The sequence below is a fragment of the Heterodontus francisci genome, chromosome 37, assembly GCF_036365525.1.
Source record: "Heterodontus francisci isolate sHetFra1 chromosome 37, sHetFra1.hap1, whole genome shotgun sequence".
Lineage (NCBI taxonomy): Eukaryota > Metazoa > Chordata > Chondrichthyes > Heterodontiformes > Heterodontidae > Heterodontus > Heterodontus francisci.
The window spans coordinates 24,056,449-24,200,627 of NC_090407.1; the positions used below are offsets into that span (position 1 = coordinate 24,056,449).

The window sequence follows — 144,179 nt, forward strand, 5'->3', positions numbered from 1 at the left end:
GGTACATGTTGGCTTTGAACTCTCACTATTTCCTCTTTGAATGACTCCTACTGGTCTGATGTAGACTTTCCTACAAGTAGCTGCTCCCAGTCCACTTTGGCCAGATCCTGTTTTATCATACTGAAATCGTCCTTCCCCCAATTCAGCACCTTTATTTCTGGCCCAAATTTTGTCCTTTTCCATAACTACCTTAAATCTAACAGAGTTATAGTCACTATCCCCGAAATGCTCCCCCACTGTCACTTCTACCACTTGTCCAGCTTCATTCCCTAGGATTAGGTCCAGTACTGCCTCCTCTCTTGTAGGACTTTCTACGTACTGGCTCAAAAAAGCTCTCCTGTCTGCATTAAGAATTCTGGCCCCTTTAAGCCTTTTGCACTAAGACTATCGCAGTTGATATTGGGGAAGTTGAAATCCCCTACTATTATTACCCTAGTATTTTTACACCTCTTTGAGATTTGCCTACATAGCTGCTCCTCGATATTTCCCTGACTGTTTGGAGGCCTGTAGTACACTCCCAGCTAAGTGATTGCCCCCTTTTTGTTTTTAAGTTCTACCCATAAGGCCTCGTTTGAGGAACCTTCTAAGATATCATTTCTCCTTACTGCAGTAATTGACTCCTTGATCAACAGTGCAATGCCACCTCCTCTTCTACCCCCTCTCCTGTCATGCCTGTAGATTCTACAGCCTGGAATATTGAGCTGCCAATCCTGCCCTTCCCTCAACCATGTCTCTGTGATAGCAATAATATCATAATTCCATGTGCTAATCAATGCCTTCAATTCATCTGCCTTATTACTAAGACTCCTTGAGTTAAAATAGATGCAATCCAGCCTTGCATTTTTCACTTGTGCTTTAACAGGTCGATATTTGCTCTGCCTTCCAGACTGACTGTTTCTCTGTTTTGTGGCTCAGTGTCATACTTTGTTTTGTAATGCTCCTGTGAAGTGCTTTGGCACATTTTATTATGTTAAAGGCGCTATATAAATATAAGTTATTACATTACATGGTTTTTAGAGCACTGAAACAGCCATTTGGTTCAACTGGTCTATGTCATGTTTATGCTCCTTCAGTAAAGCTGTTTTAGATCATCTATCCAGAAAGCCCCTGAAATCCCTTGTGCTACTCTTGTAATTTAATTCAAAGTCATTTTCCAAATTGATCTTTTCTGTACCATTTACTATTTTATAAACCTCCAATAAGATCAGCTGTCCCATGCCATTTGCCAGGGGTGAAAATCTCAAATTTCTTCAATCTTTCTTCACAACTCTGTTACCCTGACTCTAGGGATCAGCCTTGTGGCCCTTTTCTGCATTCCCTCCAAGGCTTGAATATCTCCCTTGTGTCTCTGTGTCCAGAACTGGACAAAGTACTCAAGGTATAGACTGACCTGAATACCACAGTTTGATCACAGTTTCTTCTGACTTGTTCTGTGCTATTTAAATAGTTCAATGTTCCATTGGCTTTGTTGATTGCTGCGCTTAATTGGTTGAACATGTTGAACAGCAAGTCTGCTAAGATTTTTAAGCTTCTTTCTACTTCATCCTTAGCTATTTCAAAGCCCCATTCATGATGCATGGATCATCCATTTTCTTCCCATGTACAGTGGCGCAGTGGTTAGCACTGCAGCCTCAAAGCTCCAGCGACCTGGGTTTGGTTCTGGGTAGTGCCCTTGCAGAGTTTGCACGTTCTCCCTGTGACCGCGCGGGTTTCCTCCGGGTGCTCCGGTTTCCTCCCACAGCCAAAGACTTGCAGGTTAATCGGTAAATTGGCCATTGTAAATTGCCCCAAGTGTAGGTAGGTGGTAGGAGAATGGTAGGGAATATGGGATTAATGTAGGATTAGTATAAATGGGTGGTTGTTGGTCGTCACAGACTTGGTGGGCCGAAGGGCCTGTTTCAGTGCTGTATCTCTAAAAAAAAAATACGTTTTACACTTGTCTTCATTAAGTTTCATCAGCCATTATTCTGTCCACTTACCTATTTTGTCCAATTCATTTTGGAATTTTAAGGCTGCCTCCTCTAATGCTGTTGCCCCTCTTGGTTTGATTTCATTTACAAATTTGACCAATTTCCATTGAGTTTTCAAATCCATTGATGGGTAGGTCCCTGAGTGGTGGGGGGTGGTGATGACAGCTGTCCTGAAGGGAAGGGGGGGGGGTGCGGGAGAACTGGTGCATAAGCAAAAGGTGTAATTCACAATGTCAGCAAGCATAGCAAGGAAAGGTTGTTGAGTGATCAGACTACATACAAACATATGAATTAGGAGCAGGAGTAGGCCACTCGGCCCCTCGAGCCTTCTCTGCCATTCAATAAGATCATGGCTGATCTGTTTGTAACCTCGACTCCACATTCCAGCCTATCCCCAATAATCTTTCACCCCCTTGCTTATCAAGAATCTATCTACCTCTGCCTTAAAAATATTCAAAAACTCTGCTTCCACCGCCTTTTGAGGAAGAGAGTTCCAAAGACTCACGACCCTCTGAGAGAAAAAATTTCTCTTCGTCTCTGTCTTAAATTGGCGACCCTAGTTCTAGATTCTCTCACGAGAGGAAACATCCTTTCCACATCCACCCTGTCAAGACCCTCAGGATTATATATGTTTCAATCAAGTCATCTCTTACTCTTCTAAGCTCCAGCGGATACAAGGCAACCTGCCCATTCCACGTATTAGTCTAGTAAACTTTCTAGGGCGAAGATGGACAGGAAGACAGTTGTTTAAGAAGGAATCAGAATCAAACCATAACACAGTATTACAAACAGCACAACTTGCACAAAGAAAGTGAGGTGCAGATTGCCAGCAAAGTTGTCGGTATTTTAGAGTTGGGTCAAATGGCCCTTTTCTGTGCTGTAACAATTCTATGATTCTAGTCTATCTCACAGCAGTCATTAGGCCCATGGGACCAGATCATCTGGAGGCATTTTCAATCAATAAAGTGAAAACATTATTAATAATCATTGATCCAATGCCCTGACCCCACAAAATGAATTAGCACTGCAAAACTCTTACTCATCATTACTAGCACCCACATCTGGCACCTGTTAGCTTTGAAAAGATCTGCAAATGTGGGAAATCAATGAACAAATAAATTCTCAGCCGGCAACTCAGGTAAAAAACCAGAGCAGCTCAGTGAGCCTGCAGAAATCAATAAAATCCCCCAAATAGTGACCCCTCCAAAACTCCATAAACCCCACAGAGAATGGAGGATCAGTTAACTTTGAACAAATCGGTAAACTCACAGCATCACCGTGAACAAGAATTAAAATTCCATTGATCACCCTTTCTATTGAGGTATTTCACAGCAGCAGGTACCCGTCCTGTATTCCTGCTTTCTGAAAACAAAATAACAAAAGTGTTCAAAGTCTTTAGAACAACGGCAATCTGTTTAGAGTGACAGTTCTCCAGGGAACATTCACAGCTCTGATCTGGAGACGTGTTTCAACTAAATCTTACTCCCCTGCCAGGGAGATCAGTAAACACCTCCACTGTGTTCCATTGATGTATCTAAAAATTCATATGAAAAAATATAATAGAAATGTTATATAAAACAACAAGTCCCGTCACACCTCACAGCATCAGCAAACCCCATCAAATTAATAATTCCACATTACAATTTGGGCTCTCCCCCTTTACTCCTGCTCACCTCAAACTGCAGTCTCCATAAGGGACTCCTGCCTCTTATGATCTAAAACTTTAACATGTTGTCAACAAGAGTAGCAGCCACAGAGATTAATAATTACTCTTTTTCATCGAGATATTCAGACTAGAAGATGAAGTTTCATGTTGTACTTAAAAGGGAAGGGACCACATTGTGCATGAGGGGGGATGGGGGAAGGGGGTGCAGGGGGCAGTCACAAAGTGAAAATGAGGTCAAATAATACACAAAGGTGGAGTGGAAGGTGTCACATTGCTCAGTAAGGGGAACAGCCTTTGTGACCAATTGATTTCAACCTGCTTGACCCACCTTCCTGATTTCTGTGAAGAGGAACAGGAATAGTTGACAAGGGTAATATAATATATGTCATATATTTCAATTTTCAAAATGCCTTTTGAATATGAATGAATAAGGTCAGAGCATGGGGAGACAGGGGGCAAGGAGAAGAATGAATAACAAACTGACTACAAAACAGCAGAGTGTAGGGGTTAAGGGTAGCTACTCAGACCGGTAATAGGCGGGAAATGGTGTTCCATTGCTCGGACCATTATTCACCATTTACATAAATAATTTGGATTTGGGAATCGAAAATACAATTCCAAAATTTGCAGATGACACCAAATTGGGGGGTATAGTTAATACTGAGGAAGAATGTGACAAAATACCAAAGAACATGAATAGACTTGCAGAATGGGTGTGTAATTAGAGTGAGAGTCAGAGTTATACAGCACAGAAACAGGCCCTTTGGCCCATCATTTCTATGCTGGCCAATTTCAGTATAGATAAGTTTGAGGTGGTACATTTTGGTAGGAGGAATAAGGAGGTCACATACTACTTGGAATAAATGGGGTTGAGGAGCACATAGATCTCGGGGTGCAGATACACAAAGTCCCATTCACTCAAAGCACCAAAAGTAACGATGCAGATTAATCAAGACCATCAAGAGAAAACTAAGCACTGGGATTCTTTTCTGGAGACAGAATTGAAAAGCACAGAAGTCATGTTAAACTTGTATGGAACCTTGGTTAAACCACAACAACAAAAACTTGCATTTATATAGTACCTTTAACCTAGCAAAACATCCCAGGAATGTTATCAATGTTATAAAAGATGGGACAATTAACATCAGAGTTTGCAAGAGCCCAGAATTGCAGGAGTGCAGAAATCTCGGAGGATTGCAGGGCTGGAGGAAGATAGGAAGGGGCAAGGCCATGGAGGCATTGCTGGACCAGGCACCAACGTAGATGAGCAAGCAAAGGGGTGATGAGTGAACGGGACTTGGTGCGCGTTAGAATATAGGCATCAGATGAGAGTTGAGGCAAGGTGGAGTTGGGTGATGTTATGGAGGTGGATTTTAAAGAGGTGGAAATAGGCAGCCTTAGTGATGGAGCAGGTAGGGAGTAGGAAGCTCATCTCAGAATGCCAAGGTTACGAACAGTCTGGTTCAGCCTCTGACAGTGGCCTCGGGAAGGGATAGAGTCAAAGGCTACACAGCGGAATTTGTGGTTGGAAACAAAGACACTGGCTTCAGTCTTCCCAGTATTTAGTTGGAGCAAATTTCTGCTCATCCAGTACTGGATGTTGGATTAACAGGGTAACAAATCAGAGGCTGTGGAGGAACTGAGCAAGCTGATGATGAGGTAGTGCTATACACAGTTCTGGCCTCTATATTATGAAAAGGTCAGAGACATTGGAAAAGGTGCAAAAAAGCTCCACAAGGATGATATCAGAACTGAGAGGCAATTCTTATCAAGAAAGGCTGAACATCTTTACATTAGAAAAAGAGAATGCTGAGGAGTGACCTGATAGAGCTCTTTAAGATTATGAAAGGGTTTACTTTAGTTTAGTTTAGAGATACAGCACTGAAACAGGCCCCTTCGGCCCACCGAGTCTGTGCCGACCATCAACCACCCATTTATACTAATCCTACACTAATCCCATATTCCTACCACATCCCCACCTGTCCCTATATATTTCCCTACCCCCTACCACCTACCTATACTAGGGGCAATTTATAATGGCCAATTAACCTATCAACCTGCAAGTCTTTGGCATGTGGGAGGAAACCGGAGCACCCGGAGGAAACCCACGCAGACACAGGGAGAACTTGCAAACTCCGCACAGGCAGTACCCAGAATCGAACCCGGGTCCCTGGAGCTGTGAGGCTGCGGTGCTAACCACTGCGCCACTGTGTCGCCCCAGGTTTGATCGGGTGGATGTAGAGAAAGTGTTTCCGCTTGTGAGACAGTCCAAGACTAGAGGTCGTAAATGAAGAAGTCGGGGTCACATGGTACACAAGGGAATAGGCATCACATGTACACAAAGAGGAAGTGTCGGACTGTATAAAGAGAGGTGTCATATCGTACATGTAAGGTGAGTGTGATTATGCTGTATGTACACAGGTTCACATTACACAGAAATGGGGAGAAATCATATACACAGTAGAGCAGTCACACTAAAGAATATGGGTACTGTACCTTTAAAAGTACACAAAAAATCCACATTGCTTCATACAAGTGCGATCAGACAAAAATGAAGGCTGAGCAAAGGAGGAGACATTAGGAGGGCTAATTAAAACCCTGGTCAAAGAGGTGAGTGTTAAGAGGGGTGGGGGCATCTTAGAAGAGAAGTGGAGAGGTTTGGGAGAGAAGTCCAAAGCCTGGGGCTGAGATGGCTAAAGGTGGAGTGAATCACAAGTGATAACAATCTACTGTTAGCTCAAATTATCTGATAATTCAACTTTCGCACTAAATCCCTCCTGTAATTTGCATTGCTTAATTCAAATTCAGGTAAAATATGAGTGAATCATCAGGAGCAAAATGTATGCATCAAAGGCAAAGTCATATTATACTCAAAGGATGGAGTCACATTGGGCATATGGCTGAGTTATAATCCACACAAAGGGCAGCACCTTATATAGATTTAGGAGGCAGGGGTTATACATAAGGATAGTCACATTAGATACAAAGGGCCAGACACATTACAACATAAATGGAAGGGTTGATATTAAACACAAATGGGGAGTGTTTAGATTATAGACAAAAAATGTCATATTATTACAACATAAAGGAGGCATATTGCATACCAAGATGGTCACAGTGGAGACAGACATAATAATTCATCTTTTCTTTCATTATGACTCAGTCATTTTATCTAGCCGGCAGTAAATATTTACTCTGGAGAGCCTGAAGTTTGAATGATCTCCATATACTGTCATCCATGTGCTGTAAACGAGCTCCAACTTCAGAACAAATCTACTGACTGGGGCCTTAATTTCTACCTCATTCCAGAGATACAAGCTATAGGCAGACTGGTCAACCCATAATACTCTCTGTAAATTGTCTATACCAACTGGATTACTGATCCATCCAAGCACGGTACAAGCTGTCTTAATTATTAGCTTTACAGAAAAGTGGCAAATTTAAATATTATAGATATGAGCAGAAGAACTGAGTGCTGGGAATACACAGCAAGTTGGTTAGCATCTGAAAACTAAGATATATTGACATTTCAGGAGGGGCTCCATCATTGGAACCCGCGGGCTTGTTGGAATCCTAATAACAGCCCTACCATGTCAACACTACAGCACTGAGATGCTTTCTAAATGAGTCGCGTCCCAATCTCAATCAGTTTCCTGATCCCTGACCATGTGCTGCTTTGTTCTGCTGCTCTGGTGTCTCTGAAAGTATTGCGTCAGGTTTACTTTCTTTATTCCATTATGGAGTATTCCAGGTGCAGACTGAGCAGAGCTGAACCCAGTACTCCAGGTGCAGACTGAGCAGAGCTGAACCCAGTACTCCAGGTGCAGACTGAGCAGAGCTGAACCCAGTATTCCAGGTGCAGACTGAGCAGAGCTGAACCCAGTACTCCAGGTGCAGACTGAGCAGAGCTGAACCCAGTATTCCAGGTGCAGACTGAGCAGAGCTGAACCCAGTACTCCAGGTGCAGACTGAGCAGAGCTGAACCCAGTACTCCAGGTGCAGACTGAGCAGAGCTGAACCCAGTACTCCAGGTGCAGACTGAGCAGAGCTGAACCCAGTATTCCAGGTGCAGACTGAGCAGAGCTGAACCCAGTACTCCAGGTGCAGACTGAGCAGAGCTGAACCCAGTACTCCAGGTGCAGACTGAGCAGAGCTGAACCCAGTACTCCAGGTGCAGACTGAGCAGAGCTGAACCCAGTACTCCAGGTGCAGACTGAGCAGAGCTGAACCCAGTATTCCAGGTGCAGACTGAGCAGAGCTGAACCCAGTACTCCAGGTGCAGGCTGTCCAGTTTCAGCATGGCCTCTCAGGATTTGAACTCACTAATCTGATATCATCCAGTATTTATCTTGTTTACTGCTACTGTTTACAGATGGTGAACCAATCAACTCACAGCTCTGAGTCTTGTTCACGTCCTACTTTGCAAGCTCTGTTACACCCCTGGGGTACATGTGCTGTTGTACATCCAGTATGTGCTACCTTGTATTAGTTCATACTGAACTTTACTGAACACTGATCATTCAGGTGTAAACCCAGTCAAATAGTCTGTGCAAAGTCTTGACTATCTCCTGAGTCTACCAGTCTGTCCTGCAAATTTAATGAACTTGAATTGACAGCAATCCTAGGGCATTCAATGTTGATCAAGGACAGGGGGGTTCCCAGCACAGAAACATCCTTCAATACTTGCCCTACTGCACCCTTGCTCCTTAATGAGTATGCCAGTTATTAATCCCAGTTCATATTTTACACTTAGATTGTAAAGGCAGAGTAGACAGAAACAGCATGAACTCAGAGATTGAACAAGGAGACATAGATATAATTTTAAATATAAAACATTTAGGGAGAGAACATTAGGAACTTTTATACTTATTTTTTATTAATTCACAGGATGTGGGCATCACTGGTAAGGCCAGCATTTATTGCCTATCCCTAATTGTCCTTGAGAAGGTTGTGTTGAACCACCTTCTTGAGTTCAACATGAGTGGCTTGCTAGACCATTTCAACAAGCAATTAAGAGTCAATCACATTGTTGTGCCTGGAGTCACATATCGGCCTGACTAGGTAAGGACGGCAGATTTCCTTCCCTAAAAGACCTTAGTCAGCCAGATGGCTTTTAAAAACAATCCGGTAGATTCATGGTCACTATTACAGATATTACACGGAGCTGTAAAGTGCCCTAGTAGAGTTAGTGAATTAAACAGAGACCATATAAACATTTAGGTATAGATTAGATAGGTGGTTGAAGGAAACAGATATAATGGAAGATGCAGGCACGTAGGATTAGAACTACTGCCCACGTGAAGCTTTAACGCTAACACAGACTAGTTGGGCCAAATGGACTTTTTCCATGTTATAATTTCTACGTAATTTTGGAAGTCATTTGGCTTCTCCCTACTGCAATATCACTCCCTAAAAAAATTTATGAGGTTGATCAGGGAAGACCTGCCCCTGCTAAATCCACATTGACTGCCACTTACTGGGCTGTTGTCACATAGGTACTGTTCCACTGTGGTTACTATTATCTTTCCAGTTATTGAGATGTTGCAAATGGAACTGTAATTACCAGGTATGGTTCCACTAATGGAGCTCTAGTTACCAGGTATGGTTCTTGTCACATTGGTCATTTCCATTCATCGACTCTTTCAGCGCTCAACAGATTTCCTGGGATATTGATCATCCATCCCAGGGGATTGACTGGAGTTCTGACAGCACAAAAAAATCTAATCCTTAGACAAAGCAACATTGAAATTACTTTTAATTTTTTTTCTGACACGTTTCACATTCACCTATTCCATATTTTTAAGCATTTTGTGCCTCCAGCTTACCTCATCCTTACACATTTCACACACATTTCCACAAGATAACAAATCAGCACTAGTGAGAAAGGAGTTAACAATTAACAGGCATTGCAACAGCTCATACCCCGCTTTACCTGACCTCTCACACCAGTCCGAATCGTCCAGGTACCTGAGAGTTGACAGCACTGGAGACATGAGCAACTGGCTTTCTGGAGATTTATGGGCATTCACTGTACTGTCCTATGAGGAAGTGGGCAATTCAAGGTTATTATTTATGGAACAGTTCAGGTGGACTGTGTAGGGTGCTTTCCAGCCCTGTTTGTTCTTACATTACTAACCAATTCCACCTACTGCCCTCAGAACCCATGCTCTGTACCAGGTACAATTCTGGCCCCAGTTAAAATTCCTGTTAGACAGCAGTGGCTGGAGCACGGCTGGCTTGTACCAAGCTTCCAGTTCAAGGAGGTTTGTGCAGAGACAATTTCTGCACAGGACAAAGGGGAGAGGAAAGGGCGAAGGTGATAGGAATAATGGGAAGGGGCAATTCAACAACCCTCACATTTAACTACACAAAAAAATTACAAATTTATAAAACTTCCAGTTCCTTCTGTTGCAATATTAAACTTCAATAATAGGAGGAGCCATGGGAATTTATATTTTTAATGAAGTTGGGTTGTACAGAGTACTGTAGACGATTAAATCTTGTCCTTGAGTAACATCCTGCAGAATTGCACAGTTCTAAATCGCTTCAATGCGTGGGGTCTGTGACCTGATTTTGGCCTTGAATCCGTTGTCTGATGATGCACATCCGATCCTATTACTAGAACTAGAGCAATTTCAGATCTAAACTTTTCCATTTTCGAATAAAAAGATTCCTCATGTCTGTCTTACAACAAACACATTGGGGCATTTTAAAGTCTAAACTGCTAGAGTGGAATAAACGTCTAACTCCGACTCTGGACTTGGGCCCTCACGCTCTACAGTGACCCCGGGGCCGACACTTGCCTGGGCCAGTGCAACTATTTCGGCTGATTGCATTTCATCCTTAAATTATGGATCTTAAAAATGGCCTTTGAAAGAGACAGGAGTCCCATTTAGTTTATCAAATTGCACCAAATCTTGTTTACTAGTGAGTGGGTGAAGGCAGGTCAGTGTATACAGGTGGGGGCGGGGTGTTGAAGGGGCTGGGGAGGGGGTGGTTTGGGAAGGTCTGTCAACAAACATTAATGTGACTGAATGGTTTGCAAAAAAGTTAAAACCAGATTACCAGTGAGTCATCTCCAAGCATCTCTTGGTATCAGTACTCAAAATAAGATTACAGAGAAGCAGCTGTTTTGGACAGTCACCCAGGGTATTTACAGAACGCACAGGTCACTCCGGCTGCCTGAGGACAACCGCTATCTCATCGTTAGGAGCAGTGTTTGTTTTTAATCCGGTTTGAAAACAGTTCGGAGTCTCCACAGGCTCTTAGTTTCGAGTCCCAGCCTTCTGCCAGTCGAAGGTTACAGGTGTCGAGGGCTCGGGTGCCCGTTGTGATACAGTTTCTGTTTGATATGCACCATGTTCCCTGCTGAGTCCTCGTATTGCCGATGGGAGCGCCTCCTGAAATCCTTCAGATTACATAACCGTGGGATCCAGGACCAGGAGTTATCTGAAAAAGGGGATGAAGCAGCAGATCAGAAAGATGTGTGTGGATGGGTGGGTGTGGGGATGTGTGTGTACCCACTGCAGCACCAAAACCCACTGTCACCCCCAGTGCCCGAGTCATTCGCTCAATCCGGTTTCACGGCACCCAGTGCCCAGGTCACTCGCTCAATCCGGTTTCACTGCACCCAGTGCCCGAGTCATTCGCTCAATCCGGTTTCACTGCACCCAGTGCCCGAGTCACTCGTTCAATCCGGTTTCACTGCTCCCAGTGCCCAGGTCACTCGCTCAATCCGGTTTCACTGCACCCAGTGCCCAGGTCACTCGCTCAATCCGGTTTCACTGCCCCCAGTGCCCGAGTCACTCGCTCAATCCGGTTTCACTGCACCCAGTGCCCAGGTCACTCGCTCAATCCAGTTTCACTGCACCCAATGCCCGGGTCACTCGCTCAATCCGGTTTCACTGCACCCAGTGCCCAGGTCACTCGCTCAATCCGGTTTCACTGCCCCCAGTGCCCGAGTCACTCGTTCAATCCGGTTTCACTGCACCCAGTGCCCGAGTCACTCGCTCAATCCGGTTTCACGGCACCCAGTGCCCGGGTCACTCGCTCAATCCGGTTTCACTGCACCCAGTGCCCGAGTCACTCGTTCAATCCGGTTTCACTGCACCCAGTGCCCGGGTCACTCGCTCAATCCGGTTTCACTGCACCCAGTGCCCGAGTCACCCGCTCAATCCGGTTTCACTGCACCCAGTGCCCGAGTCACCCGCTCAATCCAGTTTCACTGCACCCAATGCCCGAGTCACCCGCTCAATCCGGTTTCACTGCAACCAGTGCCCGAGTCACCCGCTCAATCCGGTTTCACTGCACCCAGTGCCCGAGTCACACACTCAATCCGGTTTCACTGCACCCAGTGCCCGAGTCACTTGCTCAATCCGGTTTCACTGCACCCAATGCCCGGGTCACTCGCTCAATCCGGTTTCACTGCACCCAGTGCCCGAGTCACACACTCATTCCGGTTTCACTGCACCCAGTGCCCGAGTCACTCGCTCAATCCGGTTTCACTGCAACCAGTGCCCGAGTCACCCGCTCAATCCGGTTTCACTGCACCCAGTGCCCGGGTCACTCGCTCAATCCGGTTTCACTGCACCCAGTGCCCGAGTCACACACTCAATCCGGTTTCACTGCACCCAGTGCCCGAGTCACTCGCTCAATCCGGTTTCACTGCACCCAGTGCCCGAGTCACTCGCTCAATCCGGTTTCACTGCAACCCAATGCCCGGGTCACTTGCTCAATCCGGTTTCACTGCACCCAGTGCCCGAGTCACACACTCATTCCGGTTTCACTGCACCCAGTGCCCGAGTCACCCGCTCAATCCGGTTTCACTGCACCCAGTGCCCGGCTCACTCGCTCAATCCGGTTTCACTGCACCCAGTGCCCGAGTGACCCACTCAATCACGGTTTCACTGCACCCAGTGCCCGAGTCACTCGCTCAATCCGGTTTCACTGCACCCAGTGCCCGAGTGACCCGCTCAATCATGGTTTCACTGCACGCAGTGCCCGAGTCACCCGCTCAATCCGGTTTCACTGCACCCAGTGCCTGAGTCACCCGCTCAATCCGGTTTCACTGCGCCCAGTGCCCGAGTCACCCGCTCAATCCGGTTTCACTGCAACCAGTGCCCGAGTCACCCGCTCAATCCGGTTTCACTGCACCCAGTGCCCGAGTCACTTGCTCAATCCGGTTTCACTGCACCCAATGCCCGGGTCACTCGCTCAATCCGGTTTCACTGCACCCAGTGCCCGAGTCACACACTCATTCCGGTTTCACTGCACCCAGTGCCCGAGTCACACACTCAATCCGGTTTCACTGCACCCAGTGCCCGAGTCACTCGCTCAATCCGGTTTCACTGCACCCAGTGCCCGAGTCACTCGCTCAATCCGGTTTCACTGCAACCCAATGCCCGGGTCACTTGCTCAATCCGGTTTCACTGCACCCAGTGCCCGAGTCACACACTCATTCCGGTTTCACTGCACCCAGTGCCCGAGTCACCCGCTCAATCCGGTTTCACTGCACCCAGTGCCCGGCTCACTCGCTCAATCCGGTTTCACTGCACCCAGTGCCCGAGTGACCCACTCAATCACGGATTCACTGCACCCAGTGCCCGAGTCACTCGCTCAATCCGGTTTCACTGCACCCAGTGCCCGAGTCACTCGCTCAATCCGGTTTCACTGCACCCAGTGCCCGAGTGACCCGCTCAATCATGGTTTCACTGCACGCAGTGCCCGAGTCACCCGCTCAATCCGGTTTCACTGCACCCAGTGCCTGAGTCACCCGCTCAATCCGGTTTCACTGCGCCCAGTGCCCGAGTCACCCGCTCAATCCGGTTTCACTGCACCCAGTGCCCGAGTCACTCGCTCAATCCGGTTTCACTGCAACCACTGCCCGAGTCACTCGCTCAATCTGGTCCAGCTGTACCCAGCACAGGATCTGGATAAATCAGACAGTATCAGGACAAAGCTGTCACACGTTTTAAAATGTTAGGATGTATCTGAAACTCTCACTACCTGCTCGAACCAGCTTCTTGAATCAAACTCCCCCCCGACCCCCAGCTCCCTAATCTATTAGGGGGGGTTGGGCGATTGGTTAATGAACACTAAAGAGATTTAAAGGGCCAAGCTTTGAACACAGAGCAATCCACATCCGAAAGCCCAGTCCGCTTTCCCACCACCACTCACTGCCCCTGGGCACTAGAAGCTTTATTCGGGAGCCACTCACCGTAACGCCTGCTTGTCCTCCAGGCCCTGACGACACAGTGAAGGACACCATCCATCCACACCAGGAACCAGCTAATACAGAAGCCCAGCAGCAGGCCCAGCATCAGGTCAATCTCCTGCTTCGTCACATTGTCCGTCACAAAGTAATTTTCTGAGGAATCGACCACCGACTGATCAGCATCATAGGGAATTACATAGTGAATGTGGTGCCTGAAAGAGAGTGGGGGGGGGGGGGGGGTAAAGAGAGAGTTACAACCAAGAGAAAAAGGGTGGGAGAGCAGAGAGGCAAGGAGGGGGCGGGGGGGGGGGGGTGGCAGTGAGCAGGGGCCATGTGGGTGGGGAGTGGGGAGGAGGGTTAGTGGGGTGACAGGAGGGGGGGGGGGGGGGTGGGGAGATAGGGCAGGGGGTGGGGAGCAGAGGAGTGGGGTGGGTTGGGGGGAGGGGATAGAGGTTCCATCATCACAAAGTGAGATTCCCCGGTGCTGAAATGAGTGAAACCGATGGCGATAGCGGGGTGGGGGAGTGGGAGGGAGTGGGGGGGGGGGGGCGGTGACTTACCTTCCACAGTTGCAGTGACAGACCCGGTCTTCGCCTCGTAAATGCGGGAGGATATAATTGTGGAATCGGTCGAGCAGAGCGTTCATATCCACGATGCAAGCTATTGCCTGTAAAGAGCCGACAAGCAAAGGCAGAGCAGGTGAGGAGGGTCCGGGCAGCGAGAAAGCAGAACCCGGACAAGCAGCTCTGAAGGTGCCGCCGGCTCGGAAAGACTGTCCGCCGCCGCCAGCCTCATGCAAATTACCGCAACCCCACACAGCATGCAGCAGCAGCCGGCCCGGCTCCCTTACCATCACCATCGACGTCCCCACGAACATGAAGATCATGGTGTTGGCGGTGAGCAGCATAAATGGCAGCTTCTGCTTCCTCCTGCTCGGCTGCAGCGTGTCCTCGGGCACCGCTCACTCAGTGGCCCCTGTCCCGGGAGAGTGTGGCCAGTCCTCCCGGACACCCTCCCTCCCTCCCTCCACGCTCCTGCACTCACTTCCCCCTCCGTCCCTCACACTCCCGGCCAGCTTCCCTCCCCCTTGGCCACCCTCACATGCGCCACATGGCTGCCGAGCGAGGCTTCGCTTCCTGCCGCAGTTACAAATTGATCCGCCCCAACACAGTCGATAAATAATTCAGAGGCAGGGCTTGGGGATGGGGAGGGTGGGGAAACTGGGGAAGGAGGTCGGGGGTTTGGAGAGGAGGGTCGGCAGCTGAAACCCTGGAGCTTTGCTTGGACTGCGAGGTGACCCCCCCCCCCCCCTTTCAGCGGTGGTGCTGGGGGTTCCGCAGCCCCAACTCCAGCGCTGCTCCCACTGACATTGCAGCTCCCAGCCCGGGCTCTCTCTCTCTCTCTCTCTCCCCCCTCTCTCTGTCTTGCTACCCATTTGTATTCAGCACCACGTCTCCCAGTTCACCACATCTAACTTTCATCCCACAAACTAGCGCCGCGGCCTGGGTGATTCTTCCTCCTCCCAGCAAAAAGCACCTTTAACTGTGAAATAAGACCATTGGAGAAATAAACAGACGGAGGCTGGGCTCCGGACAAGGGTTTTTTTTTTAATGAAGCTTCATGTTGGATACACTTTGCGCCATCGTCAGATGGAGCCTTGGTTCTACAAGAGAGATTCATTCGGACACATTACAGGACCAGCGCCGAGCAGCGATTCAAACTTAAAATAGACTATAAATTATATACAGATTAGCACTGCAGAGCCCACCGCCCCGCCCAAGCCCCCCTCAGTAGAAACAGACGGTGTGAAGGAAGGTCCGGCCGCTCTTCTCCTCCAGCTCCTGGATCAACTCATCGATCTCATTCTCCATGTCTTCGGTGCGCTGAATCTAAACACAACAAGCATGGCAAAAGGTCAACATTTGGCACCGTGATCGTGTCGGGAGAGAGAGGGGGCGGGACAGGAGAAAGGACTTTAACACACTGAGAAATGGATATTGGGGCAATGCTAGCTCATTCACTCGCTGACCTCTGCCCTGAGTTTTACCCAAGTGAAAAGTAGTTCAACTGAAGTTTGTTAAAAGGAACTCAAATGAGTCAAGAATTGTACAAAAAAAAAATGAACTGAACTGCTCCTCAGTTAGTTAGGGGGGGGGGGGGGGGCAGGATAAATTAAACCACCAATGCTAAGCTTGTAATTTGCCCCTCGTTTTCCCAGCTCCAGTTGAGGGTCTCACCCCCGTTCTCTCCTCGCTTATAACCACATACACAAAGTATCAACAGTACCAGCTCCATCCAAGGCCATGCCCAAATCTACTGGCACAGACCTCAGCTTCGGAGAGCTTTCCCTTGTTGGAATTCAGTCAATAGCAAGTTGTAGGTTTGCCTACAGCCTCTTGCCTTAGCCCAGCTTCCAGCAGCAAAACAAGCACTCTTCAATTTTATCAAAGGATCTAGGGGACCAGTCCAAGCTCCTGAAGCCTGCTGGCATGATCACTCCCTTCCCTCCACCCACCCCTAGAAAAAACTTAAAACACATTTTTCAGTGTAAAAGCTAACTACTGCAAGCTTCAGAAGAGCAGTGACAATTTTATACAGACAGGTAAACATAACCTAACCAAAATCACAGTCTAGGAAAACAGATTTTGTATAAAGTTACACCATTATAGTAATTAAGAGCCTTAACCTATCTAGTCAGAGCCATACTGGTGCGTCAAAAATAAACTATTAGCTTGCCAAGTGCATTGTTTATACATTAAATCAGACACCATGTTTCAACTGGAGGCTGTCTCTTTGTAGAAGCACCGAGGTGCTGTGGCCCAGTGCCAGAGATTAGATAGGGCTGTGCCCCAGCAGGGGTTGCAGGTTCAATGCCCTCTCTGCTGAGCTTCTCACAATGTTATCAAGGGAAGGGGCTAAATAAACCAGGGCCAAGCATTTCCCCACAGTGGCAGAAGAGAATCACACATAAGAAATAGGAGCAGGAGTAGGCCATTCAGCCCCTCAAGCCTGCCCCGCCATTCAAGATGATCATGGTTGATCTGTCCCAGGAATCAACTCCTCTTTCGGGCCTGCTTCGCCTAACCCTCGACTCCGAGATTTCAAAATCTGAGGCAGAGAATTCCAGAGATTCACCACCCAGAGAATTACTTCACATCTCAGTTTTAAATGTGTGCCCCCTTATTCTGTAACTATGTCCCCTAGTTCGAGATTCCCTCACTAGTGCAAACACCTTCTCAACATCTACCCTGTCAAGCCCCCTTAAAATCTTATATGTTTCTATAAGATTACCTCTCATTCTTCTAAACTCCAATGAATAAAGGCCTAACCTGTTTAGCCTTTCTTGATAAGACAACCCCCTTCATCCCAGGAATCAGCCTAGTGAACCTTTTCTGAACTGCCTCCAATGCTAGTATATCCTTCCTTAAATACAGGGACCAAAACTGTACACAGTACTCCAGGTGTGGCCTCACCAATACCCTATACAGTTGTAACAGGACTTCCCTATTTTTAAACTCTAACCCCCTCGTAATAAAGGCCAAAATTCCATTTGCCTTCCTAATTACTTGAAACACTAGTTAGCATGCAGGTGCAGCATGTACAAGAACACCCACAACCCTCTGTACTGCAGTATTTTGTAGTCTTTCTCCATTTAAATAATAATTTGCCTTTTTATTCTTCCTACCAAAGTGGATTACCTCACACTTTCCCACATTGAACACCATCTGCCAAGTTTTTGCCCACTTGCGCAACCTATCTCTATCCCTTTGCAGATTCTTTGTGTTCTCATCACAACATGCCTTCCCATCTATTTTTGTATCATTAGCAAATATGGATACTCTACACTCTGTCCCTTCCTCCAGGTCATTAATATAGATAGTAAATAGTTGAGGCCCTAGGACAGATCCTTGTGGCACCCCACTAGTTACGGCTTTCCAACCTGAAAAAGACCCATTGATCCCGACTCTCTGCCTTGTGTGTGTTAGCCAATCCTCAATCAATGCTAACACATTACCCCCAATAACCTGAGCTCTTATTTTGTGCAATAACCTTTTATGTGGCACCTTATCAAATGCCTTCTGAAAATCCAAATACACAACATCTACTGGTTCACCTTTATCCACTCTGCTTGTTATATCCTCAAAGAACTCGAACAAATTTGTCAAACATGAGCTATGGGCTAAATGTCCCCTTCCATAGCAATGGGCTCAGTGGCAATTGTGCAGAGCTGGTAACAAGATCAGAGTCAGCAGTGCTGAGGGTGGGTATTTCCTCTTCGAGCAAACAGAACCCCACTACTCAAGAAAGGAGTAAGAGTAAACATAGGCCAGTTAGCCTGACAATAATAGGGAAAATGCAAGGTCCTATTATTAGGGGCATGGTAACAGAGCACCTAGAAAATCATATTAGGCAGTGCCAACACAGATTTATGAAAGGGAAACAGTGTTTGACAGATCTGATGGGTTTTTGGGGGGGGTTGTAACTAACAGGGTAGATAAGGAGAAGCAGTGGATGTGGTGTATTTGGATTTTCAAAAAGCATTTGATAAAAGGTACCACACAAGCAGTTATTAAACAAAATTAGAGCTCATGGGATTGGGTGTAAAATATTAGCATTGATTGGTTAGCACCGCAGCCTCACATCTCCAGTGACCCGGGTTCGATTCTGGGTACTGCCTGTGTGGAGTTTGCAAGTTCTCCCTGTGACTGTGTGGGTTTCCGCCGGGTGCTCCGGTTTCCTCCCACAGCCAAAGACTTGCAGGTTGATAGGTAAATTGGCCATTGGAAATTGCCCGTAGTATAGGTAGGTGGTAGGAGAATGGTGGGGATGTGGTAGGGAATATGGGATTAATGTAGGATTAGTATAAATGGGTGGCTGTTGGTCGGCACAGACTCGGTGGGCCGAAGGGCCTGTTTCAGTGCTGTATCTCTAAATAAAATAAAATAAAATAAAACAGTAGGAATAAATGGGTCATTTTTGGGCTCATAGGCTGTAATTAGCAGGGTACTGCAAGGATCAGTGCTTGGGCCTCAGCTATTTACAATTTATATCAATGACTTAGATGAGGGGACTGAGTGTAATGTATCCAAGTGGGAAAGTAAGTGAGAAGGACACAATGAGGCTGCAAAGCGATGCAGACAGGTTAAGTGAGTGGGCAAGAACATGGCAATAGTGTGTATAAGTGGGGTGGGGGGGGGGGGGGGGGGGGAAAGAAAAGAGAGAAAAGCAGAATTTATTTTTAAAATAGCAAGAGGCTTGGGTGTCCTTGTACATGAATCACAAAAGTTAACATGCAGGTACAAGAAGCAATTAGGAAAGCAAATGGTATGTTGCCTTTATTACAAAGGGATTAGAGTATGAGTGAAGAAATCTTACTGCAATTGCATAGGGCCTTGGGGAGACTGCACCTGGGGTACTGTGTACATTTTTAGTTTCCTTACCTCAGGAAGCATATGCTAGCCTTAGGTGTGCAGCGAAGGTTCACTAGACTGATTCCTGGAATTAGGAGAAATCAAGTGAACTGGGACTACATTCCCTGGAATTTAGATGAATGAGGGGTGAACTCATTGAAACATACAATTCTTAAGGGGATTGGTAGGGCAGATGCTGGAAGGATGCTTCCCTCTCAAGAACTAGAGGCGTTAGAGGCACAGAAATAAGGAGTCAGATATTTAGGATGGAGTTCACACAGAAGGTTGTGGATCTTTGGAATTCTATACCCCAGAGAGCTGTCGATGCTCAGTCGTTGCAAGAGTCAAGGCAGAGATGGCTAGATTTTTGGATACTAAAGAGAATTAAGGGATATGAGGATAGTGCAGGAAGGTGGAACAGAGATAGATTCACCCACCATCTTATTGAAATGGTGCAGCAGGCTCGAAGGACCAAATGGCCTACTCGTGCTATCTCTTATGCTGTCATAGCAGCTTGCACTCAATAAATACTACAATGATTTTGGTTAAATGTATTTCACTCAATAACCCTCAGTAGGGACTGAATTCCAAGAGGTCCTGGAACTGAGAGCAGTGTTTCTTCTCTTCATGTGGTGTCTGGTTAGATTTCCCATTGACAGTGCAGGAGTTTGTCTAAAACCACTGCAAGCAATCAGCTTCAAAGATCCACATCTTGTGTGCTATTACTCTGTGAGCATACAATGAGCTCAGCTGGGAACAGAGGTAAATGCTTAGCAGTGAAATAGAATCTCATCACTTTGTCCTCTGAATGGGTTATACTCAAGAAACAGTTCTCTTCTGGGTATTACTGCATAGCAGGGACATCAATAGTTTCTGCTCAGTGAATCTTGCTCCTGGGTTAGACTCACATTTTATACTTCCACCAAGAACTCAGCATTAGACTCCACTGCACTTCCACTTCATCCAGGATTTTGGGGGCTTTGGGATCAACATTCCCACATTATGATTATAAGCCAAATCATTTATAACCTTATATTAAATGTTGCTGTATAGAATCCAGCAATATCAGTTTGTTGGTGAGGTTGGCTCGACAGGAAATGGGGAACAGCAAAAGTTGGATAGCTCAGGCAATGAAAGTGAAAAGAGAGCCAAAATTCCAAGAGGAGTTGAGATTTTACAAAATATTATATATGAAGACACTTCAACATCCCGACATGAACAATGCATTAACTGCTTCCTCCCAGGTAAGCTTGAAGGAATCAAATTTACATACTTCTAATCAGATTTTTTCAAGGATACACCTGCAGTAAAAGTGGCACCATTGTAACATGAAGAAGCATTACGCAGAAAAATCCTACTGTTAGACACTCAATCATAACAGTAATTGAAAGACTGGCAGGGTCCATTCTAATCAAAAATAGCCCAATTTCTATTGATTATTGCTCAGTTAAGCCACAGTTGTCTCCTGTAGCACACATGCTAAATTGGTGGACCTACCAGAAGACAATGAGTTGCAAAGTATGTTCCATATTCACTACTCCATTAGTTTATCGTAACTATGTAAAATTCTTACAAAACAATCTGTATTGCAATGTGAACAAATTATGGTAGTGTTCAGAAAACAGATACATTCACCTGCAAACACTTGGCAGGGTAACACGAGATCCCATTTGGATTCATTGTGGGACGTTATTCTGTGCTTTCCCAGTCCTCCCAATACACAAAAGGCGCAAACACTTACACATTGGCACAGTTCACAAATGAGGAAAGCTCCGATTGTGGCTTCTTCATGATTATCCTGAATGTCCACGTTTATGACATGCACTGACTGGAATGTCTCCTGTTCTCTCGAGTTCAGATCTGGGAAATCATAACATGGGGCATCAACAAACCATGTTTCACAAGCAGCTAGGTCAAACGGGTTGGCGAACAGAAGGGATGGCCATTTTACCTTCAAGCACCTGATCGTATACACGCTCCTCACAGGTCACTATTAGATCAAACTGGTCTTTGCAGGTCTGGAAACGTTCCGGTCGAGATTTTATCCGTTTGTTTCTGTCCAACATGTGGAGAATCCCATTCTGTGTATATCTGCACTGAGGTTAAGGAACTTAATGTACGCACGGAATAAACTATAAATTTCCACAAGATTTGCATTTTCTACAACCAAAGCTCGTATGCTAGACCCAGTCTATAGACTGAAGTCAAGCCAACCTCACCAATGCCCAAATCCAGGCTGATTAAAAGGTGCAAAATTCCTATCAGATGGCCTGATGCAGGCTCCCAATTTGCTTGCTGCTCCTGAGCTAATGCAAAGGCATCTTACAAAAGTAATGAATGGTTATGTTCAAGAGTCTCAAGGATGAGTTATGAAATCTGCACAATCTATGGCAGATACAGCCGGGTGACTTATTGGTACCAACAGTAATGGAGTGGTTTGGCCCATAATCTCCGAAAGCAATGAATTGCATTTTTCTTGGTGAAATCATCTGCCACTGTGGGGTTTAAATTTTAGGCTGTGAAGATGTTTTGACATTTTGTTTACAACTCCCGAGAGAGAAGCTGCTTTCTAGCCCCAAGAGTTTACATGAAAAGAAAATTCAATCCCATTTAAAATTAAAAGCAACATTCTGTGCAATCAAAACTTCTGCCCCAGTTTTCAGGCTTCAACACTCCAATCTGTCATCACAAACAGCAAAAACACAGCCTGGCACATTGCAATCAGATGGTTATAGCATGGACAGGCTGATGGTTTCATTACTGTTGTGGACAGGGCTTTATGAACCCCAGCAAGATAAATTATCCTGAGTACTCAGTAGTACAGCAGCACATCAGCAACTACATAGAATAATGAGCTTCGTTTGGTACGGAGCTAAAGGTCAGTCACATGGCCCTAAAATTACATACTAGATCTCTCCCTCACAGCTCAGAACACTAGGAAGAGGTTTCAGTTTGTAAATAAAGCATTACAATTTCTATCATGAGATTTCAGTTCTCCTCAAAAGTCCAATGAAGATTACCTGGCATAGGAAATATCCTATTAACCATCACATACTCTGGACACCTGTCGTCTGACTCATCCTTCTATCCCAAAATAAAACTAGTACTTTAATCCTTTGCAAAAACAGGGCACCAATAAGAACCCTTCAGGAGAAGGAAAACATGCAACGGATTTGTATTGGAAGAAACTAAATATTTTGATTGTTACTGTTTTAATTTTTTTCCTCTTCCCCCCCCAGAGTTAGGGGGTCAAGTTTTAAGATGTGACACTGGGGATCAGCTCATTAACACAGGGTAGTAACCCATGAAGTTAGCCCCAACCTCTGGAAATTTAGCTGATAAAAATACAAATGCTACTCATGTCAAAACAACTAGTCCCATCTCATCAGAATCTGCTCTGTTTAATCACGGACGGCGAGACCTGATGGATGACATTTCTTCAGAGTAGGGGTGTACACAGAAAGCAAACAAAGCTAAATTTAAACTTCTGAAACATTTTATACTGGGAACTTCCTTCCAGCTTTTAAAGGTTACATTAGGATGGCCGGTGGTCAAGTTCGCCACTGAATGGTCAGTTATAAATCAAGGATTCGGACTACAGGAAACTCCCAATGAGCAATCCAGAAAGACTGCCATTAAAATAAAATTGGGGCGTCCACCTCAAATCATAAACATGAAAGGAATTTCATTAGCAAATTTTGGAAGGGTTACACTGCATTCATGCAAACTAATCTCTCTCACACACACACATTTGCTGAATTTGGAGAATTGTGGCAGTCTGAACAAAGTCCAACTGCTTGGAGGGGGAAACCCTGACTCATGAAGAGCACTACTGAGAATTGGCTTGTGTTGCTTTGGAATTAGCTCACAGATGAACAAGTATATGCTCCAACATCACTCAGGAAAGCAATGTTGAGGCAGTTTCATTTTGGGCACAAATTTAAGTTTGATGTCTCATGAGTTGGAGAACACCCAAAAAATGACCGAGGTTAGCAAAGACTGAACTGCACCTCAGTCAGTCAATGAGACATTAAAATGTGTTGGATTTAATTTCTAACTCGCTACTGTGCTCTGGCTGCCATAGAATGCGTACACGTTAGACCCCAGCAGACAGAAGCAAATTGCTTTAACCTGGTTGATTCTTTAATGCAGAAATCAGTCAGGCACTCTCACAGAATGCTACCAGTTCAGTTTTTCTTTTACACAAATGATTTGTTAAATTGTTTGTGGTTATCTTGCTCAGTAATTGGCTTTTAAATTCCTTACAATTTAACACTGGAACTAAATGGTACCAAAATTGCTCTTAAATGTTAATGCATTTTAATTTGCTGCACTTTCCTCTGAAATGATGAGAAATTTGGATTGTGACTTTTCTACTCTGGTAAAATGAAACAGAGCAATTGACAGCTCCAGATGGAGAAAAAACTGGAACTGGAAAATAATATATATACACACACATATGCATCAACTTTCATGGCTTCAGGACATCCCAAAGTGCTTTACAGCAAATGAATTACTTCTGCAGTGTGATCATCTTAGTAATGTAGAGGAGAACAGCAGAGAATAACCCATGTTAAGGTTGGCCAAACAGGCACATGCATTCAGAGTCAAAGAGTTATGATGTAGTTTCACACCTGCTCACAAATCCAGCTTCAGCTGGACTGCTGAGTGGAGGTACTGATGATCAGCCAGTCCCACAAAGTTAGGGTAGAATGGAGCAAAAAGTATGCTGTAGGGCACACAGTCATGTCGATTAGCTGGAGGTTATTCTCCACTAGTCACTTCAGCTAGATTCAGTGCATGGCATTGGTTAGAGGGAAGGAGGAGTTGTTAAGGCAACATTTAACTGAATCACACCAGTGAGGGCCCAAGTTTGATTCATGGCCTCTGTTGAGTTAACTGATCTGAAATACGCACAAGTACCATAATTGGCCCCAGCAGCCCTGGAGTTTTTTTTTGGGGGGGGTGGGGGGGAAGGGGGGGTGCGTAGGGGAAGGAGAGACAAAATCATACCAGGTTCCCCCACACAACTGCTACCTAACAATTTTTTAACTAGAAAGCATGGGCACATCTAGACCAGACTGTGTCTAGTCAGGCTTGTCTGTCATTCACCCCGATTGACAGTTTTTGCTCAGGGCCATGTGAAGAATGGCCACTGGGTGTGGTACAGAGGGCAAACAGTAATAGTAAAAACTTGACCTAGCGGCAGTCAGAGCCTTCAGGAAAGGCAGGGAGAAAAAGAAAAAAGTCAAGATGCAAGTCTGAAAGACCACAGAGTGAAGTGTTTGTACTGCAGGAAGGTCGGCGACAACAGGTAAGTAATATGTAAGCAAACTGAGGTTAATCAAACAGCAAGCATCGCTCTGAAGTGGTAGGAAAACACCTCTGGAATAACGGGGGAAAATAACTGGTAGCCAATAATCAAAATGTGTATTCTTGCGAACTGGAGCAATTCAGTAATTTCAGGCAAGGTTAGACTGAAACCCACGTGTTAGTGCTGAAATACTGTGTCAAGAAGTGGTAGTTGCATTTGTAGTATGTAGTTGACTTTCACAACCTCAAGATCTTACCTCATTCCTTCTCCGGAGTCCTAGTACAGGTAAAATTAACTAGTTACCAATGGTTGAACGACTGAGGCAGAAACGTGGCATACTGTCAGAAATTCAGTGATGTCTAGAAATGTTAATGCAGAACAAAACAAAAACAGACACCAACTCAGAATATAGTCATAATGAAACGGCCAAAACATTCTGCTGAGCACAGAAACATTTATTATAAGTATACAACCACAAGCCACTGCAGACTTTTTACAGCAATGTTCTGAAGGTTATGTCAATAAACCAGCCTAGATTAATTCAGCATTTATATCCACAAATGTATCTGACTGTTTACATTCAGTAGTTAAACACATACCTGTTCCCAGCACAGAATGCCAGTACACATTACTGCTCCATTCTTTCCCGCTAGAATATTTGATAATTCTTGCTTTCCATCTTGAGCACACCAAATATGGGCAACTTGTTCTCTGGTGTCTCAGGCGAAAGTCATGTTAGAGGTCTAATTTTTCATGCATCAAAACATTTTGCACTTTAATAAATTTTCATTTTAATAATGGATATGTAGAGGAGGCTGAGGTTAGGGAAACATCCAAAGACACAAAGGAAATGCTGGCTGTGCATTTAAAGCACAGTCTCGTGGATCAGCTTGGAAATTAAGGAGAGCTACAAGGTTAAGACAACTTCCTTTCCTACTGCAATATGCCATCACTTTTTGAAACTCATGTGCAACACAATGTTGACCAGTAGTTGAACATGTTGAGTGGGAGCTGGGGTGGGAGATAAAAATATTTTGTTTTCAGATTGACTGTGGTGCAGAATTTTTCCAAAATCTTCACTAGGCATTCAAGCAACTTGTAAAACTTCACCTGCTTGAAGAACAATTGCCTGTAGACTACTGTTAGTTACCAAGCATCCAAGCATTATCTGTTTGATTCACATGTAGGATGGGACTGTGGACATCTTGAGCAGGCAGAGAAGTCCATTAGTAAGGTGGTCATTCATTAAATATATAAGAATTGAGGTTAAAGCGCCAAATGGTCTTTTCTCATTCCAAGTCGTGTGCACGCTAATCAAGCATACAAAAATTGCAGAGGCTCAGTCCTGAGTTAGCTGTGCTGAGTTAGCCAACTCAGCAAAGGCAACAATGGGGTATTTGTACCTCAATGCTCCATACCTAGGGGGAAGGCAACACATACTCACCATTGTTCTTTTCCCATGGAGATCCTTGGAAGTGGTTCTATTTTAGTGAAGAACTTTGATCATGGGTAATGTTTAATGACTAATGATCTTTCACACCAGTCCCTGAATAAGACGACAAACTGGAATAGAAGTAGTTGAGAGACCCAGAGCCTGACTGCATTGCAAGTATGTACAAATCGCCTCAGAATCTACTGCACATCATATTCTCACTGCATTTTAATCATTACTCAAAGGCTATTTAAAGCCCTATTTTCTTTCTATCTAGTGCTTCTGCTGTAGTAAATTAATTTTTCCTCTTCTCCTGCAGTTGCTGCTGGGCCACAGTTCTCTCGGAACCCGCAGCCTCCAAGCACCTGACCTAAGTTTGAGTCTTCGTGTGAGCCTAGTCTTTCTCAGAGTCCAGGTTTTTCTATCACTGGACATCTTAACCTTGTCCTCACCAGACATCTGCATGCATTTTCCATTAAGGGTCACTAGACAGCAATCTAGACTGGAGTGGGAACACCAAATTTGCTGCTCTTACAATGAAAGACTGTGTACAATCCTTTATTGTCTGCATGTGAAGCAGACAGAAAGAACAGCTGGCCCATTAACAGCAACTACCTTTTCTATTCATTTGGGTACAAATGATCCAGAGAACTAATTCCACTCCATAACAGCTGCAAACAACCAGAGCAGAGGTTATTCTAGTAGAGGGCTGGTGCTGCATAGAATCTGGAGAATAGTACAGCAGAGGAGGCGGCTATTCGGCCCACCGAGTTTGCACAGGCTCATTCAAAAAGCAATCCAGTTAGTCCTATTTCCCCACGATTCCGTATTCCTGTGATTTTTTTCTCCTATTTAATCAGATTCCATTTTGAAAGCTGCTATTGAAATTGTTTCCACTACATCAAGCAGTGCATTCCATATCCTAACCAGTCGTTGCGTAAAAAAAAAGGTTATGTTGCCTCCGGTTCTTTTAATCACCTTAAGTCGATGCCCTCTGGTTATTGACCCTTCAGGCATTGGAAACAGTTGTTTTTCCTCAATCTAAACACTTCATGACTAAGGACCTCTATCAAATCTCTTTAGCCCCTCTGTTCTGAGAGCCACCCCAGCTTCTCCAGGTCTATCCACACAACTGTTTCCATGGATGAAAGATTGCTTTCTCTCTCTCCAAAGCCTTCACATCCTTCCTAAAGTGTGGCATCCAGAATTGGACAAAATACTCCAACTGGGGTCAAACTAATGTTTTATATAAGTTTAGCATAACTTCCCGGCTTCTGTACTCTATATATCTCTATTTATAAAGCCCAGGATCCCATATGGTTTATTAACTGCTTCATTAACCTGTCCTGGCACCTTAGAAGATTTGTGCACAAACACTCAGTTTCTCTTCTTGCCACCCCTTTGAAATTATACCATTTAGCATGTACTGTCTTTTCCTATTTTTCCTTCCAAAATACATCACTTCACACTTTTGTGTGTTGAATTTAATCTGCCAAGTGTTCACACATTCCACCAGCTTGTCTATTACTATCTTCCTCACTGTTCATTACACTTCCAAGTTTCATGTCATCTGCAGATTTCAAAATTGTGCCATGTACCAAGTCATTACTCTATGAGGAGCAAATGTAAATGTCCATTTATATACCATTTTGATGCGCAAACAGGCCAACCACTTGTATTTATATAGGGCCTTGTAATGCAATAAAACAGCCCAAGGCACTTCACAAAATTAGTGTTACAAAACAAAATTTGACGCCAAGCTGCATAAGGAGAGCAGATGATCAACAGCTTGGTCAAAGAGGTAGAGGAGAGTCTTGAAGGATGGATGAGAAGCAGGGAGGTTTAGGAAGTGAATTCCAGAGGTTCGGGTTTGAGCAGCTGAAAGCACAGCCACCAATGGTGGAACAATTAAAATCAGGGATGCTCAAGAGGCCAGAATTGGAGAAGCACCAATACATCAGAGGGTTGTAAGGCTGCAGGAGATTAGAGATAGGGAGGGGGTGAGATCATGGAAGGATTTGAAAACAAAGGAGAATTTTTTTTTTTTGGAGAGGTAATTTTATAATAATTTCAAATAGACAATATTCCAAACTGCAGCCCTCCACCAGCACATCCTCGACTGCTTTTTTTGCTTTAACAGAGTGCTCCCTAGCCAGAGTCAGTGAATGCATTCTGGGGCTTTCACATTTCTACTTTCTATTTACACATTGAAACTGATTCATAAGTTGAGTTGAAGCTGAGGGTAGACACTTGCTTGGTTTTGTCATTAAAATCCTAACATTCCCACACTAGTTTCTTTATCCCATCCACAAATAACTGCTTGCTTGATGAAAAATCACAATAGCAAACTTTATGAAGTATATTTGAAGACATTCAGGTGTGTACCATCGAAAGCCCAAGTTTCTTTTTGTTCAGCCAGGTGCATATGACTCTAATTCAACATGTTGGAGTCCATAAACCAAACTACTTGTTTGTCCATATTGGACAGACAGGTTCCACCAGAAGCAGACTGGTGCCAATGTCCCAGCACAAAGAATGGTTAGAGGTGTGGTGGGAGCTTAAATTGGTAAGCCTGGTGGGAGGGTGGAGGGATGCAAATATTTAACTTACGGCATAACTGGATCAACCACCTGACATTGACCTGGGCACTGGTGACAACAAAGGCTCATTGAGCCCAGTCAACCCTGCAAAGTCACCCTCACTATCAGAGGACTTGTGCCTAAATTGAGAGAGTTGTCCCACAGACTAGTAAAGCAACAGCCTGACATAGCCATACTCACCAAATCATACCTTTCAGCTAATGTCCCAGACTCCTCCATCATCAACCCTGGATATGTCCTACCGGCAGGATAGACCCACCGGAATTGGCAGGACAGTGGTATACAGTAGGGAAGAATTGGACTTGGGAGTCCTCAACATTGCCTCCAGCCCCCATCAAGTCTCATGGCATCAGGACAAACATGGACAAGGAAACCACCTGCTGGTTACCACCTACTGCCCTCCCTCAACTGATAAATCAGTACTCCTCCATGCTGCACACCACTTGGAAAAGGCATTGAGGGTAGCAAGGGCACAGAATACACTCTGGGTGGGGGACTTCAATGCCCATCATGTAGAGTGGCTTTATACCACCACTGACCGAGCCTGGGCCTGCAGCAGGTGGTGAGAGAACCAAGAGGGGGAAAAAAAAAAAAACCTATTTGACCTTGTCCTTACCAATTTACTTGTCAAAGATGCATCTGCCCATGGCAGTGTTGGTAGAGGTGACCATCGCCCAGTCCTTGTTGAGATGAAGAGTCCCACCTTCACACGGAGGACACTCTCCATCGTGTTGTGACACTACCACCATGCTAAATGGGATAGATTCAGAGCAGAACTAGCAAGTCAAAACTCGATATCCATCAGACACTGTGGCCAGCAGTAGCAGAACGGTGTGCCATCACAATCTTGCATTCAATCTTACATAAAACTTGCAATCATCTTCAGCCAGAACTGCCTAATGGATGATCCATCTCAGCCTCTTCCTGAGGTCCCCACCATCACAGAAGCCAGGCTTCAGTCAATTTGATTCACTTCACGTGATATCAAGAAACAGCTGCGTGCACTAGATACAGCAAAGGCTGTTGGTCCTGTCAACATCCCAGCTGTAGGGAAGACTTGTGCTCCAGAACTAGCTGCATTTTTAGTCAAGCTGTTGTATTACAGCTACAGTACTAACATCGACCTGACAAAGCAGAGAATTGTCCAGGTATGTCCTGTCTACAAAAAGCAGGACAAATCCCATCTGGCCAATTACCACCCCAGTCTACTCTCAATCATCAGCAAAGTGATGGAAAGTGTCATCAACAGTGTTACCAAATGGCACTTACTCACCAATAACCTGCTCATCGATGCTCATTTCCAGTTCCACTAGGATCACTCAGCTCAAGACCTCATTACAGGCTTGGTCTAAACAAAGCAGCTGAATTCCTGAGGTGCAATGAGAGTGACTGTCCCTGACATCAAGGCAGCATTTGACCAAGTATGACATCAAGGAGCCCTTGTAAAATTGAAATCAATGGGAATCAGGGGTAAAACTCTCCAGTGGCTGGGATCATGCCTAGCACAATAGAAAATGAATGCGGTTGTTGGAGGCCAATCATCTCAGCCAGAGGACACTGCTGCAGGAGTTCCACAGGGCAGTGTCTTATGCCTAATCATCTACAGCTGCTTCATCAATGACCTTCCCTCCATTTTAAGGCCAGAAGTGGGGTGCTCACTGCTGATTGCAGAGTATTCAGTTCTATTCATAACTCCTCAAATACTGATGCAGTTCGTGCCCACATGTAGCAAGATCTGGACAACATTGGGCTGATAAGTGGCAAGAAAAATTCATGCCACACAAGTGCCAAGCAATGACCAACGAGAAAGACTTGCAATGATATAGCGCCTTTCATGACCACCTGACATCTCAAAGCACTTGCAGTCAATGAAGTACTTTTGAAGTGTAGCCATTGTTATAACGTAGGAAATGCAGTGGCAAATTTGCACACAACAACCACCCACAAACAGCAATGTGACAATGACCAGATAATTTTTTTTTTGCGATGTTGATTGAGAGATAAACATTGGCCAAAACACCGGGGACAACCCGTGTTCTTCCTCAAAGTGGTGCCTTGGGACCTTTTACATCTACCCAAGCAGGCAGATGGGGCCTCAGTTTAATGTCTCATCTGAAAGCTGGCGCCTCCAACAGAGAGTCTAACCACCATCTCTTGACATTCAATGGCATTACCATTGTCACGGTCAACCCCCACCATCAAAATCATAGGGGTCATCATTGACCAGAAACTTAACTGGACCAGCCACATAAATACTGTACAAATAAAAGCAGGACAGAGGCTAGGTAACCTGCTGCGAGCAACTAACCTCTCAACTCCCCAAAGCCTTTTCATGGTCTACAAGGCACAAGTCAGCAGTGTGATGGAATACTCTACACTAGCCTGGATGAGTGCAGCTCCAGCAACTCAAATAAAACTCAACACCAGCCAGGACAAAGTTGCCTGCTTGACTGGCACCCCATCCACCACCAGCACACCGTGGCTACACAGTGTGCATCAGCTACAACTTACTAAGGCTTCTTCAACAGCACCTCCTAAACACGAGAGGTCTACCGCCGAGAAAGAAAAAGGCAGCAAGTGCGTGAAAACACCACCCCACTGTAAGTTCCCCTCCACGTCCTGGAACTCCTTACCTAACAGCACTGTGGAGTACCTTCATTGCATGGACTGCAGCGGTTCCAAGTGTCAGCTCAGCACCACCTTCTCAAGGGCAACTTGGGATGGGCAATAAATGCTGGTCTTGCCAGTGACACCCATGAACAAATTTTTTTTTTTTTTATAAAAGGCACTAGTAAGTATAAGAGGGGAAAGAATAAAGAAACAATTTGAAAGGAGAAAAGTACCAAAGACAAACTAGAAGCACCTGCTATTACGGGGAGGGATGATGCCATAGCTTTGACAGAAACTTGGCTTCAGCTGGGGCAGAACTGGGAACAAAAACAATCCTGGTTAGAAAATCAGCGAGAGAAAACTGGCTACGGACACAGTTACAGTATTAGACAGAAGGGCACTACTGAAGGTAAGGCTTCTCTAGATTGAATTGAGAGTTTGCAATAATACTGGGTGCCCATTATAGACCCTTAGTTAATAAAACATTTTTAGATGACAAAAATTTGCAGAAGTTACTGTGCTGTAGTAATGCTGGCTGGCATTAAATGTATGGTGATGGCAAAATTAGGCAGCAGTCCACAGAATGAGATTCAGTCAGTAGATAAGAAGGATTCTGGGCAAGCAAGGTGGCAGAGGTCAAAGAAGATTTAGGTGACAATGACTGTAAACCTAATTGATACAATCAGAATAGAGGAAAAACAGTCAAAGCGAAACCTGTTGAATTGGAAAGAGCATCTTTTAGAGGAATGAAAACAGACCTGATGAGGTTCATTGGGATGGACATGAACCTGACTAGTGGGATTTATAAAAGGTAGCTGCAGGAGAGATGGGCATGGATCTGGGAGGTAACATGTTCCAGGACATGAAATGAGATGTTGGAGGTGCGACAGATAGTTTACAAGGTCAAAGGGTTTCAAGTGATTTTATTTTGAGGAGGGGGATGGTGATGGTTTTGAAAAGGCTCATTATTTAAAGGAATGGAAACCATTTCCAATGTCAAAGAGCTTAGGGCCAGGGAGGGAAGCTAGGTGGCCAGCAGTGAGAATGGAGTCGAGGTGAGCAGGAGGAAGGTCTCATGGTCTGGATGATCTCAGAGGCATGGGTGAGACAAACTATAAGAAACAAGAGCAGGGCATGGGAATGGAGGGCTGGATGTTTGACTTGGTGGGCATGCAGCAGTGGAGGCAGCTGAACTAATGGTCTTCAGCACAACAATGCTGAGATCTTCACACTTGTTAAAGGTGACATTGGAAGAGGTAGGCTTAAGGATTTAAAGGGGATAGCTGGTAGAAGAAAAGCAGCTTTTCCTGTGGTTGCGGGGTGGGGAGAAGAGGGGCAAGATCTCTTTCATCTCCAGAATGATCTTGGAGTAGTAGACAATTTTGGCAAAGGTGAAGTGAGGGAATGGTTGAGCAAATTAACAACTCAATTAGCAAGACATTGGGGCAAATGGAGAGCCATTGACTCAGCAGTCAAAAACAAGAGTTAGTAGTGGAGAAGAGGGGAGAGAAAAGAGAAGTGATAGAGGGAGCAAATCAGGGCAGGTCCATATGGATCTGGCATTGCCAAACAGAATTGAATTTTTTGACAAAGCTACGAGTATACTGATCGCATGAAATAGATATGGTAAATTTGAATTCAAACTAAAATTCTCAATGGAGTGCAGGAACAGATCCACAGATGGTTAAAAGCAATCCTACTGGTGTAAAAACAATCTGGGGACCACCAAATTTAATATGGGGTAATGAATACAAAAACAACGTGTTGTTGAATTTGTCCAAGACATTGAGTGAATCACAATGAGTACTGAGAAGTTCTGGGCACCCAGAAAAGGTGCAGTATAGATTTTCCTGGGTCATGCCATGGGCTAAGGTATGGTTACGACAAAAATTTAACGGGGCCTTTAATCACTGGAGCAACGAAGGATAGTTGGGGATCAGGGCGTTAATTAACAGACATGTTCAAAATCTGAAAGGGTTTTGACAGATTGTTTCCATTGAACAGGTAAGAAGCAGCATAGATTTAGGATTGGTACAGAAGCTTAAATGAGGAGGTTAAAAGGATTTTCTTTCCATACAAGGGGTTATTAGAAGATTGAATGAGTCACAAGTATCTAGTGAAGCTGAGTCAACAGTAGCATTTAAGAGGAAACTCAAGTAACAAAAATCATTACAAAATTCATAGCAGGGAAATGAAATTAGAGTAGATAGTTCCAGAATGAAGCCAACACTGGCACAGATTCCACAGGTCAACTCGACACCTCTGTGCTGAAATTTATATGCCATGAGTTAACAGAATAAGTCACAATGCATGCATATAATATCCACACCGTGCAGAAACCCTACAACCTACGATGGGTAAATCTTCTCTTTAGAAGCTTCATTAGGTGGCACACATCTCAACTTCCTCAGCGACATTAGCTAACTGGTATCCTGCAGGAATAAGTCACTGGAAACAGAATACAACTTCAAAAAAAAAGAGATCTATACAAAATAAAGCTGGAACACAAACTGTCAGAACGCAAAGGAAAACATCTCAACTCTGTTTCTTAAACCCACCCACTCTGTGTCCTGTACAGTTATCAGGGAAGATGGCTCAAGTCAGCCAGCTCTAAGGTTGCTGCTGAAAAGCAGATTCCAACTATTCTAGAGCACACAGAGACATGTCTGAAACACAGCAAATAACAAATGCCTTGAAACTTTTTCTTTAAACCTTCAAACAATAGATGACTTCGACTGCTACAGAAATGAACTGGCATTTATGTCTCATCTTTAATATAGTAAAGTTCCCAGGAAAAAATTATGTTGAGCTGGAATTAGAATGGTGACAGAAAGCAAGGTTTTAAAAAGACAGCATGACAGTGACCATCCTGTGCTGAGGACAGGGTAGAAGCTGGACTGAAATGAAACATGGAACTGTACGAGAGGAGAGATTGCAGCTGAGTGACATGTTCCAGGACCTTAGAGGACAGAAAGGTCAAGGGTAGGCTTGGTATTTTAAAAAAAGGACGTGATAGCAGTTATAAAGGAAAAGGGAACCATTAAGATAAGGAGACATAGGTCAGTGATCACTAGTTGCGTGCAGAAGGAATCAAGGGAGCAAGTGGGTGGGCAGTTGATGGGGAGAAGCTGCAGAATGATACAAGTTTTGAAGAGGAAGGAGCAGTGGTAGTTGAGCCAACCATAGTGTCTCAGTATCTAACCCAGAGCTCAATAGCTCCTTGTAATTGGCACTGGAGTCAGCTGGGGAAAGGAGCCAAAGTTCAAGATGAACCTAGAGATGTCCATTCTTTCCAGGGCCATCCTGGAGTAAGAGGGCACTTGACCGTAGAGACCTAGCTAATGAAGCACATTGGGCCCATTTAACTATACTTATTTATGTCACACTAACTAGTACCTCAAATTGATGAAGAAAAATATCTTCAGAATAGAATGAGACTATTACGTCCCACTTTTGAGAAGTTTGCTATGCATTGGTTCAAGAATCTGCAGGATCTGTTTTCAGTTTTTGCTAATTGTTACCTGAAAATTAATTTCCTGACTCTCAATCTCACAATTTGATTCTGTGCATCTTTCAGCCACACACATTCTCTCTGCCCCATCCTTTTTAGATCAAAAATATTTGTATAATCTAAATAAACTAAAGAGACAAGATGAAAAATCTAAACATTTTCTATTTCATAACCTAATTCTTCCAAATAGTTCATAATTTTAACAGCAGAAAAATTCTCAAAAGCAAATGAAAGGAACTCTGAAATTTCCAGACTCAATTTCCATCAATAGGAATGCAGAAACTGAGGGGTAAAGAGTGCATTGCACAAGGCTCAGGGTCAACTAAAAAGCTAAGGATGAACCAAGATAATAAAGCACCAAATAGGGATGAGTGGACCCAAAAAGCAACCTCAGGAATCAGAGTTTCACTCAACCATGGCAGATCAATGTGTGACAGCACTGGGTGTCAAGACATAGTGAGCTAAATTCAACTTCCATCATAAAGTTTCTGAATCAGCCCTTGATTGTCAGCTGCTCCATATGAACAATTGAATGTTAACAGTATATTCTAAACTTCACTTTCAAGATAGATAAGGCGAAGTATTTGTAATTCAGAATGCTCAGGATATAAATAGAACCTCTGCATATATGAGGCTGGAAAGAGCTTTTAGAAAGATTTCTGCAAACCTACGCATCAGAAATGGAGATCAGAAGTGGTTTTGTTTTCAGTTAATTTATATCATCTGAATATTCACAATTCACAGCTTTCTCTCTAAATGAAGCCAGAGGTATTACTGATAATTCTACTGTCTGTCTCATTTGCATTATAGGCACGCAGTATAGAATTTAAAGTCCAGTCATTCTACTGAACACGGCTGTACTTTGCCATGTGACTTTACAGAAGCCGAGAGATGATGGCAATTAAATTAGCTGTTTCACAAAAGCCTTGCTTGTGGGCTGCTGGCAGTCACCACAACACAATCCTTCACATTTCATCAGGAACATGACTCGGTAAAGCAAAACCAGCAAATCTTTAGCTTTTATGTATTTTAACACTCATTTCTGTAGAGGCTGGTGTGGGAAGTGTTACTTTCTGAATTTAGGAGTCATAGAAGCAATCCTAAAATCCTATCAAAGGACTTGAGTGCTGCCAATTGATAGCTGCGAATGTCAACAGAGAAAGACATATTCCTGATAAGGACATTGATTTAGAAACTGCACTGTTGGATCTTGTTTGTAGAAATCAGACACTGGGACAACAGAACCAGGGTTTTTTTTTGGGGGGGGGGGGGTGCGGGGGGATGGTGGTGGGAGGAAAGATGAAGTAACTTGTTTTAGAGACTGAAACTGTTTTAGGGTTGAAGACATTTCAGGGATCTGTGCCAAATTGTGTCAGACAGTGGGTGAAAATATACAATTGCTTTAAGTAATTGTCAAGAGAATGGAAGAGAACGTAATCTACACGCTACATCACACCACTTCCAATAGCTGTTCCAACATGGAAATGCAAATTTACAAAACATAAAAAAAATTACAGATGTGCCTACATGACCCATTTGTTAGCAGAGACCCAGTTTTCATTAGCAGCAGAGATTAGCTGGGAGATTATCCAGTGCATAATTTAAGGTCATTTTAAGCAGGAACTTTCTGCTCTACCCATGGCTTAAATTGAAGACCAATAACAATGAACACACTTGGCACAAGCTTAGTGTATTGAAGTGACTGACGCGCAACAAAACTAATGTCTGGTATCAGGAGTGTACTGGATGCAGTTAAAGTTTGTAAGTAAAATACAACACTGCTTATTTAATTCTGCTTCATTTTAAATTACAACTTGAGTTCAGGGGGCAAAAGGTAAGAGGTGCAGTAATCCTCATTCAAAAGCCTTCAAGCAGGGCTGCCATTTTGTGCTGGTGACCATTTTGATGAAACCCTGTCCAATCATTCAGTAAATTATCCAATTCAGAAAGTAACAAATTTATCTGCAATTTTGGAAATAAGCAACTTACATATAGAAAAGATCAGTTTTTAAAAATGCTATATTCAGAAAAATGACTGAAATTGTGGTATTGCAATCATCTGTCAACTTCAGATGATGGCTATCGGGCAAAGGCACTGTCCAATGTAGCACCTAGATATACAAAAAGGGCCAATTTTAATTTCTAGTCTCCAGTGAATGGGCTAATCTCAGTTGGGGCAGCAATTAGGGTGCTACAATTGCCCTCAGTGCTCGGGCGAGAAGAGGGTGGACAGGAGTGGAATAGGTCAGACAAGAGTAAAGAGAGGTGGTGTGGGAGGAAAGAAACTCTATACAGAATATTTACATTGGCTGAAAATATGTTAAGTTACGAGAATTACTAGTTATGGTTCAGAACAAGTCAGGATGCCATTTTCCATAGGAATCACAAATTTAATGTCAGAAATTCATTGAGTTTTTTTTTTTAATTTACTGGGATACAGACATTGGGCTGCAGCATAAATTGGCATCCATAATCCTCATCAACTTAGCCATTGATGTCTAGGAGTACAACATTCAGAATAAAAAGGGGCATTAACTGCACACCTACAATCACCATAAACATTTGGCAGGGAATTTTGACAGGAATGGAGAATGGAAAAATAACATGCGCACAGAAAAGGAAACAGGTTACAGACTCAGGCATACAAAAGTAGAGATACAGGAGGGGGACTGAACAGATACAAGAAGCAACACTCAATACCTGAAGGTAAGTTAGAAGGTTGTGAGTTCAAGTCCTATTTCAGAGACCAGAATACAAAAAAAAAGGCTAACATTCTAGTGCAGTGCTGACGGAACATTGCTTTGTTAGAGATGCCGTCTTGTGGATGAGATATTAAACCTGTCTGGCCTCTCAGGTGGACATAAAATATCCCAGGGCACGATTCTGAAGAGGAAGGGAGAACACCTTGGTGTACTACCCAATATTTATGCCTCCAAAATTAGTAAAATAGACTACCTTGCCATTATCACATTGCTCTCCATAGGAGCTTGCTGTGTGCAAATTGGCTGCTGCATTTCCTACTTTACAACAGCGACTGCACCTCAACAGTACTTAGTTGGCTGTGCAGTACGTTGGAACGTTCTGGAGGTCGTGAAAAACGCTGTACAAAAGCAGGTTCTTTTTGTATTTAAAATTGGAAAATCTCAACAGCCTGACTTTTCTTTAATTCCATAAGCAGATAATACTTTGCAACAACTTGCATTCATACAGCACTTTCAACATAGTAAAATATCCTAGGGTGCGTAAACATTGACATTGAGTTAAAGGACATTAGGACAGGTCACCAAAAGTTTGGTCAGAGGTAGATTTTCAAGGAATGTCTTAAGAAGGAAGAGGTGAGGCAGAGGGGCATACAGAGCAATTCCAGAGATTAAGGGTCTGAACAGCTGAAGACACAGCCGCCAATAGTGAGGTGCAGGATGGACCAGAGTTGGAGGAATGCAGAGCTCTCAGTAGGTTGGAGAAGGTTATAGAGATGGATGGGCAGGGCAGTGAAGAAATTTGAAAATGAGAATGAGAATTCAAAATAGACATGTATCTGAGGATAATAAGCCAATGTAGGGCAATGAGCAGAGGGAAAATGGTGAATGGGACTTGGTGCAAGTTAGGATATGGTAGTCCAGATGAGCTCAAGTTTACAGAGAGTGGAAGATGGGTGGTTGACTTCTGGAGTTGTGGAATAGTTGAGTCTGGAGTTAACAAAAACATTGATGAGGGTTGCAGCAGCAGATGGACTGATTCAGGGATGGAGATGGAAATAGGCCATCTTGGTGATGGGGAGGATACTGGATAAGCTCAGCTCAGGGATAGAAGCTTTGTGCTACTAAACAGGTGCTGTTAATGCCCCTGAACATGAAGCATCTCCACATTTAGCACCACAGACTTCATATTACCATACCACTGGGTACTGCACTACCACTACAGGGTACCAGCAAGGCAGTTGATGCAAGAATCAACAGAGCTATCAGTAACTCCTGTAAAATTTATCCAGGGTACATGCATCCCAATATGAATACTGATCGATGCAGTGCTGATCTTGGGGTTTCAACCAAAGACAGAATGTAAATAAATGTGGCATAGGGGGAATGGTGAATAAATGCTCAGCAATAACCGTCATTACAGGAAAATATAGGGTGGAATATTCTGTGCAACACCCACATAGTTGTAGGGATGCAGAATTTAGTCCTTGAAGCTTCTGCTCCACATAATTTTAAAAACGTTATTTAACCAAGTTGTTCTGCTATTCCAGTCAGAAATTTTCTTTCCATCTGACGTCAGAACACAAACCGGTTTCAATGCAGTATACAGGAAAACCTTAAAAGATTACATTGCTAATGTAATAAATTTCTTACCATGTTTTATGCTAAATTCTTCTTTGAAATAGCTACAAACTGATCAGGCTGAGTTTCAGAGATGTTCATTTTCCAAATGCAGGGTTCCTCATTTCAGTTGTGTCAGGAAGGTACTAAAGCAGCCCAATTCACAGGCAGCACCTTGGCCCTCCCATCACCAGGGAACACTCTACCCACCCCTTTCAGCTGCCAGTAACTGGGCAATTCTCTCCCGGGCACTGGGCATCCTCCTGGTAGGCAAATCAAGATGAGATGTGACTGCAGGTCTGAAAAGAGGCAATTTGCACAGCTGCTGTTTGGAAAAGGATATGCAATGGAGATCTTCATGATTGGATAGAACAAAAAAGGTTCAAAACAGAAATCATTGATAATAACAAAAACAAGAAATGCTGGATTCACTCAGCAGGTCTGGCAGCATCTGTGGAAAGAGAAGCAGAGTTAACGTTTCGGGTCAGTGACCCTTCTTCGGAACTCCGAAGAAGGGTCACTGACCCGAAACGTTAACTCTGCTTCTCTTTCCACAGATGCTGCCAGACCTGCTGAGTGAATCCAGCATTTCTTGTTTTTGTTTCAGATTTCCAGCATCCGCAGTATTTTGCTTTTAATTTAATCATTGATAATAGATGGTGTTAACTGTAAACTGATCTATAAAATGACCTGTTGATGCCTCAAGAGACAATGTTTGCTAACACGACATTCCACAGAACAGGCACAAGGAGAGAGGTACCTCAACACTGCAATTACTTACTTAAAAACCTGGAGATACTGTAATGGTTACTGATTTGAAGATAGCTTTGAAAATTATTAATTAAAAGCACTTACAGGGCACTGAATGGCACAGTGAATTAGCATACTGGCTTTTCACTTCTAGAACCCGCCTTCAAATCCTGTCCAAATTGATGGAGACACATGCCTTCTCAGCTGCTTGCTACTCATCTTATGTGAAATGAGCTGGGGCAGTCTCAACCCTGCTCCTGGTAGGCGAGCTGCCTGTAATTCAGCACACATGGGCAACAGTATAAGCTCGTGTAGGTAACGAAAAGATGCACATGATTCAGGAGGATTCACTTTTCCTTGGCTACAGTCAAGTATATTATTGGACCAGAGTGAGGAGGCTTTACTCAGCATCAAGATCCTAGGTCAGCCATTGCACAGCCCGGGTGACAGAACTAGAAAACATTTCATTTTCCAGGTCAGAAATCCCTCACATTGACTGGCACAATTTTTCTTCAAGTATGGGATTGTGTTCTGTGGGTAATGGTGATTGCTGTTACCCAATCACTGCAATCAGTTTGACAGAAGTGTCCAGTTGTGGAAGGAGGATTTCTTAGATTAAAATTTTCTCCTGAAAACTATTAAAAGTCTGAAATGGTACTTTGCTCAGTCAGTTGAAGTGTCTGTTGGTAGCTTTAGTACAGAAATGCCCCAGAGAAATAAGAATAGTACTCCAGTCAAAGCCGTTGAATTACATGTCAAATGCTTACTGTGATTTAATAGATCACGTTGTAGGTTGGTTTTGATTAAAGAGCTATTGTGCTATGTGAGGAATCATTTTATACCTCCAAACCCCTGATGTTGGATTTGTTGACAACTTGAGCGTTTTAACTGCTCAGATTTTGCATCACTGATGCATTCAATAGTTGCTCTACAGTGATTTGATAAAACAACTCACATACAGCATACACTTTCCTTTGATGACTGAAGGAGAAGTCAGTGAAGCTCTTTATGAAAAACTAAAGACTTGCAGCCCATTAGGCTTAAATGGGTTAGAGCCCACACTCATTGTGTAACCACATGGCCCATTGTGGTTATTTGAAGAGCTGTTGATTTCTTAAATATTATTATCTGGAGGAAGGTCCCTGGCTACAACAGTAAAACTGCAGGTTTGTTTCATACTCCAAATAACGCCTGCAGTTTTTGGGAGAGTTATGGAGGTGTGCTGTCCACAGTTAATCCCACATCAAAACAGTACTGTTGGATGTTATTTATATGAACTTCCAGAAGGCATCTGATAAGGTTTCACACAACAGACCATTAGCAAAAATGAAAGCTGTTGGAATTGGAAGCAACCTATTGACATGGGGAAGAAATTGATTAAGAGGTAGAGAAAATTGCAATAATGGGTGTGTACGCCAAGTGGCAGAATGTGACCAGTGGTACCCCACCCCCACCCCACATGGAAATTCAACTTTTTACTGAGTTTATAAGTGAGTTAGATTAGAGATACAGCACTGAAACAGACCCTTCGGCCCACCGAGTCTGTGCCGAACATCAACCACCCATTTATACTAATCCTACACTAATCCCATATTCCTACCAAACATCCCCACCTGTCCCTATATTTCCCTACCACCTACCTATACTAGTGACAATTTATACTGGCCAATTTACCTATCAACCTGCAAGTCTTTTGGCTTGTGGGAGGAAACCGGAGCACCCGGAGAAAACCCACGCAGACACAGGGAGAACTTGCAAACTCCACACAGGCAGTACCCGGAATCGAACCCGGGTCCCTGGAGCTGTGAGGCTGCGGTGCTAACCACTGCGCCACTGTGCCGCCCACAGATGAAGCAACAGACATCAAATTTTCTGGCAACTCTAAGTTGGGTGGCACAGTAAGCAGTGTAGATGGAAGAAGTTGCAATGGGATATTGATAGATTAAGGTAATGGACAAAATAGTGGCAAATGGAGTCCAATGTGAGGAAGTGTGAGGGCAGCTGCCTTCCATCAGATCAATCAGGGTATTTCCAAAATGGAGAGGGGGAACTGTGGAGAAGCAGAGAAATTTAAATGGTCCATGTACAGAAATCATTCAAAAAAATTCAAAAAATAATTTAAGGCTAAATGGAATGCTAATCTTTCTCAAGGGAGCTGGTATACAATGTTAAGCTAGAGTTGCAAAAAGCTCTGGTAAGAGCCCATTTGGAGTACTGCATTCAGTTCTGGGCACAGCACCTCGAGGGATATACTGGCTTTTAAGGTGGTGCAGTGCAGGTTTGCCACAGCGATACTGGGGCTACATTATGAGGACAGGTTGCACAGACGTGGCCTTTATTTTCTTGAGTATAGTAGATTAAGGGGCAATCTAATTGAGGTGTTTAAGACAACTAAAAGAATTTGATAGGATAAAGGGCAACTATTTCCTCTGGTGGGAGTGTTCAGACCAAGGGGGCATAACCTTAAAATTAGAGCCAGGCCATTCAGGAGTGATGTCAGACATATGTCACAAAGGTAGCAGAAATCTGGAACACTCGCCCCAAAAAGCTGTTGAGGCTAGGCCAATGATATAATTGGAGGCAGAATAGGCTCGAGGGACAGAATGACCCACTCCTGCTTCTATTCTGGGGCATTGGATAGGATTGCAATTCCAAATGACTCAAATCCTATCTGTTAGTGTCAGTCCACTGAACAAATTTTGTACTTAATGCTTTAAAAAAGTTAATGCTTCAACTCCTAACAAATTTAGCTATAAACAACCATAACCATGTCATTGTAAGGGGGTACATGACAGGTACACAATAAAGAATCAGTGATGTTCCAGCACCTGCACCACATCAACACCACCAACTTTGGCCATTTGAGACAGCTCAATAGGGCAAGAGACTAAAAATAACCTCAAACCTGTTCTAAAGGGGTTATTTCAAAATGTTGAATCAAACTCCCTTTTTAAAATTGTACAAAGGTACCTTCAGGAGAAGCATTTGTTCAAGCCAGCACCTATTTGCAGCCATTACAACCTCTGAAAGATCCAGTGGGCATGGAAACTTTTTTTGCAGGGTTGTGGGGGGGGGGGGGGGGGGGGGGGGTGATGCGTGAGAAAGAGGGCAGTGGGGGGGGGGGGGGAAAAAAGAGAAATATGTGCAGGAAATCTCAACTCCGAGGGAAAAAAAACAGAACTACCTTTCTAGTGCTGATTAGTCATCCAAAGTCAAGAATGTGACTTCCCTGATAGTAATGGGCAGCAGAGTTTTCTTGCTGTAAAAAGCCCCCATCTGGACAATGCAGTTTTGAAAGGCAATAATGAATTAACAATCGCTTACTGACAAATCTGTAGTGTCCCATCGGTGTATTTTGTTTTGCACAGGGATGTATCTTCTGACCACGTCAAGTTACCTAACCACAGGAGTGAACTTAGAAGAATTGCCAGACAACTTGAAATTAGATGGCCTGCATTAGCCCCTCAGCTGTCCTATAACACAACCCCCAAAGAAAAAAAAACAATCTGCATTTATATAGCATCTTTCACAATCTCAGGATGTTCCATATCACTTTCAGCCAATTATATATTTTTGAAGTGTAGCCACTGTTGTAATGCAGGAAATGCAGCAGCCAATTTCCACATAGCAAGCTCCCAAAAACAACCATGTGAGGTTTGTTGAAGGCTAAATATTGGCTGGTGCTGCAGGGAGAATCCTCTTCAAAGAGTGAAATAGGAACTTTTATGTCCAGCTGATTTTATTCCCCAAGAGGAATCTGACAGGAGCCAAGGGGCTACATTTTATGGAGATGCCTGAAGTCCTGCCACCAGGGCTGAAAGCAGGAGGCGACCCCGTTTCGGTGGGCGGCGAGAACCAAGGCAGTATTTTGCTGGCAAAGGCCACTTAATTGGCCGCCATGGGAGTCAGAGGGCCGGCAACTCAGCAGCACCACTGCTAGCAGTGGCCATTGCTGAGGCTCCAGCAGTGGGCAGAGGGCACCTCAATGGCTGGGTGCTCTCAAACAGGTAAGTGGGGTTGGGGGCGCCAGCCAGGCCCCAGCGATTGGATAAAGGTTGCGTGGGAGCGGGACTCACTAAGCACAGGCGACACCATTGCTGCAAAGATTGCCATTGCCACCAGGGGCCCCTCCATGGAATGCCCAAATGGAGGGACCTCCCCCACCCTGGACCCTACTGGGAAGCCACCAGGTTCCATATGGCAGTCTCTTGATGCAGCAGCGGACCCTCATGATGTGGGCAAAATGCCACTGAAGTGGCTAAACTGGCCTCCCGGGACACATCTAAGCTACCAATTTTCCGACCACTGGCAAAATGGCATGGCAGTGGGAAGTCATCAAGCACCACATGGCACCCCCCACCCACCCCACGTCTTTTCACACCATTTTGCCAGCCTTCCCAACTCCTAGCCCGTCCCCAAAGGGTCCAAAAAATTCCAGCTTAGCTGTTTCCATGAGAACACTATCTGAGTATATTTTAAAGTCCCCCATTAGTATGCATGCAGCCATCACTGCAAACATTAACATGCTGAGCACAGAAAGGGCAGTATTCCATTGGTAACACAAGTCCATCACTGGAAGGCAAAGAAAGCTTTGTGGCATTCAGAATGCTACCTGATAAGTTATCGATTTGTCAGTCCCCAGACAAAACATATGCATATTAAAAGTATGCATTTCCTTCAGAATTTGTTTAAATTACAAGAGAAAGGCTCGATACTTTTTTCATTGCCCCAAACAGAAATAAAACATCTTGCTTGACCAAGGTAGCCCTTTTTGGTTTGCTAAATGTCTGGCAATCCTACCACATCCAGTCACGAGCAGTGGACAATTCAACAACTGACAGGAGGAGGAAGCTCCACAAATATACCCATCATCTATGATGGGGGAGCCCAGCACATCAGTGCAAAAGACAAGGCTGTGCCCAGTGGATGATCCATCTTGGCCTCCTCCTGAGGTCCCCAGCATCAGATGAGAGTCTTCAGCCAATCCCATTCACTCCACGTGATATCAAGAAACAACTGAAGCACTGCATACTGCAAAGGCTATGGGCCCTGAAAACATTCCAGCAATAGTACTGAAGGCTTGTGCTCCAGGACTAGCCATGCCCCAAAAAATGCTGTTCCAATACAGCTAAAACACTGGCATCTACCCGGCAATGTGGAAAATTGCCTGGGTGTGCCCTATACACAAAAAGCAGGACAAATCCAACCCGGCCAATTACAGCCCTATCAGTCTACTCCAGATCATCAGTAAAAAGTAATGGAAGGGGTCATCAACAGTGCTATCAAGTGGCACTGGCTTAGCAATAACCTGCTCACGGAAGCTCAGTTTGGATTCCGCCAGGGCCACTCAGCTCCTGACCTCGTTACAGCCTCGGTCCAAACATGGACAAAAGAGCTGAACTCCAGAGGAGACGTTAGTGACTGCCCTTCACATCAAGGCAGCATTTGACCAAGTCTGGCATCAAGGAGCCCCAGAAAAATTGGAGTCAATGGAAATCAGGAGGAAAACTCTCCCCTGTTGGAGTCATACCCAACACAAAGGAAGATGGTTGTGGTTGTTCGAGGTCAATCATCTCAGCACCAGGACATCACAGTAGGTGTTCCTCAGGGTAGTATCACAAGCCCAAACATCTTCAGTGGCTTCATCAATGACCTTCTATCCATCAGGTCAGAAGTGGGGATGCTCGCTGATGATTGCACAACGTTCAGCACCATTCATGTCTCCTCAGATACCGAGGAAGCCCACGTCCATATGTAGCAAGACCTGGACAACATCCAGGCTTGCGCTGACAAGTGACAAGTAACAGTCGTGCCACACAAGTGCCAGGCAATGACCATCTCCAACAAGAGAGAATCTAACCATCTCCCCTTGATGTTCAATAACATTACCATTGCTGAATCCCTCATCATCATCCTGGGAGTCAACTCTGATGAGAAACTGAACTGGACCAGCCACAAATACTGTGGCTACAAGAGCAAGTCAGAAGCTGGGAATGCTAGAGTGAGTAACTCACCTGACTCCCCAATGCCTGTCCACCATCTACAAGGCACAAGTCAGAAGCATGATGGCATACTCTCCACTTGCCTGACTAGGTGCAGCTCCAACACTCAAGAAGTTCAACACCATCCAGGATTGGTGCTCTATCCACCACCTTCAATGCTCACTCCCTCCACCACAGATGCACAGTTGCAGCAGTATGTACCATGTAGAAGGTACAATGCAGCAACTTACCAAGGTTCCTTCGACAGCACCTTCCAAATCTGCGACCTCTACCACCGAGAAGGAAAAGGGCAGCAGATGCATGGGAACACCACAACCTGCAAGTTTCCCTCCAGGCCACACACCATCCTGACTTGGAACTATATCGCTGTTCCTTCATTGCTGCTGGATCAAGATCCTGGAACTCCCTTCCTAACAGCACTGTGGGTGTACCTACTCCCCAAGCACTGCACTGGGAAGGCAGCTCACCACCTCCTTCTCAAGGAGAATTAGGGATGGACAATAAATGGTGGCCTTACCAGCAATGCCCACATCCTCTGAATGAATTAAAAAAAACATGCAAAAGCATTGCCATGGGCTAGAGACTCCCATTTGAGCCAAAAAATTTACGTCCACCTCTAGGGTTTATGTTTCTTCAATATGAATTATTGTCTCCCTCCCTGGACACCTACCACGAGTCTAGAGAACTAGGGTGGAAATCAGAAAAGCTTAGGATGAGGGACCCAGGTTCACACAAGGTTACTGCTGAATTTTAGCCTGTTAGGACTGCATAGTTTACCACAGCAAATCACTTGGAAGCATTCTGCTCGATTGCCCAGTTAGGTCCACTCTATTCATTAAGACTGCAGGATTAACTGAAGCTTAACGTAAAGAATTCAGACCTTGACAGGTCTATCTCTCCAGATTGCATTGATGAGCAAGGTAGGATGGTCAGTCAGCAGGCCCTTGGAGGACTGAGGACTTATCTGGCCCAAGCATCAAATGACCAGATGGCTTCCAAACTTGCACCACTACGCATGTCACCTTGGAACAAATACAACCTCAAATGAGGCCCGATCCCACTCTTCCCCCTCCCAATGTCCAACACTTAAAATGAAAGTCAGTTCTTGGCTAGTGAGAGAAATAGAAATATCTCACTTGTGGGATAGAGGGCGACAATCCACTACTGATGCAAATCTGTATCAGCAATACACCGGAACTGGGGGCATTTGAAAATACTGGGTGCATTCAGATCTTTGAAATTCTGGAATTAACACAACAGATACAACCTTTAACATGGCAACATAAATCTACAGGAACAAAGCTTCAGTGGTTTTGTTAACAGGACTTACCTTGAACATCTTAAATCGCAGGCTGATCAACTTCTCATCATGGTCTCTTCAGTCTCATTACTCCCCCATTGGCCACACCCAAGTCTCTCCTAGCCCATGCCATGCCCAGCTGATTTGCTTCTTTAATTTTCACTGCTGACCTTCTCAACCAGTGAGACAGTTAAAGAACTGTTGATCTTTCTGCAAGATGATCAACTCGCCATTATATAACACCCCACAGCTCCTCCCAGCCAATTATTTTTGTAGTGTAGTTATATAGCTGAATGTGGCCGTCAATTCATGCACAGAAAGATCTCAAGCAGATGAGTAGTGTGCCCAGTTAATTCATTTTTGACAGTGGCAGTTATTCAGCAAAGACAACTTGGAGAACACTTCAGGCTTCAAATAAAGCCACAGGATCTTTTACGCCCATCTGAACAGATAGGCGGAACTGTGGTTTAGTATTTCCAAGATGATGGTACACTAAACAATGAAACATTCTCGCAGCATTGCACTGGAGCACCAACCTATATTATACATTCAAATCCTGAAGTAGGGCTAGCACCCACAACATTGAGATGTACGAGTTTTACCAAGCTGACAAGCAGCAAAGGATAACAAAAAAGCCAGGCCAGAAGCAAAGGGCAGCCGATGAACATATTTGCATTTTTACAGCCTTTCAGGATGTCCCGAAGTGCTTCATAGCCAATGAATTACTTTTCAAGCGTAGAGGTTGTGTATGTCTGTTTCATTAAGTAGGCAAAGACAACAGCCAATTTGTGCACAGATAAGTCCCACAAACACAGACAAATAATTAATCTGGTTTTGTGCTGTTGAAGGAAGGTTACACAATGGCAACACTACTAGGGGAATTCCCCTGTTCCAATTCAAAAAAAGGGATTTTTATGATTTCCTGAAGTGTCGAATGTCTAATGTGAAAACAGCACCTTGAACAGTGCAGCACTCCCTCTGTATAGAAGTCAGTCTAAATTGGGGTTTGAACATCACTTTCTAACTCAGGGGAGAATGCTACCAACTGAGACATTACAAAAGGATTACAAAAAAGCTTCTTGTGACAATCTACTACATAAAGCTGCAGAATCGAGTAAGGCAGATAGAGGGACAAGTGGGGATGTGGTAGGAATATGGGATTAGTGTAGGATTAGTATAAATGGGTGGTTGATGGTCGGCACAGACTCGGTGGGCCGAAGGGCCTGTTTCAGTGCTGTATCTCTAAACATAATCTAAACATAAACTAAACATAAACATGACATACTGCCGTTGACCTTATGAGTGATTTCCTGGGCCTGGCTTCTCTATTTGACACCAGGCTATTAACGTCAATATTTAAGCTCAAGGAATTACTCTGGCAGAAATTCTTAATACAATGTTCTACATATTAGACTTCATATAGCTTGCCCCGTATTAGAAAAAAAGGTCACTCCCCTCAGATCCAGCTTGACACCTTGTGGTGAGTACTGGATTGCTACAGTCCTTTAAAAGGGACATTGGCAAGTTCCAAGAAGAGGACATAGTCAGTTAGAGGGGGCAAATGATTGGTTTAAATTGTGATGTGCCATGTCGCCTAGAGCTTTGCTCCATTACCTTGGGGAGTAAGCAGTATTTCTCCAGTTTTTCCTGAATTTATTTATTTATTGATACAGCACTGAAACAGGCCCTTCAGCCCACAGAGTCTGTGCCGACCATCAACCACCCATTTATACTAATCGTACACTAATCCCATATTCCTACCACATCCCCACCTTCCCTATATTCCCCTACCACCTACCTATATGAGGGGCAATTTATAATGGCCAATTTACCCATCAACCTGCAAGTCTTTGGCTGTGGGAGGAAACCGGAGCACCCGGCGAAAACCCACGCGGTCACAGGGAGAACTTGCAAACTCCGCACAGGCAATCCCCAGAATTGAACCCAGGTCGCTGCAGCTGTGAGGCAGCAGTGCTAACCACTGCGCCGCCCACAGGCTACGTCTCTCTAAAAGACAGTATTTCTCAGTTGTGGAATAGTTGCAAGATTCAGCTGTCTATTGCAAGGGGGTTAGCTTAATAGGCTTGATGCTCTATTTTCATCTTACGTACATACATCCACATTTTTGACTTTCTTTACACCACATGCTGGTTAAAACGCTTAGTAGATAACTTTCCCTCAGACATTCATACCTCACACTACAGGATTTACATAACAGGATATCACTGCAGGAATTCCTCAGGGTAGTGTCCTAGGCCCAAACATCTTCAGCTGCTTCATCAATGACCTTCCTTCAATCATAAGGTCAGAAGTGGGAATGTTCGCTGATGATTGCACAATGTTCAGCACCATTCACAACTCCTCAGATACTGAAGCAGTCCATGTAGAAATGCAGCAACACTTGGACAATATCCAGGCTTGGGCTGATAAGTGGCAAGTATGGGCAGCACCGCAGCCTCACAGCTCCAGCAACCCGGGTTCAGTTCTGGGTACTGCCTGTGCGGAGTTTGCAAGTTCTCCTTGTGACCGCGTGGGTTTCCGCCGGGTGCTCCTGTTTCCTTCCACAGCCAAAGACTTGCAGGTCGATAGGTAAATTGGCCATTGTAAATTGCCCTTAGTGTAGGTAGGTTGTAAGAGAATGGTGGGGATGTGGTAGAGAATGTGGGGTTAATGTAGGATTAGTATAAATGGGTGGTTGTTGGTTGGCACAGACTTTGTGGGCTGAAGGACCTTTTTCAGTGCTGTATCTCTAAATAAATAAATATACAATTTGCGCCACACAAGTGCCAGGCAATGACCATCTCCAACAGGAGAGAATCTAACCATCTCTCCTTGACATTCAATGGCATTACCATCGCTGAATCCCCCACTATCAACATCCAAGGGGCTACCATTGACCAGAAACTGAACTGGAGTAGTCACATAAATACCATGGCTACAAGAGCAGGTCAGAGGCTAGGAATCCTGAGGCAAGTAACTCACCTCCTGACTCCCCAATGCCTGTCCACCATCTGCAAGGCACAAGTCAGGAGTGTGATGGAATACTTTCCACTTGCCTGGATGGGTGCAGCTCCAACAACACTCAAGAAGCTCAACACCATCCAGGACAAAGCAGCCCACTTGATTATTTGTGGATGGGATGCCATTCACTCCCTCCACCACCAACGCACAGTGGCAGCAGTGTGTACCATCTACAAAATGCACTGCAGCAATGCACCAAGGCTCCTTAGACAGCACCTTCCAAACCCACAACCTCTACCACCTCAAAGGACAAGAGCAGCAGATGCATGGGAACATCACACCTGCAAGTTCCCCTCCAAGTCACACACCATCCTGACTTGGAACTATATCGCCATTCCTTCACTGTCGCTGGGTCAAAATCCTGGAACTCCCTTCCTAACAGCACTGTGGGTGTACCTGCTTCACATGGACTGCAGCGGTTTAAGAAGGCAGCTCACCACCATCTTCTCAAGGGCAATAAATGCTGGCCTAGCCAGCGATGCCCACATCCCATGAACAAAGAAAAAAAAAAGAATAACCTGTACCACTGGAGCGTAATCTGACTTTAAAACAATTGACACCGAGCCAAAGAGGAGACATTAGGGCAAGTGACCAAAAGCTTGGTCAAAAAGGTAGATTTTATAAGCATCTTAAAAGGTGTGACGAGGTTTCAGGAGGCAATTCAGAGTTTAGGGCCTAGACAGCTGAAGGCCAATGGTGGGTAAAAGAAGCAAGGGATCCACAAGAAGCTAGCGTGGAGAGGAATGCAGAGTCCTCGAAAGAGTGTAGAGTTGATGAAGTTTCCAACATTATAACAATGACTACACTTCAAAAGTATTAATTGGCTACAAAACATATTGGGACACGGAAGTCACAAGAGAATCTATATAAATGCAAGTTTGTTCTTGGTAGAGCTGGAGGAGGTTACAAAGATAGGGAGGAGTGAAGTAAATGAAGGAAACTGAACACAAGGGTGAGAATTTTAAATTGGAGGCACTGGTGGCAAGCAAAGGGGTGATGACTGAGCAAGACTTGGTGTGGGTTAGGATACGGGCAGAGGTTTGGATGAGCTCAAGTTTATGGAGGGAAGGTGCACCTGTAGGAAGTTTATACAGTTTGTTCCTTCTCAAACTACTTGCCATTCCAAGTTCTCTGCTACATAAAGACATCCAACTACAATCTTCTGTTGGGAGGTTAGCTACATGCTAGTCTTCTTGACTTGCATGGCCCCCTATATTTACATGTATAACAGCTGAAGTCATTTCTCCAACTACTTTACAAAGTTGGTGAGCTATATCCGTTGTGTACTTTTTCCGTTTCCAGAGTGAAGGAAGAGGGCAAAATACCAGCAATACAAGGGAACCTAAAAATAAGTCAAAGGAAAAACTTAGTGGATTTAATACAAGTAGATAAAAGGCTACTGGAGACAAATATGGGACTTAATACAGACAAATCTCCAGGACTGATGACTTATACCCCAGGGTATTGAAATAAATAGGTGAAAAAATTGCAGATGAGTTAGGTCAGAATTTTACAGCTTCAGCAAGAAATGTGCCTTTGGATTGGAAAATTTCAAATGCCACTATTTAAGATGGAGGAAAGGAGAAACCAGGCAACTACGACCTAAAAGTTTCAGTGTGGGTAAATGTGGAAACTCAGACAGTGACTGAGCACTTCAAGTATCAGCTGATCAGAAAGGCGGCATGGATGTGGGATTGGTAGGTCACATCTGATCAGAGACATTTGAGGAGTTCACAATAATGGTGGATAGGGAAGTGTCTATGGATGTTGTCTATATGGACGTCCTGAAAGCATTTGGTAAAGTTCTGCACAAGAGAACAACAAAAATGAGTATGCACGGATTTGAAGGTAATCGTGAGACATGGGTCAGTAATTGGTTGGGAGTTAGGAAACAGAGTACGGATAAAAGGCTCATTCTCTAATTGGTGGGATGTAGCAATGTGGTGTTCCCCAAGGATCTATACTGGTGGGAGATCAGCATTTTACCCTATATATTAATGACTCGAATGAAGGAACGGAGAGTTGCATATTCAATTTGTGGATGACACCAAGTTAGAAGGAACAGTACGTTGCGTGGATGGATGAACAAGTTACAAGGGGACAGTTTAAATGGGCAAACCTATGGCAAATGGAGTACAATATGTGGAAGTGTGAGGTCAACCACTTTGCACCAGAGAAAGATGGAATGAAATTTTTCTTAATGGCAAAAAATCCATTTGCTCCTCACATCTTTGAGTTTAGGTGTCCAAGTAACCATAATCACTGAAAAGCTAGAGCATGGGTACAGAATGTAATGACAAACATTAATGAAAATGTTGCCTTTATCTCAAGAGGGATGGAATTCACATGTGAGGCACTGGTCAAACCCCACGTAGAATATTGCAGTTATGTACACTAAACCTCAGGAAAAATATACTGGGCGTGGAAGGTGTACAACATATATTCACCAGAATACCAAGGGTCAAATTGCATAAACCTGGCTTGTATTCCATCACCTTTTGGAAGGCTGTGAGGTTGTCTAATCAAGTAGTTTAAAATGAAAGGGATTTGACAGGGTAGATTCCTCTGGTGGGGGAATCCAGAACAAGAGGACTAAGTCTTAAAATTAGAGCTAGACCATTTTGAAATGAAATCAGGAAGAATTTTGACACAAAGGGTAGTGGAAATCTGGACCTCACATCCCCAAAAGACTGTGGACACTGGGTCAACTAAGCTTTTCAAGGCCAAGATCAATAGACTTTTATCGGGCAAGGGCATTGAGAGATCTGATTCAAAGGTGTGTAAACAGAGTTAAGGTACACGTCAAACATGATTTAATTGAATGGTAGAACAGGCTTCAGGGGCTAAATAGCTTACTCCTGTTTTTGTACTTTTACATTCTCCCTGACTGAAGGAATTAGCCCTCTTTAGTGAATCACATCTGAAGTCACTAGATCAAGCATTGGTTTCATTACAACCAAAGAAAAGCAAATTAATTTCCAAGACAAATCACAGCCAGTGTGTTGGCGCCTTAACAGGATGGCAGGACATCAGCTAATAGTGAATGCCCACATGGTAAGTGACTAAATTTTGGATATGGAAACGGACTTATGCCGGAAAGGGTGCGTGTACACAAGATTAGGCTTGTCTGGGATGCCCCTCCTTGTTCAAAAGTTTTCCTGATGTTTACATATATGATCAATGGTAACTTGGTTTCAATATTAAAGGGCTATTTATATTGTGGAACTATACCTAGTGAATCCTTATTTGAAATGGGAAGAAAGCTGGGCACAAAATAAGACTTAAAATATTGTTTTTAAAGACAATAGTCGTCAATTGTCCCAACAGCATGCCCTTAAGTCCCCTAACTAACACTCATTTTTGTTAGACAAGGGTACAAAGGGACTGAAAGATAAATTAAAGATACGGATCAGCCATGATCTAATTGAATATGTTCGGGTGGCTCAAATGGCCTACTCCTGTTCTATGTTCCTAAGCCTACCTTCATTAAAAATGGATAAGAACATGGCAACATCCATTCCTGGTGAACCACCGTCAAATAGTGAGTCACACTACAAACCTCCTCCCCACCTCTTCCCCCATAACCCAAATCCTGATGGATTTCATGATCTTTACTCCTTACCACACAAAACCCAAAGTATACTTGCTCATTAAGATCTGGAAACAAGTTCAATATGGCACAACCAGCAGAGTGCGCAAGAAACTTAGACAAGCGCGCAATTGATCGCAAGAACCACAATTCTTGGGGCCAAGATGCCCAATAATTCAACTGAGTACTGTTAACCAACTACCCAATGAATATTTGTTAGCGTATAGCTCAATTTGAAATAGACTACAAGACCACTTGCGTGTGTGAAATGGCTGTTAAACTGCTCAGATCTACTGAAGTAGTCTTCGAGCAGACGGTCACAGTACTGTCTTCTGCCTTTTCAGTGAGATCATTCATTTTCTTCAGGTACTTTTCAGCTCGAGGCATTTGATGAAACTTTGAGATGCAATTTACATAATCACCTTTAGGTTATGTGCTTGAACAATTTAAGCATGAAGCATCAGCTCCAATATAAAAACTTATTTGTGGGATTACAGAGAACTAATAGTACTGGAGACGCCCATTCTGCCTGTACTGAATGTCACAAGACAGAACTGCTCAGAAAACTATCAAATTTAAACTGATATTATATTCAGCTTTTTAACCATCTATCTTGAAGAGATTTTATGTATTCATATATATTTAGCTATTCAGCTTTCCACGTACCTTTAGGAATAGGTACAACACTACAATTGGGGTTTGATTGATTAGGAAAATATACCAGTGAGGCAAAATTGCCCCTTCTGCATGCAATGGAAAACAACAATTATGATCTTAAATGGTATATTGTAGGATCCTGTCCCACAAAAGCAGCATGCACCCAAATGGATTCGGCCAGGAAAAGACCAGCATGACACTTTGAAAGGTTATATAGGTCCCCAGTGTCTGAACTATTCATCAGGACAGATCTTCCTGAATAAAATGTCACTACAATGCCAAACATCTGGCATGGCTACTATAACTAAAATCAGTGCTCAAACAGCTACAATACAAGTTAGTTCTGGGGGGGGGGAAAATCAAACCAAGAGTGGGGAGACGACCCTTTGTCAGGTTTGGAACTGCTGGAGCAGAGGCTGCGTGCGCTCACTATATAAACCCACTCTCCCCACTCATCCCCTCCAAATTAATATCTGTACCACCTCCATGCGATTGTAGAGGATGTCATAATTAAGGGCAGTTTCACAGTTGACATAACCAGAAACCAGCTCATAAAAACCACTGATTCTTCACAAGATGTGAGATACATAACTTTTACAAAAGAAAAATACTGGGGATGACGGAAATCTGAAATGAAAGCTGAGAAAATGCTGAAAACACACGGCATGTCCAACATCTGAGGAGAGAGAGAGGGAGTTAACGCTTCAGGTCAGCGACCTTTCATCCGAAAAGTTAGAAATCTAAGTGGTTTTGAGCAAGTGAAGGGTGCAGGGAGGGGAGGTAGTGGGAACAACAAAAGGGACAGTCTGTGATAGGACAGATTAAATGACAAAAGGTTTCATGGTGCAAGGCCAAAGAAATGGGACAAGAAAAAGGAACAAAAGATGTGTCTAGAGGAAATAAAATCAGAAGATGGTGGAAATACTCAGGGCAGCCAGTATCTGCTGAGAAAGGAACAGAGTTAACTTTTCAGGCCGATGATCTTTCATCAGAACCACTATGAAAGGCCACTGACCTGAAACATCATCTCTATTTCTCTCTCCACAGATGCTGCCGACCTGCTGAGTATTTGCAACATTTCCTGCTTTTATTTCAGATTTCCATCATCTGCAGTATTTTGCCTTAGTGTGTGTGTCTAGAAGAGGTGTGAATGGCAGGATCTGAGTAACTGCTGTCCAAAAGCAAACGAAAAGGGAAATGTGCAAAGCAACAGAACAAACCAAACCAAAAAAGAAAACATGGAGGCAGAAGGTACGATCTAAAATTGTTGAGTCCAGAAGGCTGGAAATTGTCCAGTTGAAAGATGAGGTGCTGTTCAAGCTTGTACTCAGCTTCACTGCAAATAGCAGACCAAGGACAAAGTTCAGAGTGGGAATAAGATGCAGAATTAAAATGACAGACGACTGGAAGCTCAGTGTCCCGCTTGCGGAGTGAATGAAGGCATTTCACAAAGCTGTCACCCAATCTAAGTTTCATCTCCCCATTGTATAGGAGACCACATAGTGAGCAGCAAATACAGTATACTCAAGTGAAAGTACAAGTAAATTGCTGTTTCATCTGGAAGGAGTTTTTTGGGGCCTTGGATGGTGAGAAAGAAGGCAGCAAAAGGGCAGGAGTTGCATTTCCTACACTTGCATGGAATGGTGCTGTAGGGGGTGATCGAAAAGCAGAGCAGAGTATCGCAGAGGGAACAGTCCCTTTGGAATGCTGAAAGGGGAGAGGAGGGGGAATATGTACTTGCTGGTGACATAACGCTGGTGGTGACGGAAATGGCAGATGATTTATTGGATATGAAGGCTAGTGGGATGGAAGGTGAGAAGGGGAGCCATATAGTGGTTCTGTGGAAGGGAGCAGAACTGCATGAAATAGAACAGACATGGTCAAGGGTCCAGTCATCCACAGTGGGGAGGAATCGACGGCTGAGTGAAAAGGAAGACATATCGGAAGTGTTGGTATTGAAAGTTGAATCGTCTGAACAGATGCAACGGAGGTGGAGAAACTGGAAGAATGGCATGGAGTCTTTACAGGAAGTGGGGTGTAAGGAAGTGTAGTCAAGGTAGCTGCGGGAATCAGTGAGCTTATACTGAAATGAATATTGGTTGCTTGTCTCATTTTTGGGGATAGACTGAAGTCAAGGAAGGGAAGGGTCAGAGATAGGCCATGTGAAGGCAAGAAAGGTGGAAATTGGAAGCAAAACCAATTAATTTTCCAGTTCAGGGCAACAGCAGGAAACCGCATCAATACAGTCATCAATGTAGTAGGGGGGAAAAAAAACAAGGTGAAGGAGGGGCCTGAGCAGGACTGGAACAAAATGTTCCACATATCCCACAAAAAGCAGGCATAGCTAGGACCCATGCAGGTACCCATTGTAACACCTTTTATTTGGAGGAAGTGAGGAGTTGAAGAAGTTGTCCGATGTGAGAACAAGTTCAGCCAGATGGAGCAGGGTGGTAGTAGAGGATTGGTGCTAGTTGGACCTCCATTCAAGGAAGAAACTGAGAACACTCAGACTGCGTTGGTGAGGGATGGAGGTGTAGAGGGACTGGATGTCCATTGTGAAAAGATACATAATTTATATCCCACTCAAGACAATGATTACAACTCTTGAATGGTAAAGTTCCAAGTAATTAGACCAGCCATCATGGATTTATAATCTCATTCCTCAGATAAAAATATATTCTCCACACCCCAATCATTTTCTGAACTGGTTGCGCAAAAAGGGTGCATCAATATTTACAACTACAAATACAGAACTTGAGACTACTCTCTCAACTGGATCAGTATGTCACACTACAGTTTCCTGTCTAACATCTTGCAGCCATGCAATGATTTTCTTTCACTGGATGAGATTTATATACAAGCATCAGAATGCACCCTAGAAAGGAACAAAAACCCATATGAAACCACAATCCAGGACTGAAATAAAAGCAAAAATGTCTGCCAATATTAAACCAGAGCGAACAATATTCAGTTCTACATTTCTTCACCTCAATCACAGTGACTTAAGGGTAAGCAATAGACAAGTAATTAGTATTCAGTATTTAAGCCATAACATGCCTCAAGTATCTCTCATTAAACATGGGCATATTGCCAACAAATTGCTGTGACTAATACTGCTATAGAACAGGTGTGAACATACTGAAATGTCAGTTAGTTCAGGTACAGCAGCTGGACTTGGAAATCTTGTGCAATTGTGTGATAGGGTTGCATCCAGAACTGTACTTAGAAGCTGGACTAAATCCAGCAGAGCTCATCACGCGTCCTCACGTATGTCAATAAATTGCTGTCCCATTGACTACCAGTGCTCTAAAGAAAGACAACCTTCGAGGATAAAGGTTCATTTAGAGTAGAAAAAATTAGTATCCATATTTTTCACTTCTGCTTTGGTTCTACCCACTATCAACAGGTTTTAAATGCTATTAAACCCTTGCCATGCTAACTAGTTGAGAGTTTAGCAAGAGTGGAATATGAACAAGCACATGGTTAAAAGCCCATTTATGGCTATTTAAGCTTTTCAGGCATTGCTTAAAACTAGAGTAGCCAAAAGGAATAATTTTAAATTTAGCTCAAAAAAAAAATTAATCACTGAAATAAAGAGAGCAAAATGCAGCTAAAAGTTTTAGGTTGGTTTCAAAAACAAGTTCTTATGCAGCTGTTTTTAAAAACATGTCTCATATTGTGTTTGAAGTTAAGCTATCCCAGACCTTCAATTTTCACACCTTTGGTGCTTGTGCTCAGATGCAGTGCAGACTTTGCCTTTTATACCCAGCTCCATTCCGATCACTTTTGTTAGACAATATTAAAAAAGCTAAGAGTCAAGCTTGAATACTGACGATGAGCATAAATGTTACCTGAAACATACCAGAAAATGGTTAGTTCTACTAGCTTGTGAACGATTCCTTTAAATGAACAATATGGTCTTAGCACCTACCAGTGTTGTTAAAGTTACAAGGCTTGCAAAATATAGCTGCTTTTTTTTTTAAATGCTTGCAGATGCAGACAGTCAACGGAAATACTGAATAGTGGTACACTGCAACATTTAGCACCTGCATTTGAATACCTGTCCGCAGAAAATACCTGAATATCTGTGTGTTGTTTCAGACATTCAAGAGACCAGATCCTTTTCAAAGTCAGATTTTTTTTTTTTATTGGGTTTAAAAAGTTGACTACATATACATATTCAACACATAGTTAAACACCCAACACTTCTAATCCTCCATTTAGCTTTCTCATTCCAGATTCCCAACATCACTACATAGCCAAGAGGCAAACCATTCCCAAAATTCTGTAAATGCTGCCTAGGCAAACTGCTTGCTTCTTTGTTTCCTCTGGGTTGGGGGCATGCCTAGCGTCCACTCAAACTTCCTCTAAAGGCACAGCTAAAAATCAGGAATTTGTATTGAGAATTGGACATGAAGCTGCATCCCAGCTCTGGGCACAGTACACTGACACTTATATGGTGTCTTTATAACTCAGGCCTTAAAAACATGACATTTATACTGAAGTTCAGTGGATGGCGAGTTCTTGTACAGCAAGATGCAGAGCAGGTGTACTAAAGTTATATTGGTTCTCGTGACTGCTGCTTTTTTTTTAAAACCAGAAAAGGCCCACATGGGTCTCCCTGCAGCACCTTCACTTACCCGAGGTGGGCAATCTGTTCCCCTGCTCCCGATGATAAAGTGGAGGTAAACACAGTATCAACTCAACTCCTCCTCTTTCTAAGGGAAAACTCAGCTTGGCTCACTTGGTAGCACTGCAATGATGTCAGTCTTGTAGGTTCAAACCCCACAACAGGACTTTCTTTACCTGATAATCTGGGCTAACACTCTAGTGTAGTACTAAGAAACTGGTACATTGGTAAGACGTGACACCCTTTGGATGAGATCTGAAACGGAGGTAAGTCCCATTAAAATCACAGGGTATTGTCTTGTGCCTTACCTAAAACTCCTCCCTAAACCAATACAAAAGACAGGTTAAATAGCGCCTTTAATCTTGTTGCAGACTGTGCCAGAAATATCTCGAATATCTGCTTGGGTTTGCCCATGCAAGTCCAAGCAACCTAAAAGGAATATAATTACAACTATTACAATAAAATCTAATTAATGATCAATTTAACCAGTAACTGAAAATGATAACCAATTCCTCATTTGTACTGCTGCTCAGTGCAAAAAGCCTATTAACAGCTGATTAGTCTGCTGCTCACCTTCAGCATGTCAAATGTCAGCTAGTAACCCTCAAATTAACAACCCCGCTGGCAGCTGATACGCCAAGGGTTAAGTTGATATTCAACGTCCTGCTCAAACTTTGAAGTATAGTTTTAACGGCATCAGAAATTTTACAAACCGCTTTTCAATGGCACTTCAAGTACGAAGTAGCACTGTGCTCAGTGCCATGTTTATATCAACAACTACCTTGGTTACCTTTACTTCAGAAGTTAATTTTTCACCACCTCTGGAAAATGACCCAAGTGACCGATACGACTACTACGAGCAACAAGTACAGCCTCCAAATGTAACCCATTCACGATGCATATTATACTGCGCAGGAGGAGATTAGGTGTTTATCTGATGAGTACTATGCAGTCAAAAATGCATCTCTCTCTCTCCATGCCTTCCTACTGCAAAATATTTGGTGTAATATCACCCAGACTTTCCATACCACCTTATCTGGGTTCTGCCCCAAATTTAGACAGAAAACAGAGGACAAACAGGGCTTTGCAGCATTTTGCGCCAGTGGACCAGGGAGCAGAAGAGAAAGGAAAGTTCGAGAAGACTTAAACCACCTTGGTTTACTAGATTAGATCCATCAACAATGGCACTCTCCTTAGCTTCAAGGCTTTGTTTCTCCAAGTCCAACATTTATACTTCAAATTAGATCGCTCTACTTTCTCACCCACATTCCTTAGCTATGCATTATAGTCACAATAGAAAGGGAGGTTATTTACATTTATTTATCTTCCGGTAAAAGATTAACAAACCAAACATGGTCCATACCCAAGGTGCCATCTTCCTTCTCTAGAAGAAGGCATGCTCACAAGACCCCACCATATAACATTTTCCCTCCATGTCAAAAGGTAAACTTTAAGCTGATGTTCAATAGTTTATGTTCAAATTTTCCCAGAAAGGTTCATCATCCTAATTTAAAATGAGTCTATAACAGTGTCAATCTGACTCTTACTACCTGCCACCAGCATGCATGGCAATGTGGCATCAATAGACTGCTAATATCCAGTTGCACTGCAGTGCAACTAGTTAACTTTTAGAGGGGCAACATCAAGGCCACGAACTCAGAATCAACTTCAGATTAAATTAATAGGAGCAACGCTATGGTAGGGTCAAGCATTAAGGGTTCTTAAATAGAATATCTGATATCGTCCCATGGAGAGTAGTAGTGAATGGTTGTTTTCAGACTGGAGGAAAGTATACAGTGGTGTACAAGGTCAGTTGCTTTGCTTGATATTTATTTATGACCTATACTTGAGTGCACAGGGCACAATTTCAAAATTTACAGATGACACAAAACTTGGAAGTGTTGTAAACTATGAGGATAGCGATGAACTTGAAAGAGAACACAGACAGGCTTGGTGGCAGATGAAATTTAATGCAAAGTATGAAGTGGCAATATAAAAATCAAGAGTACAATTTTAAAGGGGGTGCATAAGACACCTGGGGGTATATGCGCACAAACTGAAGGTAGCAGGGCAGCTTGAGAAAATGGTTAAAAAGACAAACGGGATCCTGGCCAATTGTATCCAATTCTGGGAACACATTAAAAGGAGGATGTGAAGACTTTAGAGAGGGTGCAGAGAAGATTTATGAGAATGGCATCAGGGATGAGGGACTTCAGTTATGTGGCGAGATTGGAGAAGCTGGATTGTTCTCCTTACAGAAGGGAAGGTTGAGAAGAGATTTGATAGAGGTATGCAAAATCATGAGGGATCTAGACAGAGCAGATAAGAGAAGGGTTGAGAACCAGAGGATACTGATACAAGGTGAATGGGAAAAGAACCAATGGAGACATGAAAAAAAAACACTTTACCCAGCGAGTGGTTAGGATCTGGAATGCACTGCCCGAGAGTGTGGTGGAAGCAGATTCAATCATGACTTTCAAAAGGGAATTGGATAATTATCTGAAAAGAATTGCAGGGCCAAGTGGTAAGGGCAGGGGAGTGGGACTGAGTTGCTCTTGCAGATGGCCAACAGACACAATAGGCTGAATGGCCTCCTTCTGCGCTGTCACCATGCTATGACTCTATTCACAGAATCATGAGTGCAGAAGGAGGCCATTCGGCCCATCATATCTGCACTGGCTCACCAAAACAGCAATTCCCTCAGTTCCATTCCCCTGCCTTCTCCCCATAACCCTGCACATACTTCCTTTAAATATAATGGTCTAATTCCCTTTTGAATACTTCAATTGAACCTGCCTCCACCATGTTCTTAGGCAGCGAATTCCAGACCTTAACCACTTTCTGTGTGAAAAAGTTTTGCTCACGTCACTTTGCTTCTCTTACCAAATACTTTAAATCTGTGCCCTCTCATTCTCGATCCTTTCATTGAGTGGAAAGTTCCTATCTATTGTCTAGACCCCTCATGATTTTGAATACCTCTATCAAATCACCTCTCAGCCATCTCTCCAAGGAAAAAAAAAACAGTCCCAACTTCTCCAATCTATCTTCATAACTGAAATTTCTCATCCCTGGAACCATTCTCAAATCTTTTCTGTACTTTCTTCAATGCCTTCAAGTCTTTCCTAAAGTGCAGCGCCCAGAACTGGACAATACTCCAGCTGAGACTCAACTAGTGTCTTATACAAGTTCAACATAACGTCTTTGCTCTTGTACTCTATACCCCTATTAAATGAAGCTCAGGACACTGTATGCTTCATTGACCGCTCTTTCAACCTGTCCTGCCACCTTCATTGACTTACGCACATATACACCCAGGTCCCTCTGCTCCTGAACCCACTTTAGAATTGTATCCTTCATTCTATATTGTCTCTCCATGTTCTTCCTACAAAAATGAATCACTTCACATTTCTCTGCATTGAACTTCATCTGCCACCTGTATGCCCATTCCACCAACTTGTCCATGTCCTTTGGAAGTTCTACACCATCCTCCTCACAGTTCACAATGCTGCCAAGTTTCAGGTCATCTGCAAACTTTGAAACTGCATCCTATCCACCAAGGTCTAGGTCATTAATATATATCAGGAAAAGCAAGGGTCCCAACACTGATCCCTGGGGAACTCCACTACAAACCTTCCTCCAGCCTGAAAAACATTCATTAACCACGACTCTTTGTTTCCTGTCACTCAGCCAATTTCGTATCCATGCTGCTACCATCCCTTTTATTCCATGAGCTACAAGTTTGCTCACAAGTCTGTTGTGTGGCATTGTATCAAATGCCTTTTGAAAGTCCATGTACACCACATCAACAGCATTGCCCTCATCAACCCTTTGTTACCTCCTCAAAAAACTTCAGCAAGCTAGTTAAACAGGATTTGCCCGTAAGAAACCTATGCTGGCTTTCCTTAATTAACTCTATTTGTCCATGTGACTATTGATTTTGTCCCAGATTATTTTTTCTAGAAGTTTTCCCACTACCAAAGTTAAACCGACTGGCCTGTAATTGCTGGGCTCATCTTTACACCCTTTTTTGAACAAGGGTATAACATTCGCAATTCTCCAGTCCTCTGGCACCAGCCCCGAGACTGAAAAATTATGGCCAGTGCCTCTGCGATTTCCACCCTCATTTCCCTCAGTATCCTTGGATGTATCTCATCTGATCTTGATGCTTTATCCACTTTAAAGTACAGACAGCCTAATACATTCTCATCAATTTTAAACCCTTCTAGGTATCTGAATTATCTCCTCTTTCATCATTGCCTGGATTGCATCTTCTTTCTTAGTAAAGACAGATGCAAAGTATTCATTTAATACCTCAGCTGTGCCGTCTGCCTCCATGTGTAAATCCCCTTTCTGGTCCCTAATTGGCCCTATTCCTCCTTTTTACTATTTATATGCCTATAGAAAACTTTGGGATTTCCATTAATGCTAGTTGTTAGTCTCTTTTCATGCTCTCTTTGCTTCTCTTATTTGCTTTTTCATTCCCCCTCTGGACCTTCTATATTCAGCCTGGTTCTAGCATTTTCTACCTGGCATCTGTCATAAGCACACTTTTTCTTCTTTATCTTAATCTCTACTCTAGAGAATAATGGAGAAAGAAGGGAAGATTCATTCTTTGGGTAGCGGTGTGGCTTATTTGAGCACAACCAAATCCCAGATTCCCTATATTCGACACTGGTCTTGATCCCACAGTTTGCAGAACCAATCCCTTCAACAGTGACTCAGTCATCCCTGATCAGATAAGCTCAAGGTCACTGGAATCCTTTTTACAATTTTCCAAAAGTGGGAGGTCTCGAGATGTTAAGGGGATATCACCGGAAGACAGTTAGTTGGATTTTACCTACCTCGGAGGAGATCTTCATTCTTCAAATTGAAGGTCCTTCACATACTACTAGAATAGACCCAGAAGCAATCAGACAGCACAGGTTTCAATGTATATAATATCGGACCTATACAAGCAACCATTATGTATGAGGCATTTCTCTTAGGACTTAATCACTTCAAAATTTCTCCCATTTCCCCACACAGCAATACTTAATATACTTATGGAACAATGAAAATGTAGCAATATTCATGCTCTCATTAATAGTTACTGTAGAAACAGCACAATATTTGTTAGCTGCATCATACATCTCCCGGACACCCAAAGGAAAATGTGCTAACTGCTACCTCTGTAGTGAGTGCGTGAATTCACACTAACTGCATAATTACACTGGTCTTGCATAATTCTGCACAATTGAAGTTAGAGGTTTAGAGATGTAACTAGCACAACTAGCTTCTATTTCCGGTGAGGTACAGGAAGGAATTTGATGGAATAAACTCTGCGTGGAACAGATGTGCTTGAATCCCACTTGTCCAGCTTCCACCAACCTGAAAGTACTGAAACGGTTCGAAGGTCAAGGACTGTATCCTCTGAGTGTCCCTCAAGCCTTCCTACTGCATTTGATGATCAACCACATCAATCTTCTGCATCACTTCTCAAGTCTAGCTCCATCTGCCATTTATGGTTTCAATCTGGTCTATCCAAACAAACCGAGCTTATCTCCAGTGATGGTTACCATTCATACTCTTGCCCCACTGTCCTCCACCAGTGTCCAACAACTTATATTTATATAGCGCCTTTAACGTAATAAGATGTCCCAAGGTACTCCACAGGAGCATTATAAAACAAAGTATGACACCGAGCCACAAAAGGAGATATCAGGGCAGATAACTCTTTGACCAAGTTTTTAAGTCAAGTTTTGAGGAGTGTCTTAAAGGAGGAAAGCGAGGTGGCGAGGTGTAGGGAGGGCATTCCAGAGCTTGGTGCCTAAGAAACAGAAGGCACAGCCACCAATGGTGAAGCAATTAAAATCAGGGATGCGCAAGAGGCCAGAATTAGAGGGGCACAGATATCTTGGAGTGTTGTGGGGCTGAAAGAGATGAGAGAGATAGGGAGGGGTGAGGCCATGGAGGGACTTGAAAACAAGGTGAGAATTTTTTTTTTTAAAAAAAGATGTTGCTTGACTGTGAGTCAATGTAGGTCAGTGAGCACAAGGTCGATAGGTGAGTGGGACTTGGTGAGAGTTGAGACACGGGCAGCAGAGCTTTTGATTACGCAGAGTAGAATGTGTGAGACCAGCCAGGAGTGCATTGGAATAGTCAAGTCTAGGAGGCAATGACGGCATGATTGGGGGTTTTAGCAGATGAGCTGAGACAGGGGCAAAGACAGGCAATATTACAGAAGTGGAAATAGTCAGCCTTAGTGATGGTACAGATGAGGTCGTAAGCTCATCTCGGGGTCAAATGTGACACAAAGATTGCTAACAGTGGCTTTATCTCAGACTGTTGCCAGAGAGAGGAATGCAGTTGAGAACTAGGGCATGGAGTTTGGAGCAGGGACCAAAAACAATAGCTTCAGTCTTCCCAATATTTAATTTGAGGCAATTTCTGCTCATCTTCTACTGGATGTCAGATAAGCAGCAACAGTGGAAGAATTGAGAGAAGTGGTAAAGGTAGAGCTGAGCATTGTCAGCACACTTGAAAATGGCATGCTTTCAGATGTTGCTGCCAAGGCGCAGCATGTACATGAGAAATAGGTGGGGTCCAAGGATAGAATCGTGTGGGACACCAGAGTTAACTGTGCAGGAGCAGGAAGAGAAGCCACTGCAAGTGATTCTCTGACAACAGTTTGATGGATAAGAATGGAACCAGTTGAAAGCAGTCCCACCCAGCTGGACACCAATGGAAAGGCAATAGAGGAGGATGGTGCCAACTGTGTCAAAGGCTGCAGATTGGTCGAGAAGGATGAGGACGGAAAGTTTACCTTTGTCACAGTCACATAGGATTTCATTTGTGACTTTGATAAGATCTATTTCAGTACTGTGACAGGGGCGGAAACCTAACGAGGGATTCAAACATGGAGTTCCAGGAAAGCTGGGAGGTAACAACACGTGCAAGGACTTTGGAGAGGAAAGGGAGGTTGGCATTGGGACAGTAGTTTGCAAGAGTGGTGGAGTCAAGTTTTTTTTTGAAAGCGGTATGGCGACAAATTTAAAGGAGGGACAACACCCGAAGACATAAGAGAACAGTTTACAACATCAGCAGTTTAGTGGAAATAGAATTGAGGAAACAGGAGGTGAATCTCATGACAAGATGAGTTCAGAGGGGGCACAAGGGGAGATGGGAGAGAAACTAGAGAAAGTTGGACAGTTCAGGGCTAGGATGGGGTGGGGGGGAAAGTATTATAGGAAGTTTGGCCAGGTGGGCTAGTGGAAGGGAGGGACGCGTTAGAGACAAAAAATATTTAACAAAGTTCATGAGCTGCTCACGCTTATTGTTGGAGGTGCGGTGGAGAGAACAGGGCACAGGGGGTTCAAGGAAATAGTTTGCAATAAAGAGAAGCTGGGGGTTATGTTTGCATTCCATAGGTGACCCTGGAAAAGTGAGCAATTTTAGCAGATGACAGCAAGGCCTGAGAAGGTTTTAAGTGGTCCAGATCAGGTGGTGGATGGCTAAACTAGTTGCCCGCCATATCCTTTCCAGTCGGCGTCCTTTAAACTTAAGGGAGCAGCGATGTGGGTCGTACCGGGAACAGCCAGTTGGAGAGACACTGATCTTTTTATTGGGCATCAAAAGGTGGAGGTGAGGATAAGGTTGAGCAAATCAGTAGCTACAGAAATGTTGTGGCGAACGGAAGGCCAAGGATTAGATAATTGAGATTTTGAAAGTGTAGATGTGAATGGGGGATAGTTTTTTTTTTTATTAACAGGAACGGATACAGAATGAGTTGGGGTTAGAGTGTGGAAGGGGGACATGGGTGGAGTGATACAAAGAAGTGATCAGAAGTGGCCTCATCGGAAATGATATGTTGGGACTAGCAAGACCACACGAGATGACAAGGTTAAGATGGCCATGAATGTGGTGAATAAACCCCTCCATGCTATCAGGCTGCCTCTGACATCAAACCATGATAACGTATTTATATAGCACCTTTAATGATGCAGTAAAACGACCCAAGATCCTTCACAACTTTATCCAAATTTGAGACCAAGCCACACGGTGATCATGAAACCATGGTCGATTGTTGTAAAAACCCATCTGGTTCACTAACATTCTTTAGGGAAGGAAATCTGCTGTCCTTACCTGGTCTGGCCTACACGCAACTCCAGACCTACAGCAATGTGGTTGACTCTTAAATGCCCTCTGAAACCGCCTAGCAAGCCGCTCAGTTGTATCAAACCACTACAAAGTGTAAGAAAAGAAATGAAACCGGACAGACCACCTAGCATCAACCCAAGCACTGGAAACTACAACAGCAAACCCAGCCCAGTCGACCTGAAAAGTCCTCCTTATTAACATCTGGGGGCTTGCGCCAAAATTGCAAGAGCTGTCCCACAGACTAGTCAAGCAACAGCCTGACAGCCATACTCACAGAATAATATCTTACAATGTCCCAGACACCATCAGCATCCCTGGGTACGTCCTGTCCCACCAGCAGAACAGACCAAGAGGTGGCAACACAGTGGCATATAGTTGGGAGGGAGTTGTCCTGGGAGTCCTCAACATTGACTCCAGACCCCATGACGTCTCATGGCATCAGGTCAAACATAGGCAAGGAAATAACCTATTGCACCGGCCCCCCACTCCCTCCCTCGGCTGATGAATCAGTGCTTCTCCATATTGAACACTAATTGGAAGAAACACTGAGGGTAACAAGGGCACAAAATATACTCTGGGTGGAGGACTCCAGCGTCCATCACCAAGAGTGGCTCAGTAGCACCACGACGGTCTGAGCCCTAAAGGACATAGCTGCTAGACTGGGTCTGCAGCAGGTAGTGAGGGAACCAACCAAGAGGGAAAAACTTACTTGACCTCGTCCTTACCAATCTACCTGTCACAGATACATCTGTCTGTGACAGTATTGGTCGGAGTGACCACTGCACAGTCCTTGTGGAGACGAAGTCCCGTCTTCACACTGAGGGTACCCACCATTGAGTTGTGTAGCACTAACACCGTGTTAAATGGGATAGATTTTGAACCGATCTAGCAACTCAAAACTGGCCATCTATGAGACACTGTGGGCCATCAGCAGCAGCATAACTGTACTCAACCACAATCTGTAACCTCATGGCCTGGCATAGCCTGCACTCTACCATTACCATCAAGCCCTGGGACCAAACCTGGTTCAAAGAAGAGTGTAGGAAGGCATGCCAGAAGCAGCACCAGGCATACATAAAAATGAGAGGTCAGCCCCGTGAAGCTACAACACAGCACTACTTGCATGCTAAACAGCAGAAGCAGCGTGCAATAGACAGAGCTAAGCGATTCCACAACCAATGGATCAAATCTAAGCTCTGTAGTCCTTCCACATCCAGTCGTGAATGGCAGAGGACATTTAAACAACTGACAGGAGGAGGCGGCTCCACAAACATCCCCATCTTCAAGTACAGGGGAGCCCAGCACATCAGTACAAAAGACAAGGCTGAAGCATTTGCATCCAACTTCAGCCAAAAGTGCCGCGTGGTTGATCCATCTCAGCCTCCACCTGAGGTCCTAAGCATCACAGATGCCAGTCTTCAGCCAATCTGATTCACTCCACGTGATATCAATAAACGAATGAAGACACTAGATACTGCAAAGGCTATGGGCCCTGACAACATTCTGAAGACGCGCTCCAGAACCAGCCGCACCCCTAGTCAAGCTGTTCCAGTACAGCTACAACATTGTCACGTACCCAGCAATGTGGAAAATTGCCCAGGTATGTCCTGTGCACAAAAGGCAAGACAAATCCGACCCAGCCAATTACCGCCCCATCAGTCTACTTCCGATCATCAGCAAAGTGATGGAAGTGGTCGTCAACAGCGCTATCATGCAGCACTTGCTTAGCAATAACCTGCTCAGTGATGCTCAGTTTGGGTTCCACCAGGGCCACTCAGCTCCTGACCTCATTACAGCCTTGGTCCAAATATGGACAAAAGAGCTGAACTGTAGAGGAGAGGTCAAAGTGACTGCCCTTGACATCAAGGAAGCATTTGAAACAAAAACAAGAAATGCTGGATTCACTCAGCAGGTCTGGCAGCATCTGTAGAAAGAGAAGCAGAGTTAACGTTTCGGGTCAGTGACCCTTCTTCGGAACCAGTTCCGAAGAAGGGTCACTGACCCGAAACGTTAACTCTGCTTCTCTTTCTACAGATGCTGCCAGACCTGCTGAGTGAATCCAGCATTTCTTGTTTTTGTTTCAGATTTCCAGCATCCGCAGTATTTTGCTTTTATATTAAGGAAGCATTTGAGTTTGGCATCAAGGAGCCCTAGCAAAACTGGAGTCAAGAGGAATCAGGGGGAAACCTCTCCACTGGTTGGAATCATACCTAGCGCAAAGGAACATGGTTGTGGCTGTTGGAGGTCAATCATCTGAGCTCCAGGACATCAATGCAGGAGTTCCTCAGGGTAGTGTCCTAGGCCCAACCATCTTCAGCTGCTTCATCAATGACCTTCCTCCAATCATAAGGTCAGAAGTGGGGATGCTCACTGATGATTGCACAATTTTCAGCACCATTCACAACATCAGATACTAAAGCAGCCCATGTCCATATGCAGCAAGACCTGGACAACATCGAGGCTTGGACTGCTAAGTGGCAAGCAACATTCACATCACACAAGTACCAGGCAATGACTATCTCCAACAAGAGAGAACCTAACCATCTCCCCTTGACATTCAATAGCATTACCATCGCTGAATCCCCCACCAACATCCTGGGGGTCACCATTGACCAAAAACTGAACTAGACCAGCCACAAATGCTGTGGCTACGTGCAGGTCAAAAGCTGGGAATTCCGCAGGGAGAAACTCACCTCCTGACTCCCCAATGCCTGTCCGCCATCTACAAGGCACAAGTTAGGAGTTTGATGGAATACTCTCCACATGCCTGGATGGGTGCAGCTCCCACAACACTCAAGAAGCTCAACACCATCCAGGACAAAGCAGCCTGCTCAACTGGCACCCCATCCACCACCTTCACTATTCGCTCCCTCAACCACTGATGCACAATGGCAGCAGTGTGTACCATCTGCAAAATGCACTGCAGCAACTTGCCAAAGCTCCTTCGACAGCACATTCCAAACCCATGAGCTCTACCACCTAGAAGGACAGGGGCGGCAGATGCATGGGATCACCACCTGCAAGTTCCCCTCCAAACCACACACAATCCTGATTTAGAACTAGATCACCGTTCCTTCACGGTTGCTGGGTCAAAATCCTGGAACTCCCTTCCGAACAGCACGGTTAGTGTACCTGCACCCCAAGGACGGCAGCAGTTCAAGAAGGCAGCTCACAACCACCTTCTAAAGGGAAATTAGGGGTGGACAATAAATGCTGGCCTAGCCAGCGAAGCCCATATCCCCCAAACAAATAAAATATAAGGAGAATGATGGGGTATAGATTAAATTGTCCTTGACAGAGGACAAAGGATCGGCACAACATCGTGGGCCGAAGGGCCTGTTCTGTGCTGTATTTTCTATGTTCTATAAGGAGATATTAGGGCAGATGAGCAAGAGCTTAAAAGTATAAATGAAGGAAAGAGAGATAACGACAAGGAGAGTTTTAGGGAGGACAGTCTAGAGCTTAGGGCCTGGGCAGCTAAAGGCATGGCTACCAATGGTGGAGGAATTAAAACAGAGATGCTGAAACTAGAACTGGAGGAGCACTTATCTTGAAGGCTTAGAAGACTGGAGGAGAATAAAGAGATAGAGATGGGTGAGTTCATGGAGGGTTTTGAAAACAAGGATGAGAATTAAAGGAAAAAAATCAAGGTGTTGCTTAACCAGGAGCCAATGTAGGTCAGTTAGCACAGGGGTGATGGGTAAATAGGACTTGGTGCGAGTTGGGACACGAGTAGCAGAGTTTTGGATGAACTCACATTGAACGGAGTGTAGAATGTGGGAGGCCAGCCAGGAGTGCACTCAAATAGTCAACTCCAGAGGTAACAAAGGCATAGATAACTCTCTCCAATCTGAACATCGTTAAGATGCAAGACAATCACGACCCGACCATAAAATTGGTTTCCTCGCCACCGACATCATCATTTCAGGTGAACAAGACTGTGCAAAACCTTGGCATCCAATGTGGGCCAGAGCTCACGTTCAAATCATACATCCTGTCCATCATAAAGATTACTTACCTCCACCATCATCCTACCTCAACCCCTCCATTGGTGAAATTCTTAATTTTGCTTCTGTTACTTCTAGACTATTATTCCAATGCATATCTTGCTAACTTGGCACCTTTCATTTTCCATAAGCTCCAACCTCCCCAAATAAGTCCCATATGAAATTCCAATTACCACAGTCCACTATCCTACAATGACTACCCATTCCCTCCAGCATACTAAATTTACAATCCTCATCTATCCTTCAAAAACCTTGCTTGTTACCCTTTTTCTGTAACCTCCTCCACAGACTTAATACCCTTCATTTGAAGTGAAAATTTCAGAACTGAGATCAACAGATTTGTAATAGGTCAGGGTGTCAAGGGATAAGGAACCAAGGCCAGTAAATGGAATGAAGGTACAGATCATACGTGATCTAACTGAATTAGAGTTGAGGGTCTGAACAGTCTACTCGTGCTATCTTTTCTCCCCTCCCTTCACCCACCATTGGTGGCAGAACCCTCGACTGCCTTGGTTTTTTTACTTGAACTCCGTCCCAGCGCCCTCCGCCTCTCTAGTTCCTACCTTTAAAACCATACCAAATCGCTGTCACTCTTCCTAATCCATCTCCTTCAGATTTGTTTTTATATTAAAAGGTGCCGTATAAATGCAACCTTTGCTGATGGACTTGTTCTTGAGATTAGCAAAGCACTTCTTCTGAAGCACCAAGCATGGAAGCCTCGATATTTCTGCTGTGCTGGCATTTCTTCAACAATATATTCCGTAACAACCTCTTCTGTTCAAAAATTCATTGAAGGTTAGTCACAGTGAAGCATGAAATTCCACTTAAAAAGGTTTGAATTAAAAAGGAGCACCTACATTGCAACACTAACAATTCATGCACCTGATCCAAACCTTCACCAATCCAAACTCCTGTGTCTGGATTCTCATTTAATGTTGTAAAGTCTCAAGAGTTCATAAGAGAATGAGAAGTGCCAATTATGTTTGAGTACTTTCTGTACTATTCCCCATTTTATAGAGTTTGATTCCTTATACCCATTTCCTCAAAAAGGACATTCATCTAACATTTAACCTGCACAACCAGCCAATTTGAACTGAGATCCAATTCTGCTGCTGCTTCATCAAGATATATAGCATTAAATAGAACAGGCAACCCAGGATATAACTTGTCAGTCAGGCCACTAAGCCAAGAAATAGTTTAGCGAAAAAGGTAATTTTAAAAGTTCTCATCCTACATATACACTAAACCTTCATGAGGTGAAACGTCCAAGGTATTGCATGGGGATGGGAGAGTCCACACAACAGACACCAAGCAGAAACCAAGTGACTGCAGGAAAAATCTTTGAGTGCTCTACAGACATCCTTAGAAAACTAAGGGCAAGATGCTTGCATGTTGGGAAACCTTTTACAGACAACAAACTCCCACATCTAAATAGCCCTCACTTCTAATTAAAACCCTGGTGAAAGATGAGCTAGGCGCCAAGGAGAAATATAGACCAGTAGGCTGATTAAACGTGCAAGTTACAGTCCTTGAATAAAGCCAATCGAAGAACCAACAGCATGTATATTTGCTAATGTGCCTTCCTTATGATTTAAGCACTAGATACCAAAAGCAAGCATTAAAACTAATTGGAGTTCTGCCCTTTGTCAAATATAATTAAAATGTGCCATGCCTGACATTTGTCTAATTGAATAACATAGAAAGAGTGTGATCAAACTGATCATCATGATCAGTATCTAACAGTTACATTGTCGAAGCATGGCTTCCTTGCTGATACTGATTTAGCATCATGCTTCACTCACCCAAATCAGAAGGTTTACAAAAAAAAAGTTCTCAGGTAAGTCAAAGGAAGTTCTAATGTGTTTTGGAAGCAGGTTTTTAAAATGCCAAATGTGATAAAATTAGGTGAGGCAAGTTATGTTAAGAGATAAAACTATATACTGTATCTCAACCAATAAAGTTTCCAAGTCCAGAAAGTGCAGTACAAGAGAGAACTAAGATTAGTTAACCTAGACTATGATGTCTATGACCAAAAGATTACAATGGCCAAAGACAATACCTTGCCTAGCCTTCCTTGGAGGCAAAGCTCAAGCATCCTACAGAAAGGCAGAACTACTAAATACCACAGAAGCCAACCTACATGTATTGTGTTCGGCTGACTTTTGGGATTTAACAGCAAGACATGCAGAATGTAAACTTGCTTATCCACAAATTTTGGACATAACTTGTACTGTAACTAAGCAAAAGTTAGTTAATGCCTAGATATTTGATTTGGATATAGGCTAAGAGGGAGTGGTGTTGAAATTTGCAGATTGTATCAAAATAGCAGGTAGAGGTAATTCTTTAGAGAGCAAAGGAAACTGAAAAGGGATTGTTGTAGCGCAGAAGGAGGCCATTCAGCCCATTGTGTCCACACTGGCCGCTCCAAAAGAGCAATTCACTTTGTGCCATTTCCCCTTCTCCCCATAACCCTGCACATTCTTCCTTTTCATATAACAATTCAATTGAACCTGCCTCCACCACAATCTCAGGAACCACATTCCAGACCTTAACTGCTCGCTGTGTGAAAAAGTTTTACCACGTGTCACTTTTGCTTCTCTTACCAAATACTTTACAACTGTGCCCTCTCGTTCTCGATCCTTTCACGATTGGGAACAGCTTCTTTCCATCTACTCTGTCTGGACCTCTCATGATTTTGAATACCTCTATCAAATCACCTCTCAGCCTTTTCTTCTCCAAAGAAAAAAAAGTCCCAACTTCTTCAATCTATCTTCATAACTGAAATTCCTTGTCCCTGGAATCGTTCTCATGAATCTTTTCTGTACACTCTCCAATGCCCTCACGTCTTTCCTAAAGTGTGGCGCTCAGACAGGACGCAATACTCCAGCTGACACTGAACTAGTGTCTTGTACAAGCTCAACATAACTTCTTGTTCTCGTACTTTATGCCCCTATTAATAAAGCCCAGGATACAGTCTGCTTTATTGACTGCTCTCAACCTATCTTGCCACCTTCTATGACTCACGAACATACACACCCAGGTTCCTCTGCTCCTACACCCACTTTGGAATTGTACCCTTTATATTGCCTTTCTGCATTCTTCCTACCAAAATGAACCACTTCACATTTCTCTGCATTGAACTTAATCTGCCACCCATCCGACCAACCTATTTCCATGTTCTTTTGCAGTTCTACACCATTCTCCTCACAGTTGACAGTACTTCCAAGTTTTGGATCATCCGCAAACTTTGAAATTGTGTCCTGTACATCAAAGTCCAGGTCATTAACAAACATCAGGAAGAGCAAGGGACCAACAGTTATCCATGGGGAACTCCACTACAAACCTTCCTCCAGCCCGAAAAACATCCATGAACTGCTTCTCTGTTTCCTGTCACTCAGCCAATTCTGGATCCATGTTGCTACTGTTCCTTTTATTCCATGAGCTACAAGTTTGCTCAAGTCTGTTGTGTGGCACTACATCAAATGCCTTTTGAAAGTCCATGTACGACACATCAACAGCATTGCCCTCATCAACCCTCCCTGCTACCTCAAGAAAACTCTAGCAAGTTAGTCAAACAAGATTTTTCCTCAAGAAATCCATGCTGGCTTTCTTCAATCTGCATTTGTCCATGTGACTATTAATTCTGTCCGAATTATTCTTTCTAGAAGTTTCCCCAAACTTAAACTGACTGGCCTGTAGTTGCTGGGCTTATCTTTACACCCTTTTTTGAACAAGGGTATAACGTTCGCAATTCTCCAGTCCTCTGGCACCACCCCCGAGTCTAAGACTAAAGAATTATGGCTAGTGCCTCTGCGATTTCCACCCTCATTTCCCCCAGTATCCTTGGATGTATCTCATCTGGTCTTGGTGCTTTATCCACTTTAAGTACACACTGCCTATCTAATACACCATCAATTTTAAACCCTTCTAGGTATCTGAATTACCTCCTCCTTCACCATTGCCTGGGTTGCATCTTCTTTCTTGGTAAAGACAGATGCAAAGTATTCATTTAATACCTCAGCTGGGCCCTCTGCCTCCATGTGTAATTCCCCTTTATCGTCCCTAATTGGCCCAACTCCCCCTTTTACTATTTATATGTCTATTGAAAACTTTGGGATTCATTTTAATGTTAGCTGCCAGTCTCTTTTCATGCTCTCTTTGCTTCTCTTATTTGCTTTTTCATTCCCCTCTGGACTTTCTCAATTTCAGCCTGGTCCTCAATAGTATTTTATACCTGGCATGTCATAAGCACACTTTTTCTTCTTTATTTTAATCTCTAATTTTATCAAAGGAGCTCTTGATTTGTTTACCCTACCTTTCCGCTTCGAGGGAACATACCTGGACTGTGCCCGTACTCTCTTTTCTTTGAAGGTAGCCCATTGTTCAGCACTGCAATACTCTCCTTAAATACTACCAACCCTCCCCTGTTTTCCCTTTCCTATCTTTTCTGAACACCTTGTATTCAGGAATATTCAATACTCAGTCTTGTCCTTCTTTGAGCCAGGTCTCTGTTATAGCCACATCATATTTCCACATCAATCTGCGCCTGTAACTCACAAATCTTAAAAACACTCCGTGCATTAACATACATGCACATTACCCGATTTAGACTTCATTACTTTCTCCCTTACTCTGACCCCACCAATTAACCTCCTATTCTCTACTCTAGTGCTATCTATCTCTTCTAGTATCCTGTGCACCTGGGTATTTCTGATATTTCCTCCTAGTTCCCACACACCTGCCAAGTTAATTTAAATGCTCCCCAACAGCACTAGCAAATCACCCCACAGGTCCCAAAACTGGTCCCAGTGTCCCAGGAATCTAAAGCCCTCCTTCCTGTATATTTCCAGCCACACATTCATCTGCACTATCCTCCTACTTCTATACTCAGTTGCGTGTGGTACTGGAGTAATCTGAAGATTACTACTTTTGAGGTCCTGCTTGCTAATTTCTTACCTAGCTCAGTACTTTTTCTGCAGGACCACATCCCTCTTCCCACTTATGTTGTTGGTATAAATGTGGACCACAACTGCTGGCTGTTCACACTCCCGCACCCCCAAGAGTTCGCCGCAGCCGTCCAGTGACATCCTTGACCCTGGCACCAGGGAAACAACATACTATCCTGGATTCACTTCTGTGGCCAGAGAAATGCGTCTGTCTGTCCCCGACTATCGAATCTCCGAATACTATTGCTCTTCTGGTCTTCCTTGTGCCCAGTGAAGCTGAACCACCCGTGGTGCCATGGCCTTGGCTACACTCCCCAGATGACCCATCATATTCCTCAGTTTTCAGAACTGAGCACCTGTTGGAGAGCGAGATGCATTCAGGGGTCTCCTGCCCTACCTGCCTGTTTCGTCTTGACTGGTGGTCATCCATTCCCTCTCTGCCTGCATACTGTGGAATGACATCAATAAACTTGCTAACCACGAAGCTCTCATCCTCACAGATGCGCCGGTGACGCCAGCTGCTGTTCAAGTTCCGCAACCCAAAGCTCAAGCTGCTGCAACCGACGACACATCTTGCACATATGGCTTTCCATGACCCGAAAAGCGTCCTGGAGTTGCCACATAGCACAGGATGTGCACTCCTGAGGTTGGAGCAGCTCTCCCATTCCTCTATCAGATAATAAACCTTGGTACTACAATATGCAGGAAATGGGTTAAAAATGGAATCCAACAGTAGTTAAATGTGAGGTGATAATTTGGTTAAAAACAGTTATTACAGTCTGAATGGAAACAGGTGCAGGGTTATGAGAAAATGATGATTTTGGATGCACAGGTTCACTGGACATTGAAGAAAATAAACTAATGGAATTCTAGGTTTTAATCCTAAAAGGCACAGAATATAAAAGCCAACTGATAATGATGAGTCTACATAAATTTTTATTATGAGCCCATTTAGTGTACTGTGTATAGTATTGGACTCCACAGTATAGGAAGGATATTGATGCCTTAAAGTGCAACTGGATACAAGGAAACAAATACAAATATAACTATAAAAATTCAGGAGTTTGGCATTAGAGCAACAAAGCTTCAGTGATGACAGAAGTGCTTAGAATTATGAAAAGATAGAACACGGTATGTAGAAGCAGACTATTTCCAGTAGTTGAGAGGTCAAGAACAAAGGGCCATTGGTGCAAGATCAAATTTAAAAAGTGTAAGAGAAACTTCTTTACATAGAGTTATAAGGCTGTCGAATTCACTTCCAGGGTTCATGGTTGAGGCAGAAAACAGTCAACATTAAATAGGTGGACAAAGACGAATTAAGAATAAGGACAGGTAATTATGTTTAGGATTAATTGCTCATGTGGAAGTTAAACAGTAACACAGACTGATTGGGGCAAAGGGCCTGTTCCCCATGTTCTAACTTCTATGTATACTGCGACCTACTTAATTTATGTTGTGCCTATTAAACAGCTGTTTATTAATTTATCCAAATCTGTGCAATCCTCAATGCCTAGCCTTGTGGTATTAGTTGAGTTATCCAGGATGTTAACTAATGTTAGTTAATACATCAGTGCTGTACTGCAGTCTTGTGATCCATTTAGTTCAGATAACTGTCTATATAATATGGATTGGCTTAGGAGAGACAATCTGAAGCGGAGATCATTTCATTATCTTGCAAACCTTAGGCATAAATGAGTTCCCAATTTGACCATACATCTTCGAAAAAAGTCTGAAGGATTTGGCTGACAATAGATTACATATTACAATTTTGGATACAACGTTTCTTGTCTATTGCCTAGAATTTAGCCTTCATTTATTCCATGTGAAAAGGAAAAGTAGAAATCTATTTTGAAAAGGTTTCTGAAGGGAGAGATAGAGCTAAGCATATCAGTAAGAGAATTCTAATATTAAGGATTCAGATGGTTTGAAGCTAAAAGTAATAGAGCCAAAGGGGGAATGCACAGAAATTTAAATTATTGAGTAAGGTTGCAAGCTGCTAAAAGGACTGTAGAGATGGGTTGGGGTGAGGGCATCAAAAGCTTGGTAAATAAGGACTCTGAATTCACCGAATTGGGGAACAGGCTAGATGGGTACTATAAGGACCAGAGTGATGGTTGAGAACAGAAAATGGGCTGCAAAATCAGAGATAAATTTAGAGGAATGAAAACAAGAAATGCTGGAAACAGTCAGCAGGTCTGGCAGTATCTGTGGAGAGAGAAGCAGAGTGAACGTTTCAAGTCAGTGACCCTACATCAGACTTAGATGCTGCCAGACCAGAGTGATTCCAGCATTTCTTGTTTTTATTTCAGATTTCCATCATCTGCAGTATTTTGCTTTTATAAATTGAGGGGTTGGTCTAGAGTGAGGCTTGAGCAGGTAAACAAAAGAATAGGACAACTCAAGCATGGTGACAAGGGCATGGATGAAGGTTTGAGCTTTGGAAAAGGGTATTTTTGGGCAGAGACTGGTTATGGGGTTTGAATGTCAGCTCAAAGTCAAGCAGAAAATAAGTGACTACACACTGTCAAGTTCAGTGTTAGGTGAGTAGCCAAGGATAGCAATGGGATTTGGGATCGTGTTTGCTGGGGGGTGGGGGGGGGGGGGGGGGGGGGGGTTGGGGAGGGATAAGAAAATTTAAAAAAAAAAGTGTTCTGCTGAGATCCTGACAAGATGGATTAATCCTATCAATGGCTAACTGGAAGCTCTGGCTCATTCAAGATGTTGGACAGGCAGTAAGATGATACAGCAGCAGTCAAAAGTCTAGGATGATGAAATTGGATATCACTGGCATACAAATGGAAGCTGTTGTCCAATGCCTCTAGATATCAGAGGCAACATGAAAATGAATAAGTGGAGGACAACAATGGTATCTTGGGACACACTAGGAATGATCATGCCCAAAGCCACAAATTCCACATAACAAGCTGGTCAGTCAAGTTAAAACCAACGGAATAAAAAGGGACAGTAGCATGGATATGAAGTTGGCTAAGTGACAGGAGACAGAGTACTGGTGAACAGTTTTTTCTCGGAATGGAGAAAGATATATAGTGGGGTCCCCCAGAAATCAGTATTAAGACAACTGCTTTTCTTGACCTATATCCATGACCGAGACTTGGGTGTGCAGGAACAATATCAAAATATGCAGATGACAAAACTTCCAAGTATTGCAAACTATGAAGAGAACAGAGATAGACTTCAAGGAGCACAAAGACAGGCTGGTGGAATGGGTAGGCAAATGGCAGATGACATTTAATGCAGAAAAAAGTGTGAAGTGAGACATTTTGGAAGAACAAGCAGAGGGAAAATAAATTAGAGGCACCTGGGGTTACACGTGCACAAATCGTTGAAGGCGGCAGGGCAGGTTGAGAAAAAGGTCAATAAGGCATACAGGATCCTGGGCTTCATAAATAAAGAGACATGGAATACAAAAGCAAGAAAGTTATGGCGAACCTTGGTTCGCCCTCAAAGTAGTGTGTTCAATTCTGCGCGCTACACCAGGAAGAATGTGAAGGCATGAGAAGGGGCAGAAAGAGTAACAAGAATGGTTCCAGGGATGAAAGACTTCAGTTATGTGGATAGCTTGGCAAAGGTGGGGCTCTTCTCCTTACAAAAGGTTGAGAGGAGATTTGATGGAGGTGTTCAAAACAATGAGGAGGTCTTGTCAGAGTAGACAGGGAGAAACTGTTCCCGTTGGCAGTAGGGTTGAGAACCAGAGGACACCAATTTAAGGTGAATGGCAAAAGAACCAGAGGCAACACAAGGAAAAAACCTTTTTACATAGCGAGTGGTTAGGATCTGGAATACATTGCCCATGAGTGTGGCGGACACAGCTTTCAAAAGGGCATTGGATAATTATCTGAAAGGCTATGGGGAAAAGGAGATGGAACAAGGGGAGTTGCTCTTGCACAGAGTTGGTGCAGACATGGGCTGAATGGTCTCCTCCTGTGCTGTAACCATTCTACGACTTGACTTTATAACACACAGGGCAGATCTCACCGAACACTGTTTTCACACTTCAAAAGTAAACATGCATGCATTGAAGAGAAACAAGAATGATTCCAAGTGTAAACAGGATAAAATATGAGGAAAGATTAAAGTGGCATAAACTAAAGGCCAGCTACCCGACCCGAACCAGACGGGACCCGACAGGAGTCGGGTCGCATTTTCGGGTCGGACATGCTCTACCACCTCTGGTAACTGGCGCCAATGTTAATATACTTTTTGGACTTGAAAGGTGATTGTTAGTTATTTTAAGCTAGTGCAAATAAGCAACAAAGTGAAAAACGGAAGATAGGTTAACTAATGGGCGGGGCGGGCGCAGATGTGGTTCTGTGGGGCTTGGGTCGGATTTCAATTGCAGACCAGAGCCATTCTTTAGCATAAACTGTCTTCTGAAGGGGTGGTTAAGGGACCACCTCAATAAAAGGTATAAAGCATTAAAACTACTAGGTAAGGAACATGGAATATTATTTTGCCGGACCAGAACAAATTTCAATTTACTTCCTACTCATTTAGATGATAGGTTTTCAACCTTTGTGACAATATACCAGCAAGTTACTGAAATCAAAGATGTTAGGGGAGTTCTAGAGGCAGTTGGATGATTGACCAAAACAACTGAAATATGAGGACAAACTTGGCGTATTAATGGCCTTTTTATGTCGCAATCGTTCTTTGTTAGATCTAATGTGCTGAATAGGGCTGTGCACATCCACACCATCACCACTACCAGACATCCAAACATGGGCAATGAAACCTCAGCTGATAACCTGTATTTATATGCCATTAACGTCATAAAATGTCCCAAGATTCTTTACACCAGCATTATAAAGCAAAATTTGGCAAAGCCAAGTAAGGACATATTAGGGCAGATGACCATAAGTTTGGTCAAAGAGGTAAGTTTCAATGGTGCCTAAAGGAGGAGAGGGAGGTATAGAGTGGGAGGAGGTTAGGGAGGGGCTTCCAAATCTTAAGGCCTTGGCAGTTGAAGGCATGGCCAATAAACGCTGGAGCGATTAAATTTGAAGATGCACAAGAGGATAGAATTAGAGGGTTGTGGAACTGGACATTATAGAGATAGTAAGGGGGTGAAATTCTGCAGGGATTTGAAAACAAGGATGAGAATTTTAAAAATCAAGGATTGCTTAACCGGGAGCCAATGTCTTTCAGCAAGGATGGGGTGATGGGTGAATGCGACTTGATGCGAGCTAGGATATATGCATCAGAATTTTGAATGACCTCAAATTTAGAGAGAATGCAGACGACCGTCAGGAGTGCACTGTATAGTCAAGTCTAGAGGTAGTAAAGGCACAGATAAGGTGAGTCGGGGCAGAGGCGGGGCAATGCTAGAGGTGGAAATAAGAGGTTTAGTTTAGTTTAGAGATACAGCAATGAAACAGGCCCTTCGGCCCACCGAGTCTGTGCCGACCATCAACCACCCATTTATACTAATCCTTCACTAATCCATATTCCTACCACATTCCCACCTGTTCCTATATTTCCCTACCACCTACCTGTACTAGTGGCAATTTATAATGGCCAATTTACCTACCAACCTGCAAGTCTTTTGGCTTGTGGGAGGAAACCGGAGCACCCGGGAGAAAACCCACGCAGACACAGGGAAAACTTGCAAACTCCACACAGGCAGTACCCAGAATTGAACCCGGGTCGCTGGAGCTGTGAGGCTGCGGTGCTAACCACATTCATCAGCTGAGATGGGGTGGTAGGTGGTAATTAGTACTACTCTATGTTAATCACCACTTGTAAGAAGCAGAGGGTGGCAAGGGCACAGAATGTACCCTGGGTGGGGAACTTCACTGCTTACCAAGAGTAGCATGGTGGTAACACCATTGACTGAGCCCTGAAGGGTATTGCTGCCAGACTGGGTTTGTGGCAGATTGTGATAATACCAAAAATGAGGGAATAATCTACCTGTTCCTGATACATCTATTCATGGTAACACTGGCAGGAGTGATCACCACACAGTCCTCCTATAGATAAGGCCCTTCAACACTGAGAATATATTCTATCAATTGGCACTAACATTATCTTCATTAACACAAAGGACAGATCGATCAGCTCAAAGCTAGGCATCCATGAGGCAGTGTGTGGATGATCAGCAACCGAATTGATTGCCACCACAATCTAACCTCATGGCCTGACATACCCCTCATCAATCAATCAAGGTGACCAACCCTGATTCAATGGAGTGTAGAAACACATGCACCTGACAACTAAAAATGATGCACCAAACTGGTGAAGCTACAACACAGGTAAATATGCATACTAAACTGTGGAAGCTGGCTACTGACAAAGCAATCCCACAACCAACTGATCAGGTCAAAGTTCTGCAACCTTGCCACATCCAGTCATGAATTTAGTGGGCAATTAAACATCCAAGTGAAGGAGGAAATTCCACGAACAATTCCACCCTCAATGGTAGAACATAGCATTTAATACACAAAAGACAAGGATGATACGTGTACAATTATCTTCAGTCAATGGATTATCAGTGGATGATCCTTCTCAGCCTCCTTTTTGATGTCCCCACCATAGATGCTTGTCTTCAGCTACCTTGATTCATTCCAATGCAACAGTAACAGTTGAGTGCACTGGATACAGCAAAAGCTACAGCAGCAGTGCTAAAAAAAACACCCCTAGCCAAACTGTTCCTGTACAGCTGCAATACTAGCATCTATTAGCCAATGTGGAAAAAATGCCCAGCTATGTCCTGCCCACAAAAAAAAAAGACAAATACAACCCTATCAGCAACAAATGATGGAAGGTGTCAACACTACAATTAAGCAACACAGCAATAACCTGCTCACCGATGCTCAGTTTGGGTTCTGTTAGGACAACTCAGCTCCAGACCTCATTACAACCTTGGACACAATAGCTGAATTCCAGAGGCGAGATGACTGCCGCTTACATCAAGGCAGCATTCCAGGGTGTGGCACATAAAAAAACTGAAGTTAAACAGGAATCGGGGCAAAATACTCTTCAGTGACCAAGTCGCACCTAGCACAAAGGAAGATGGCTGTGGTTGCTGGAGGTCAATCATTTCAGTCCTAGAAGATCACAGCAGAAATTTCTCAGGGCAGAATCCTAGACCCAACTATTTTCAGCTGCTTCCATCAATTGCCTTTGCTCCATGATAAAGTCAGAAGTGGTGCTGTTTGCTGATAATTGCAGTGTTCAACTTCATCCGCAATTCTTTGGATAATGAAGCAATCCAAGTCCCCATGCAGCAAGTTCTGGACAACATTCAGCCTTGGGCTATTAGTGGAAAGTAACATTACCAGACAAGTGCCAAGCAATGACCATCTCCAACCAGAGGGTAACCACCTCCTCTCGACATTCAATGGCATTACCGTTGCCAAATTCCCCCAGAAATTTAACCAGACCAACTGCAAAAGATTGGGGCTACTATAGGTCAGAGGCTGGGTACACTGTGGTGACTGGTTCACCTTGTAGGTATAGAGGCTTTAGAAAGTCACAAGGCACAAGTCAAAGGTTTCATGGAATAATCACCACTTGTGTGGATGCATGCAGCTACAACAGTGTTCAAAATGAGCACCAGAGGATTATTCACTTGATTGGCATTAGCTTAAACATCCACTCCTTCCACCATCAGCCTATCGTGACAGCAGTGTACACCATCACTGGACTGCAGCAAATAACTAGTGCTTGCTCATCAGCATTTCCCAAAAAGGTGAACCCCATCACCCAGGACAAGGGCAGCAGGTGCACTGGAATGCCAATTCCCCTTCAAGTCACATACTATCTTGCCTTTGAACAGATTGCCCCTTCATTGTCACTCAAACTCCCAAACCATTTTGTGGGAGTACCCTTTTTTTTTTATTTTAAAATTCATTCATAGGATGTGGACGTCGCAGGCCAGGCCAGCATTTATTGCCCATCCCTAATTGCCCTTGAACTGAGTGGCTTGCTAGGCCATTTCGAGGGCATGTAAGAGTCAACCACATTGCTGTGGATCTGGAGTCACATGCAGGCCAGACCAGGTAAGGACAACAGATTTCCTTCCCTAAAGGACATTAGTGAACCAGATGGGTTTTTAAAACAATCGACAATGGTTTCATGGCCATTAGACTTGCTTTAAACTCCAGATTTATTTAATTGAATTCAAATTCCACCTTCTGCTGTGGGAGGATTCAAACCCATGTCCCCAGAGCAATACCTTCCATCACTAAAGGTTCTGGCAGAAACTAGGACTATTTAAGAAAGCTCACTTGTACCATTTCCTCACCCCACAAGATGCATCAGAAACTACACACAAGAAAAGCCTCAGACATGTAACACTCGTGCATGTTCCAAAATTTGGACATTATTCAGACCCTGGAGTTAATATTTACTTTTTTGAATGTAAAGAGAGACTACTCTCACCTATCCTGGAATTATACTATGAATACAGCACTCTAACCTCGAAGGAAACTTTATATAAAAAACTGCCCTTAACTGAAGTAATGACCTCCCATCAATTTCATTTAGTTTGTCCCAAGTCTGTTGACTGCAGGAATAGCAAAGAGCTGCAACAGCACTAGACGTCTGGAGGGACTCAATTCAGCAGAATTAAGCCAGCATTGAGCTTTTGTGCATGCACATATCTCACTAATCCTAGCCAGTTCTCCTGAAACACCCTACATGGCCAGTCAATCACAAGCACCTTTCTGGATTCACAAATACAAAATCAGATTTGCTATTGTACCAAAGGGCACTAACTACAAATTTATAAACTTCAGCCCATTTCAAGGGGTTGTGATAAAGTTGTGGGGGAGAACTGTATGATGAGACAGAAAAACACAGCAAATTGATAACAGCCAGCCACAGCTGCACCAGTATTGCTGGGACCCACTGAGAATTTGGTGCATTATCGGTTTGAGCAGGTTCTTTTGATCTTTTGTCAGTTCAGTCACAAATTCCCTCCCAACAATTTTCAGGCTTTTAAAAACTAAACTTCAGCTCACCTAATTTTACTCCCCAATTCAGTCAACTTAAAAAAAAAATTGCAACCTGGAGGTTGGTGTTTACACCATCAGTCTACATTCTACATTTAGTTTCTCAAAAAGATCCACTGATATACAGCTAACACAGCCACACAGATCAGGGAGGTTTCTGCTCTGTGCAGAAGTTTCAACAAGACAGCTGCAAGATGCCTTGGAGTCTACAGGCTTTCGGTGGAAATTTCTTGGCTATCTTGCTGGAAAGTGCACCTGTGTAGGTAGCTGTGAAGTGAGGACAATGCAGCTTAATTGTGATCCTGCCAACCCTCTACTCTCACGCTGTAGTGCAACTGACTGCTAATACTCACCATTGGTATTCACAAATGCAGAATGACCACTTCAGCAAAGTACTAAAGGGATGTTGCCCCCTATAGAACTGCATCAGAACAAGTCAGTGCCTTCAATTATATGCAAGATGCTATTAGGGATCACAATAGATACTCAATAATCACCTGAATGGATACTTAAGATTCTGGGGGAAAATGTGTCTTAGAAATCTAATTGAATTTCTGAGGGAGGTGGATGAATGTAACTTTGAAAATCACATACTTGGATTTTCAGAAAGCTTTTGATAAATAAAAAAGGTACCACACAATAAGTTGCTAGACAGGCTGGAATCTTCTGGAATAGGTGGGAAGATGTCAAAACAGGATTAAAAATTAACTGCATTCCCATGAGCATGAAACAGTTAATTGTTGTGCATCTGCTTAGAGGCGAGTTACCAGTGATGTTGCAGAGGGACTAGTGTTAAGGCAGTTTTTACAATCATGAATGACTTCACTGTAGGCACTGGGAGGGGAGGTGAGAAATGGTCCACATGTTTGTGGATAAGATCTGTGTGAGTGCTAAGATCTTGATTCAATGAAGGAATGGACCTACATTTGGCACATAACCTTTAACACTTAAATGTCATCCAAGCAAACAGGACCAATGCCACGCATACTTATACCCTACATGGTACACAGCTAAGGTCCATTGTGAAAGAAAGATAGTTTTAGTTCATAATTTTAAAGCTGGCAACCAGCTGGAAGCAATACCCAAGTTTAGAGTATTAAGTTACACCAGTAGGACAAAAATCAATCAATAACACAAAGCCCCATACTGTCCTTGCACAAGATTTTTGCTAGGCCTCACTTATAATACTGCGTCCAGTTTTGGCGCCCTATATGATGGATGATGTAGAAGCTTTGGGAAACAGAAGGGAAGCAGTTACAAGAAATCTAACCAGTTTAAATCATCTGACTGAATATTGGCCAATTTATTTTAGAGAAGCAGTCTCAAGGGGGGGGCATTTGTTCAAGGTGCTTAATATAAATGGACTAGAATATGTTTATATATTTAAAAAAATTAATTTGATGGGTTAGGGAGAACCAGGGAGCTATGCATATAAGTTGCACAAGGGTAGAGCTAGGTTACCCTTATTTCTTAAAATCAGAAAGCTTTTTTTCATATTTGTAAATTTACAAAACAAATTGGCAGCTTGTGCAAAGTGCAGATTCGCTACGTATCATCTGGAGCATGGACCTGGCTTAGACAGCTATCAAGGCATACAACAGGTAGGAGAGATATCAAGTATTACAAATTGTTGACAATGTGGTCTCCTGGCCTGGTTTTGATTGCCTTAGGTCAGAAGCAACCACTTTTGTCCCCTCCCTAAACTGGTCATGGCTTTAAAAAAAAATACTCTCTCATAGGATGTGAGCATCGCTGGCAAGACCAGCATTTGTTGCCGATCTCTAATTGCCCTCAAGAACATGGAGATGGGCCACTTTCTTGAACCACTGCAGTCTATGTGGTGTAGGTACATCCACAGTGTTAGGGAGTTCCAGGTTTTTGAGCCAGCAACAGTAAAAGGAACAGCAATACAGTTCCAAGTCAGGATGGTGTGTGGCTTGCAGGTGGTGGTGTTCCCATGCGTCTGCTGCCCTTGTCCTTCTAGGTTGTAGAGGCTGTGGATTTGGAAAAAGAGGCTTGGTGAGTTGCTTCAGTACATCTTGTAGACTATACACACTGCTGCTACTATGCGCCAGTGGTGGAGGGAGCGAATGTTGAAGGTGGTGGATGGGGTGCCAAACAAGTGGGATGGATGGTGTTGAGCTTCTTGAGTGTCGCTGGATTGGTGCTCATCCAGGAAAGTGGACAGCATTCCATCACACTTCTGACTTGTGCCTTGTATATGGTGGACAGGCTTTGGTGAGTCAGGTGGTGAGTTACCCGCCACAGAATTCAGTCTCTGACCTGCTCTTGTAGGCACACTATTTGTAATGGCTGGTCCAGTTATGTTTCCAGTCAATGGTGACCCCCAGGTTGTTGATGGCGGTGGATTCAGCGATGACATTCAATGCCATTGTCAAAGGGAGATGGCAAGATTCTTTGCTGCAGGTCATTGCCTGGCACAAATGTTACTTGCCACTTATCAGCCCAAGCCTGAATGTTGTCCAGGTCTTGGCTGCATGGGGGCACAGACTGCTTCAGTATCTGAAGAGATGTGAATGTACCGTGTTCAGTACCAATCATCAGCAAACATCCCCACTTATAACCTTATGATGGAGGAAGGTCATTGATGAAGCAACTGAAGATGGTGGAGCCTAGCGCACTACCCTGAGGAACTCCTGGAGATTACATAGCTGCTGGAAAGCAGGGGATGTTGGGAATCATGATGCTCATGATTGAGAGGGGCAGGCCAGATGGATCAGATTTTTTTTTCCTGTCCAATGCTTTGTATGAAAAGAAGAAATTTGGAGCAAAATTGTATGGCCTTTTTACTGTGTGCTATACGAGTGAGTCTCATTATCTGATATACTGTCAGTACACAAGTGGCTGTACTTCGAAAGTCTTTCACTGGTTGAGGCCCTTTGGAATACACAAGTACAAGATGGTTCTCTGCCTTCTATGATTGCCAATTCAACTTAGATTACCCTCGACAATCTTAGCACAATAGTGAGCAGAGAATTCTCAATTTGCCACTGCAACTAAACCGCAGTTAGAATATCTATATAATGGATGATGTGAAGGGAAATTACAAATCATAATTTAATCAAGGGCTCAATACAAAGGCCACAAGATTTTTGCTGAATTTATCAGCACTAATCCGCATTTCTGCAGCATTCCTCATGTGAAAAGGTCTTAACGGAACCCATAGTTAAATCACATCCATGTTATTTTGTCCACAGCATCCATTGTTCCTCTTCAAAAGGTATTTCAATTCTACTGGCAAGTTAGGAATTTTCTCCCTTCAACTACGGTGTGCGTAATTAAAAGTGCCAAGGTCTACCTGCTCCCCCATTGGAAGTGCTGTTTTGACTGAAGCAGGTTGGGGAATCTGCAACTGTGTATGTAGCGTGACCCAATTTCCAAAACAGCACTTCGCACAGAACAAAGTAACAGGCTGTTTTCCATCTGTCACACTACCTGTCCTGCATACGGCAGAGGCTGGGGACGCTGCTAACATAATTTATTAAAAATAGATTCTGAACAAGAACACCCCAAGGAGTTTGTGAAGGCAGCACTATTTTCAGCATACTGCACTTCTAATATTCAGTGCAATAAGTGAAACTGGACATTTACAGAAGTCAAAACAGTAGACAGAGAAAACAAAAAAATTACACATAAAAAGTGGTGTAACTGCAGTTAGAATGCAGAGCACATAACATGCAACAAAAAGCCACTGCAGCACTGGGCTCAGCAACTTAAGCCTAAAATAAAAACCCCAAAAGAAAACAAGATCTTAGGGTGCAGAGCCAGAGGTATTTTGTAAACAGAATCTAAAGCACAGATACAAGCCACTTGGCCCAACTAATCCATGCCAGGGTTTAGACAGTTAACTTGTACAAAGTACTGGTCCAGCTCCACAGTGTGGGAATTTTGGTCATATTACAGTACGGGCTTCAGGGAAATGACGCAATGAAGGGCAACTAAATCAATACCTTGTATTAGGTACCCGAGCTACAAGGTTACAAAAGCTAGAAATATTTATGCTGGAGAAAAGGTTGCTTGGGATCATGTTGGCTAGGCAAGATTCTAAGAGTATAGATAAATTGAATCCTCAGTGTTTGATTCTAATAGGTGACATGAACCAAAAAAATAGGAAAGTAAACTTAATTCAGGTTTAACTACTTTACAGAGGATGAAAACTTGGCACAGAATGTCTGGGCTTGCAAATAATGTCAGCAAATTAGAGCAGGAGGTGGATACATATTTAGCAGAAAAGGCTACTGAAGTGTAGGAGATGGCTTTTAAACTTTGGAACTGGCCAGATGGATCTGGTGTGATAAAGTGTTAATGCACAAATATGGATCCACCCAAGGTAAGATAGGGATAGAACAAAGTTAAAAGTCAACAGATCTTCAAACACTTACAATTAAAATTTGACAAAGGGCATCTGTGTAGCTGATCTTTAACAAAGCTAAATATTACCCCAGTGAATGCCCCATACCCTTTAGTTTTAGCTGGGCAATCCAGAAACAAAGAATTGAATGCATAACTTGGGAGTTTAAGTTTCTGAAAAGTTGCAGGCAAACTAACAGCTAATTTTTTCAAATTTTAGGAGAGACTACTCACAGGTGAAATATATTTATGAATCATGCACATCAGGTTAAACCAGCATCTTACTCTATTATAAATTGCCTGGGCACTATTTCAGAATAAAACTTAGTGCAGTGTTCAAATGTGACAGGCAAGAATCATCACTGGCTTTTGTATGTACTGAACCTACCATTTTTTATTCCCCAATTCAAGCATGTAATTAGATGGCATTAAACTGAGTTTTAAACTCTTCAATTGTGATGTCAGCTGCACAGTTGTGCATACAGCTTCCAGCTGCCCCTTGTATCCTTGTTAAACTAGAGACATACTCTGCCCTCTACATTACTAATTTCTCGTTTTTGTAAAGGCTCTAATTAACTGCAATCTCAAGCCAAGCAATTTTTACTACTTTTAAGAAGAAACAGCTTACGTATTTAACTGGATAACTGAATATATCGAAATCCTTAGTGTAAGTGGTCTAGCGTTCAGGGCACCAATGGTATTGTAAACCAAGCAAAGCACGCATCTAGAAATCTCAGATTATGGTCACCCAGTCCTGTAAAACCAGGCCTTTGCAACAGCAATTGAATGGCAATCAAGTGTCCCCATTACACATCAGAGCCCAGAGACGAGCACCTGACAAATGTTATAACGAGGGAGTGGTGCATGGAATTTCCTGACACTACGTATAAAGCCCATTTACGTTTTAATGCTCTGAATTTTACAGGATGAATTGAAAAGAGATAGCCGGAGAGTCCAAGCTGCGTCTCTTCACGGGCCACATGCAAAAGTTGAATGAACGCTGCAATTAACTTGCATATGGATCAAGTTACTGATATTTAACAGGTTTTAAGATCTAATTTAAATGTTATCACTGAGGCAATTGCACCAAAAACAACCAGTTGCAAGCCTCCAGGACAATGAACCAAGCGCAAATAGAATTAAAGGCCAGACGGCCAGGACTCGAGGATCACCTCTGTTTGGCACCCTTCAATTTGGACACCAATGGCCTAGTGTTCATGCTGCAACAGCAGTGTGCTGCATTAAACACAAAATTACTGCTTGCATAGCTAAAGCAATGCATTAAACAGTAAATGGTGTTAATTGTATTTTAACAGGATGGTATATCATTTTCTCTCCACTCCCAAAGAATGCTGCAGTTCGAAGTTTGTTTACAAAATATCCACAAACACTTAAACCTTAAGATTTTTACCCTTGCATCTGTAATAAAACCAGTGATGTTAAAAAAGTTTGTGAAAATCTATAGAATGTGTGGGAAAGTCAAACAACTGCAAATTATTTAACTAGAAGGTGTTAAATGTTGAATACAGAGATTTCAAATGCCCATTTAAATGTGTTATTTCATTCTACCCTTTAGCTAAAACAGCCAAATTTTCCCTTCGCATACACACCCCTCTTGAGAATGCTTTGCTTAATGCAAGTGAAGAGCGCAACTTACAAGAGGAAGGTACATAATCTTACAGCTAAGTACAGCAGAACCAGAAGTATTTACAAAGTTGAGATGTATAGTAAATGCTTTTAGGCTTACATTGATCAGTATTTTCTCTGCACTATTTAAATGTACTCGAGTCGTGTCACTCACTGCCTGCACTATTTAAATATACACACTGAATTCTACTGTGGGGTTGGTTTCCTGATTAACAGAAAGAACGCTAACATGGTTATGAAGCTTAATGTTGATTAAATTTAACCACCCATTTTATCTTTTGTCCCCTGGATTTTAGCTTAAGTGCTAGGGATAAATAACTCTTCATTTCGGGGCTCTGTTGGAACTGATAATTATACCATTTTCACAAAAATCTGCAAAGAAACCTTATCAATTTGCAGAATCTGGGCTGTCGTTTGGAACGCCAGATTTCGAACCCAGTTTTCAGCCAACAAAGCGAGTAAAGAAAAATTCCTCCAATCTCCAAAACAGATGGTGCAAGCAGTGGAAAGGGAAATGAGCGAGGAATATCTTAGTTAGGAAAAATAGGGGAGATTGAATAGACAAAAGATACATTTGTCAGAAAACTAGTAATACAAGTGAAAATAAACCAGAACAGAAGGGAAACAGTTGAGAACGGAAAGAAAAGTAGGTGAGCGCATTCAAAAAAAAAAAGCAACTACAGGCCAATCACAGTTTAGCCTCGATGGTGGGAAAGCTTCTAGAAACGATAACTCGGAACAAAATTAATAGTCACTTGGCCAAATGTGGGTTAAGGAAAGCCAGCACAGATTTGTTATGGGCAAATAGTGTTGAATTAACTTGGAGTTCTTTGATGAGGAAAGAGAGAAGGTTGATGAGGGTAATGCTGTTGATGGGGTGCACATGGACTTCCAAAAGCCATCTGATAAAGTGCCGCACAGCAGACTTGTCAGCAAAGTTAAAGCTCATGGAATAAATGGGACAGCAGCAACATGGATACGGAATTGGCTGAGTGACAGGAAACACAGGGTCATGGTTAATAATGGATGTTTTTTGGACTGGAGGAACGTTTGTAGTGGTGTTCCCCAAGGGTTGGTGTTAGGACCCTTGCTCTTCCTGATATATATTAATGACCTAGACCTTGGTGTACAGGGCACAATTTCAAACGTTGCGGATGACACGAAACTTGGAAGCATTGTGAACTGTGAGGAGGATAGTGTAGAACTTGAAAAGGACAAAAGACAGGTTGGTGAAATGGGTGGATCAGTGGCAGATAAAATTTAATGCAGCGAAGTGTGAAGTGATTCATTTTGGTAGGAAGAACAGAGAGACAATATAAAATAGAGTACACAATTCTAAAGGGCGTGCAGCAGCAGAGGGACCTGGGTGTATATGTGCATAAATCACTGAAGGTGGCAGGGCAGGTTGAGAGCATGGTTAATAAAGCATACAGCAGCCTAGGTTTCATTAACAGAGGCACAGAGTACAAAAGCAAGGAAGTTACGTTAAACTTGGATAAAACACTAATTTGGCCTCAACTGGAGTACTCTGTCCAGTTCTTGGTGCCACACTTTAGGAAAGATGTGAAGGCATTAGAGTGCGCAGAAAAGATTCACGAGAATGGTTCCAGGGATGAGGAACTTCAGTTACATAGATAGAGAAGCTGGTTCCTTGGAGAAAAAGGCGACTGAGAGGAGATTTGATCAAAGTATTCAAAATCATGAAGGGTCTGGACAGAGTAGATATGGGTTTCCGATGCTGGAAGGATAGAGAACACGAGGGCACTGATTCAAGTAACTGGCAAAAGGAGCAATGGTGACATGAGGAAAAACTCGCACGCAGCGAGTGGTTAGGATCTGGAATGTACTGCCTGAGAGTGTGGTGGAGACAAGTTCAATTGAGGCATTCAAGAGGGAATTGCATTGTTACCTGGAAAGGAACAACGTGCAGGGCTACAAGGAGAAGCCGGGGGAGTGGCACTGGGTAAACCGCTCCTTTAGAGAGCCAGCGCAGACACAACAGGTCGAATGGCCTCCTTCTGCACTGTTAACAATTGTAATTGAATTACATTTTAGCAATTAGTTTGGGGGTAAGCCAGTGATCACTATCACTGCTTGCAGTGACTTCAATACAGTATTAGAGTTTGCTTCAGCCTGTGCACAGCTATCCCAGGCTAACTGTGTCAACGAATGTACTTGCAATCTACGGGTTAATGCTCTCAATTTTTTCTATTAAATTTGCTTATTTTCACCTTACAACTAGTGTGAATGTCACTAGTCGTTTGCTCAGTATGTGCACTGCAATCAGGTATTTAATTTCCAATTAGTTTAATTATCTAATGGACTGTAAATGTGGTGCATGTTACTAGGGATCACACATATTTAGCTTGGTCTGTGAATAAGAATGTGGAAACTGGGCAGGATTTTCCCCATGACGTCAAGTTAGTTTGAATTCAAACGTGGATCAGACTACATTTCCTACATTAAATTTTGGCATTCCAAGATCACTGGAATTCAGAAGAATGTGCACACTGGATGAGAATTAAGGACATGAACATCACCGCACTGAGTAGCAATGTCTGTGTCACTGATTTTACACGCCTTTTCTAAGATTGTTCTAATTAACAGTAAGAACTCACGATTGTCTGCTCCTCATTTGAGAAAAAAAGCTCCATTAGAGTTAGATCATTCAGCTCTAAATGAGCCATTATATTTCTGCTACACCTCAGTAAAGAAAAGGGATGTCCAGTACGAAAGACCCTACTCCTTTCAACTTCGAAATTATTTACCTTGTACAATCTTGGGTACTCAAACAGGGAGAACCTAAAGCTGCATGGGGAAATTTGCTGGACATGCAGCAACTGAACCAGTCCCTGCATTATATAAACACGTTATGGTGCAACCCTATAAAACAGGAGTTATTCTACCTATGCTCAGCAGTGCTTAGTGTAACACTTTGATTAATTGCATTACTCCACTAAAGCAGACTGACAAAACACCAGAAGGCGCAGGAGACCTGACTCATCCTTGGAATTGTATTTTCTTACCCTTAGAATTTACAAAACTGCAGCATAGTCGCGCCACTACAATAAAATACAAACACAGACACCTTGGAACCAGTGACCTAAAAACAAAGTGTGCCTCATGGATACAGTTCTTTGTCTTTCCTAATGAGATCACTGTACATCTGATCATATGTAGTTTTGAAATCGTATATATTTGGCTTGTCCGGAGCCGGTCCCGGTAGCTTCACGTGTGTCCCTGTTCCAAACGATCGGACATTGAAGCCTTTTTTGCTGTAAAAGAGAGAAAATAAACAAATTTACAATTCAGAAAATCTCATGAATAATTCCAACTCATCTATTTTAAGTACATTCTAAAATTAATCAGAATTGTGGAAATATTTTAGAATTTGGAAGATACTATGCAGCTGGATTTTTAAACAGGTCAACAGGTATACCATTACCAGAGATATACAAAGTAGTAAACATCTCAAAAGGTGTCATTTGAAACGGACTAAACTGATGGCAGATAGGGAGGCAAATTTGGGACTGTGCCAAAACATAACAGTGATTAGGACAGCAGTGGTGGCAAAAACTTGGGTTTCTGAAATAGTTAGTGATAGGAGGACTATATTGGCAGTTTGCGGGGCACAATGGCAATGCTGGACCGATGACTTAAGGTGGTCTGAACAGTCTTCAACTGTAACTATCTTGTGACTGCTAACTGCTACGAAACTAGAAGTTTAAATATTTACTAAATAAAAATGTTTTCAGGATGTGCTATGCAACACAAACACAGGGTCAAGTTTGGCCAGCCAACTGATTTTAGTCAATTTTCCAGTCTAACAAATTAAGCTACAAACCATCTAATTAGTTAGCTTAGCTTTCACCAGTGGTGCAGTGGTTAGCACCGCAGCCTCACAGCTCCAGCGACCTGGGTTCAATTCTGGGTACTGCCTGTGTGGAGTTTGCAAGTTCTCCCTGTGTCCGCGTGGGTTTTCTCCGGGTCCTCCGGTTTCCTCCCACATGCCAAAGACTAGCAGGTTGATAGGTTAATTGGCCATTATAAATTGCCCCTAGTATAGGTAGGTGGTAGGGAAATATAGGGACAGGTGAGGATGTGGTAGGAATGTGGGATTAGTGTAGAATTAGTATAAATGGGTGGTTAATGGTCAGCACAGACTCAGTGGGCCGAAGGGCCTGTTTCAGTGCTGTATCTCTAAATCTAAATTTAAATCACTAAGCTGTGACCTCAAGGCTGGACCACCATTCAGATTCCACTTTGCAAATAGTACAAGTTAGCTGTCTTGCAAATTGCCAAAGTGCACAAGACCTTGTATTTTAGAAACATCATTTCAAAGATACAACTAAATCAAAAACGGTTTACATCAAGTGTGCTCAAGTACAATGAGCATACACTGCTTCCATTGGGTAGCTCTTTCCAATGGGGTGTATATATTTATATGATTAACTCACTACCCATGTATAGCCCATATTATTCAACAGACAGCAAGCTCCAATTTGCTCCCAGGTCTCAAAGCTTGGATGGTTCACCCTGACTTCAACAGCATGAGTGTTAATTACCCCACCCCAAGAAGGGCATTTGCTTCAACATCCCCTTCTGTTATAGTAAGCACAGGGAAATACACTTCTGGCCAGGCTTTTCCCAATAACCCATCAACATCCTGGCGAGTTACTACGGTCCAGAAATGCAACTGGACCAGCCACATCAATATTGTGGCTACAAGAGCAGGTCAGAGACTGCCAATGTTGAGTAACTCACCACCTAACTCCCCAAAGCCTGTCCATCATCTGCAAGGCACATCAGGAGTGTGATGGAATACTCCCTAGTTGCCTGATGAGTGCAGCTCCAATAATACTCAAAGTTCAATGCCATCTAGGACAAAACAGCCCACTTGATCGGCACCCCATCCACCATCTGAAACGTTCACTCCCTCCTCCACCACTGGCAGTGGCAGCAGTGCGTACAATACACAAGATGCAATGCAGCAACTTGCCAAGCCTCCTTGGACAGCACCTTCCAAACCCGCAACCTAGGAAGACAAGGGCAGCGGACGCATGGGAATACCATCATCTGCAAGTTCCCATCCAAGTGACAAATCCTGACTTGGATCTATATTGCTGTTCCTTCGTTGTTTCTGGGTCAAAAACCTGGAACTCCCTTTCTAACAGCACTGTGGATGTACCCACAACAGATGAATCGCAGCTGTTCGAGAAGGCAGCTCACCACCACCTTCTCAAGGGAAATTAGGGATGGGCAACAAATGCTGGTCTTGCCAGCGATGCTAACGTCCCATGAAAGAATTTTAAAAACTCCATAGTAAATATTGTCCTGAGGGATTATCAGATGCTTTCTGTCTTGTCACACAGGAACAGTTATCAAATACATAAAAAATCTAATATCACGCCTTGTGGCATGCTTAATGACTAGTTGTTCCATCACAAGCAACTGATGAGAATATATCCAAGGCTTTTGTAACAAAAGCATTTGCAGTTTTCTGCATGTAGCAAATTGTATGTCTTTTTTCAACATTCACCCACAAACTATATAAATAGTACAAAAAGAAACTGGAGGCCAGGGTAGCGCACAGTGGCTGGAAAATGGTTATCAGCTTACTCTGCAAGTTACTTCAAGTAGCTGCTTTCCTCAGATTATGAACAGAAACAAAGCCACATGCAGAGAGTGTGAAAACTTTTTCCTAAAGGCAACTAAAGCAATTATTGGACATTGTGGCTCACGGAGAGGTAATCTAAAGACTTTGCAAACAGAGAGTTAACTGAATTTCTTTATTTTTAGTGATGGACGGAAGTGGCTGCTGCACGTGCGCTGAAAGATCTCCATATAAAACCTTAACCTAAACTACAAACAAGCAGTTGTAAAGTCACATTCCACATAGTCACATTAATGTTTCCAATACTACATAAGCATTTCCATTAAATTTTTAATGTAGAAATCTCAGGAAGCTAGAGTATCAATCACTGATGAAAGAAACACTTATTTGGTCAAGTGAAGGCTATGTAAACAGTGCACCAATTTTTATTTATTTATTTATTTAAAAAAAAGTGTTCCATCCTCACTTTGTGGTTCAGTTATAATGGCTGATTCTGAAGACATTCTGCAGAAGGGTGGTGTCGGCTGTATGACTGGGTAACATATTGCTATTAAAGATCCACAATCCCAGGAAAAAAATCTGGCAGACAAAGTATAAAGATTTACTAGAACGATACAAGAACTGAGAGGTTATACCTGTCAGGAAAGATTGAACAGGCAGGAACTTTTTCCTCTGGAATAAAGACGGAGAGACAACCTGATAGAAGTCTTTAAGATTATGAAAGGGTTCAATAGGGTCAACATAGAAAAGATGCTTCCACTTGTGGAGAGACCAGATCTATTGATAATAGGTATAAGACAGTCACTAATAAATCCAATAGGGAATTCTGAAGAAACTTAGAATATAAAACTCAGTACCACAAAGAGTGGCGAGGTGACTAACAGATGCATTTAAGGGGAAGCTAGATAAACACATGAGGGAGAAATGAATGAGATATACTGATGGGGTAAAAATGAAGGATGGGAGGAGACTCACGTGGAGCATAAACACCAGCATGGACCTGTTGGGCTGAATGGCCTGTTTCTGTGTTGTAAATAGTATGCAATATTCAAGTATATATGGATCAATAAGCCATCGGGGTCTGAAGCCAGGTTTCTATTTGATGCAGCCTTGCAGAGTTAAGCAGACTGCTCCAATCTTGATTTGAAGCCATCCTTCCAAGGGAAGGTGCAAGATGAGGCAAAGCTTGCCACTCTAACCTATTAAACACCCTTGTCTCAAGACTAGAGTCAGATATGAATGTAACTTCAATTACTGAGTTCCACGTTTAAGCAATTACGTCTAGCCCCTAAACACAAAAAAGTGTTATTACTCACCACTTGAGAATTATCTCCATCATTTAATCATTAAGTATTTCTGATTATTGTACTGAACGAAGACTCCATAAAAATTAATTTGCAAGTGCGGAATTAAAACTCGCAGACAGTAAACGCATTGCTTGTTATGGTATTACACCAAGCGGATAAAGAAGGTCCTAGGTTCAATTTTTGGCCTCTTGAAGTTAGTTGACCTCAGCCAGAGCAGCATTAGAGGCAACTCAATTTCTAGGTGAAGGGAAAGGAAAAAAGGAACATCTAAATAGTTATCCAATGACTCCTCCTGGAAAGTGCACAAGAGGTGCAGCAAGCAATTAGGATGACTAATGGTATGTTAGCCTTTATCGCAAGATGATGAGAGTACAGGAGTAGCGAAATCTTGCTTCAATTGTACAGAACCTTGGTAGACTGCACCTGGTGTAGTACTGTGTACAGTTTTGGTCCCCTTGCTTGGAGGAAGGATATTACTGCCCTAGAAGGAATGCAACGAAGGTTCACCAGACTTGTTCTGGGGATGGCAGGACTGCCCTGTGAGGGGAGATTGGGGAAACTGGGCCTATATTCTCTAGAGTTTCAAAGACTGAGAGGTGATCTCATTGAAACCTACAAAATACTTAAAGGGATAGACAGGGTAGATGCAGTTAAGTTGTTTCCCCTGGCTGGGGAGTCTAGAACCAGGGGATGCAATTTCAGAACAAAGGGGAAGCCACTTAGGACAGAGATGAGGAGAAATTTATTTACTCAGAGGGTTGTGAGTCTTTGGAATTCTATATGGGGATAATGTGGGAAAAAGGCATTGAAGTGGAAGATCAGCCAATATCGTATTGAATGGCTGAGCAGGTTTGATGGGCTGAATGGCCTACTCCTGCTCCTATGTTCCTAACGTTGGGCAAAGACAGGCCATTTAGGTGAGAAATGAAGGGTTTCTAAGGAACTGCACCTCAGCAACAGCCAATGCAAGGAGGACAGGAGAGAAACACTCAGATACTAAAAGTCAAATTTGCATTGAACAAGCTGAACTCTCAATGATAAAAGACAAACAGATTTCACTTGATTAGCAGTTTACAACCATGGTCTTTTCCCTTTCCACATGGAGAACGCATGGTGCATGAGCTCATTAAACACATTGTGGCCTGAAACAGAAGTTTAATATGGAGACATTAAAATTGGAAGAATCCAATGGATTGACAACTGCTCATTAGTTAACTCATTATACAATACATTCCACACAAGCATAGCCAAGCAAAACATGCACCCTAAAAAATATAGCTTTTGACCTACAGAATAGGCATGGGTGTTGAAAGTAAGAACGCCCAGAGGACTGATTTTCACTGCTCTATTTAAACTGCTGCTCAAGATAGTTAAACCTCATTCTTCTGCTTAGAAAATATCCTTACTGTGTATAAAGTCATTGGCCAAGATAGTAGGTATGCGAAATATGTAAAATGAATGAAAATGACAAGATTCCATTACATGCACAGAAATTGTTCATAGGTCAGACTGGATCTCGTAGAATCCACTGAACACTACCAAAATAGCTCTTTAATAGAGCACACAGATTAAAAGAATTGGCAAGAAATCCAAGGGATTTTTTTTTTAAATAAGCACAATGACTCGTTAAGGTCTGGCATGGACTGCTGGAAAAGGTGATGGAAGCAGATTCAGTCATAACTTTCATAAGGGAATTGGATATATGCAGAAACCGAAAAATTTGCAGGGCTATGGGCAAAGAATGCAAATAACTGGGGAGCTGTATGATTCTATACAATTGTATGTCCAGCCCCTCCAAGATGACAAGTCCGCTCCAGGGAGACTTCACACCAAACTGCATGATGAAACTGCCCAGTTCCCAATAGGCACTGCATTCCAGCCCACCAATCTGATGTCGCCTAGTCAGCTCCTGAATAATCCAACCTGCCATTTTAAGAATGATTGGGATGTTGATATTCTTGTATTCAGTGATTCCAGCTGGAATAAAGCCACTGAACATTGAGATGCAAGCAACAACTGCATGTGCCAGCTATGCATGCAACATGTTGGAACTCAATGCAGGAACAAGAGAAATAATGCTGAGTTCAAAATACAGACTTACTCGAGGAGGATTTGAATCAAGGGGTTATCAGGTGGTCAAGTTGGGAGTCCAAACCTGATGAATTGTAGTAAGAATACATAATCTGCACTAGAGATTCTTGAACAAAAGAAACAGGAAATTGAAGCACATCGCCACCAACACAAGAATTATTCAAGCTTCAAAACAATTTTCATACCTCCAAACTCACTGTGCAATTTATGTTCTGCTCGCTTTCAGAGAAGAAAACTGTTTGAGTAGGGTTAAGGTTATGTGGCAGATGCTGTTTGAAACCCAGTGTATTCATTAACAATCCTGCAGCAATTAGTTTAGAGACAAATGGGCTTAAGTAGTTTGCCTACAGAGAGTAAGAACTGAAACTCTGGTCTCTGCACAAGCTCTTGTAATAATCAGATTAAACATCCAACAAAATGTCTAAACCAATCTTTGAATATTTATATTCCGTCTTGCATATTTTGAAAGGACAAAACAGTACAAGAACTCAGAAGCAAGATGCATCTTTCGTTACAATAGTTTTAGCTAGTGCTGTGGATTTTACCATTCCACGTGTCAGATCAACAGGCAGTTCATTGGTCCTGACCACGTTTGAACAGCTGCGAATCTTTCCAAAAAGAAAACTACACAAACACACTGACTCATGCTGGACACAGCTCCACATCATTTATCCAACCTCTAATACTTCACCCAAGTAAACATTATTTTATGCGCCGGTCTAGACCAGAAGTATTACAAGCTTCCTGCATTAGTTAAGTGCATAACTTGGGATCTCAAAGAATACGCACATAGTTTAAATCTACGCTTCCATTACTGTACACATCAAGTTATTGATATTAATAAATCCAAAGTCAGAATACCAAGATTTATCAAGAGCCGTGTCATTGAATTAACAGTTTGTTCAGCCCAACCAGTCCATTTTCATTCTCCAGAGCAATGACTCTCATTTATCATGTCTGCCCTCTTCCCATATTCCCCTTTGCTTCAACCATGTAACTAGCCCATTCTTCAAAGTTGAAATGGTCTCTGCTTCAATCAACTTTGGTAGTATATTTCATCGGCTCACAGCCGTCTTTAAGAATGTTTAAAACCTGCCCTATGCCCTAAATCTCATTTTATCCATCTACACTGCCATTGCTACCAAACGCATCTTCCCGTCAGCATTCCGAAGGGATCGTTCCCTCTGCGACACCCTGGTCCACTCCTCCATTATCCCCACCACCTCGTCCCCATCCCATGGCACCTTCCCCTGCAATCGCAGGAGGTGTAATACCTGCCCATTTACCTCTTCTCGCCTCACTATCCCAGGCCCCAAACACTCCTTTCAGGTGAAGCAGCGATTTACTTGCACTTCTTTCAATGTAGTATACTGTATTCGCTGCTCACAATGTGGTGGTCTCTACATTGGGGAGACCAAATGCAGAGTGGGTGACCGCTTTGCGGAGTACCTCCGCTCAGTCCACAAGCAGGACCCTGAGCTTCCGGTTGCTTGCCACTTCAACACTCCCCCCTGCTCACATCTGTCTTGGGATTGCTGCAATGTTCCAGTGAACATCAACGCAAGCTCGAGGAACATCATCAATCATTTACCAATTAGGCACACTACAGCATGCCGGACTGAACATTGAGTTCAATCATTTCAGAGCATGACGGGCCCCCCATTTGGCTTTTATTTATAGTTATGTTTTCTTTTTTACAACTTTTTTTTTCATGTTTATTTCATTTCATCTTAGTTTGTTCAGTTTGCTTACCCACTGTTTTTTTTTCATGTCTGTACTTGCTGCTGTTCAACCTTCAGTCCGTTAACACCCTATTTGTCCTAATGCTTTGTCTTTCAACACACCATTAACATATTGTTTGCCTTTGCTCCATGGTCAGCTATGGGGCCTTGTCCAATCTACACCTTCTCCTTTGTTATCTCTTGCCCCAGCCCCGCCTCACTTGCTTATAACCTTTGACATTTCTAATATTTGCTAGTTCATTATCTCCACATCCACAAAATCCAAACCAGTAAATAATATGAGCACAAAGAGCTTTCTGCTGCCTTGGCTTTACTCGTCAAAGCTCAGATAGCCCACTGCTACCCCACACTCCCAACCCCAGACAATTAATATGGATAGACTTTTCATTTATGGAAGGCATCCCAACTGAACAAAAAAACACCCCCAATGTCCACATGCAACTGAACCTACCAGCAGAAAGGTTTGCATAGTTACCTGGAAACAGTTATGTTTACGTAGAAAGCGTTGAACTTTTGATTATGCCCATAATGTAGATCAGTGAAAGTTTCTGCACTCCAAATTGCTGGTTGTTAAATAACTTGTGCATTACATAGATAATCCTATCCATAGCAAATTGACTAGACTACTTGAACTTGGCAATGCAGTTACTTTAAAATGTGGCTGTCATCATATACCAACTACGCGTGCAAATGGCTTGCAGCTTTACAGAAAATATGTGGCATCGTTCATAAAGCAGAAAATTCAGCTCAGGTTCCCTTCAAAGACGTTAACTCTAGAAATTAATGGATACCTAGAAGGGTATATTCCATTGCATTTAAAATGCAATTCTACCATCGGCACAGTGGTTTTATTTCATACCGACAATACATAAGATAAATGCAACCCCAACTCAGTGATGCCCAACCAAGTAGTGAAGCAGAGAGAGACTCTATGGAGGAGGGTTACTGTACGTTGTCAACTCAGGCCGCAGAACTGATTTTAACATTAGTGCGCAGACAAACTGCTGAGCACCGATACTAAACTTTTCGTGCCAGTGCAGTGAATCAGACAACAAAAGTTTATTAATAGTAAAGAAGACAGAAAGCAGACAGATTTGAAGTATTTACTGCATTAAAATACATTCCCCCAATTCTGGGGAGATTTAATCCAGACCATAAAAAGAGCCAGAAGAAATTCTGAAAACTCATCCTTTTCCTTTTAAAATTGGATTGTGTGTTCATGTAATTTCTCTTTCTTATATGTTCTTAATATCCCAAAAAGTATATAATTCCAACTCAAATTCATTAATCTTTGGCTATTACTGCACCTCTACTTTGATAGTTGCAACACTTCAGTAGCATTTGCTTCCAATATTGTCCCACTAAAATCACTTGTAGTTTGTTCAGATTTTACCCATATTGCTGCAACTCCTTAAGTATAGTATCACTTCCTTGCATTTCTTCTCTACAAAGAGTCACACCATACTGAGCAATATTAGCAAAAACAGCAGACACCTGAGCAATCCCACCCTCTCACTTTGGGGAAGGTGGCAGAGAAAGCACCTATTAGAAACCCTCAGTCATCTATCTACTCATGGAAAAGTAATCACTAGAACTTTAAATCTATAGTGCCGGAAACTTGGGGCTCTCCGATCCATACCAATTGCTGATTCAGCCCATGAGATACAGTAACTTAGTTTTCATGCAACAGTAATTCCTTTTATGGATATGGCAGAACTTGCCAAGTTTGAAACTGCAAGCTACTAATGTGCCTTTATCCACAAACAATTTACACCCTAAACATTCTGTTGGCAACTACACTTCAAAACTTCAGGGGCTTGGATTAATTGGATAGTTCTATAAAAGGCATAATGGGCTGAATGATCTCCTTTTGTACTGTATTGTTTTATGATTCTATGAGAAAAGGAAATTAGAAACATATTTCTGTAGGGTCAAGTAAAGAAAATTTCTGTTATACAAGGCAGAAAAAAGGGTTGACAAGTGAAAGGAAAACAAAGAAAAAAGTGCAGCAGAAAGGATGAAAGCAGTCAAGCAAATAAATGTTTAGGAGTTTTGACAGCAGGGATAAAAGTGAACAGGCACAGTTTTTGAGTGTGTTCTAAAGGACAGGGGTGTAACAGCTGAAATGACTAGTGCTTGCAGAGCAAGGAACATTTCAGTGTCACAGAAGGTTGGAGCAAGGGGCTGTGCAGGTATACAACTGCTAGTTGTTGGAATAAAGCAGGAGGAGGAGGAGACAACACTACATATCTAATCACGTGCAACGTACAGCATTATCTTTACTCCAACAGGAATCAGAGTAAATTCCAGATGGTCCTGCTCAAAAAGCAGAATGTAATAGTGGTTGAATAATTTCCACCACAACCTTTAATGAGTTTTGCATCAAATACAAGTGAACATTTCTTCACATTTTGCTGGTCAGAGAATAATCCCTGGAGTACGTTCTGAAAAGTCAGCATGAAAACTTTATTTAGGCCCACATTGCAGCACAATATCAGCCTAAGTTGTTACACAGTCATGTAATGTGTACTTGCGATCAATTTGTAAAGATTGTAAATTATTCTGCTCTGAAATTCTAAAATTTTGAAACACTGCAGAAAGTGAACAAAAATTCTTAATTAGCCAGCTGAATAAGTTGCAACTCTCCCAATGATGCAGCAAGTAAAAAGTACTACCCAGGAAGCACACCATACAAGCCAATGTACCCTAGATGCAATACTTGATCTGTACTGAGTTTGCACATCTCAATAGGGAGTAATTCAACCTATCTAATTGGCTCTGCTTTGTGAAAAAGAATCAGCTTGTTTCAGTTGGTGGCACCCCCTTGGTCAGAAATTCAAGATCAGGTTCACATCAGTCCAGCATCAAGGGAGTACATCATCTAAGGTGCTATCTTTCAGATGAGAAAAGTCCCATTCACCCATTACTCCTGCGTTTACTGATCTACATTGATACCCAATCCAGCAACGTCACTTAAAATTCACATCCTGGTTTTCTAATCATGGCCTTGCCCCACCCTAACTTCATCCAGACCTACAATCCTCAGAGATCTCTGCATTCCTCTAACGCTGGCCTCTTGCACATCTACAATTTTTTTCCCAAATAAATCTCTGTACTACTGACAACTACATTTTCAGCTGCCTTGACCCGAAACTCTGGAATTGGCTCCCTAAATCTATCCCACTCTCTCCTCCTTCAAGACACTTAAAACTTAACTCTTCAACCAAGATTTTGATCACCTGTCCTAATGTGGCACAACATTAGGAGCATTATCAAACAAAATGTTCCAAGTATCTGGGATGTTTTACCTTGTTAAAGGCACTATATGAATGCAAGTTGTTGCTGAGACATGAAACTGAGGGCCCATCTATCTGTTCTGATAATTGAGATGGTTATTTCTCTCATTTTTGGGATGTTGCTGGTGCAGAATGGCTGCCATCTTTACCTAGAGAATATTCAGTGTTTCAAAAAATGTAAACTTTTTGATGCAATACGGCAGCACACAAGTATATTAAAAATTGGCTCTGGTTCATGCTGATTACAATCCAGCAACCAAATGTGGCATCAGGACCAGGTCAGGGATGATCTCCCCAGTTAAATACCCTGCTGAAATTCAGTGTCTATGTCTGTGCATGAATAATATCAACCTGCAAAGTACCAGAGGCAGCCAGCCAGCCACCATGGAAACCATAAAACAGCAAGATGGCAGCAAGGGGGAGCATCTCAAACATTTCATTCTGCGGTTAATCTCTCAGACCTGAAATGGAGGTATCATGCAAAAATTGGTTGGCTGAGGTTTATACTTAGATTAGGAATACTTGCCATAATTTCTGCCAAGAAACATTTCTGCACTATCAACCGAAGACCAGAATTTGTAAAAATACAACCTATAAATCAGAGCCTTTGCATCCAGCTTCTTGTTAGCACACTGGCATCCTTCAGTGAGTAAACATCAACACGTTATATGACTGCCTCTCAAATGGCATGCCAGAATAGTGTGGAACCAGCACCACCAACCATGCAAATTTTACAGGCTTACAATAACAAAGTACTAGAAATTTCTATAACATTAACTGAAGAATTCTACCAAATTAAGATTACAAATGGATTACACCAAGCAGCAATAAAGGAGCTTGAAACCAACATTAGTGTACTAAAATTAAAAAGTGTATGTTTCCAAATCTGCACATGATATATCAACAACTGCAAATTGTTACATCAAATATACCGCACAGAAATAGGCCAAATCATCCCAAATTGTCTGTGCTGATATTTACAATCCACAAGTTTTCCTTCCCCCTCCTGCCAACCTTCCTTATATTTCGGAACGGACCCATCAGATTGGAAGTTGGCAAATGTTACACGGCTTTTCAAGAAAGGAAGGAGAAAACAGGGATCTATAGACCAGTTAGCCAAACATCAGTTGTTGGGAAAATGCTGGAATCTATTAAGGATAATGCACTTAGTAAAGCACAGTATGATTAGAACAAGTCAACATGGTTTTACCAAAGAGAAATCCTGTTTGACAAATTTATTAGAATTTTTTGACAATGTAACTAGTACGGTAGATAAAGGGGAACCAGTAGACGTAGTATATCGATTACCTTTTGGAAATCCAGATAAGGTGCCACACAAAAGGTTAACAGGCAAGATATGGGCTCATGGGGTCGGGGATAATATATTAGCATGGGTAGATTATTGCTTCCTGCCTGTTAACCAATGAGTGCGCATAAACAGGGCATTTTCAAGTTGGCAGGCAGCAAATAGTGGAGTGCCGCATGGATCAGTGCTAGGGCCTCAGTTATTTACAATCTACATTATTGACTTAGAAGAGACAGAGTAATGTATCTAAGTTTGCATGTTGAGACAAAGGTGGGTGGAAAGGCAAGCTGTGGGGAGGACAGACAGACTGGAAAGAGATATAGACACGTTAAGTTAGTGGGCAACAAGATGGCAGATGAAGTATAATGTAGGAGTGTGAAGTTATGCACCTTGGTCATAAGAATAGAAAAGCAGAATTTTATTTTATTTTTTAAAAAAAGATGTGAAACTTGTAAGTGCCGATGTTCAGAGACTTAGGTGTGCAGTAAGTTACCATGCAGGTGTAGCAAGCAATTAGGAAGGCAAATGGCATGTTGGCCTTTATTGCAAGGGGATTGGAGTACAGGAATAAAGAAATATTGCTAGAATTGTATGGGTTTTGGTGAGACCACATCTGGAGTACTGTGTGCAGTTTTGGTCTCCACATTTAAGATATAACTGCATCGGAGGCAGTGCAAAGGTTCACTAGATTTGTCCCTGGGATGAGGGGGTTGTCCTATGATGAGAGGCTAAGTAAATTGGGCCTGTATTCCCGGGTTTAGAAGAATGAGAGGGGATCTCATTGAAACATAAGATTCTAAAAGTGACTGGATAGGGTAGACATTATTTCCGCTGGTCAGGGAATCTAAAACACGGGGGCCCAGGTTAAAGGGCTGATCATTTAGGACTGAGATAAGGAGAAATTACTTCACTCAAAAAGGTTGTGAATCTTTGGAATTCTCTATCCCAGAAAATCATGGCTGCTCCATCGCTGAATACATTTAAGGATGGGATAGACTTTTGGTCTCTCGGGGAATCAAGGGATATGGCGAGCGGGCGGGAGAGTGGAGTTGAATCCCAAGATCAGCCATGATCATTTTGAATAGCAGAGCAGGCTCCATGGGCCATATGATCTACTCCTGTTCCTATTTCTTGCATTCCATCTACCTCATCCTTTCTATTCTTTTTTCTCTCGTGTACTCATTTAGTTTCCTTTTGAAAGCATACAAGCTATTTGCCTCAACCACTTACTGTGGTAGCGAGTTCCACATACCAGCCACTGAGTAAATAAGTTTCCATACTGTATTAATAGCTATCATGCATTTATGGCCCCCTAGTTTTAGGTTCTCTCACAGGGGAAAATCCTTCCATAGAAACATACAATTCTTACTCTATCACTGGATCCAAAGAGTCCTTGAATGATTCGTCCCTAGCCATCACAATGACATGTGCCTCAGTATTACCATGCCACAGAAGCTTATTCTGAAATGTGCCTGGTTTTTTTTTGTATTTTCAACCTAAGAGACATGAGGTCCAACAGATTCTGATATGGCACAAGTCATTCTGTGGACAAATCCACATACATCAAAAATCTCACTGCGAATTTTACAAGCTGAGTATGCACACTCACCATGCCCTTTGGGGATTACATGGGCATTGATTTTCCAGCAGTGGTCTGCACCAGCATACCAGCCTACTCGAGTCAGTGTAATCTGGCAAATACAGTAATCAGTGCAATCAAGTCAGAATGAAGATGTGGAAGAGAGGCTGAAGTTAGTAGTAAAGATAAGCTATGAATGAGTAAGATGTAATCAGTAAGTAAACCATCCTTTCACCAAACAAATGAGCAGAGTCTGAACACTGCTCTGTGGGCATGGCCCAATCACAATCCAAGTCATGGTGATTGCTGGCAACTGCCAGCCCAAGATATGACCACTTCCATCTTCAAATAGCATCCGACCAAATCCCTGCAAGAACCTGTAGCAAACAGAAGGAAAAATGGTCTTATCCATCAGGAGAAAACCCAGTATGTCAAGTGTTTGCTCAACCTTACATTGATTCCATTAGGCCTGTCTTTCAGGCAATGTTGAAACAGTGCCATCTGGAAGTACATACACCTCAGCCCTCAAAGCACAGTCAGCTGAGGTGAAATCTGAGAGATGGAGATCACATACAAAAGGATTCTTTAGGGCTGTGGACTACACAACTAGTGTTTGCAACTCAAGCTACCTATCAGTATGGAAATGTTAAAAAATATAGCACTCTCCCCAAAGGATATGCACTGTTAATGAAGACCCTTATTCTACATTAATTTATTACTCACTTTCCCAAGTCTAAGTGTACTGAAAGGTTAACTTTCAGCACTGTAATTAACTGAGGATAGTCAAGAGCAACAAAAACAAGAAATGCTGGATTCACTCAGCAGGTCTGGCAGCATCTGTGGAAAGAGAAGCAGAGTTAACGTTTCGGGTCAGTGACCCTTCTTCGGAACTCAAGAGTCAAGAGCAAAGTTAGCAGGGAATAAATCTCAGCAGCCTCAGGCGACCAAAGCCTCAACAATCTAAGTCACCTTAACCTCAACATGCAATTACTCTATGGTAATCACAAAGTGAAGCCATTTATAGGATATGGGGCTTATCAAGTGGCAGCCAGTTGTATAGTTCATATTTAACAAACTTGTTGGGCAGGGTAAACTTTCAAATACCAAATTTGCCTGGAGTTGAACAATACTCTCATTTTGCTGAGTTTACTCTTGCTTAGAGACCACAAGCCTTCTCTCGCGTGAAGCAGAATGAAAAGGGCTCCCACATAGCTCCATACAAGGCAGCCCAACAGCGCAGGTCAATCAAGAGCAACAGGGAGAAGAATCAAGAAGTTACAGAAATATACTCAATTTTCCAGAAAATTGACACCAAAACCACATGCACACATAGGGTCTGTTTTGAACAGTTGGGCATGCTATTACTTTAAAATGCAGAAATGCTTCAAGAAATTGAATCAAAAGAAAAGCATTTTATCAAAGAGAAATCTAAAATTTGTTTTTAAGATTTTGAAACTCTTGATCCTCTAATTCAAAGCCTGCCAATTACTCCAGCCCCAAGTAACTCACTGAGACCGTTGTCCAGGACCAAGTCCAACAATACTTCTTTTGGTATTGACCAAAAGATATTGTCAAGCACTCTTAGAATTCAGTGGTCATGCCCCACAGGACCCAGCACAGTGGGTACTACAGGAAAAGCAATCCCAGGTCACACATGCAGAAACAGTGAGGAGACAACACATCTGCACACAGCATGGAGGGAGGGGCAGGAAGGACGAGACATAAATACTTTATATAGCGCCCTTCGTATAGTAAAACATCCCAAGGCACTTCACAGGAGCATAATCGGACAAGAATTGACACAAAGCCAAAAAAAGGGGAGAATATGACAGGTGACAAAAATCTTGGTCAGAGAGGTAGGCTTGAAGGAGTATCTTAAAGGAAGAGAGCTAAAGAGCTTTAGGGAGGGAATTCCTAAACTTGCGTCCAAGACAGCTTTAGGCACAACCACCAATAGTGGGATGAAAGTGGGGGAGGCCTGAGTGGAAAGCATGCAGAATGTCTTGAGGTAGTGGGAGATTACAGAAACAGGGAGGGCAAGGCATAGAAGGATTTTAATTTTAAAACCACAACATTGCCAATGTAGGCTAGCAAACACAGGGGTGATGTGTGAATAGGACGCAGTGCAAATTAAGATATGGGCAGCAGAATTTTAAATGAGATTAAGGTTATGGAATGCGAAAGATGATAAGGCACCCAAGAAATCATTGGATTAGTCGAGTCTGGAGGTAACAAAAGCAATGCTGAGGGTTACAGCAGCAAATGGGCTGAGGCAGAGGCAGGCGAGATTAGGGAGGTGGAAGGCAGCAGGTATGAAGTTGGAAGTTCAGTTCTGGGTCTACGAGATTACAAACAACCTGGTTTAGCCTGAAACAGAGACCAAGGAGGTTCGGGGACAGGAGAGGAGAGTTATCTTAAGAAAGATTGGACAGATTGGGTCTGTATCCATTGCAGTTACGTAGAATGAGGGGTGATCTTATTGAAACATACAAGATCCTGAGTGGATCTGACAGGGTGGACGCTGAAACAATGTTGCCAGTTATGGGAGAGACTAGAATTAGGGGACACAGTTTAAAAATAAGGGGTCGGCCATTTAAGATGGAGATGAGGAGACATTTTTTTCTCAGACAGTTGAGTCTTAGGAATATCCCCAGAGAGCAGTGGAGGCAGGGTTACTCAATATTCTTATGGCAAAGGGAGATAAATTCTTGACTAACAAGGGAGTCAAAGAGTATTGGAGGTAGGCAGGAAAGTGGAGTTGAGGCCACAATCAGATTTCCCATGATCTCATTAAATGGCGGAGCAGCCTCAAAGGGGCCAAATGGCCTAATCCTGCTCCTAGTTCGTATAAGAATGCGGCAGCAGTTGAAGACTAATTATGGTCTTCCCAATATTCTACTGGAAAAATTCTAGCTCATCCAGGACTTTATGTTTGATAAGCCGTCCAACTAGAAGCAATGGAAGGGTGCAGGGAGGTGGTGAGGTAAAGCTGTCCATAGTCAATGCACACGTGGAGCCTGTTTTTGGTTGATGTCACCAAGGACTGATCTTTGCAGGATTTCAGAAGTAACGGTTCGGGGAAGAAAGAGATACAGGAGATTCCCTGGCTATGACTGGATAGCTATGAATGGAATAGATGAAGGCAGTCCCACTCAGCTGAACAATGACAAAAAGGCACTGGAGGAGGATGGTGTGGTCAATCACGCCATTGGTTGCAGACAGATCGAGAGGGAATAGTACATCATAGTCAGCCACATTAGATGGCATGTGTGACTTTGATTAGGACTGTTTGCGTCATGAAAGGGGCAGAATCCTGGCTGGAGAGGTTAGAACATAGAAAAAATATACAGCACAGAAGGAGGCCATTCAGCCCATCATGTCCGCACCAGCTGAATAAATTATCCATCCAAACTAATCCCAACTTCCAGCACCTGGTCCATAGCCTTGCAGGTTACAGCACCTTAGGTGCATTTCCAGGTACCTTTTAAAAGAATTGAGGGTCTCTGCCTCCACCACTGATCCTGGCAGTGAATTCCAGACACCACCACCCTCTGGGTGAAAAGGTTTCTCCTCATATCCCCTCTAATCCTTCAACCAATCACCTTAAATCTGTGTCCCCTGGTAACCAACCTCCCCACCAGGGGAAACAGGTCCTTTCTGTCCAACCTATCTAGGCCCATCATTTTTTTTTGCACCTCAATCAAGTTACCCCTCAGCCTCCTCAACTGCAGGGAAAACAACCCCAACCTATCCAATCTTTCCTCATAGCTGCAACCCTCAAGCCCTGGCAACATTCTTGTAAATCTCCTCTGCACTCTCTCCAGAGCAATTATGTCCTTTCTGTAATGGGGTGAACAGAAGTACGTGCAATACTCCAGCTGCGGCCTAACCAGCGCTCTATACAGCTCCAGCATCACATCCTTGCTTTTGTACTCTATACCTCGGCCAATAAAGGAAAGCAATCCATACAATAACAAGAAATGCTGGAAATACTCAGCAGGTCTGGCAGCTTCTGTGGAGAGAGAAGCAAAGTTAACGTTTCAGGTCATTGACCCGTCATCAGAATCCATATGCCTTCTTCACCAATATCTACCTGTCCTGCCACCTTCAGGGACCTGTGGACATGCAATCCAAGGCGTCTCACTTCTTCTACCCCTCTCAATATCTTACCGTTTATTGTAGATTCCCTCACTTTATTTGTCTTCCCCAAATGCATTACCTCACACTACTCCGGATTGAATTCCATTTGCCACTTTTCCACCCACTCAACCAAACCATTGATATCATTCTGGAGTCCACGATTCTCCTCCTCACTATTAATTATTGCGTCATCAGCAAATTTCCCAATCATGCCTCCCACATTCAAGTCCAAATCATTAATATATACCACAAACAGCAAAGGACCCATCACTGAGCCCTGTGGAACACCACTGGAAACCGCTTTCCATTCACAAAAACATCCGCCGACTACTACCCTTTGTTTCCTGTCATTGAGCCAATTCTGGATCCAAACCACCACCTTCCCCTGTATCCCATGGGCTTTCAGTTTACTGACCATTCTGCCATTCGGGACCTTATCAAATGCCTTACTAAAACCCATGTAAAGCACATCCACTGCACTACCCTCATCAATCCTCCTGGTTACTTCCTCAAAAAACTCAATTAATTTAGTAAGACATGACCTTCCCTTAACAAATCCCTATCCCTGACTATCCCGTGCCTTTCAAAGTGACAGTTTATCCTGCCCCTCAGAATAGATTCTAACAATTTACCCACCACCGAGGTCAGACTGACTGGCCTATAATTACCTGGCCTATCCCTCACACCCTTTTTAAACAATGGTACAACTTTCGCAGACCTCCAATCGTCTGGCACCTCGCCCATATCTAGTGAGGATTTGAAGATGATCCTCAGCATACCCGCTATTTCCTCCCTGGCTTCCTTTAACAGCCTGGAATGCAAAACATTAGGTCCTGCCGATTTATTCACTTTCAGGGATGTCAGACCCTCAAGCACTTCCTCTCATTATGCTCATCTTCACACTCCTCCTCTTTAACTACAATGTCTGCATCAACCCTCTCCTTTGTGAAGACAGACAAAAAAAACTCATTAAGGACCCTGCCCACATCTTCTGCATCCACGCACAAGTTCCCCTGCACATCTGATAGGCCCTCCCCTTTCTTTAGATATCCTTTTGTCTTATGTACTGATAAAATATCTTTGAGTTTTCCTTGATTTTATCTGCCAATTATTTTTCATGTCCTATCTTTGCTTTTCTAATTTCCATTTTTACTTCCCTGCACTTTCTTGACTCCTCTAGGCTTTCTATAAAGATATTTCTGATCATAAGCGTTCTTTTTCTGCTTTAACTTATCCTGTAAGCTTCTAGATAACCAGGGAGCTCTAGATTTGGCAGTACCACTCTTGAACTATGTGGGGACATGCCTACACTGTGCCTGTAGAATCTTGCTCTTGAATGCCTCCCACTGGTTTGCTACTGATTTTCCTTCAAGTAGCTGTATCCAGTCCACCTTCGCCAGGTCACCTCAGATTTGTAAAATTTGCCTTCCCCCAATTTAGAACCTTTGCTCCAGTTTTATCTTTGTCGTTTTCCATGATTATGTTAAAACTAACTACATTATGGTCACTATCTCCAAACTGATCACCCACTGTTAGTTCATCCACTTGCTGAGCTTCATTACTGAAAACTAAATCTAGAATTGCGCCCCCTCTCATTGGGTTTGTTAAGTGCTGGCTAAAAAAGTTCTCTTGAAGGCAGTTCAAGAATTTTGTCCCCTCTGTGCCCTTCACACTGTTTGTATCCCAGTCGATATTAGGGTAGTTGAAATCCCCAACCATCACTGCCCTAAAGTTATTGCAGTCAGAAATTTGCCTACATATTTGTTCCTCTATCTCCCTCTCACTATTTGGGGGTCTATAGTATACTCCCAGTAATGTGCTGCCCCCTTTTTATTTCTGAGCTCCACCCATATGGGCTCATTTGATGATTCATTTAGCATATCATCCCTCCTCAAAGCTGTTATTGATTCCTTGACTAATAATGTTACACCCTCCTTTTTTAATCTCCCCATCACGCCTGAATACTCTAAATCCAGGGATGATGAGATGCCATTCTTGCCCCTCTTTAAGCCAAGTTTCCATTATAGCAACGATATCATGTTGCCATGTGTCTGTGATCTCATCTGCTTTATTTACTATACTCCTTGCATTTAAATAAATACCCTTTAACACCACCAACTTTGTGTTGCACACTTTTTAACCTTTTCTTCTTCTGTCTTTCAGAGGCACTCGCGAATTTTGCTAATTTTCTGCATCCTGTTCCCTGCCGTGAAACTGTCCTACCTAAGACTATGCTCAGGTTCCCATCCCCTTGCCAATCTAGTTTAAAGGATATCTGTCTCAGTCCTGTTCAGGTGCAGATTATCCATCTTATACAGGTCCCACTTACCCCAGAACTGTTCCCAATGCCCCAGAAATCTGAAGCCCTCCCTCCTGCACCATCTCTCCAGCCATGCATTAATCTGGTGTATTTTCTTATTACTAAACTCATGAGCACGTGGCCTTGGGAGTAATCCGGAGATTAGTACCCTTGTTGTCCTGCTTGCTAATCTCTTTCCCAAATCCCTAAACTCAGCCTGAAGGTCCCTATCCCTCTTTCTTGCTATATCTGCTACATCGTTGGTAGCGATGTAGACCACAACCTCCGGCTGTGCACCCTCGCCCTCTAGAATGATCTCTAGCTACTCGGTGACATCCATGACCCTTGCACCAGGGAGGCAACATACCATCCTGGAATCACATCTGTGACCACAAAAACACCTATCTGTTCCTCTAACCATAGAATCCCCTACCACTATTGTTCTCGTCCTTTTTCCTCCCTCTCAGCTGAATTACCCATGATGTTCCAGTCATGACCCTCTCTGCACTCTACAAATGAGCCCTCCTTCCCATTAGGTACTCAGAACTGAATACCGGTTAGAAAGAGGGATGCCCTGTGGGGGCTCCTGTACTACCTGCCTTGACCTTCTTGTCCATCTGACAGCTATCCTGTCCCTCTCTGGTTCAAAGAGTGTCACGGCCAAGATGGAGATCGATTTGTGGTAGGGCGGCGCAGTGGTTAGCACCGCAGCCTCACAGCTTCAGCGACCCAGGTTCAATTCTGGGTACTGCCTGTGTGGAGTTTGCAAGTTCTCCCTGTGTCTGCGTGGGTTTTCTCCGGGTGCTCCGGTTTCCTCCCACATGCCAAAGACTTGCAGGTTGATAGTATAGGTAGGTGGTAGGGAAAATATAGGGACAGGTGGTGATGTGGTATGAATATGGAATTAGTGTAGGATTAGTATAAATGGGTGGTTGATGGTCGGCACAGACTCGGTGGGCCGAAGGGCCTGTTTCAGTGCTGTATCTCCAAAACTAAAATAAACCATTCAAGGGCTTGAGAGGCAAAACTGAAGTTGGAGAAGTAGTTTACATGGCAAAGACTCAATGGTAGGCAGTTGTTGAGGAGGAGAATGATGGCAGATTTGAAAGGGAGGAAGACAATACCTAATGTGAGGGAACATTTGACCATGCTGGCTAGCATGAAGGCCAGGAAGAGAAGTTAAGCGGTCAGCATTTTAGTGGAAATATGGTCAAGAATAAAAAGTGGGTCTTAGATTCGAGTATAGGGCTAGAGCAGGAAAGAACCCTTGAGGTAAATTTGGATAGATGACCAACAGAACAGAAGATTTCAATGGTAGTGACAAAGTCGACAAGTTTCTCACACTTGTTCAGGGATAGGGACAAAACAGAAAAGGTTTTAAGGAGACAGAGTCTTAGGAAAGAGCCAGGTGTTATCGTTGCAATCTACAATGATGTTAGACAAGATGGAGAGGGGTGAAGGTGAACAAATGAGACATTCACAGACGTGATTGGGGGGGGGGGGGGGGAAAGAGAAGAGATTTAGGGGAAAGAGGGATACATCAGCAGGGAGTATGTGGGTGGGGAGAAAATGATGACACAGCCGCACAAAGATTTGTCGGGGCGGGCAACCAGCAAATAAAGACGAGTACAAGGCACAATGCAGCGCGGCTACACACCCATCCACAGTAACAGGGTGCGGCCGATTGGGCGAGATCGGCTCCCGGCCTGCGCAGTAGGCCCGAAGCAGTGGATTTAATCTGTTGAGGCGCGCGGTAGGCCCAGAACGATGGAACGGCTTCTGGAAGGTGCGCGATCAGTCTGTGGAGAGTGGGGGTAGGGGAAGGGCAAGGAAGGAGGTAGCATCAATTCCCTGAGGTGCGGAGTAGGCCCGGAGGCGGCGAGCTCAGTTTGCTCACACCTGACCGGTAGGCCGGAGGCGGCGAGACTGTTTACCTGAGGATACTGTGCGCCTCCATGCTCCGGTTCTGGTTACTCGAACATACCACCGCCACTCGCAGCGGATTCTGGGGCATCTCCTCCTCGCGCCGCCGCCAAAAAAAAACGAAAATTAAACGACCGGAAGCGGCGACCGCGCGACCGGAGCCCGGTCAGACACAAAATGGCGACGCACTACCAGCTACTTCCGGCGGCCCGCAGCGGGAATAATCCAAGTGCGCACTTCCGCCCCTACTAACAAGACGTAGCGTCCCATGGAACTATTCCGCCTGCCATTTTGAGTGAGGCGACGAGTCAAAGCACCAATGGCAATGAGCCAATCAGAGAAAGACTTGAATTTAGAAAGTGCCTTTCAGGACCACAGGATGGTCCAAAGCACTTAACAGCCGACTAAGTACTTTTAAAGCGTGTTTACGTGTAATGTAGGAAACGCAGCAGCTAATTTGTGCATGCACAGCCAGCTCCCACTAACAGTAATGTGATATTGACCAGATAATGTTTTATTGATGTTAATTGAGGGATAAATGTTGGCGAGGGCACCAATTATAACTCCCCTGCTGCTTTTCAAAATTGTGCTTTGGGTTCTTTCTGAGACAACAAACAAGGCCTCAGTTTAATCTCTCATCCAAATGACAGTGCAGCACTCCCTCAGTATTGCACTGGAGTGTCAGCCTAGATTTCTGTGCTTAAATCTTGGAGTGGGACTTGAACCCATATCTGACTCAGATACAAGATTGCTACCAACTGAGCCATAGCCAACACATCTGGACTAATATTTGTGACAGATAAATAGGTTTATTTTAACTCACCTGATTCTAATCTGTCACATTGTTTACAAAATAATCTCATCTGTTCCCAGGGAGCTGATTTTGGAAATATATATATTCTTCTTCTTTGGCCTCCTTGTCTCGAGAGACAATGGGTGCATATATTACTGTTTATATACTGTCACTAATACCTATAATAAATAGCTTAACTGCTACTATAATAGATATGTTACTATATATTTAGATGTTAGTCTTGACTCAGTAGTAGCATTCTCATCTCTGAGTCAGAAGGTAACGGGTTCAAGTTCCACTCCAGATTTATGGGCACATAATCTCAGTTGACACTCAAGCACAATGCTGAGAAAGTGCTGCACTGTTGGAGGTACCATCTTTCAGGTGAGAGATTAAATCAGGAACTGACCTGCACTCTGAGTGTAAACAATCTCTGGGCACTATTTGAAGAAGATGTTTTCCCAGTGTCCTGACCAGGACTTATCCCTCAACCAACACTTAAAACATATGATCTGCTCGTTTATTTAATTGCTGCTTGTGGAAGCTTGCTATGTGCAAATTTGTTTCGTACACTATAACAGTGACTACAGGACATGCGCGATGCCAATATCATCACCCTCTATAAAAACAAAGGTGACCGCGGTGACTCCAACAACTACCGTGGAATCTCCCTGCTCAGCATAGTGGGGAAAGTCTTTGCTCGAGTCGCTCTGAACAGGCTCCAGAAGCTGGCCGAGCACGTCTACCCTGAGGCACAGTGTGGCTTTCGTGCAGAGAGATCGACCGTTGACATGCTGTTCTCCCTTCGTCAGATACAGGAGAAATGCCGTGAGCAACAGATGCCCCTCTACATTGCTTTCATTGATCTCACCAAAGCCTTTGACCTCGTCAGCAGACGTGGTCTCTTCAGACTACTAGAAAAGATTGGATGCCCACCAAAGCTACTAAGTATCATCACCTCATTCCATGACAATATGAAAGGCACAATTCAACATGGTGGCTCCTCCTCGGAGCCCTTTCCTATCCTGAGTGGCGTGAAACAGGGCTGTGTTCTCGCACCCACACTTTTTGGGATTTTCTTCTCCCTGCTGCTTTCACATGCGTTCAAGTCCGCTGAAGAAGGAATTTTCCTCCACACAAGATCAGGGGGCAGGTTGTTCAACCTTGCCCGTCTAAGAGCGAAGTCCAAAGTACGGAAAGTCCTCATCAGGGAACTCCTCTTTGCTGACGATGCTGCTTTAACATCTCACACTGAAGAGTGCCTGCAGAGTCTCATCGACAGGTTTGCGGCTGCCTGCAATGAATTTGGCCTAACCATCAGCCTCAAGAAAACAAACATCATGGGGCAGGATGTCAGAAATGCTCCATCCATCAATATTGGCGACCACGCTCTGGAAGTGGTTCAAGAGTTCACCTACCTAGGCTCAACTATCACCAGTAACCTGTCTGTAGATGCAGAAATCAACAAGCGCATGGGAAAGGCTTCCACTGCTATGTCCAGACTGGCCAAGAGAGTGTGGGAAAATGGCGCACTGACACGGAACACAAAAGTCCGAGTGTATCAGGCCTGTGTCCTCAGTACCTTGCTCTATGGCAGCGAGGCCTGGACAACGTATGTCAGCCAAGAGCGAAGTCTCAATTCATTCCATCTTCGCTGCCTCTGGAGAATACTTGGCATCAGGTGGCAGGACTGTATCTCCAACACAGCAGTCCTCGAGGCGGCCAACATCCCCAGCTTGTACACACTACTGAGTCAGCGGCGCTTGAGATGGCTTGGCCATGTGAGCCGCATGGAAGATGGCAGGATCCCCAAAGACACATTGTACAGCGAGCTCGCCACTGGTATCAGACCCACTGGCCATCCATGTCTCCGCTATAAAGACATCTGCAAACGCGACATGAAATCCTGTGACATTGATCACAAGTCGTGGGAGTCAGTTGCCAGCGTTCGCCAGAGCTGGCGGGCAGCCATAAAGACGGGGCTAAAATGTGGCGAGTCGAAGAGACTTAGTAGTTGGCAGGAAAAAAGACAGAGGCGCAGGGGGGGAGCCAACTGTGCAACAGCCCCGACAAACAAATTTCTCTGCAGCACCTGTGGAAAAGCCTGTCACTCTAGAATTGGCCTTTATAGCCACTCCAGGCGCTGCTTCACAAACCACTGACCACCTTCAGGCGCGTATCCATTGTCTCTCGAGATAAGGAGGCCCAAAAGAAAAGAAAGAAAAAGACACTTCAAAAGTACTTAATTGGATGTAAAGCATTTGATGATGTCTTGAGGTTGTGAAAGGTGGCAAATTAAGGCAAGTTTTCCTTTCACGATTGTAAAGGAGATGATAACAGCTGCAATATGTGCAGATCACAAGTATATGAATTTCTCTTGTGCAGCTAGCCCAACTAATCTCTTTCTACAATTCAAGGAATAAATTAGCTCACCTTTGGCTGATGACAAGAAACAGTTTTAATGACTACTCAACTGCTCTTTATTTGGGCTACAAAAAAAGATAACAGTGCAGCACTTTCTCAGCTGGAGCGTCAACTGGAGTTGGTTCTACGTTTCACTCAAGTTTTTGATTCTTGTTCAATGATGGGACTTAACGTGAAACTTGGAAAACAGATTGAGCAGCTTACATTTTCGGATAGGACATCTCCTTTTCACCTATGGGAGATAAGGTTAAATCCAATAGACAGACCTCCCCTGTGCAAGTTGGCAAAATCCTAAATTGACAGCACCAAACTGACCTTCATTCAGCACTGATTGAGGGCTGGATTTTCCTCTAGGAATCTGCCGGTTCTCAAGTGATTCCAGAGCATGTTCTGACTGGTTTGTAGCGGTGTGACCCACCACTGAATGTCCCCTTAAAGTGCATGTGAAAGCTGACTCCATGACTACAGATGATGTTGCCAAGGGGCAGTATGCTGTCGAGGAAGAGGAAGTGGCCAAGGATGAAACCTCATGCAACTCCAAAAGTGATGTTGTGAAGGTGGAAACAGATCACCATTGCTGGAATGCACTGTCTATTATTAAACTGGTAAGAATCGAATCACACAAGGGCAAACCCACTTTTGGACAAAGGAAGAAAGGCATTGGACAAGGATAGTGTGGTCAGTTATGTCAAAAGCTATGGTGAGGTCATCAGAAAGACAGGAATAAACACAGTCAAAGATACACAGACTGTCATTCATAACTTTGTTCAGGACCATTTTGGTGCTATGAGATGGGCAAAAAGCAGATTTGAAGGATTTAATTGGAGTTATGGAAGAGCTGGCTATGCAGGTAGGAAAGAACAACATATCCAAAAATCTTGGAAGAGGAAAGATGGAATGGAGATGAGTTGATAATTGTCAAGAATGGGTGGATTTTCTGAGGAGGTAGAATGATTGTGAATTTGAAGGCAGAGGGGCATTGCCAGATGATAAGTAATCCATTTACAATGTCAGCTAGCTTGTGGACAAGGAAGGTAGGAATGGGGTCAATGGAGCAAGAGGGATGTCTGTCTCATGGTCTTTGTCCCACAAAATGATCTTAGAGAGGGCAGAGGAGATGGGGGAAGAAAGTAGATAGGGACAGAAGCCCTGATTTTAACTCCAGGTGGATTTTGGACAGCTGAGTTGGAAACTCCCCCACTGCAGCAGAAAACAAGGCTGGACTTGTCCAATTTCTGCCCGTTCTGAGTAGGAAATGGGCAGGGAGCAGGGAACATTGGGTGGCTAACCTTGCTAAGGGGGCAGGGGAAGGAAGGGAAGTCATGGAGGCAACTGGACAGGGACACAAGTAAAAATTTCACAAGCCTTAGACAAGCTTAGAGATTAGGAAAATAATCCCCATCAAACATATGAGGAACACATTCCCAGAGAAGGAAGGTGATTCAAGATAAACTGATTCCTTTAAAAGGAGCTGGATTAATATTTTTTGAGAAGGGATTGACAGTCAGAATGGTACTAACAGCTCATCTTGATTTTCTTTCAGGGGAATTAGGGAAAGGAACTCAGTTGCCCCTTAAAAGTAACAACTCAAACAGGACTGTCCCGGCAGACCCATTGTGTCAGCCTGCTCCTGCCCAACTGAACTTATTTCTTCCTATCTAGACTCTCTCTTTTCTCCGCTGGTCCAGTCTCTTCCCACCTACATCCGTGACTCTTCTGACGCCCTACGTCATTTTGACAATTTCCAGTTTCCTGGTCCCAACCGCCTCCTCTTCACTATGGACGTCCAATCGCTCTACACCTCCATCCCCCACCAGGATGGTTTGAGGGCTCTCCGCTTCTTCCTGGAACAGAGGCCCAACCAGTCCCCATCCACCAACACCCTCCTCCGCCTGGCTGAACTTGTTCTCACATTGAACAACTTCTCCTTCAACTCCATGCATTTCCTTCAAGTAAAAGGTGTCGCTATGGGTACCCGCATGGGTCCTAGTTATGCCTGTCTTTTTGTGGGATATGTCGAGCATTCTTTGTTCCAGTCCTACTCAGGCCCCCTCCCCCAACTCTTTTTCCGGTACATTGATGACTGTATCGGTGCCGTTTCCTGCTCCCGCCCTGAACTAGAAAACTTTATCAACTTTGCTTCCAATTTCCACCCTTCTCTCACCTTTACATGGTCCATCTCTGACACTTCCCTTCCCTTCCTCGACTTCTCTGTCTCCATCTCTGGGGATAGGTTGTCTACCAATATCCATTATAAGCCCACTGACTCCCACAGCTACCTCGACTACACTTCTTCACACCCTACCTCCTGTAAGGACTCCATTCCATTCTCCCAGTTTCTCCGTCTCCGACGCATCTGCTCTGATGATGCTACCTTCCATGACGGTGCTTCTGATATGACCTCCTTTTTCCTCAACCGAGGATTTCCCCCCACTGTGGTTGACAGGGCCCTCAACCGTGTCCGACCCATTCCCCGCACCTCTACCCTCACCCCTTCCCCTCCCTCCCAGAACCGTGACAGGGTTCCCCTTGTCCTCACTTTTCATCCCACCAGCCTCCATATCCAAAGGATCATCCTCCGCCATTTTCGCCACCTCCAGCGTGATGCCACTACCAGTCGCATCTTCCCCTCCCTTCCCCTGTCAGCATTCCGAAGGGATCGTTCCCTCCGCGACACCCTGGTCCACTCCTCCATTACCCCCACCACCTCGTCCCCGTCCCAGGGCACCTTCCCTTGCAATCGCAGGAGGTGTAATACCTGCCCCTTTACCTCCTCTCTCCTCACTATCCCAGGCCCCAAACACTCCTTTCAGGTGAAGCAGCGATTTACTTGTACTTCTTTCAATGTAGTATACTGTATTCGCTGCTCACAGTGTGGTCTCCTCTACATTGGGGAGACCAAGCGCAGACTGGGTGACCGCTTTGCGGAACATCTCCGCTCAGTCCGCAAGCAGGACCCTGAGCTTCCGGTTGCTTGCCATTTCAACACTCCCCCCTGCTCTCATGCTCACATCTCTGTCCTGGGATTGCTGCAGTGTTCCAGTGAACATCAACGCAAGCTCGAGGAACAGCATCTCATCTACCGATTAGGCACATTACAGCCTGCCGGTCTGAACATTGAGTTCAATAATTTCAGAGCATGACAGCCCCCCACTTTACTTTCATTTTTAGTTATTTTTTCTTCCCTTTTTTTTTGGCATTCCTTTTTACATTTTTTACAATCTTTTTTTGTATTTATTTCAGTTCATCTTAGTTTGTTCAGTTTGCTCACCCACTGTTTTTTTCAGGTTGTTTTTCTTCAGGTTTGCACTTGCTGATGTTCAATATTCAGTATATTCACACCTAATCTGTACTAATGCTTTGTCTTTCAACACACCATTAACATATTGTTTGCCTTTGCTCCATGACCTTTTGGTCAGCTATGTGGCCTGGTCCAATCTGCACCTTCTCCTTTGTTATCTCTTGCCCAACCCCCACCTCACTTGTTTATAATCTGTGACTTTTCTAATATTTGTCAGTTCCGAAGAAGGGTCACTGACCCGAAATGTTAACTCTGCTTCTCTTTCCACAGATGCTGCCAGACCTGCTGAGTGAATCCAGCATTTCTTGTTTTTGTTTCAGATTTCCAGCATCCGCAGTATTTTGCTTTTATTTAACTCAACAGGTGGAATGGGAATAAAGAGGAATCATCAGTTCTGTGTGGAGTGGGACTCATGACTGACTGGCCATTCTTGTTCTGTGTTTTCTTATGTCTTTATGGTGTAAACTGTTGTATCGAAGGTGACAGCTTCCTTTTAATTGTCCTACAGTTGCCATTATTAATTTGTCAGACCATCAGGTGAGATTTAGGTTTCAAAAGGACAAAATGTGAAGGGGTATTGCTCATTCCCTTCTGTTTGAAATTTTGTGCTCAGCAAAGTGAGGCTTGTAACGGCTAGGACACAAAATTGCCCCCTTTGCCTATCACTATCTCCTTTGGATATTACTGCCCCACTGCCCTCTTAGTATTTCAACATGCCCTCTGTATATTCCTATTCTGCAGCTTCCTGTTTGAATCCCAACAAGCAGGCTGCTGCTCCTCACACAGCACAGAAACAGCCCTAACCAAAGCCAGGAATTATATTGTTAATGGCTGTGACAGTGATACATTACTCCTCTTCAGTCCCCTTAAATTCTCTGCTGCCTTCTAAATGCAAGCTGCCGACATTAGTCCCGACCTCTCCACCGCCTCTCTTTATCCCTCCACTGACTCTTTTCTGTCAGATTCCTTGTCTTATATCCAGTCTTGGATAAACACCAACTTCCTCCACTTAAACCCTAGGAAAACCAAAGCTATCATTTTCATCACAAGCTCCATACCCCCTCTGTCAACCCCTGCGCCAAACCAGACTGTTTGTAATCTTGGCAACCTGTTCAATTCCAAGCTAAGCTTCCAACCCTATGTCCGATCCATCACAAAGACCACCTACTTCCATCTCTATAATGATGCTCGACTCCACACCAACTTCAATCCATCTACTGCTGAAAGCTTTATAAATGTCTTTATTACTTCCAGTCTTGATTACTCCTGTGGTCTTCTGGCCAGCCTCTCATCCTCAACTCTTCATAAACTTTAGCTCATTAAAACCTCTGTTGTGCATATGCTATCCTACACAAAGGGCTGGAATTGTGTAGGAGGCAGGGCTCCTGGTTCCAGGCTGAAAAGGCAAGGGGAACCCCACCTCTACATTTTCGCGGCCCCCCAAGTGATCCTCCAGTGTTTTTCAATTAATGATTCACGAACCGGAATCCCAGTCTCTTTAATGATGGGGATCCCATCTCCATGAGTTGCCGGCCAATCAGAGGGCCAGCAGCTCAGCAGTATCGGCGGTGCCACCAGGAGCGGGGGTCATTTCCGGTACTGCAGAGGCCTCAGACCCAGGCCCAATGCTCGAAGCCTGGACAAGAGGCAGGTCAGGTGGGGTCTGGCCCGGAGAGGGAGGTGGAGGGTTGGTCGTGAAGTCCAGGGAGCGTGGTGGTCCTTGGGGGTAAAGTTGTTCCCAGTGGGGATCCTCCATGGACCACAAATTGCCCACCGGAGAGGGCCCCCTCCCAAGCCCGCAAGGAGGGTGCCTCGTATTGCAAGGTATCCTCCTCGCATGCCGGAGGCACCCCTTCGCATCACTGGTAAGATCCCAGTGGTGGCGGGACCAGACCCTTAATTGACCATTAATAGGCCACTCAAGGGCCTCAATTGGCTTCTAGGTGGAAAGGCCTTTGTCACCCCCGGGAAGATCACTCGGCAACGGGCCCTCTGCCTCGCCATGCCCCCCGCCACCTGTCGCGATACTCCAAGCCCCACGCCTCCTTCCCCGCCTCAGTGGGGCCCATAAAATTTCAGCAAAGTCTTACTCACCCATCACTCCCATCATTACTGACCAGCGAACGTCAATGACTCAAACTAAAATTCATTTATTTAAGTTTAAAATCCCTGGGCTGAATTTTTAAATGGTTGCGGAGGCAGAACCAGAGGCAAACGGGTCTGCAGTTTCCCGCCACCGGCCAACGTGCCAGTCTCTTGGCATGGTTCCACTTTTGAGTCATTTTCAATCCAGGAGGATTGGGGGATGATGGCTGCTTTCCCACAGCGGTAGGTAGCCTATCAGACTAATTAGGGGCCTATTACAGACAATTTCCACATGCGGATTGGAATTTTCGAAGGCATGGAGACAACTTCCCGGCGGCAGACCGGGCGGGGGACCAATGCTCCATCCACCTGTGGAACTCCCCCAACGTGCCATGGCTGCGGCCACTGGCCATCCAGTGGAAGAGTTGCGCCATCACGATGACAGCCTGGCAGCTGTGGCATTGTTTGATCATTAAAAACTTTTGAAGTCATTTCAGAGAACGCTTCCATTTTGAGTGTGGGGTTGCCAATGTGTCAGTACTGGAGGGCCTTCAATTGGCCCTCCAGCCATAGGAGCCTGCCTTCCGTCCTTAATCGGATGGGGCTCCAGGAGGTGGCCACTTAATTGGCTATCTCCTCAAAAATCACCCTTTGGATCCTGACGCAGGTATGTGTGGGTTCCCGATCCGCATTTCCTCCCGACAGTGGGATCGGCACCCACAAATGAAAATTCAGCCCTGTGGCTTCACCCCTCCCTATCTTGAAAAAAACCTCCTCCCTCAATTTCCCTGCTGTTCTGAGTCTGGCCTCTTGCTCTTCCTCCACCCCACTTCAAACCACTATTGGCAGCTGTGCCTTCAGCTGTGTAGATACCAGTCTCTGGACTTTTCTTGGCTTAAAATGGAGCTGAAAGTTCAACTACAAACAGCAACTGATTGGTTGCCATTGTAATAGGGGCTTGTGTCGTGAGAGCTCACCTTAACTAGATTTTTTTTGTTAACTTCGATAGGACTGGCCTCTGGCTCCACCCTTAGAGCAGCAGGGCGCAGCTCCGAAATCACTCTGGCTCCTTGAGTTGTGCTGCTGCCCCTACAGGCACAAGCACCCACCTCTGAGATATGAGACAAGCAGCCACCAGGGAAGAAGCTCCAGCCCTGCCACGCCACAAGTGGCGCAGTGGCACTACAGAATTTGTACCCTCAATTGTTAGACCTAGTCATGCCAGTTCATGCACGGTATTTATAAAGTTGCCAGTCTGACTCAGAGCGGATGTAACTGCTTCTGGAAACCCTCGGTTTGCTGTGGAAAACAAAGCACAAGTGTTGGTAAATGCACAAACCATGAAAATAACATCATAGCAGGAAACACAGCTGACATCAGGTCAGTGAGAAACCCTCATCATTGGCGTTTATATCAAGGTTTAAGTGGTGCTGACTGCAGTATAACTCAAGAGTTATACAAACTAACTTTAACACTGAAATAAACAAAGTGATTGCCCTACACCAGGGATCTGGGCTGGTTGGAGTCTATCAGGTTTACATATAAATGGATTTTAGTTCATACATCAAACAAGATACATTTAGATGGAAGTTGCATTCATTATCTGAATGGAGCTGGGCTGATTAGCTTTTGGATCTTCTTACAATTTAATAATCGATCTCCTCCCTGACAATGGCCTTTCATTAACTGTCTGATGAATGTTAGATATAAAAGATAGATTGTTAATGAAAATCTACTTTGTAATCGAGGAGAATTGAATGCATCTAATTTAATTTCAATCTGTTTTTTTACTTTTAATCGAGCCAGAGAGTGGACAGAGAGTGTCTGCTGACAGCAGCAATCTGATTCTCTAAACAACGTTTGGCAGTCTGCTGTGAACAATGGACTGAGCACTTGATCTAAAAGAAACGCCAGGACAGAGCTGTCAGCACAGGAGCAGAAAGCAGCCTCGCTGACAGATGAGTCTGGTCGCTACTGCACTCAGCCCTAGAGATGGCAGATGTTGCCTTGCAAATAACTCGGGGACTGTCAATGGCGCTCCATTTATTTTCAGGAATGTAGTTTGCACAAGGCATGATTGTCTGTACAGTGACTGGCACAAGATACAAATTGATAAAATGGCAAAGCTCACAAAGGGACAGCAGCTTCATCACAGACTGATATACCCTGTGAAAGACACAATGCACAATTAGCTACATTGAAGATGTTGTCATACACCAGGCAGACAAAAATCAGCCAGAATTTGTGCACCTGATCACTATCAGTGACTTTTGATGGAAAATGCATATTTTTTTACATTATTTCATGGGATGTGGGCGTCGCTGGCTAGGCCTTCATTTGTTACCCATCCCTAATTGCCCATGAGAAGGTGGTGGTGAGCTGCCTTCTTGAACCACTGCAGTCCATCTGGTGCTGATTCTCACACAGTGCGGTTAGGGAGGGAGTTCCAGGATTTTGATCCAGCGACTGTGAAGGAACGGCAATATAGTTCCAAGTCAGGAACGTGTGTGGCATGGAGAGGAATTTGCAGGTGGTGGTGTTCCATGCATCTGCTGCCCTTGTCCTTCTAGGTGGAGGAGGTCATGGGTTTGGAAGATGCTCTCTAAGGAGGTGTGGTGAGTTTGGTTGAGGACAGGATTGGGCAAGGCAAAAAAAAGACTTGCATTTATAAAGCGTCTTTCGTGACCTCGGGACATACCCAAAGCGTTTTACAGCCAATGAAATAGTTTTGGAGCGTAGTCACTGTTGTAATGTAGGAAACACCACAGCCAATTTGCACACAGCAAGCTCCCACAATTAGCAATGTGATTAAGACCAGATAATCTGTTTTTGTGCATTGATTGCGGGATAAATATTGGCCAGGACACCAGAGATAACTCCCCTGCTCTTCGAAATAGTGTCATGGGATCTTTACATCCACCTGAGAGGGCAAATGGGAACTCATCTGAAGGATGACACCTCAGACATTGAAGCACTCCCTCAGTATTGCATTGGAGTGTCAGATTAGGTTCTTGTGCTTAAGTCTTGGAATGGGACTTGGAACCCACAACCTTCTGACTCAATGCTAGCAACTGAGCTACGGCTGACATGGCTAAGAGGAAAGAGTTAGGTGAGGTGATGGTAGACACAGCTGTGAAATGCCTACTGTTGAACAGTCTCTGACTCTCACCATCCATTCTTCTTATGCCTCTGTAAGTGTCCTTAGGATTTTTTTTACTTTACTATAGAAATGCAGGTTATCCAGGCTCCCTCATTAAGGGGGAGGCCTTTCAGGTGAGGTGGTAGAGGCCGTGGAATCCGCATCCTGGTGAGAGTCAGGGGGGCTGGATTTTCATTATGGAGGCAGGAAGCAGGATCCTGGTCTGGTTTTGGTCGGAAACCTGCCTCCAGTGTGAAACTGATTCAGGTTCAGATTTTCAAATGGATAAGCCCTTAATTGGTATGGAGACAGGTTTCCTGTCCACTTAAAACTAATGGGACCGGGAATGGAGGTAGGTCAAGTCAAGCGTGGGACTCATGTAGACACCCCACGGCTGCCATCACGGAGGCTGCTGGTTGTCCTGAGGGAGAGATCTGCATAATGTGCCAAAACCTTCCGCTGCATGAGAGAGAAGTGAGATGTCACAGGGGAGCTGGCACTAGGGGCAGGGCAGACCCTCACTTCATCGATGCTGACCTGGATCTAATGCTGGAGGCCATGAGGCCGGCGGATGACAGGAGGAGGCCCACCTCGTCAGGCAAGGGCACCTCTCTGTTCACTGTTATTCCCCTCCGCCCCATCTTCCTCCTCCTCTCTTACCTTTTGCTCCTCCTTCAATGAGCTGTTTCCTTCCAGAGCCTCATTGTACCCAAGGTTCACACCTCTCTGGAGGGCCATGTTACGGAGAGCACAGCAGACCACCACAATGACCAAGACCTTTACAGGAGGGCATTGGAGGGTGCCACCCGACTGGTCCTGGCACCAGAATTACATTTTCAGAAACCCGATGGCTTGCTCAATGTTTGGCTTGCAGAGCAGGTGGCATTGAGTTGTAACGCCTCTGTGTCTCTGTCTGGGGGTCCGTGAAAGGGTCAGTAGCCATCTCTTCAAGGGATTTCCCTTGTCCCCTTGGATCCACCCACTTACTTTGGAGGATAGGGTGAAGTTCCGAGGCAGCCTGGACTGGCGGAGGATGAAGGAGTTGTGGCAGCTGCCAGGAAAGCGAGCGCACACCTGGAGAAAGCTCTTGTGGTGCAGTCAAGTTGGACGTTGAGAGAGTGGAAGCTCTTCCTGTTGATGGATCTCATTGGATGGTCGCTGGGTGCCTTGATGACCACATGGGTGCAATTGATGATGCCCTGAACCTGGGGGAATCCAACAATAGAGGTGAAATCCAATGCCCTCTGTGCCTGCACAGGCCCAACTGTGTCAAAGTGGATATAGTCCCCTGCCCTGCTGAATATGGCATCCGTGACCTGCCTAATGGCAGGATGAGCTGCTGACTGCATGATGCCACCTAGGTCCGCAGCTGATTCCTGGAATGACCCAGTTGCTTAGAAATTCAGGGCGACGGTGACCTTGATAGCTGCAGGTAAGGACTGTCATGGGGGCCATGAGACCTCAGGTCATTATGGATCAGAGCACACAGGACCGAGACCAGCTGCCTGGATCGGTGCAGCCTCCTATTGCACTGGTGCTCTGTAATTTGCAGATAGCTGACACTTGGACACTAGACCCGAAATTTTGGGTAGCGTCTTCTTTCTCTTGCAATCTCCCGCTGTGGTCTTCTGGCCTCCTGCTGTCCAGGAGGTTGCATCTGCTGCAGCTCATCCTGGCTGCCCTGTCCAATGTCAAAGTAGTCTGTTGCCATCTGAACTCCCTCAGCTGGGGTTTGTGCATTCCCCTCCCAATCCCCAGCTACCCAAGTGAAACCAGCAGCCTCACATCCCTCTCTGGACTCCTGCCATTCACCACTGAGAAAAACAAGTCTTACAGCTCCATCAATGGCTACTCTGTGGCACTTTGGAAGCAGCTGAGCTTTATATTGGCCTCTGCAAAAGTTTAATCAGCCCTTCCTATAGCCGTCATGCCCCTCCTGTGTTCACGACTTGTACGACTTGCTGTGTTCCAGACATGCATTCTGCACGTTCCCTTCCTTTAAAAATTGTGAACCGCTGCTGACAAGTCTGTTAATGAGCTCCTCAATTGGAGGTGTGCGGGATTGCCGTTCCCTCCTTTCCAGTGTCCCTTTAAAAATGGCTTTGTGTTACGGAGGTGGCAGGACCCAGTGCCAACCTCCGAGAATGTGATCTTTAAATCGCGCACGCACCCCTCCCCCCCCCCCCCCCCCCAGCTCTGGCTTTAAAAAGTTGGACCAGGGTCTCAGGAGAAAGGAGGAGGGAAAATTGACAGAAGAGGAATTGTTGCATTCCTTTTTCCAGTCTTAGATTCTGATTAATTTCCTTAACCAGAAATCTTTCAACAGACCGAAGATGGCAACTAAAAAAAATGGAAATATGTCAGGTGTTTTCCTTGCGTGCACTGCTGGATCTACACTAGGGACACAAACCTCTGAAGAAGAATTTTTTTCAAGTGTAGCTTGGTCAAAAAAAAAGACTGTCAAAGTCAGAATTTACAACCCAGGTGCATTGAAGAGGTTTTCAAATACAAGAAAATATTTAAAAATAAAGGTCACAATCCCTCCGATTCTGAAACTAACATCCCATCTGCATTACTGAACCTAACCAGTGCAATCCTGACAATGCAAAGCCCATCATGCCCATAGAGAATTCCATTATCACCATCCTTATTTATCCTAGCATGTGGAGTCCTTTTCTCAGTCATCTATTTGTCCAGTGGGTTTTTAAAGGAACAGAAAAATTTTCAGAAACAGAAAAGGAAGCCATTCGGCCCAACAATGCTGTCGCTTTCATGTAGATCAACCTCAGGTACCCAACTTCTCATTATATCCCTTAATCCCAGCTAGTCACCTTCCCACTATTTCCTTCAATCCTGCCTAGCTCCTCACCATACCCCTCAACCTCTCCCACCTACCTTCTCGCCATATTCCTCAATTCCACTTTCTCACAATATCCTTCAAACCTACCTACTCACTTTTTCACCATAACTTTCAATTCCTTCTCTCTCCATAAACATATATTGGGCTGGATTTTAAATGTTCACCGCCAATCTCGGCGGCACCCGCGATATCAAATGCGGCAGCTCATTTAAATGGTCAGGGCGGACCCCCCCCCCCCCCCAGCCAATGACATGGAGGGGGCGGGCAGTCCGCCCCTGGCAACGGCCACCGGCCACCAGCGCCATCGCATAGGCGCTGACGCCATTTTAAAGAGCTTCGAGCCCTTCTTCAATTTAGTTTAAATATTTAAAGATATAGTAATGTTAAATTTAATTATAAAAATGAAATTAATGTTTCTAGCCCCTCTTCCACCTCACTCTAATTACCATATAGTTCATTCCTTGCCCTCTCCCCCCACCCAAAGTTTATAAACTTTTACCTTCAACCCCTTCCCACCATCCCGTAGACCAATCAGAATAGGTTGACCCCACTTCTCCCCCACTCCAGCACAGAGAAACTTACCTGCTTCTCCCTCTCCACCAGTGTTATGTCTTGGATCACTGAATGGAGATCTGAAGGCATGGGAGTGTCGTCACCGGCACTAATATCGATGCGGCACAACCATCAGGAGCAAGGCACTCATTAATGCAGGTATTCAAATAAATTTGCTGAAGTAAATTCTGCTCCCGTCGCTGAGGGGCAGGGGTGGCCACGTGGCCTCACCGCCGCCGGCAATATCGGGCCGGGCCTTCCTGGAGTCGAGGCTCATGACAGCCCTCTCCCGAAAGCATTTCTGGCCCCCACCTCCACAACCCCCGACGTTGGGGGTGGGGTTTGGGCTGTAAAATCCAGTCCATTGAATTGTTTCGACCCTATTTATACTGTCCATTTCCAAGCCCTGAACATGCCTATTCCACAGTTTGATTATCTGTTGCATGAAAAGTCCCCCCGATTTTCCTTCTTACTCTTCTTCATTTTTAACTTGTGCTTCTAAGGATTTGAACCCTTCACCACAGGAAACTATTTGCTGGATTAATGTCGTCACTGCCCTGAATAACAATATTTTCCTTTAACTTTTATTGAACTTTTAACAGAAGATGTTCCTGTTAAACATTCTATTTTAACACCATGTGTACAAATTACTTGGCAGGCCTGTGGTTTATTCAAAGCAGTTCACAGTTGCTCACACTCATATTGAAATAAATATTAGTTACAACAGGCAAACAGGCCATTCAGTCCAACCAGTCTGTGAAGATGTTTACCCTCCAAATGAGAAAATAGTCCTATTCACAACTACCCACCCTGTTTCCATTTTCCTTCATGAAGGAAGTGAATTCCACAGCCTGACAATTCTCTGTGTAAAGAGGGTACTCTTGCTCTTTGTTCTAAATCTCTTCCAATTAATTTTGCATTTATGACCCTTCACCTACTGTAAACAGTCTGCTTCTACCTACCCTATTCCAGCTTTCATCATTTCAAACACTTCTATCATATCACTCCATAATAGGATCATCATTACCTCTTAGCTTTTATATTCTATACCTCTTGTTATAAGACCGAGAATCCATTAGCTTTTTTAACAGCATTATTAACCTGTGGTGCTGCCTTTAATATCCTGTGATCATGTACCCCCAAATCCCTCTGATCTTCCAACACACTGAGCCCACATCCACTCAGAGTATGATTACTGATCCTATTTTTTGCCAAAATGTAGCATCTTACACTTACTGATTTTTTAGCCCATTCCCTCATCTTATCAATATCCCTTTTCTGCCTTCTTTGGTCTTCTAAAGAACTAACTCAAATTCCTGTTTTATATACAGTGAACAGAAGTAGCCCCACAATGAACACTATGGGACTCTTCCATCCACTTGCAGCTATTCTGCAAAGACTGTCTTTAACTCCTACTCTCAGTTTTCTCCCTTCTAACCAATTTTTAATCCAATTTGCTATCCTTCCTCAAATTCTATACTCCTTAATCTTCTCCAGCAATCTCCCCTGTGGTATCTTGTTAAAGGCTATCCTAAAGTCATTGTATACTACATCCATTGCATTTCTCCCCATCTATCATCCCTTTTGAAATCTGAGCTGGCTACTTCTATTATGGCTTTATCTACATATGTGGTAGATCATCCTTAAATATTCTGTTTGTTTTCCTTTCACTGGCTAACTGGTTTGCGATTAACCAGATTAGCTCTGTCTCCTATTTAAAATTGGGTACTGCATTGCTATCTCTCCAGTCCTCCAGCGTGCATCTAAACTCAATAGAGCCCTGAAATATTGGGGGTATTTTTAACCTAACCCACCAGGCAGAAAATGGGGTTGCCGGGGGTGATGGCATCGGCAACCCGTTTTACATGCCGCCCATTTGAGAGTGAAAGATGCCATATTTCCCATGCAATAAATTAGGTTAAAGATCCCCCCATAATTTCTAGAGTCTTGGCCATTTCCTCCATCATCTCCTTCAGGACCTTAGGATGTATCCTATTAGGCACTGGCACCTTGCCTTCCTTTACCATAACTAACTTAGCTAAAATTATTCTCTTATCCATCACACTATTGTTATTCTCTTTAACAAAGGACGACGTGAAGTACTTAAATAACTCTGTTAATAGTGTGAATATCATCAACAAATTGACAACTGTGTCCTCTCAAGTCCACCATCTTGCTTTTAACAATTCTCTTTTTACTGGTTTATTTGTAAAATACCTTACTGTCTCTTTTAGCATTTTTGACATTTTATTCCTCATTTCCCTAGCTTTCCTTCTCTGCTTTTCACCTCTTATTTTTCTCAAAGCAGGACAAATCCAACCCAGCCAATTACCGCCCCATCATCATCTCGATCATCAGTAAAGTGATGAAAGGTGTTGTCGACAGTGCTATCAAGCGGCACTTGCTTAGCAGTAACCTGCTCAGTGATGCTTAGATTGGGTTCCACCAGGGCCACTCAGCTCCTGACCTCATTACAGCCTTGGTTCAAACATGGACAAAAGAGCTGAACTCAAGAGGTGAGGTGAGAGTGACTGCCCATGACATCAATGCAGCATTTGACCGAGTATGGCATCAAGGAGCCCTAGCAAAACTGAAGTCAATGGGAATCAGGGGGAAAACTCTCCACTGGAGTTGGAATCATACCTAGCACAAAGGAAGATGGTTGAGGTTGTTGCAGGTCAATCATCTCAGCTCCAGGACATCACTGCAGGATTTCCTCAGGGCTGTGTCCTAGGCCCAACCATCTTCAGCTGCTTCATCAATGACCTTCCTTCAATCATAAGGTCAGAAGTGGGGATGTTTGCACAATGTTCAGCACCATTTGTGACTCCTCAGATACTGGAACAGGCCGTGTAGAAATGCAGCAAGACCTGGAAAATATCCAGGCTTGGGCCGATAAGTGGCAAGTAACATTCGCGCCACACAAGTGCCAGACAATGACTATATCAAACAAGAGAGAATCTAACCATCTTCCCTTGACATTCAACGGCATACCATTGACCAGAAACTGAACTGGAGTAGCCAGTTAAATATAAATATCTTGGCTACAAAAGCAGGTCAGAGGCTTGGAATCCTGCAGCGAGGAACTCACCTCCTGACTCCACAAAGCCTGTCCACCATCTACAAGGCACAAGTCAGGAGTGTGATGTAATACTCTCCACTTGCCTGAATGGGTGCAGCTCCAACAACACTCAAGAAGCTCGACACCATCCAAGACAAAGCAGCCCGCTTGAATGGCACCCCATCCACTACCTTCAACGTTCACTCCTTCCACCACCAACGCACAGTGGCAGCAGTGTGTACCATCTACAAGATGCATTGCAGCAAAGCACCAATATTCCTTAGACAGCACCTTCCAAACCCGTGACCTCGACCATGTAGAAGGACAAGGGCAGCAGATGTGTGAGAACACCAGTTCCCCTCCAAGCCACACACCATCCTGACTTGGAACTATATCGCCATTCCTTCACTGTCGCTAGGTCAAAATCCTGGAACTCCCTTCCTAACAGCACTGTAGGAATACCGATCCCACATGGACTGCAGCAGTTCAAGAAGGGCAACTCACCACCACCTTCTCAAGGGCAATTAGGGACGGGCAATAAATGCTGTCCGAGCCAGCGACGCCCACATGCCATGAATGAATAAAAAAAATTCTTAAATTATAATTCGTTCTAACTTTATTTATTCACGGTATCCTAAAACTACTAGTAGGTTCCTTCTTTAATAAAATGTACTTATTCTGTACTTTCACAATTTGTTTTTAATTTCTCCTTCCACCTTAGCTCAGCTGATGCGTTCCTTATCTTTCTAAATCATCCCTAATTCAGTTTGGTGTTTGTAATGTTGTTTGAGCACAGCAGCAACGTCAGCAGTAGTGCTATATTACAGGATTTGGATTCTTGCAAACACTAATAGTTACTCAAGTAAAGGCTCCTTAAATAAAACAAACTATACTTTATCCATTAAATAAGAATGTGTTGTTCTTTATCTGTTTATGTGAAAACTGAGCCATATCTTCCTTTCTATCCAAGTTATTTGCGCAGAGATTGAGGCAATTGCAGCCCTCGATCAGTTAGGTTCAAATCAAATTGTGCAAATCCAATAATCAGTCAGTACAGCTGCTTTTAAGTTAAACTGTTCCTGGAAACCAGCCACTGAGCCAACAAAACAATCATGTTGGAGCAAATATTCCCTTTTACCCAATGTTGCCAGATCAAAGGAAGAGGGGGTTGACTTGGTACTCTAGGGCCACACTTCTTCTTTGGCCTCCTTGTCTCGAGAGACAATGCGTAAGCGCCTGCAGGTAGTCAGTGGTTTGTGGAGCAACGCCTGGAGTGGCTATAAAGGCCAATTCTAGAGTGACAGACTCTTCCACAGGTGCTGCAGATAAAATTGGTTGTCAGGGCTGTTTCGCAGTTGGCTCTCCCCTTGCGCTTCTGTCTTTTTTCCTGCCAACTACTAAGTCTCTTCGACTCGCCACACTTTAGCCCCGCCTTTATGGCTGCCCGCCAGCTCTGGCGATCGCTGGCAACTGACTCCCACGACTTGTGATCAATGTCACAGGACTTCATGTCGCGTTTGCAGATGTCTTTAAAGCGGAGATATGGACGGCTGGTGGGTCTGATACCAGTGGTGAGCTCGCTGTACAATGTGTCCTTGGGGATCCTGCCATCTTCCATGCGGCTCACATGGCCAAGCCATCTCAAGCGCCGCTGACTCAGTAGGGTGTATAAGCTGGGGATGTTGGCCGCCTCGAGGACTTCTGTGTTGGGGCCACACAAGGTGAGACTATACTGCAACTTTCGCTGTTGGAACATTTCAAATTAATCGGTCAGGAGCAGGGCTTTGCACCTATGTATAACCACACTTGGCTGGGCTGGCTCTCTCAGCCACCAGAATTCCAATCAAAGTCAGGCACGAAAGCAAGGTACGACCTGGTTGAAACCCACACTGTACCTACCTGGCCCGGGCCAACCTTGTATAAATGCATCCATCATCTGCCAATAGGAAAGAACTTGCTCTAAAATGGTCACTTCTTGAATTCCCATTTTACTGGGATTTACTCTGATTTAAAGGGGATGGATTTGTTTTTAAGACAAATATAATTCACTAATCTCAGGAGAGTGATTAAATTAAACACAAGGATAAAGGAACATAGTGAGACAGGAAGTGACAAGCAATAAAAAAAAATCTTTCAGCCTGCTGACTAACTGTAAGAAAGTTACAGAAATTCTTGTGTCTTCCCTCTGTACATTTTACAATTCCCCAGAATCGTTGACTGTGTTTAGGATCTAAGCTTTCAAAATGTAACATTTTCCATCATCCATTTCATTTGAGGTTTAACCTGTTAAATATAAAATAGTGAGATAGCGAATAGATAAACGTTGAGAAGTTAAATGTAGAATACCTGAATGTAGAATAATGAAATCTAGAATAGATAAACACTCACATTGGCCCCTCGCCTCACTTCTCAGGTTACCATTACAAAGCCCTTGAACGCATGTGACAGCAGCAGTGAGAAGAAGATCCCAAACTGTAGGTGCAAGAACACAACCCTGTTTCACGCCACTCAGGATAGGAAAGGGGTCTGATGAGGTGCCGCTATGCTGGATTGTGCCTTTCATATTGTCATGGAATGAGGTGATGATACTTAGTAGCTTTGGTGGACATCCGATCTTTTCTAGTAGTCTGAAGAGACCACGTCTGCTGACGAGGTCAAAGGCTTTGGTGAGATCAATGAAAGCAACGTAGAGGGGCATCTGTTGTTCGCGGCATTTCTCCTGTAGCTGGCGAAGGGCGAATAGCATGTCAATGGTGGATCTCTCTGCTCGAAAGCCACACTGTGCCTCAGGGTGGACACGCTCAGCCAGCTTCTGGAGCCTGTTTAAAGCGACTCGAGCGAAGACTTTCCCCACTATGCTGAGCAGGGAGATTCCACAGTAGTTGTTGCAGCCACCGCAGTCACCCTTGTTCTTATAGAGGGTGATGATATTGGCATCGCGCATGTCCTGTGGTACTGCTCCCTCATCCCAGCACAGGCAAAAGCAGTTCGTAGAGTGCTGAAAATATAGCAGGCTTGGCACTCTTGATTATTTCAGGGGTAATGCTGTCCTTCCCAGGAGCTTTTCTGCTGGCTAGAGAATCAATGGCATCATTGAGTTCCGATTTTGTTGGCTGTACCTCATTCCATGACAATATGAAAGGCACAATTCAGCATAGCGGCGCCTCATCAGACTCCTTTCCTATCCTGAGTGGCGTGAAACAGGGCTGTGTTCTCGCACCTACACTGTTTGGGATCTTCTTCTCCCTGCTGCTCTCACATGCGTTCAAGTCTTCAGAAGAAGGAATTTTCCTCCACACAAGATCAGGTGGCAGGTTGTTCAACCTTGCCCGTCTAAGAGCGAAGACCAAAGTACGGAAAGTCCTCATCAGCGAACTCCTCTTTGCTGACGATGCTGCATTAACATCTCACACTGAAGAGTGTCTGTAGAGACTCATTGACAGGATTGCAGCTGCCTGCAATGAATTTGGCCTAACCATCAGCCTCAAGAAAACAAACATCATGGGACAGGACGTCAGAAATGCTCCATCCATCAATATCAGCGACCACGCTCTGGAAGTGGTTCAAGAGTTCACCTACCTAGGCTCAACTATCACCAGTAACCTGTCTCTCGATGCAGAAATCAACAAGCACATGGGAAAGGCTTCCACTGCTATGTCCAGACTGGCCAAGAGAGTGTGGGAAAATGGCGCACTGACACGGAACACAAAAGTCCGAGTGTATCAAGCCTGTGTCCTCAGTACCTTGCTCTATGGCAGCGAGGCCTGGACAACGTATGTCAGCCAAGAGCAACATCTCAATTCATTCTGTCTTCGCTGCCTCCAGAGAATCCTTGGCATCGTGGCAGGACCGTATCTCCAACACAGTAGTCCTCGAGGCGGCCAACATCCCCTGCATATACACCCTACTGAGCCAGCGGTGCTTGAGATGGCTTGGCCATGTGAGCCGCATGGAAAATGGCAGGATCCCCAAGGACACATTGTACAGCGAGCCCGTCACTCGTAACAGACCCACAGACCGTCTATGTCTCCGCTTTCAAGACGTCTGCAAACGTGACATGAAGTCCTATGACATTGATCACAAGTCGTGGGAGTCAGTTGCCAGCGAGGAGCCATAAAGGCGGGGCTAAAGTGTGGCGAGTCAAAGTGACTTAGCAGTTGGCAGGAAAAAAAACAGAAGCGCAAGGGGAGAGCCAACTGTGTAACAGCCCAGACAACCAATTTTATCTGCAGCACCTGTGGAAGAGTCTGTCACTCTAGAATTGACCTTTATAGCCACTCCAGGCGCCGCTTCACAAACCACTGACACCTCCAGGCGCTTACCCATTGTCTCTCGAGACAAGGAGGCCAAAGAAGAAGAAGAAGATTACAAATAAAAGCAAAATACTGCGGATGCTGGAAATCTGAAACAAAAACAAGAAATGCTGGATTCACTCAGCAGGTCTGGCAGCATCTGTGGAAAGAGAAGCAGAGTTAACGTTTCGGGTCAGTGACCCTTCTTCGGAACTTGAAGAAGATTACAAAGCCCTGTTATCCAGTTCAGCCAGTATAAACTCCAGCCTAAAAATATCTCTTGCATTAGTCAATATGGATGGGAAGATAAAGCTGGGTATTAATCTGACAACAGGAGTTTCTCAAGAAAATATTGATTTAGGAGCAGTCAGAGAAAGGTGTTGTCAAGCACCAGTCCTTTCTCTTTGTCTCGCAATCTTTCACCTCTTTCTACTGCCTGCTGACAAACGCACTTTAATTAATATTTTTAAACAAAATAAGCCTTAAATATAGTTCTAAAAAGAAAAGAAAATGACATTGGCAATTATTATTACTGCAGAATCGACAAAGACTAGGGAATCAATACACATTTTAATTCCGTTCACCTCTGCATGGATTTGTACAGCAGTTGGATTTGCAAAATGTGTCACTTCTGCAATCATAAACTAACACCCAGGCCAGCAATCCAAATGGTGCTGACAGCTCTGTTTTATGCTGTTTGTTGCTAGAAATGGACAGCCCAGAAATATTAAATAAATTCATCATTGGACAAATATACTGCCACTGCCCCCTATTGACACTTTGAAGCAATGGAGCTGAGAATATTCTCACTGCTCCAATTGGGAGTGAACTAATCGGACTTCCCAAAGGAGAGGTGATTAAAAATGCTGACACAGATTCTGAATTCACTGATAGTTTAAACTACAATGAGACTGTTGAAGCCAAAAACTAAGCAGGACATTGGGATTGTAATCAGAATTGAGATCAAAATAGGAAATAGCAAATCTAATTGCGATACTTATTGTTTGAAAAGGGACGCATATTCAAAGAGCTGACATGCAGAATCAAGTCCCTGTTTACAAATTCTCTGATTGTCTCCCCTTCTCTCCTGGAGGTGCAGATTCTGACTGGAGTACAGGTACTGTCTACTCTCTGGTACCTCATGCACGTATGTAACTATTCTTCATGTATCAGCCTTCTTAGCAAGATATTCAACCATAGGAGCATCACAGCAGAACCGGATTGTGGAATTTCAGCTTTAAGTCACCAGTTTGCCCTCGTGCCAGTGGTAACTGGTGGCTCAGGGACACCATTGAACCAACCTAAAGTGTAAGGTTGTTTCCTCAGATCCAGACTCACAAGGTTCTTTATCAGGTTCAAAGTGACAGGTTCACTTCTCAACTCCAGTCTCACAGTTTATGCAGTTTCTAAAGGTTATGACAGAGAATTACATAGAATATCCAGCACTGAAACAGGCGATTCGGCCCAAACAGTCTGTGCTGGTGTTTATACTCCATACGAGCCTCCTCCCATTCTATCTTCCTTAGCATGTCTTTCTATTCCTCCTTCTCTCATGTACTCATCTAGTTTTCCTTTGAAAACATCTAAGCTATTTGCCTCAACCACTTCCCAGTAGCAAGTTACAAATTCTAACCACTTTCTATTGGATTTACCCGTCTCTATCGTGTATTTATGGCCTCTAGTTTTGGATTCTCCCCACATCCACCCTGTCCAACCCATTCATAACTTTAAAGACCTCTATGAGGTCATCCCCAAGTCTTCTCTCTTCGAAAGAAAGCAGCCCCAACCTGTTCAATCTTTCCTGATAGCTGTAAATGCTCAGATCTGGTACCATCCCTGTTTGTCTTCTTTGCACTTTCTCCAATGCTTCTATGTGACTTTTATAACATATGAACCAGGACTGTGCATGGTACTTTAGTGCAGCCTGACAAAAGTCCTTTGCAAGTTTAACATAACTTTTGAATTCTGTACCTCTAGAAATAAATCTCAGTGCTCTAATTAGCATTTTTAGCTGCTTTGCTGACCTGCGATGCTGCTTTTAATGATTTGTTCACATGTATCCCTAAATCCCTTTGCCGTTTTACAATATTCAGTTTTTTATTTTCTCAGGCATAGGTGATGTTTATGTTTTACCTACCAAAGTGCTCACATCTATTTAGGTTAAAGTTCAATTGCCACTTAACTGCCCAGTCTGTTAAGTTTTCTAATGTTTTCTTGTATTATGTTACATTCTTTGACAGTGTTAACTATACCCCCCAGTTTGGTATCATCTGCAAATTTTGATATTGAGTTGCTTGTCCCTAAGTTCAAATAATTAATGTAAATGATAACTGTGGTCCCAGCACTGATCCCTGTAGAAAACTGCTTTCTACCTTCCTTCAGTCTGGATAATTACTCTTTATCCCTATTCTCTTCTTTCTATTTTTAAACCAATGATTCAATGTCATTTCTGGGATTTTGACAGTAAATTTCTGGTGCAGACTATCAATCACATACCCGGAGCATTTTCTGATACAAGACAACCTGTTAATGAGATGTAAACCATAGGCTCGGGGAAGACTTGTTGTGGTCGCTATGTCTAGCACTATTGTAAATGTGTTCATAGAATCGTAGAATGATGCAGCACCGAAGGAGGCCATTTAGCCCCTCATTCTCGTGCCAACTCTTTGGTAGAGCTGTTCAATTAATTCCACTCCCCTCCTCTTTCTCCATAGCCCTGTATTTTCTTTTTCCTTTCAAGTATTTATCCAATTCCCTTTTGAAAGTTATTATTGAATCTGCTACCACTACCCTGTCAGGCAGTGCATTCCAGGTCATAGCAACGCACTACGTAAAATAAAATTTCTCATGTCGCCTCTGGTAGACTTGATAGACAATGGGGTTTTCAAGCTCAAAGGTTTAGAGCAACATCACACAATGGACTCTGTACTAGGAATCACCTTCTAGTTCCCAATGTACCTCATGCAGCCCAGATGTTACTCATTGAGTTTAGACGTTAATCAGAGAGCCCAGGTGTTTCTTGGCTCAGTGCATCAAAGAAACCATAAGAAGCAATGCTCATCCTGATCTGGCATTCATAAGTGACCCAGAAAATGTACAGGAAATGGAAGTCATTAGTATCCCAGGAGGATAGAAATGATAAAGATAACATCATCTGGGAGTCAGAAATATCTGCAGGTACATAACTTTAAAAGGGTTAAGTCCAATGAAATGAGGGAACAACTGATGCAAATAAACTGGGGGAGGTTGTTCAACAACACTTCAGCAGAAGTCAAATGGAATACCTTTAAAGGTATAATGCTGAGCCGGCAGGATGAATATAAATATATATAAACTTTACACACAACAAATGTGACCCTAAGTGGACTAATGACAAATTTAAAAAGAGATAAAGAGGAAAAATGGCCTGTACAAATCCTGCAGGGAGGAAGGGCTCACAGGGATGAACACAAGAAATTGCAGAAACACATTAAAGCAAAGAGAGACCTTGACGAAAAACATTGTAGTTGAAGTCGAGCATAACAGTAAAAAGAAATCAGGACCACAACAGCAAGAAAGCAGTCAGAGAGGAGATGAAAACCTTAATGCAAACTGGCTTGAAAATGAGGATAAGCACAAAGTTGTAAAACTTCTAAATGGCTACTTCCTCCATTCACAAAGAGAGACATAAGCAACATACTGTCTCCAAGTAAAATCAGTGGGGTTGATTTTGACTTGGGTGACAGACAGGAGGCATTGGCAGCTGTATAGATTGTATAAACAAAATCCGTGAGCGCCTCATATTTGGTGTATGAGCTGAGAATGGAGAAATCTGAAGAGGTGGTTAGGTATGAAAAAAATGTTGAGGTTATCCTTGCCCTCCAGGATGCCCCTAGAATAGTGAACTGAGCAGAATGAAGCACTGTAGTTCTTGAAATGATCACACCAGATCCGACGATGGTTGACAGGGCCAGTTGTGCACCAGGTATGTGGGAGCCTGTGCTCTTCAGAGTTGAGGGAGCAATTGTGGAGCATGTGCCAGAGGAATTGCAGGGTTGGAATACAGTGATGGTTTTGCTGGGAACAAGGCAATTCAATCTAAAGGTAACAAAGTGGTTAAACAGGTTTGGCAGTGGCAGAGGTGTATTGACAAGTGGAGGACCAAAGGCAAGGGATTTGGGAAGTTGAAATTGAGTTTGTAAGAGATTGAGGAAGAGTTTTATTTCCATTAATGTAGGGTGAAAGTAATGGGATTGTCGAACACAGTGGGAGCAGGATGAGGGTGCGGGGTGGTGTGATAAGTAAAGGATATGAGGAAATGATCAGAGTTCAAGACTAGAGTGCAGGGAGCCCGCGAGAGACAGTAAGGTGCAGGTGAGGTGGCCAAGGATATGGGCAGGGGAGTTAATGTGAAGGGTGAGATTAAGAAAATATGGGATTTTGGTGAACTGGACAGGGGACTAGGGCAGTTGAAGTGAAGGTTGAAATCACCAATGGTGAAGACTCAGTCAGTGCAAAGGACAGAAATCTTTGGGAGGAAGTTGTGTATGGCTTGGGGACAGCAGACGACAAGGATTTTAAATTGAATGCTGTTCTTTCCCACTTTAATTTTCCATGAGCTGTTCTTCAGCTGGGATACTATTTACAGCACAAAGGGAAATTAGTCAAAAATAAACTTCACCAAAAGAAGCTATGCCTGAAAATATCTGATGAATGATTAAAAAGTCTGAATTTGTTTGTATACTAGGAATGCCTGGTGGATTTGGCCTTCCGCTCAGCTTGAAAGGAGTCATAGCTTGACTAATGGTCCCTTTATTCTGAGCTACCATGAATGCAATTTTCTGAAAATGACCTGCCACAGGCAAAGACCCAATGTATTATCCTGTGTGAGAAAGGACGTGTGCTTAAACAACGTCCCTGCAGGACCTCCAACAGAAATTGAGAAATTAACAGGCGGCTTTTGATGGAATTAGCTCTGCCTTAGGGGACCATTGAAAAGGCATCAGGCACATTGGAAAGCTTTGCCTGAGTAAGCACAGACTCAATTAAATGACCCAAAATTATTTCTTCACAGAAAACATTATTGGAAACAGCAACAAGTAGAAGAATTGTACATCACACAATGAATGGCTCAATCTGATTCACCGCAATCATTAGACCCAAGTCCCAAAGCAGTTTTTCTGACACTCACTTTTCCTGATTTTTCTTCCTTCATGACAATGTTAATTTCAGATTTTCTCATTATCTCCACTTTTCAGTTTTTATTGATCTTACTCTAAATGTTTCTTACTGTCAGTAAACAACAGTGAAAATGCATTAAAC

The 144,179-nt window shown here is 43.7% G+C and overlaps 2 protein-coding genes across 3 annotated transcripts; both read right to left on the minus strand.

Annotated features, from left to right (window-relative positions):
- Positions 1–10,080: 10,080 nt before the first annotated feature.
- LOC137352158 (transmembrane protein 240) lies at positions 10,081–14,884 on the minus strand. Of its 2 annotated transcripts, XM_068017316.1 has the most exons (4): positions 14,700–14,883; positions 14,410–14,516; positions 13,853–14,061; positions 10,081–11,085 (listed from the first exon to the last, which is right to left on the minus strand). In XM_068017316.1, the coding sequence occupies exons 1-4, from the start codon at positions 14,754–14,756 to the stop codon at positions 10,937–10,939; spliced, it is 522 nt and encodes a 173-aa protein (XP_067873417.1). In that variant the 5' UTR covers positions 14,757–14,883; the 3' UTR covers positions 10,081–10,936. The 2 variants fall into 2 exon arrangements, with proteins under 2 accessions (XP_067873417.1, XP_067873416.1); XM_068017315.1 differs by having other exon boundaries at positions 14,410–14,884.
- A 552-nt stretch (positions 14,885–15,436) lies between these two features.
- ssu72 (SSU72 homolog, RNA polymerase II CTD phosphatase) lies at positions 15,437–116,571 on the minus strand. The gene is made up of 5 exons (XM_068017317.1): positions 116,383–116,571; positions 94,206–94,349; positions 21,212–21,351; positions 21,002–21,120; positions 15,437–15,738 (listed from the first exon to the last, which is right to left on the minus strand). The coding sequence occupies exons 1-5, from the start codon at positions 116,460–116,462 to the stop codon at positions 15,637–15,639; spliced, it is 585 nt and encodes a 194-aa protein (XP_067873418.1). The 5' UTR covers positions 116,463–116,571; the 3' UTR covers positions 15,437–15,636.
- Positions 116,572–144,179: the final 27,608 nt, after the last annotated feature.

Bases quoted from the DNA above. Each gene is read 5' to 3' on its own strand.
- LOC137352158 (XM_068017315.1), bottom strand. From the start codon at position 14,756: ATGCTGCTCACCGCCAACACCATGATCTTCATGTTCGTGGGGACGTCG. The intron at 14,062-14,409 runs GTAAGTCACCGC...ACTCTCTTTCAG, and splicing joins TGTCACTGCAACTGTGGAAG to GCACCACATTCACTATGTAA. The intron at 11,086-13,852 runs GTGAGTGGCTCC...CCCCTTTTTCAG, and splicing joins GAGGACAAGCAGGCGTTACG to ATAACTCCTGGTCCTGGATC.
- ssu72 (XM_068017317.1), bottom strand. From the start codon at position 116,462: ATGCCCCAGAATCCGCTGCGAGTGGCGGTGGTATGTTCGAGTAACCAG. The intron at 94,350-116,382 runs GTAAACAGTCTC...TCTCTTTTACAG, and splicing joins GAGGCGCACAGTATCCTCAG to CAAAAAAGGCTTCAATGTCC. The intron at 21,121-21,211 runs GTAAAATGGCCA...ATGATTTCCCAG, and splicing joins ATACGATCAGGTGCTTGAAG to ATCTGAACTCGAGAGAACAG.